General features: G+C 38.7%; 5 protein-coding genes across 5 annotated transcripts; 1 reads left to right on the plus strand and 4 right to left on the minus strand.

Moving 5' to 3' along the window:
- Window positions 1–6,672: 6,672 nt before the first annotated feature.
- On the minus strand, window positions 6,673–10,224 carry LOC139734288 (dynein light chain Tctex-type protein 2B-like). The gene is made up of 2 exons (XM_071645081.1): window positions 10,072–10,224; window positions 6,673–7,808 (listed from the first exon to the last, which is right to left on the minus strand). The coding sequence occupies exon 2, from the start codon at window positions 7,612–7,614 to the stop codon at window positions 6,994–6,996; it is 621 nt and encodes a 206-aa protein (XP_071501182.1). The 5' UTR covers window positions 7,615–7,808; window positions 10,072–10,224; the 3' UTR covers window positions 6,673–6,993.
- A 10,297-nt stretch (window positions 10,225–20,521) lies between these two features.
- LOC139734297 (tyrosine-protein kinase receptor Tie-1-like) lies at window positions 20,522–43,423 on the minus strand. The gene is made up of 18 exons (XM_071645091.1): window positions 43,387–43,423; window positions 42,411–42,641; window positions 39,340–39,699; window positions 34,810–35,085; window positions 33,897–34,031; window positions 33,260–33,412; window positions 32,279–32,416; window positions 31,210–31,365; window positions 29,265–29,396; window positions 28,220–28,525; window positions 27,422–27,742; window positions 27,156–27,229; window positions 26,429–26,669; window positions 25,410–25,512; window positions 24,686–24,833; window positions 23,859–23,934; window positions 21,417–21,610; window positions 20,522–20,746 (listed from the first exon to the last, which is right to left on the minus strand). Exons 1-18 carry the CDS (start codon window positions 43,421–43,423, stop codon window positions 20,522–20,524), a joined length of 3,306 nt encoding a protein of 1,101 aa, XP_071501192.1.
- A 12,305-nt stretch (window positions 43,424–55,728) lies between these two features.
- On the minus strand, window positions 55,729–107,766 carry LOC139734293 (angiopoietin-1 receptor-like). Its single transcript, XM_071645088.1, has 27 exons — window positions 107,409–107,766; window positions 106,112–106,399; window positions 88,208–88,471; window positions 86,870–87,001; window positions 85,368–85,505; window positions 76,774–76,902; window positions 73,753–73,887; window positions 73,195–73,310; window positions 72,258–72,435; window positions 71,421–71,693; window positions 70,612–70,917; window positions 70,175–70,248; window positions 69,316–69,538; window positions 68,563–68,741; window positions 67,796–67,898; window positions 65,806–66,117; window positions 64,512–64,601; window positions 63,663–63,853; window positions 61,430–61,667; window positions 60,833–60,943; window positions 59,870–60,075; window positions 59,347–59,460; window positions 58,385–58,455; window positions 57,685–57,725; window positions 57,136–57,232; window positions 56,677–56,776; window positions 55,729–56,129 (listed from the first exon to the last, which is right to left on the minus strand). The coding sequence occupies exons 1-27, from the start codon at window positions 107,461–107,463 to the stop codon at window positions 56,037–56,039; spliced, it is 4,257 nt and encodes a 1,418-aa protein (XP_071501189.1). The 5' UTR covers window positions 107,464–107,766; the 3' UTR covers window positions 55,729–56,036.
- Window positions 107,767–121,807: 14,041 nt separating this feature from the next.
- On the plus strand, window positions 121,808–129,189 carry LOC139734298 (DNA polymerase epsilon subunit 4-like). Its single transcript, XM_071645092.1, has 4 exons — window positions 121,808–122,005; window positions 124,054–124,138; window positions 127,677–127,718; window positions 128,965–129,189. The coding sequence occupies exons 1-4, from the start codon at window positions 121,808–121,810 to the stop codon at window positions 128,982–128,984; spliced, it is 345 nt and encodes a 114-aa protein (XP_071501193.1). The 3' UTR covers window positions 128,985–129,189.
- Window positions 129,190–133,035: 3,846 nt separating this feature from the next.
- LOC139734289 (small integral membrane protein 7-A-like) lies at window positions 133,036–137,192 on the minus strand. The gene is made up of 5 exons (XM_071645083.1): window positions 137,062–137,192; window positions 136,288–136,329; window positions 134,452–134,507; window positions 134,114–134,204; window positions 133,036–133,137 (listed from the first exon to the last, which is right to left on the minus strand). Exons 1-5 carry the CDS (start codon window positions 137,085–137,087, stop codon window positions 133,122–133,124), a joined length of 231 nt encoding a protein of 76 aa, XP_071501184.1. The 5' UTR covers window positions 137,088–137,192; the 3' UTR covers window positions 133,036–133,121.
- Between the last annotated feature and the right edge of the window lie 4,862 nt (window positions 137,193–142,054).

Consider the following 142,054-nt stretch of genomic DNA (forward strand, 5'->3'; position numbering starts at 1 on the left):
ATAGTAACAGACGGGACTTATCTTGAAAAGAAAATCTGCGTATGAAAAAACGGTATAATAGCTTAATTGCATGAAACTTAAAAGGATACGTAGAAACTTCATACAGAAAAATCAAATGAAAAAGTACGGTCCGATGTTAATACTCACATAATATTCGGAAGATTTATGACGTGGTTCGTGATATATTTGTCCGCACAACCACTAACATTTCTTCTTTCAACGTTATTCCTGGCTCATATCTCTGCACAAACTTGAAGCCGAAACATCGACTTCGGATTAGAGTGAACGCTGTGTTGTCTCTACGAAAATAACGGTGCAAGTGCCTTCTCTAGACCTTGTGATTGTCAGTCTTTCTTTGCGGCTCCCTACCGGACCTAATCCGCTGAATTTAGTTCGCGCGATTAACTGGAACAAATTGAAAGGCGGGATTAAAATAATGATTAACGGAAAAGAATTATCGAACAATTCCTCGAATCGATTACGTTGTGTCAGTTATGCAAATGAAGTACATCTTGGTAGGAGCTGCCTGGCTTCCGTGTTTTGACCTGAACTATAATTATAATGTACAATACCGAATACTAGCTGAGCGGACAAGAAATGTAATGTACAGTGTGAGGTCTCGAACCACGCGGTCAGAGAACTCGCCTGTCTGAAAAACTAACGAAGCGTTGAGCGTAGAGGGGGTTGTGACGTAGATTGGCCTCGAGAGACTAGAGATTGGCCCTTTGTTGCCAGGTGTGGTCGGCACTCATTCGTGATGGACGTACACGGTTGATGACGATGAGTTACGGATGTTTAAAGGAATCTATACTCGCTGATTCATTGCTCTTAATGAAATTAATCGAAGAGTTTTTACTCCACGTGGAGATGATTCGACGCAGATTATTTTCACAAAACAGATCCGTTCATTTCCATCTGAATAAACAGACTCTACCAAGCACACTATCGTCAGGCTATTGCTTCCCGACAACGCGAACATTGACCTCGTCGGGGGAAGTAATCGTTGTGATTGTGTTCAGTGGTATCTAATATTTGAAAACTGTGTTTTTGAAATGAATTGTTATGTCAAAGACGACGATACACATACACACACATATAACAGAGTCAGGATTGACACAAATTCAACGTATACTCTGCAAATTTTTATGAACAGGACATGCGCCATATTTCTGCTTGCCTTGACAATTATTGTTCTATTCAACAATCAGACACACCCCTGTTAGGCAAGCGTTTAACCGACACGGAAGAGGAACATTTTTACGTATTTGTCATTGTTTGTCATACATGTGTCTTGCCTGAAACCCTCAAATATATACACACATATTACAAAAGTTGTATATCTCCCCCTTTCTCTGTTCCTCCTGCTGTCTGCCTCTCTCTCTCTCTCTCTCTCTCTCTCTCTCTCTCTCTCTCTCTCACACACACACACACACATACACGCACACACACACACACTCTCTCTCTCTCTCTCTCTCTCTCTCTCTCTGAAAAAATACATACAGTATAATTATGCATCCGGTGTATAACAGATGTATAATCTGATGTGTTTGTAAGCCCACAAAGGTTGCGCAGTCAACGAAAGAAACCAACTTGGCGGTTTTTTTTTGTTTTTTTTTGTGTCTAGCCCAATCATAGTAACAGTGGAGCTCCCATCTCTGTGACCAGTTTTGCTCTACTTCAGTCGAGCAACAATAAATAGATAAATATTTCACGTTTGTAATGAAGCATATAGTTTCCTGTTAGCACAACTTCTTAAATCTTAGATCTTCCTTAGATCAGTTAAAAGAACAATCTCGACTCTCGGAGAAAAAGCCTTCGTTGCTGCAGCCCCATCTCTCTGGAACGCTCTTCCACTGAGGATCCGATCAGCAGAGACCATTGAAACATTTAAAAGCTTCTGAAATCACATACGTTCGCATCTTGTTTTGATTGAATTTTCAACGAATTGCTCATTGGGTGTATATCTCTATCTATCTCTTTCTTCTTTTTCAACCTTCTTATGTACAATTATGACTACGATGTATGCTATTCTTTTTGTAATTACGTCCATCTGCGCCTCAGAATATGCTACTACATCGAAGGCGCATTACAAATGCTGTACTTATTATTATTATTATCATCTTCCTAAAAAAATACTTACCGATACCCAATTGTCAGGTTGGTGTCAAAATTGTCATCATTCTGCCTTCTGCTTTCACGATCCTGTTGATCACGTAAGAAGTGTGTTAGAATTTAATGATATCGATAGGGAGTGAGTTAATGCCATCGATTTTCCATTGTACTACTCTTACACAACCTAGTCTTATCGTTCCTGTTCTTGCCCGGAAGCTTCACCAGTTTTCCTCACAAATCTCTGCATTCTGCAATTCGCTAGACGAGAAAATTAGTCAATTTCCCTGCGAGGCAACAACAGTCGTATGCAAATTTGAACCACCGTCATCTTGAAGATAAAGATCTCTTTGTAGTGCTAATGTGTTAAATGTATAGTTCTCTGGTACCAGAGTATAGTACAGGGGAAACTCGGTATAACGAACACTGCTATAACGAGATATCGGTTATAACGAGGAAATTTTCCCGGTCCCAAATTTCCTTCCACACAAGTCTATGTAAAATGCTACTCTTATAGCGAGATCGGCTATAACGAAATAACTGCTATAACGAGATAAATTTTGTGACTTCCAAACAAAGAAAAACATAGTCAATCAAACCTGCTATAGCGAGGTAAAGCAAAATGCCTTCGGTAAAGCTTTACTTCGCCTGTGCTATTTGTCTTGTACACACATAATCATTTTCTTCAGTGCACTCCAACTAGCACTGCATGTTGTACGTGTAAGTGTGTGTGTGCGCGCACACTGATACATGCAGAAAATGTGGTGGGACGGCCATATGTATACATGACATCATCATGACGTTTAGCAGGTGTGAGGCAATCTGATGCTGTGATTGGCCTTCTACGTAGGGAATTTCCCATCTTCACACACACACACACACACACACACACGCAGTCATAATGTACATACAGAATGTGTCACATACACACACAGCATTGTGCAGACCATATTCAAGCTTTCCACACAACACACACCCATACGATAACCACATACCAATCCACAGACGATCTTGATACAGTAGTGATACAATCGCAAGCTATATAAATTTACAAATTCAAACATCTACAATTAATTAGAAACACATTCTTGATATTGGATTTCCTTGGTGAAAAACATCTTCTTACCCATAAAGATGAGTAATTCCCTCACACACAATATCAAGTTATCAGTATTGATTGAAATACGATGGGTAGTCCCACATGTGCAAATTAATGTCTTTATGTTATGCCTTCTTTTATGCCTACTGATATAACGAGATATCGGCTATAACGAGGAAAATGACTCGGTCCCGACCATCTCGTTATATAAATATCGAGTTTCCACTGTATGTCAAACAATCTGCCATGGACACTTTCAGCAAGTTACAGTATAATCTGCAAATCAGAGATTAAAAGACGTGAAAGCTTTTATAGATTTTATGCAATTCTTGTAGAATAGAAGCCAACTACATGAACTGAAGACAGGAAACGCAGAACATCATCATCATACAGATTGGCAACGGACAGACGTGATATTTTCCCATTAAATTTAAAGGGGATTATTCCAGTGCAGTTGAAAGTTAGTCTGAAAAGAAGAAGTAAACTTTTTTAGCACAACAATAACAATTTGATCAAAATGGAACCCCCCCAAAAAAATAAGGAAGTTATGACATTTTTAAAGTTTCGCCAATTTTTCAGGAAACAGTTATTGAACAGTCAATAAGGATATGCAAATAGTGAAGTGATGATGTCATCCCCTTACAACTTGCCATATAGTTTGTACATAAATAATTTGAAATTTCCAGGTTTTCATTCAAACACTACGCCCCATGTTCTCAAATCTTGATTATATCTTAACTGATCATTATTCTGAACTTATTCAATCAGAAATAACGTTTTACCCTTAAAGGGAACACAAACCCAAAGAGCAATGTGGATTGAGTAAAAGCAGTAACATTAGTAGAACACATCAGTGAAAGTTTGAGGAAAATCGGACAATCGATGCAAAAGTTATGAATTTTTAAAGTTTTGGTGTTGGAACCACTGGATGAGGAGACTACTAGAGGTTATGACGCATGAGAGGACCACAATATAAAGAAAATATAAAAGGAATTCCACAAAAATTCACTTTTCTAGCAAAATGAAAGAGTTCTTGACTAACCGCTTCCAGAAAGCAGGGGGAATAAGTGCTACCCCTAACATATGTCAGTATCAAGCAGATGGAATGTGTAATTTTCATGAAAAATGAATTTTTATTGAATTCCCTTTTTATTTTCTTTATATTGTAGTCCACTCATACGTCATAACCTCTAGTAGTCTCCTTACCCAGCAGTTGCAACACCAAAACTTTAAAAATTTATAACTTTTGCATCGATTGCCCGATTTTCCTCAAACTTTCACTGATGTGTTCTACTAATATTACTGCTTTCACTCAACCCACATTGCTCTTTGGGTTTACTTTCCCTTTAACAACATAGAGATATTCAATTTTCGCCGTTTTTTCACGATCAATGAACAATTGTGAGGTGATGAGACATCTTTAGCTTACTCATTTGCATAATCCATATTGTTCTACAGAAATTAGCGAACTTCACAATTTCAAAACTTTAAACCGATTTTGATCAAATTTTCACCTTTAAACATTGTTGAAGTCGTAAGATTTTACTCTATTTTACCAGACTAACTTATAACTCGACTGGAATTCTTCTTTAAAACAAAGGTACTAAGAGCCTCATCTCATGATACACCTTTCTTCAACGTGAAAGTCATTATACAAAGACTGCAGTATATTCATTCAATTAATCGTCTTTAATATTTCATCAATGCACCGCAAGACAGCATAATTAGGATGTCAGCTGCCTCAGTATTTACAAAGTATATGTGTAATTCTTTTTATCTATTTTTTTAGCTGCCCAAAATATGGATCCTGATAACACACCGTACTGTCATGCAAGGAAAAATAATTTCATAGCAATCCTTGAAGGGAATCGGTGCTATCATTTGGTTATAGTCAGAAGTATAGACAATGTTGCACCATGCAGACCTCATATACAAGCGAAGAATTACTCAATTCAATTCAGTATGTTCATGGCCGAAGATACAATCATTTTCTTCATCACTACATTTACACGATTTTAACTCTTGCATTAGAAACACGAGACTATACCAGGGGAGCTGAATATTCGATATGAATACAATTTGTTGAATTGTTCAAAAACTATAAACTCCAACACGTTTTGGTACGTCCCCCCCCCCCGTATCTATCCACACACAGTGTTAGTGATCTAAAAGTTTAAGAGAGAGAGTCATTAATCTAATGATTGACATGCACCGCCAAAGCCAGGGTTAATAACATGGAGGAGATATTACTCTTTTTCTTTTAACAGACAACTTGATAAACCTTTTCGTATACCATTTTGTGAGGGTGGGGTTCATTCGTGGATTCTCCTCTTCTAACAAATTACACTCAAAATACTCAACCAAATGGCCACGCTTCAAAAGTGAATAACTGTCCTTAATTCCACTTTACTTTTCTACGCGAGGGACATAACATGGACTCCTACTTATCTTAGATCTTAGATCTGTAATCATTAAATACTGTTCTGATTGACCTGGACTACGTTTAAGTGCAGATGGCACCTTACTCCATGTACCCAAAACCAACAGTAGAGCGGGGGACAATGCTTTTGCGACGGCTGCGCCGCGATTGTGGAACGATCTACCTCGGTTTGTCCGCATTTCCCCATTCCTAGATGTCTTCAAGAAAAATCTTAAGACTTTCCTTTTTTATTCGAATCTGTGACCGAATTTTGTTGTGAAGTGCTGTGAAACCAGTCATTGACTGTGTAAGGGCGCTATATAAATGATCCGATTGTATATTGTATTGTATATTGTATTGTCCACACGCAATTCATGTTATTTCTCAGTAGAAATAATCCGGTCGTACACAATGTAAATCGTGTCTCTAAGACATGGCAGTTCCACCCTTCAGGTGCTGACATAGTCGTCACCAATACATTTTCGTATTTTGAATAAAATGAAGATATTGAAATCTTTACTCGTCGTTATTACTTGGTTATGATTATTACTAAATATTGATATGATTATGATCTGAAGATCATCCTTAACCAAGCAACTTCTGACTTTCAAGTAAAAATGAAGAAATGAGAAGTTGTCTTTGCATTGATCAAACTTGTTATATTTGCCACTGAGATGTTATCGCATCTCGTATTCAACCTTTTGAGTTGCTTGCCTTTTCTAAGAATTGTACGATTTCTTTTGCATCATGCACACACCTAACTTTTCAAATCTATGTACAAGTATGTATTTCAGGTAATAACTATGATGTTTGCAAGGGCGCCTCTATCTCCATTCGAAATTAATCGTACTATGAACAAAAACAACAACTCAATATTGAGGACTGTGCCACCTACCTCACTTTGACCAAACCATTGACCTTTGACCTTCGATTGACAAAATATAGGCGGAGACGAGTGCCACGATAACTTCGGCGATAAAATCGAGATGTTGACTTATATTAATGGCAGAGCCTTAAAACTATAGGACTACATGCGTTACGTCAATATTGCTAGTTTTTTTTTGTTGTTGCGTAGATATAGGTTTTTGTTTGTTTTTCAACTGAACTCTTAAAGATGATGAATCCGCATGGACCTTTGTCATAGCTTGCATTAAAAGGGCCAACATCCGTTGTGGTAGCGTTTGAGCTAAACCCAGGCGAATCTAATAAAATATAATAATTATTCATGTACTTATTTCTTTAAATTTCATGTTATCATTATCATTATTATCATTCGAGTATATTCATTTATTTATATATCTATTTTGTTAGTAGCAAGTTCCATGACCCTAAAGGACAATGCATATTGTGATGTGAGACACACGTTTCATTCAAAGTACGTGGCATGGACGGATGCAACGGCGTATAGGGATTCGTTCTGGAACGTTGCCGTGGCAAAGTTATCGGTTTCTGTGTTCCACACAGCTCGGCTGACCATCTGCATGCTCTGTCCATTCTTCGAGCCGATGTATATCTGGCATACGATCTTATAGCGCGGCATTCTCAGGTCCTTCACGCGCTTCTTGATCTCATCCGACATGTTCTGAGTGAAGATGGAGACGGTTGTTGGCGCGTACTGCGCGCTGGATAGGTGCGTCTCCAGGACCGTTTTCAGAATCTTTTCGATCGCACTTCTCTTGAAAGCAGTCCCTTCGTCTGGCTTCATCTTGTACGTGTTCTCGTATCGCACGGCAGGTTTCGACTGCTGCGACTCCGCTGCGGAGCGGAGCAAGGTATTTCCGCGATGGCTGCCCATAGATATGGAGTAGGCCCGCGAGAGACGACGCCAGCGGGTTGGTGGCGGCAGCGGCCCGTCACCATCCTTTGTGGAGTGACTGCTGCTGACGATGGAGCCGCGGCGTGACATGATCGAGCGACGACGCCCTCCATGTCCGCCCGGCTGCTGCTGGTTGAACTGCTCCAAGTTACGTTCGCTCAATGCTGCCATAGTTCCGTACCGGCGCACAGGTGTGTCTTGAGGAGTTGTGATAAACGTGAATAATGTCTGTAGTGTGCGCAAAGTGGCCTACAACTTCCCTACAGGCTGCATGTCCGAATCATTCCAACAAGCAGGTAGAAGTTGGTTGGATGAGTGAACAACCGTTTTGCGCCCAGGAACCACTCCGAATCATGGCGTTATGTCTGTAAAAATCAAATATATACAAAATGTTAATGCAATTAATCAGAAACGTAATAAGAGAGCAGTACAGAGGCCGAACAATTGTTTTTTTTTTTTAATTAAATCGACCAGAGATGATTTGGAAGAAGAGGACATTTGAAAACAGAAAAGTTATAACCAGAGACTATACGAGAGATGTGTGACAGGCTTCTTCCAAACGATAGGGGCGATTTCGGCATATAAGTCACTTTCTGTGGTCAAGTTGAAAGGCGTATGATGTGAAATCCCAGTCAATGCACTTCGTTGTATTGGTCCTAACTCGCGAAAAATTCATTACCTCTTGATACCTAGTTCACTGTAACTGTAACTACACTCCACTGGTCTTTCTACATTATTTCCCCCGACGGGATTACAGAAAGATCACGCGAAAGAAACACTGTGACACCCAACATAACAGCATAATGCTACATAATCACTCGCACACACAACACACAAACACACACAAGGTTACACACTGCTATATACGTGACAATTAAGGTTGGTGCACATTACATGAATCTAATACGTAAGACTTTCATTCTTCTTAAACCGTAAAACGTGTTTTATAATGGGGTAGCTCTCTTATTCTATGTTCTTTGAAGGCTCAATTAGGGTGGAGGGCTATGAATATCTACGAAAATACGACAACGAAAGATTAGCAGACCATTGTAATGCACAATGTCTATAGTTGTGTGGCTAATTCTCGCCCGAGATCTCACTCAAAGCGAACTCACTGCCGCTGCGTTTGGGTCCCGCTTCATAAAACTTGTTATCAGTAACAACTGCCACATTTCTGCGTCACATTTGTTCTCAGCGAATCAGATGCAAGGATTTCAGTAGCGTATAACGACTACTACAACTTGTTATTGATAACAAGTTTTAAGAAACTGGGCCTTGATTGTCTCTGTCACCTGTGCTTTCTTTATCCTAGTATAGGTCGGGGACAGACTGATGAAGGTATACCCATGACGAATGCCAGGGCTGGAAAACTCTCAGGGGAGCGAACATTTTAGATTCCGTTCCACTCAGCTTGCTCCTTCTGTCCCCGATGTGTCGAGCCTGCTACATAGTGGGGCCTACGTGCGCACTGTCGATAATCGATCCGGACAAGGTGGCTGCACAATCACCCACCCGTGACCCTGCTAAACGACATTGTGTACACTGGATCGAACCGACATTGCTGACCTAACTAACTTAAAGGCAGGCAACAAAGAGTTGAGGTAACATTCTCATCTCTGAGTGCAACGTGCTTGCCTGCCTGCCTGACTGACTGTATATGACTGACTGACTCTGCATATACCGACACGTCAGTTATGTATACCCAGAACTGAATTGATAGCAAGAGTGTTGGATTTCTCACAAGAAGATATAGAAACCAGGTCCAGGACCGACGAAGACACCACCACCGCCACCGAGAACAGAACTTGAGCACCAGTGCGTGGGATGCATAACATGATCTCTCAAACTGTGACTCCTAACAGCCCATTATTGTTTCTACACTGGCCACTGGTGCTAGTTTTTCGTGTTTCCTTCTTCACCTAACTGTAATAATAAGCTCGAGACTTTCCAAGTAACATCATGATGAAATATTTTTATAATGAAGGAGCACCAATAATGACTGCAACAAAAGAGTGGGAGACCTTGCGGTTCTATTTCCAAACAATAGTACTATGTCCTGTTAACGATTGATCACCATGAATATCATTAGAATCTCACTATCAATCTCTATCCATTGCAATTAGTCACCTAAATGGCTCAGGCCTTAACTGTGGGGTGTCCGCGCAGCATCCATTTAGATTTCGAGGAATGAAAGAGAGGGCGCTTCTTAAAGGAAGAAGGAGAGGAGAAGGCAGATGAGGAAGAGAAGGAGGAGGAAGAAGAACAAGAACACGAAGAAAGAAGGAAGAGGAGGATCAAGAGGAGGAGGAGGAGGAGTGCATTCTACCGTCAGGCGTTAAAATACATGTAGTATAGAAGAACAAATCCGAAGCATATTCTGAAATTAATTTACGAGTCTAAAAGATATCATAATTGCCTTACGAACTTTTGTTTTGCCTGCTCACAGCTCTCCTGAACAATGCTCAAGCCGTGTTTTGTTAAGATTATGCCTTAGAAGAGCTCTTCATTGCGTTTTCACGTCCAAGGCCTTACAGGTTACTAGTACTTGCCGCAGTGCGAAGGATGAAGTTCACCGAACATCATTGTGTCCACGTTCAATACGAATCAATGTAAAGACAGCTCACGTACCCCTGGACTTTTCTTTGTTCCCTGGCAAGATTGACGGCCTGTAAATCCCTCTTCCAGTAGCGGAACACTAAAAAACAAGGACACAGCGCCTCATCACACAATTGACGTGGTCGTTTAGATGTGAATTTCGTTTCGCTTCAGTCGATGTGCTAATGATGACCGCTTATTTTAAGCAGAAGCTCAAGTACACTCGATCGAAGCAACGCGTAAATGAGGAGAAAAGAAACGGACGAACACGCTTGCGTGCGCACTGAAGAACTGCTGCTGGATTCTGCCTCGAGCCAGCATCGCACAACATTGTGAGAGGTGGTTGCCATGGCGACAAAACGCGACAAGTGCAAGGGAGAGGTCCGCTCCGGGGGGTGACCCTTCGTGACATGGGTGGTATTGAACTGACTTCGCAATCGTCATGAGACAAAGTTATGTTCCCTCCTCAGCCTACTTCCCATTTTCCTCACACCTTCAACCCCTCCCTCCCCTTCTCCCCCCGCTCTCTCCTTCTATCTTTCCAATATTATTGTCAGTAAAGGATCTGAAAGGAACCGGCGACCTACCATCATGTACTCTTTGTATTGGATGCTGTCGTTGTAATGATATTATGGGAATAACGTCAGAAACATTGCTCAGTAGCAGAGATCAACCACGAGTGGTGCCATCCTCTATAAAGTATAAAGCCCGAGAGTGCAGGTCTGCACCATGTACAGTTACAAATTGAGTGTCATAAAAAGAGGAATTTGGATGAAGATTCCATTAGTGTACAGTGCAGCGGGAAATTTTACTAGGTGATAACATCACCGCCTTTGCCATTTCTAAGTATGTTGTCGTGACTTCTATTGCTTGTCAAAAACGCGTGACAATTCCGTAGAATTTCAAAGCGTTCTTATTTCAGGCCCGATTTGATGACACCGCTATAAAGCTATTTTTGTCTGTCTGATCTTACTCTTGTCGTTAAAGCCTACTTCAACACGGTGTGGATTGGCAGTATAGATACAACACTACGTGAATCGCAATCGACGTCTAAAGTCAGTAAAGAGAAAGATAGAAATAATAAAGGAAGGAGAGAGGGGGAGAGGGGAGATACCATGCAATAGCTAACTCCTTTTGATAGGTAACTCCTGATTTTTGCATTTTATACGCCATGTCACCATCACCACAATAGCAGGCAGACCCGTGTCTCCGGAGACGACACGGAGCAATGGCCTGTGCTATCCCTCTGGAAGCCACCAACTCGAAACACCATTCATATTATGTATAGTCAGATCTCTCATGGTAACAAGAGAGTTAAAGAGGGGTTGTATAGACCACATTGTTACCAGGATAGTTGTTTGCGCTGCGTGTTTTTCTTTGAAAGTTGTGAGGATTCAAATAAAAAACAGCACGAACCCCTTACATTGCCTTAGTATCTCTTCAAACATGTCAAATGGCGTTATATCATAGTTCTGCGCGTCTCGGATTGATGAAGGACTAACGCTGAAAATATCAAGTGCAACCTTTTGATTACTTTTTGTTTTCACTAGACTATAGATATTGCAGAAGCGATGACGTAGACCTGTATCAATAATTATGTGGAAATTAATCACTAAAATGCTCGTAACATTAAGTATAAATGAGTATAATTATTGGGATACTGGGATACTGATACGCTTCTGGTATACTTCGTCGCAGAGAGCAGGGTGCATATCCATTATAGCCCGGTAAAGTAGTCTGCCCCAAGTATACCTGGATCTCATGGAAGGTCAGCTATACGATGCAGCTGTATAATGGGTTATCCAGCCATCTTCTCAGATGAAAAATGAATACAAAAAATTCATAGGCTTTAAGAATGGGCAGATTAAAAAAAAGAAAAGATTACTACAGATCATAGTGTACTATAGGAATGTACATCTCTTGTTCCCCAATGAATGAATGTCCATATCAGATAGCTTCATTAACTATTTTTTTTTCTTCCACGACACGCCGAAGCAATTATGACATGGAATTATCTGTGCCTCTATAAATACAAAGGAACAGGCGGCGCAGAAAGAATGTTTGCACGTAAATACTATTTATATGGTACCATCTTTCGTTATCGATCTACTGGGCATGACCTGTTATGAACACATTATTGTAAAGAGCGAAATAATGGTTTCTTTGAAATCTTCTTTGCTTCTTTGCAAATCATTGCCAGTTCAGGCGTATTGAAGCCAGATAAAACAGATATGAGAGTCAGCCAGCTCTGCATGTGGTATATTCCACGTGTTTTTACAATGCAAGAAGCAACAGAAGAAAGAAATTCCCTACTGTAAAGAACACATTGTCCCACAGTGTGTTCACATTGTGGTGACACTTTATATAGTCGACTATGTGAAAACGCTCGAATTTAACAGTGTGGAGATGATTTTACAATGTGGTTTGGTTTTCACAGAGTGTTCACGCGGTAATGTTCTGTGTCACACTGTAAATTGATGATTCACTATGTGTTCACACTGTTAAAACGCTCAAATTGAACAGTGTGAAGAGATTTCACACTGTGTTCACAATGTGTTTCCACTCTCTTCACACTGTGTTCACACTGTGTTTTTTCACACTGTGGGATTCTGTGTTCTCTCCAGCAGGGAATACGAGAAACAGAAGAGGAAGAAAAAGAAGAAGGGAAACAAAGGAAGAAAAAAGAAGAGGAAGACGACTTAGAGAAAGAGATGAGGAAACAAGAAGAAGTGGAAGAAAAGCATCGAAGAAGAAGAAACACAAGGCCAAAGCAGAGAAACACACAGCAACAACAATCTTGATCTGAAGTGGACATAACCGGTAGCATGGTCCTGTCCCCGGAAATTACATGAAAGTCCCGTACCCCATGACTTCAGACATACAACTGTACAGGCCAATGTGCAATGGCTATAGATATTGCGTGAAGAAGTCACCTTTTTGGGCCGAATAAAAAAATTAAGGGAGTGAAAATCATTATGGACTACGAATTGCAAACAGATTTTCATGACAACATTTGCACTAGTGGTCCAGCTTTATGCAACACACGGTTGTGAAGAGAGCAGAAATGACGCCCCTTTCCCATGGGACACCATGCACCTTATCACCTCCATTTTGCCAATTAGAAAATGAATGACTGTACAAATCAAAATCATCGTCTGAATATTACTCGTACACACTGTTGTGAAAGCAGGTTGGTCCATGGCAACTCCTGCCCGCTGTTCAATGTCAGTGTTTACCTTCGTTGCCATGGAGATAGGCTTCCACCAGCCTCTTTCTCCTCGTTGTGAATGGCACGATCTCCCAAGTAAATGCTATAAAGGTATTATTAGCAACTTCTCGCTTTTTTTTTTCTTGAACTGTACTATTCTTTCCGTGATGCCGATACCGTAAACAGAGACCATGGAATACGACTGAGACTTTACAAAAGGCAGAAAGCCTACCATAGAATTGGGGTGATGAATTTGCCCATTAAAAGAGATGAATAGAATCCACCAGAGCTGAAAAGGTATGGAAGAAACTTCAAAACCAGTCAACCTCTTCGACAGGAGAATACGGAACCAAAGGTTAGAATGGTTTGAATGAATAGATTTGGCGGATTTCCAGGCGCTGGTGTTTAATAGTGTCAGGAATTTGAAGGAATATTGGGGATAGAGCTCGATTTTCCTACAGTAGTACGCCCTTGGAGCAACAACAAGATTATCTGCAATGCGTCTATTCGGCAAATTACGCATATACGTCATGTACGTTCTGGATAGTCCAACGTACATGATGGTACAGAAGGGAGAAAATATAGTGTCATGCAAAAATGACAAAGCCACGACATTCTAAAAGATGGGCAGATTTGATCTTTTTCTCATGTCCACACCATCTATATGTGATCTAAACGAGACGAAATTGTCCAAGTCAAGCGATTCGCTTATTGACAACGGTCTTCTCCACGTGAATATGTTCTATATTGTCATACTTATTCTTTTTTTTTTTAATTCAAGTGGAGAAATAAAGCTTACTGAAACTGAAACTGAAATCCCAGAAAACTCTATATTCAGTATACAAAACTAACATTTTGAATAACAGTTAGCACCCATGAAGCCTGGGTAAATAATCATTGTAAAATTTGAAAAATCACAGGGTCTAGGCGAGGATTACCAACAATAATCATTACAGAATAATATTAATGTTCTGTTATTTTCCTTAAATTTTGATAATAAATAGCTGTTCAAATTTGAACAGTACTGCTGTGCCGGCAGATGTGCATGTCGTTAGTAAAAATGTACTACTCAAACATGCTCGTTCTAACTAACTACACGCTTAAATAATTAGCGAGTTCAATTTTTCGGGACTTCCCGACAATTTCGCGAGGGGTTGAATTCGCGATCGTGGAGTATATCAATGGACGGAGAAAACGTAAGCGTGCACATTGCATTCATGTCGGAACTAGAGTTCATGTTCATGTGTGTTTTAAACTTCGCGATTAGCATACTTCTTGCGAAATTCTCGTAAAATGAAAGAAAAAAGGACAACCGCGAAATATATGGCATATACTATACTATCATAGGCCTACAAATAATTTCAATTTCAATTTCAATTTATTTCATTTTTCTCGATGAAAGAAATACACCAATATAACAAGATTAAATGAAATACATGATATCCAGCTCGAGACATACATAGAATATTGCAAATATATAAAACATAATAGTGGTCGATCTATGAAGTTTGGAATCTGTGAATGAATGCTAGAGAAAGTATATGAAGGTATCTACTTAAAAAGCGAGCTTGTTGAGCGTAGGTCCCAGCTAAAATCGAGATGGGGAGCACGTGTACAACAATGACCGAAACATAGAGAAAAACAAACTCAAAAAAGTACAATTATACAGTTATATAGCAAATACTTCTCTAATGCAGGTTTGGGGTCGGAAATGCGTTCTATCTAGCGAGCATAAACCCTTACACTGGCATAGCATTCCGAAATCCTTTTCGTACAGACGTCGTACAGGACCTGAAGTTAGGACTGCTAGTGTTCGGTATATAGGGCGACTGTATGGGTATATAGGGCGACTGTATGGGTTAATCATTGTGTTGAATGGTACGTCTCAAGGAGGTTACCCTGTCAACGGTCAACGCAATACGGCTTTATAAATACGTCTGATTAGATGTATGTTTCTGTTTCTGTTTATGTGGGTTTGTGTGTGTGTGTGTTTGGGTGCGCTTTAGTTGATTTTTAATTTTTCAGTCCTGTGATCATCATACTTAACCAGTGAAAACAATTCCAAAAAAAAAAAAAATCACAAGTCGCGTACATGCGATAGTGATAAGGCCTGCATGATTGAAAATAACACAACTACAAAAATATTCTTAACCTGATTCACAAATTTTAACAGATTGATGCATGAAAAGTACAATATATAGGTCTAATAGGTTATAGTCCAAAATTGAGTTATTTCCTCAAATACTTATCTACCCCAGGCACCATGCCAAACCCCCAATCCAAAAGGCTATCCTCTCCCTCCCTCTATGTATGTGTTTTACAGGACCAATTAAACGTGAAGCGCTTGATAATCGAGTTTACTTTCGTGCAGTGTACACGTAGCAATCAGACATGAACAAATATACATGAACGTCATCAAACAAAGTTTGAATACGAGGAGTTGAAGCTTAGAATCGAATCAATATTTGACAGCTACCCATCCTTCAGCATGGTCACAGTTTTAAGACATGAAATAAGACATAGAAGTCTACAAATTCATATTCGTGTAGCCTTAAATGTATGACGTGTAAAGCTCCTTTTCCTGCAGATTCACACGCCTCGGGGTTTTTTCCCCTCTCCTTAGGCTCTCAGTATGACATACATATAAAATATTAGGAGAATTTAAAATAATAGAGAAGGTCTATAAAGATTGAAAACTAATCGAGACGAGAGTAGAATATCGAATTGGAGACAATATTGCCATTGTGTTAGAACAACAGCTGATTAAAATAAAGTTATGTGGAAAAGAAATAATGGAATTAACAACATTTCAAAATACTCTGCAATAGCTACATAATTGTTACCTTTCGTTGAGAAGATGACCAGACGTTGTGCATATTCGAAGTAAAAATTATCACAAGAGACTGCGAGATCGACATCAAAAACTATACTCCTTCAAATGCACATCCAAAGAGACCTCAAGTCGTTAATACGGAACACACTTCGAGTGTTAAATGATTTGCAAAGAAAATAACACCTCGCTTGTCAACTGCTCTTGTCGCTGCGATGGAGTGTAAATAAAAAGTCCGATTGTTATGTCCACTTCGATTTGAAGTACATGATGACCCTATATGCCTAACGAAGTCGAACGTGCGAAAACACACAAAGAGATAGTGCCGCAGACAATGTGTAGGCGATAATGCGGCAAAATGATCTTAGGAAACGATGTATCGATCGCAATCGACAATGCGTATACTTGAACGGAGGTCTTCGTATCGACGTTAGGTCTTCGCGCAGCCCGCAATGGTGGTGCGCTGATCGCTCCTGGAGCGGTTACTAGGTCTGTGTACTGACAACGGACGCCGCACAACGGACAAGCAGCGCGTGAGTAGCACCCGCTACGAATGGGTGAACAACCGCTGAAAATAAGAACAAAAACAAAAGAAATGGAAACAAAACAGCAACAACGACAACGACGAAAAGTGCTTGAAGAAACCCTCCAGATAAAGAGTGCATTCATAAGCAATAACAGGAGACTTCTCAGAACTAATAAATGACGACTGGTCGATTGGTTGGTTGTCTAATGATCGGCTTTCATGGTCATGTGTGAAGCAGAGCTCTACGCCTCTGCACACTGTCTTATTTACTTATTTGTTAAAGACGATCATCTTGATCATCATCCGATTTAAACCTTATCTCTATCGCTCACATTGCCTTATACATCATCCTCGAGAAAAAAAAAAAGTTCGTTCTTAGCCCTGTTAGCTGCCGTGTTCAATTGAGACGAAATTAAGACTCTTTTTTTGGTTTTGTCTCAGGACAGCATGTTTTGAAAGTTGTATATTACCTTATTTTTTTTAAAAGTAAATCAAGTTACTAATGTTTTGTTAAAATTAATTCATTGTACTGAATGAAATGATTCAGTTTACATAACGTGTGCGTTGTGCAATATTGGTGGGATTTGTGCAGAATCTCATGCGAGCGGGCAACAACTTCGAATTTGGCTTGTGTGACAATATTGAAATACCCATTTTGCTTGATATAGAATCCAGGTAATCTAAGCATGAAATCTGGTTTAAAAAATCGAGTAACACTTCCCATGTATAGTTTTTTAAGCACTTTTAAGTTTTCATGAATCTTGCAGATGCCAGTATGCAGCAATGAAATAATAGGGTGGATTATATTCGCGATGGCATTTATCTAATGCTTCTTTTCGTGCTTTGTGACGGCTTGAAGCACGTGAGGGTTATACTCTGAATTTTAAATTGCAAATGCAACTCCGTGTTTAATTTGTCTTTAATTGATAGCAGCATTAAATCTTCGCAACACTAGAAGTTTTATGAAAAACATAAGAACAGATTTTTAAAAAAGCGATTAGTTATAAAATGCCACCCGACGATATATATATATATATATATATATATATATATATATATATATATATATATAGAAGTATTGCAACAAGTTCACTCGGTTGACATCAGGTTCATCCGTATTTTATTGCTACTCGGAGTTTCATGCCACCTTCATTTAGGGGCAATCATCAGGCAATATATATATATATATATAATAGAAACAAAGAAAGGTAAAACCGACCAGAAATAAATGATAAATTGTGCAAACTTTGAGCAAAGAAATGGGTTTTGATCGGGTTTGAATCCCGATGGAAACCCATTTTCTTTGCTATATGTATTATATATATATATTACATATATATGCCATAAATGTACAAATATATATATATATATATATATATATATATATATATATATATCAGGTAAGATGTAAGATTGTGATGCGATGACATCAAATCCTCTTCTTATTATATTACTGGTAAAATACTCCAATAGCTGTCATTATGTCTGATTCTGGTGAAATTTTTACCATGTTGCTTTATTGTCATTGTTTGATGGTCGTTTTATAATTTCAACTCTATCAATTAAAGTCAGGTCGATAAAAAAGTGTTGTGACACTGCAATCCAATGATACAGTGAAATCGACAAAAACGCTCGAAAAATAAACGACGTGTAAAAGTTTAATTCTCTCCCTGCTGGAAAGAACACAATGTCTCCACAGTGTGAAACACACTGTGGAGACATTGTGAACACAGTGTGAAATCTCTTCACATTGTTAGATTCAAGCATTTTAACATTGTGAGCGCACTGTGAATCATCAATTTACAGTGTGAAACAAAACATTACTATTGAACTCTCTGTGAAAAATCGCACCACATTTTGGAATCATCTTCACACTGTTTAATTCGAGCGTTTTTACATAGTCAACTATATGTATGTGATCACATTGTGATCACACTGTGGGACACTGTGTTCTTTCGAGCAGGGTTTGCGTCGATTGTAGCGTTGAATATATTATTCTTGAGTAAATGGTTATAGATAACTTTGAATATTGTACATCACATTAAAGGCACAAAGTGACCGTTTTGAATTTCATCTTGATTTTACTCTGAACAGTTTGTATATCGAGGAACATAAATATAAATTTGAATCCTAAATTTGACAGGAAACTGATCAATATAAATTTGAAATACCGATAGATACATTTTTTTTCTCAATAAATTCAATATAAGCAAACCACAAAAAAGAATTTGGTAGTTCGAACCAAGAGACTTTAGAAGTCTTACCAAAATATCGAAATTATTTACATAACAATTACTCTCTTCTCTCTCTCTCTGTCTCACCCATCCATGAAGGAACACTTCGCACAATCCCATCCTACTTTTATACATTTTGTCAATAAATGTCCTCAATCAAGCAGAATGTTGCTCAAACAAGGGAAAATTCTGATGCAAACTATCAGAGGGGAAAAAAAACCACGTAAACACGCACACACAAGCACACGCACACTCACCGATTAGATTTGAAGCAGAACCTCATAAGTGCAAAGAGAATCATAAATATTTACATGCATAATATGACGTAATATAAGATAAAACTTCACATAATGATAAAGTCAAAATAATACATTTCTTTTGTAAGAGTGTTTTGAAAACCATGTTCTTTTCAGTAAAAAAAAAAATAGAGAGAGAGAGAGAGAGAGAGAGAGAGAGAGAGAGAGACTCGAGTTTTCTATATCGATCTCCCTATCGATCATTGCTCGGGTACCATCTTCATTGTTGTGAGGGTTTTTTTTTTTTAAGTTTCCTGCCAATTTATCGCAATTGGTTAAAATTGCTTTTGCACTTTCTGCCTCCATTAAAGATAGATCCATCAACTAAAAGTGCTTCTTCATGACCTCTCCGTTTATCCAGGGAGTTGGGATGGTTTGTCGATAATACGAAAAACGTTACCGACAGCAAGATAAATACATGTACCACCGCTGTTATTCACGAAGTAAAACTTTTTGAGCTCAGTACAGTTATCATCATGTGCTTATATTGATATACCATAAGGAAAGCTTAACCGCCTTAAAAGTTATGACATTTAAGCATATCCTATTGCAAATAGTTGCTTCTTGTCAGAGTCACCATGCTTTGTTATTTTTATGCTTTATTTATTTCTCCAAGGAATGTTTAATCAGTACTACCAGTATCTCATCTGGCGCAAGCACATTGCATACAAATAGTTGTCATATTTACAAAGTAATATTGACATTTATCAATGGTCAGATAACCGGTGGCTGATTATCTTTCCCTTACGCCGCCAATCGTCTCTCTCTCGCTCCCTCCCCCTGTCTCTCTTGTCTGCTCTCAACTTGCTATTAAGCACATGCCAAACAGCGCAATCTGCGATCAGTTCTTGAATTAACCAGCATTGTCCTTCGTGGAAATGACTCCTCACGTCCGTTCTAAGACCGTATGCAGTTCAGCCAAGTCATAGCAAGAGAACGCACAGACTTGGTGTCGTGAAGCCAACGTCATTAATGAAAGATGCAGTTACCAATGCAAGCAGAAATACGACATCATGTTACAACCTGTTTTTTTTTTTTCACATGGCATGACATGGATATCCTTATCACCAACAAAACAAAACAACATTCGTCATCGTCATCTTCGTCACCATCTGGCCATTCTTATTATAGCTTACTGTCGTTGCAGCTCCTGCTGCTGTTGATGACGTTATTTGTTGCTGTTGTTGTTGTTGTTGTTGCTCTTGTTGACATTATCATGAAATGCAATATACCACAATATCCATCCATGACAATGCATTACTTCTTTCACTTTTCGGGTGCATTTCTCCTATTCAAGTGCTCGAGATGAAGCCGTGCTCTCGGTGTTCTCAAAGTGTCACTGGTCATCATTTTCGAAACGCTCGCCTCTGTCCTACTGCCGCGCGTCCCTCATACTCGCCAGCTTGGCACGTGGTCGGCCTGCCCATCCATCACTGGGTAGCTGTGGATGACGGTCTCGCTCTCTTTGGCCAGGAGCGCGAAGCGCATGACGGGGATGCCCGTGGCGTGAGGCATGTCGATGTACTCGTAGCGGTGGTCGTCGTCGCGGGAATGCCACGGCGCGGGTTTCGTTGGCCGGGTCGGTGTCTCGATGGTGGTCATATACTCGTCATCCTACAGGGATGAGAACGAATCCAATCACCACCACCAACAACAACCAAAAACAAAACCACAAACAAAAACAACAGCAAAAACAACAACAAAACACAAAAAACAAACACCCCCAAATACAATAATAAAACAAATGAATTAAAGTATGAATAGATGAATAAACAAAAAAGAATATATGAATAAGTGACAATTTCTGCTATTCTTGCCTGCGTGTGTACAGGATTGGTCTTATGAACATGAAGACATTTATTTATGGATAAGAAATCAACGATGAAGATATCTTTAAAATGAATTTCGGGATGAAGATCTTTGTTATTATTTTGTTGATATGGATGTCGTTGTCAAATGGTCATCTGTTGTACCCGCGAGGATGATCTGCATGATATCGTTATGGTGCAAACTACAGAGAAAGCTCATTGATTAATGCAGTGAATGTTCGTCACCTCAGGATTCGCGAGAGGTTCGTAATCGCACAACCATGATTTACAATGAGTCCTCCCATTTGTGCGATATGAAAGGAAGAGTTAGAAAATGCTCACACGTGTAGAACTAACATGAACCAACGTGTGTACAATAATTGTGCTTAATTGTATATCACTATTCGAGCTTATCGAACGAACTCCTTTCTTACCGTTATTGTTTTTGCAGTTTTGTTGAGTTCCGTTATTCTCACAGGAATCGTCGGTCTGGTGAATGCCACGGTGTCCCGCAGCGTTGACAGCTCGTCCTTCTTCTGCGCGCGCAGCACCTTGCGCAGCCTGGTCCCGCCCACTGAGAGACCGACCACTAGGAGGAGCCCGACGAACACGCCCACAATAGACAGACCAATCACAGGACCGTGTACGCTGCGTTCGCTTTTCATAAGTGCTGGAAATAGTAAAGGATATCATATAGATGTAGTTTACAAGTAATCACAAGCTGACGGTGAACTCGATTAGGGCTACATTGCCAAGCTGTAAAAAAAACACGCCAAATCAATCTGTGGCTGTGTATAGAAGTTGATTTTTATTCGAGTTGCTGATTTCAAGAACAGTAAAACAGCTTGAGTGAGAACAGGCAATTTACTTTGAGCAAACAGTTTGACAAACTTTATGCTTCGTTCACTTATTTTCGAAATAGAACTTAAACTATTTCTACGTTATCAAGTTACGCTTTGAACGGGAAAACGAAATTTACAACCCCTGTGATCCAGCGTGGTCTGATGTTACTATCTAACAAAAATACTTGTGTTTCTTCAACACTTGCAAATTTCCATGCTTCTCGCTTGAGTATTGCAAAATGAGAACCAAACCAAAGACGAAAAAAGATTGTATAAACTCCTTAAATGCAGCCCACCGCTTTGGTCTCTCCCCCTCCTCCCCCTCTCTCCTTTTCTTCATCTTTTCCTCCCTCTTCCCTTCCTCTCTCTCTCTTCTCTTTCTTTCTGACCAGTGTCTGTCTCTCCAGGGAGGTGATCACCTCCCCCAGGTCTCTCCGAGCCTAAAACTGGTCCTGACAACACCTGGGCAAAGAATGCGGAGAATTTAGTTTGTATAGGAAACACTTCGACGCTTCGAGTAAGCTACTAGTACCTCACACTTTCCTAATCTCTTTGACTAGGCGCATGTCTTCAATACATAGGATTGATTGACACATCTTTGGAGTGATGCTCCGAACAATAGACACTATTTAGTCCTCTTCCATCAACAATGATTTTGATCCAGTATGGGGACAGTGTCTCGGGGTTGCAAGTGGCAATAGCATGGGGGGGGGGGGGGGGATTAGGAGGCGGGAAAGGTCAAAGCCTGCGCAAAGAAACCATGGCTATCAATAAAGCCCAGAAGTCACGTTTTCGCGTTGTTCTATCGCGGGTAATTGTTGGTTCTCCATACCTATTTCATAATATACGAAGAGTTTGTTTGCAAAAATTGATAAGTCCATTTTTGAAGATTTTGAAGTACAGTCTCTGTCATAAAGTACAAAATAATACCTTTTAAATGATATATTGGTCATTACATATAAAGGTACATTTTTGAAGTTATGGTCAAAAGAAGCAAAAAATTTCTTATTATTTTCTTTATTTTTCTTGACCTTTAATCGCAAATATCTCCATTTGGCAAATATGGACTTATCGGATTTTGCGAACAAACACTTCATACAGTATATAAAGGCTCACGTTGGTATAATCGTTACAGTCTTGAGCTAACAATCACAACACCGCAAAAGCATGTCACGATGATCGCGTACAGTATATTGTCAGCTTCTCAGAGATATGATAGCGTTGTGTTGTTGTTGTTGTTGTTGGTAGTGGTGGTCATTGGTGGTGGTGGTGGTTTTAGAAGGGACTGAACAACACAGTCTTTAGCGTAGGGTTCAGCATAAATAAAAATGGAATCCGATGTGTCTTTTGATTTTTCAATTTTTGAAGAAATATGAAATCATCCTTACTCCAAGTACAAAAAAGAACAACAAAATAGAAGCAGATTATGTTCGCACCAATAATAGTTTCTAGGCAAGAGTTTAAAAGCTACCAATATCTCGGATAGACAAGAAACAGTACAACATTTGAATGCTCTGTAACTTCAGTGCAGTGAAAACGTTAATCAGTGAAAACGTTAATCCTTGCTTTACATGTTCTGGATGACGTCTACAATGTTTGCCAAAGTTAAGGTTGAGGAAAACAAGACAAAATTACATAGGAGGATATATTTAAAGTGAGATTCTAGTTGTTTGAAGGAAAGATAAATGGAGAGAGAGAGGGAGGGGGGGGGGGAGAAGAGGTCTCTTTTCGCCTCTTTATACCTGAAACCAAGGTCAGTGCTTGTTTTCAACTATAGTTCATAATTATCTGTTTTTTTAGAAAAACAACATGTGACAAGCGCACTTATTCGAGAATGAATTAAACATTAAATCTCGCCAAGATCTTTTTCATCACTGTCTGACTCTTTAATTGCTACTTTCTGCTTTCTAGGAGCAAATGGGTTTGTTTGAGATTTTGTTCCGTCTTCATTTGTTTTGTTCTTCTTACTCGTTTTTCGACCCTGAATAAGAGACTTCGCGTAGAAGTCAGTAATCTTTATTGTTGTGAGTAACCAACTTGTTTCGATTGACTGAAGAATCAATAGAGCTTAATTACCTGCGGGCGGATCAACCGTAGTGGCGCTAACGTTGTCGCTCCATTCACTTGGGCCCACCCCATTCACAGTTCGTACCTGTGGTGCGTAGCGGGCAAGAGAAGTTCATGATGGAAATGAGTATAGCGCCCTCTTTAGCTCTTTTGCATGATAGGTGAGTATGCCTTCATTAATCGCCTGGATTCAATTTTTATTTTCTTCGTCCACAGAACATGAAATAACATATCATAAACGATTAAAGGAGTCATACCCCTAAATCAAGGGACGGGCCACAAACCAGTCACTATTTCTGTACCAAAACACTAAAACAGATTAAGAAAATGATTTAAAAATACCATACAAGCCTGTTAAAAACTAATGAGATGTCATTGATAATGAAAGCTCTCTCAACAAAATACACCTCCTTTGTATCAAGTGTAATCCGACTACGTGACATTGTTTCGGTGAATATTCAGAAAACATGTGGTAGCCCATTCTGGCCATTAAAATCTTAAAAATTTGAAATGTTGGTGGATCCAAAAAGAAATGTCCAAAAAATAAAAGAAAAATACCCATTTAGAATATCAGTTGCCCAATCGCTCTGTCAAAAGATAACTCTTTTTTAGTTGCCCCGGGGCATCGCTGATGTCAATCCCTCTATTATGATTATTATAATTATTATTATTATCCCTATCATTATCATTATTATTATTATTATTATTATTATTATTATTATTATTATTATCATCATTACTACTTCTACTACTAATATCATTATTATCATTACTATTACTATTATTGTTATTATTATCATTATCATTATTATATTCTATATAATAGAATGACTTGCCTTAAAGATGTACGTGACGTTGGCCACCAGGCTCATTACTCTGTACTTGACAGAAAACGAAGTATCTTCGACTCGAATCGTTGCTTGTTCGGAGCTCGTCACGGTGTCTTCATGTAGATCGGCCATCCGATAAGACAGTTCGTAATGCCTTTAAAGAAACGCAGATTGATACTGTTGTTACACGACTTAAAGCGTAATGGTCGGAAGAATTGTGCGTGTTTCATTTTTGCTTATATGCTTAGCAACAGAAAATAATCGTATAAAAAAGAGCAAGTGCAACATTAAAAACCGTTGACCGAATGTCATTTCTTTAGACAATAGTCATTTCAAATGTTTCAGTACAGACGAAGCTGTCTGTACATAAACCTACATTCTATCAAATTATAATAAAGATACCTTGGTACTTCTTCAAAATCGATGTTTTGTATACAAAACATTACGAAATAAGAATGGACTTTCTCTATAAATATTAAGAAGAAACTGCAAAATGTTCTGAATAACAACTGGCTGGGGTAACAAAACGTTTTCTTGCTGCAAAAATGATGAATCAACTTAATAAAAGCAAGCAAAGCAAAACGGGGTAAACGGGGTATTTCCCCAACATTTTGTGTTCAACGCACGTAACCAGTGTAGAATAGTGTCTGCATGACCGCGTATGGCGGCGAGATGACACTCTCGTTTCTCTTTGAAATCTCCATACCTTTCATCAAGTCTGTGACCCTACCTTATTTTCCCGTTGACATTCGGCGGAGAGGGCGTTTCCCACGACAGCATTGCGCCCTCAGACGACGACTCGAGAACAGTGAAATGGATCGGTGCCGGAGGAGCTGTCGACATAATATCAAGAAATCAGAACGAAAAATTAATTATACGAAAATGTAACCAACGCGTCGTTACTTCGTCACGGCATTTTCCGTCTTTGAAAGATCACATAATTAAACAGTTCTAGAACACGTATACTGTCAGCGGGCCGTGGACGTCACGGAGATCCTCGAAAATTAATAACCAACAAATATTATGGGAAAAAACTACGCAACAACATTTGCCTATATTTGAATAGTCAATTAGCATTCGAACTCTGACCTTCGGTACAAACACAGAAAAAAAAAGTCAGTCAGACTGTATATTGTATAGAATCTACTCCTTTAACGCTTTTCACTGATTCACAAATGAAACTCATGTAATAGTACCGACGTCAGCCAGATACCATGGTAGCCAAAAGTAGAGTGAGTTACTCTTTGAGACAGACTAATTATCATCAACAGTCACCTACATTAAAGTATTCACCTGTGTTGTGGAAGTCCTATCATGCATAAAGGTATAATTGGAATACGTCTAAAGGCTATGTTCCCTTAAGACTCACAGTAACAGTCACGTCTTATTAGCGACGGCCATAACACAAGGACTTAACGATTTGTACAATTTGATGTGAAAATGGTCATACATCCGTACGAAGTTACAATTACAGTTTGATCACACATTATCATAAAAGATGCTGATTGCTCAGTAATAATCCCTTTCTATCCAATACTATCTTAATACAAATCTGTGCTCCTTCATTTTCATAAGTGGCATATTGTTACCTGAAAAGTAATTGTATCATGCACGTCAACTGATTCCTATGAGGCTAATAATCATATCATCGTCAACGTGCTCGCCATTAGTCTCTCTCTGGACGTTGAAAGAAATAACATTGATAAACTGATCATCAACGACAGTTTTCCCGCGAAATTATCAACGGACCTTCCTCGGGCGAGTAGGCTACTGTCTCGGCGCTGCGCTCCCCTTCTCCTGCCTCGTTCAGCAGACTCATGCTGATCATGTACTTCGTGTAGGCGTGCAAGCCAGTTACTATGTGGCTGTTAACCAATGGATTAAACAATCGGTGCGTCCCTGATTCGCTGTAGACCGAGTCGATTTCCCTGTAGTAGATGTTGTAACCAACCAGACCCGACGGACACTTTATTAACGACTGGTCGGGAGCCTATAAGTATAACACAATCGCGAAATACGATGGAAAGGGCTTCAATGATTGATTGCAACTCATTGACAAATTGATCTTCAGCGACGTAAATGAAACCGAGTATTTAATGTGTTGAGTAATAGTTGAGATAAAAATCATGGGCACGTGCATACTCGGTTGGGATTCGAACCCATGACCTCCTGTTTGCTATTATGGACAGGCGTCATATCCACTGAACTGTCTGTCTATGATTCTGATCCATTATGGCAGCAGGTACTTCATATTCGTTCAGATCAATGATTCTTGAGTCGGGTTCTTTTCATTGCAACCGATTGACCGACAAATTGCCCTTTATCGACGTAGTCGAATCATTGATTTGAATGACTGATTGATCGTGCCAAATTGATTTTTTGTTCAACATCTTTAAGCCGATGAAAGAATTCTAAGGCATAATGAACCCATGACAACATGTAAGAACGAATTATGGTGATATTGATCATAACATACCTGCCAAGCCAAACCAAACTGCTTTGGAAATTTGATGTCACTGGATACAAGGACTGCAGAGGGCTTGGCGGGAACTGAGGGATTAAAAAAAGAGAAGAGGAAGAAAAGATAATAAACACATTTTGGCTTCATTATAGAAACTAACGATAATTACTGTATGAGCTACACCGTTATAATCATAGCGAGTGCTTTCACATAAAAAATCAACATCAAAACAAACAAAGAGACAAACAATCAATCAGATAAATAAAAAAAAAAATACCAACCTTCACAGTTTGTCCGGAAAGTGATGAAGGGACTAGGTGGTCCCTCCCCGCCGAGGCCCTCCCGAACTGCTACAATGCTGATGTCGTACCATGTATGGGCGCTGAGACCTCCCTGCACCACCGAAGTGCGCGACGACGGAACTCGCTTTCCAGCTTCCCACGATCCACCAGTATCGTTCCGTCGATACACCACGTGGTACGCCACTAGAGGCGGGTCGCCGACGGAGTTCGCCCCCGCGGAAGTCCACGAGTTCCACCTCAAGGTTGCGCTCTCTGCAGTGCGGCTGCTAACGCGCGGTGTTTCGGTTAGCGCGGGAAGAGCTGTTATTAGTTTTGAAAATAAGATATTATCTGTCACAATTGATGTTTTTGTCATCAGAGGGAGGCCGGAGCGTTGTTTTGATCACATTATATGTATGAAGAGGTTTGTATCATTGAAAGTTACAATTACTGCAGCTACGATCGACTGTCAAAACAAATTCTCATCGCTAAATATTTGGCTGTTACCAGGGTAACTGTAGTTGTAAGTGTTTCTAAAAAAAAGTGGTGTCTGTTTAGACATCTTTTTTCCTGATATGTATACGATAGTCTGAGTCACGAAATTTCATTGCCTGTTTTTCAAAGTACTTTGTTTGAAGTAGGTCTACTATGATGTACTCTGTGTTTTGATGAATTTGATACGTTTGATGAGACATATATCTCAGTGGGGGAAAACAGTGGTTACTGCGAGTTTAAATTGTTGGAAATTACGTCATATAAAGGAATAAAAGCCAAATATATCAGCGTCATAACACTCACTAAAGGTATCTGACGTGGTTCGAAAATGAGCCAGGATGGTGTTGTCGGCGCTGACGGCGACGCATCGAATCGACTCATCGATTCGGATTCTATTCACGCCAAACCTGACTATCACGGAGCTCGCCCTGGCGCGTGTCGTGATGCTGCCAAGTCGGAACACACCCGTGTCGTTTCGCCCCTCGGTGCCACGGTACAAGAGGATGGTGGAAGCCGCGGGCAGGTGCGCCAGGTCCACAGAGGCGACAGTGCAGTTGAATAAGGCGGTCTGTCCGGCGTTGATCCGCCTGGTGGTGATGCTGACGATACCTGTTGATGATAACGGACATGAAATTTCCTTTCTTGTTGCATCTTTATCCCTCGGATGTTACTAATGTAGCTTGTATTATAGCACTCGTTTCGAGATATCAAAAACGGTTTGAATAGGAAATGTTCCAACCATTAAGATATTCGACGAGGGGGGGGGGGGGCTCAAGTTTACTTGGCATATTAATATTGTACTAAAAGCGATGATCGTAAAGACTTGAACTGACCAATGACGAATGTATCATTCAAAAACACCGAAAGAGCTGACACCTGACTGAAAGACTAATAATGATATATCTGTCTTTCGGTACAGTGCCCGTGAGATTGTGTGTTCAACCGAAATCCAGTATGTAGGATATCTTATCTGTGCAATACGCATACTTGATATATTATTCAACCATTCTGCCAGTATTTTGCAAAGTGTGTCCTGAAATTTGCTGTTTTAGAAACTGATATCAATATCATCATTAATGTCGCCACAGGAACAGAGGTTTGATAGGAAATAACTATCGTTTCATCTTTCAGTGGCATACTTGGAGAAATTCACCACCATCGATTCAAAGCGTTGCCAAGCTTTACTTTGGTGATGAGTACAACAGCATTCTGTAATCCACCACTTACCAAAGTGTAGATTAATTATTCAAAGGACGCTATCAAATGTTTTGACGTGTCATCTCATATCTTGTGATATTGTTTCGTCCCTACCATCTATCTTCATGACGCCCCACCCGGATTCACTTACCTGCTTTGCACGTTGGCATCAGGTATCTGTCGAAGCATTCCCCGGAGCACTCCCCGGTCTCCGGGTGGCATGACTCCGACTGACATCGACAGGTCTGCGTGCAGCCACGCCCAAACGATCCCGGCTGACACTCTGTAAACAGATTGGCCAACCAAGCAACAGATCGAATATATTGTAATTTTTTTTTTCATCAGTATGACCTTATATCCTATATGTGACATAGCTTTTAAATCCATCCATATTCTAATCAAAACCTTGAAGTGTCTAACCGTAGGAAATGAAATTGTGGTTTTTGGCATCTTTTATTTTTTCCTTGGCTACTAAGGATGCCTACCAGTCTCTTTCAGTATTGCTTAAAAATATAGGTCAAACCCATAGTTGTAATAATGTCGTAATATGACGTCAGGCCCTGTAAGCTGTGAAGTTGTATGTAAAAATAAGGAGGCTGTTTCTTTTGGAGACGTCCCCTTCTATAACGGCAACATACACCAATTGGGCGCTCCTGTAGATGAAAAGCCCAATGTAGCAGTTAAAACCACCGTTCACGGATTATTAATCTGTATACTTAGGCATTCTGGAGTCACAAAAGCAGGTGCCAATTCTAACAAGTCGATGTCATTACTAGGCGTCTCAAATTAATATGTTATGAGAGATACTCAGTACGTTGAGCCCACTTTTCGAATCACGTTCCCCCTTTCTTTCGTTCTTTTTTTTTTTTGGGGGGGGGGGGGGGGGTAAAGAATTCAATGTTTACATCTTCAGTGGGATGACTATTACATGGCAACAGTGGTCCCAATAAAGTAAGTCACCCTATATCTACTTCTATATTATGTTGTATTCAATCCAGTATAGATGTAACGGAGCACAATTATGCTCGTCACACTGCTAAAACTGCGACCTATTTTGTTTTTCAGAGTCGACGCTGTAAACATATAAACAACATTAATAACAACAAACCTAAAAGAATTTGATAGGCGATGGAGCGCTAAAATGAAAGGGTGCGAAACCTCTCATTCAAAGACAGTTTTCAGAGAAAAGCCTTTCAAAGAGTTATGGCAATATTCAATCATGCCAATACCTTGATGGGTTGTTGGACAGGTGCTGTCATCTACTCTCATCAAGCTCATATTTACATTCACCTGCCTTTAAAACGGCATAGCCACTATACTTTGTCTATTCTATTTAGCCTATAGCAGCTGACTGCTAAATTACTTTTCCTCGTGTTCGGAGATAAATAATTGTGCACCAGGAAATTGGAAAAGGAAACGCGCTGCTGTTATCACAAATGGTACACACTCACGTACACACACTCATACACACACACACATACAAACACACACATACATTCCATTTAATACATATGTTACACACAATACACACATACACACACACGGAGAGATACAAAATATGGTTGAATTAAAACAGTACTATAGCTGAGTATATATTACCTCCTTCGATAAATAATAATGATAATTGTGAGTCTATATTGCGCAGTTTCTATGAAGAATATTATACTCAACGGTGCATAACAATATGATATAATCGAAAGGGAAAAACCCAAATAGATTAATGAAAATTTAACTCAAACTAATCTTTAAATGAAAATCTTACAATATAATGAAATTCAATCTGTTTTCTAGAGAGATTACGGGTGGAGTACTGCAGAATATGAGCAATAAACATGCAGGGAGAAATTAGTTGTTAGTAGCGTTGTCATAGAACCTTTTTTCACTGTAATTTTAAAACCTTGATGTAACTTTTACAAAAATACTAGTTTTCAAAAATTATCATTATCATTGTAATCATTGTACTGTCTGCCGTATTCTGCCGTAGTCCCAACCAAAACACTGTAGTCTCAGTGGCAGGTCCGGATATCTGAATGACGGTAATAGAGTAATCTGTTTCAATTACGGATGATAAAAATCACAAGATAGTTGAAACTCACCCGAACAGTATTGATGTCCGCTGTAGACAGCATAGCCTGCCTCGCACCGCTTCCGCGGGCACCGACCCGTCACCTTGCTACAAGCCGCGTCCGATTCGCAGTGACATTTTCGAAGACAGTTCGTCCCGTAGTAGCCCCGTGGACACCTTACTGGTACTGGGGTACCAAGAGAGAAAAAGCGCCAAAAAAAAAAAAAAAGACACGAAACTATAGCAGGTGATTAAAAACAATAAAAGGGTGTGGCTACAATCTATTGAAAGGAAAGCCCGCAGCAGCGAATCAAATGATTATAAGTATAGAAACAATTCCCAAAGATTGAGATAACAAAAAAAAAAAGATAAATTCCTGATGCAAGAAGCACCGAAAATTTTTCTAGAGAAAGAAAAAGGTCGATTATTGAGCTGTATAGAGTATCAAAGCGTGATGTTATAGCCATTTATCGCCATAGAAACTGGTTCGAAACAACCTCACCTGGCCCAAATGTTTATGCTCTGACCTGGTTCCAATCCACGGTATAAGAAAAGACTGTGACATCACCACTTGGACACTCAGTAGCAGATCATATCAGTACAGCGGAGTATAGGACAAGTGGTGATTGAATTTAATAGCCCCCTTGATCGAAAATAAGCCAGTTCGACGTTCCAGTTTGCATATGAGCAGAAAAAGGTTATTTGTACTGGTTTTAAAATTCACTGAGATAAGCATCTGTGATGCGATGGTTATACATGTAATCCTTGTTGAAGGTGCCTAATCAACTGAGAAAAATGAAAGTCATTAAACCCGTGAGCACATGAGCTATCTCCGAACTGGCCGACAGGCGGAGAACTAGTTGAAAAAGTGCATCAAGGCTGTGAACTACCAGTCCGGAATTATTCTAGACCCGAACAAGGCCTATCTAACAACTAGGGCCCGTTTGATTAATTCAAGCAAAATAAATTGCAGAGATATTAATTATCCTTTTCAGACAGAAAGTTTAAAACACAGTTGACGTCTATCGCAAAACATCTTCCAGTGGACATCATGGAAGAGTTGAGAAATCAAGAATTTCACACGGCAGTACGTGACTTACCCTGGCAGTTTTCGCCCGACCATCCAGAGGAGCAGCCCGATGGCGAGCCGAGACATCGACCGGTGAATCTGTCGCATTGCCCAGAGGCACAGTGGCATGTCTGCAGGCATCCCGCGCCGAAGCTGCCCGCATCGCAATCTGGAAGATATCGTTATGAGCACACACATGATAGATATCCACTTTCACCTTAACCATGTGTTACTAGCAAATGATACAACGTCGGGACTTCAATAATTGATTATGCTAAAACCTTCAAAATATCTAGGCACAGCCCGCCGGCACTCGGGTACTGCTGATTTTGATAACGGTGTTCGAATCAGCTCCCTCCGCATTCTACACTGCATTGTACAGGAGGGCCACATCATCAGTACTATCAAGGTAATGCGATGTACCCACATACATTTCTGACGCCAGATCTGACTTTTTATGATAATGAAACTGCTGTATTTTTTTTTTTTCACGTGGGCATGATTATCAACAAAATGATCAAGTACGCTGAACTTTGTGTTAGAAGAATTTCACAATTCATTCAGTTCATCTATGCAGAGGTCTTTACGAAACCAAAAACGAAACGAAGCGAAGCGAAACCAACAAGATATTCGGTACATTGTTCAAACCTTCATTGAAGGTGAAGTCGACAGGGTTGGAACATACATAATGTATTTCCACATTGATATAGCTGCTACATGCTAAAACTCCTTTAAAAAGCTACGAAGATAAGGAATCGTAATACCATTATCTGCCTGAGAAACAACAAGCCTTTACAATGTTCCTGGAAGAACTGCGTTTTTCTTGTTTCTGTACTTGCAAATGGACCTCGATGCATATTTTCCCCCACCATGGCGCTGATTGCAGCTCATATGAATTTATCACTGTACACGTCTCCTCTCAATTACTCTACGAGAATACTTTCACTTATAAAGTTCTTAGGACCATGTGACATGTCTTTAGATTCATCTGATATAACGACAGGATTCATACCTGTGTAACACTCGAGTCCCCGGAAACCCGCGTTGCAGGAGCAGCCGTACGGATCGGGCAGACAAAACTGACTACCCCGGCACCCCAGCGGACCATCAGCGGACGAGGAACATTCGTACTCGCACAACGTGCCGAAGTGGTTGTAACCACATGCTGAACAAGAAATCAATCAAACGAAGCCAGTTACTTACAAAATGTTATGCTGTATGACGTTTGGAAACAAAAAACAAAACAAAACAAAACAAAACAAAAAAACCCAGAAAAATAGAAAAGATAATAACATTTATCGGCCAAGCAGTAATACGGGATGTTTTTCAAAAATTGGGTCAAGTTCGCAATACAAACCTTTAACTTCCTCCATATCATAGTTACATCAGATATAATTTCTTTAAACAGGATAAAGAGAAAGTTGGTCTATAGTCTGGTAGTTTCACAATGCTTTTTAAATTTAACAGCTTGAGAAATAGAGGTATTGGATCCACAACCTGCCCAACGCGCATCCGGTTGATAACGACATCGGACTATAAAACTTCTTCAAATGTTATAGAGATCTCGCGCGGTTAGAAATGTGATAAACACGATCTTTTTCGGGATTATGGGAGATTTGACACTAGAAATAGCATGACGTTATCGTTACCTCTTTCGCAGTTATTTCCCATGAACCCCGGAGGGCAAACACAACGGCCCGTCACGTGATCACAGACGCCGCCGTTGAAGCACATGTCGCATATACCCGTGCACCGTGGAGGGCCCCACCTACCAGTGGGACAGCCTTAGAAGAAAAGAAGAAAGAATGGTGATGAAAATGAGAGATCAAGGAGGGGAAATGGAGACAAGGGAAGGGGAAGGAAAAGAAAAAGAAGTAGAAGATGAATTAAGAAGAAGAGAAGAAGAAAAAGACGAAAAAGAAAAGAAGACGACGATGAGGAAGAAGAAGAAGACGATGAAGGAGAAGAAGAAATGAAGAAGAAAAGAAGAAAAGCAAAACAAGAAAAGGAGAAGAAGCATCAAAAGATTTCAAAACCACAGAAGAGTTAAATGTTTAGTCATTGAATTCATCAATCCACTAAAAATGCTTTTTTTTTCAACTTGCATCGAGAGAATAAATCTCTTTGTAATTGTTTGAACCTGGCAACATTGTTCAGATATGAACATTGTAAATGGTAAGAAATAGAAGAACAATGTTCTTTGCCGATACTTTCGATAAATTTACTCTCCACTGTATGCAGCACAGAAATAGACCAGGGTAAAGTTTCAAGATATGAATCATCACTTTTACCTACTACTGCCAAATCGACCACTGCAGCCACTGACATTTGGTTACTGTGAAATAATTGTATAACGTTCCTCAGTGTGAATTTCTCTCTTCAAATCTGTTATTGGAAATAGCAAAGCCAGCTAATTCGCTCGTAATTTGTTCGGAGAATGACACTTCGAGACACAGGGATACTTACACCTAGTTGTTTTAAAACCGTTAGTGTTCATGAGATATTTTGATGCTATCATTGTGAAATCTGAATTGATCTGGATTTCGTGTAATTTTGACATACCTCGAACTATCAACCTCATAATGCCGTGACGAGCTTGATTTCTTTCATTCGCGTAGTAGCATTCATAGATGCCGCCGTCGGACTCTGTGATTGGCTGGCTGAACGAGAGGCTGTCCAATCCAGTGGCTTCTACGATGATGTCCCCGCCCCCTTTGCGCCACTGCACGCGATTGGTCAAGGCGTCGGCAGGGCTGCGAAGCGTCATTTCTATGACAACGCCAGTGTCTCCGAGGTTGGCGATCTTAGTGAAGCGACCGAATGCAGGAATGATTTTCGCTGCGTTTAGATGAAATCAATATAGACATGAAACAGTTTAACTCCAAAATAACTCCAAAAAGGTATTGGAAATGTATAAAGTGATGATTATATCAAAGTAATGCATAATGATCTTTAGCAACTGCTTTTTGACATTCAATATAGGATCCTTTATCTGTTAATTTCCTGCAATAAAGCTCTTTGAAATTTACCTCGTACTGGAATCTCAGACTGTAATGCTCGATTAAGATGTCATGATTCCATGTATCTTTCTTCATTTCACTAGGTTGTCTGTATTCCCGAAACAATTCTTAGAATGATCATAAGAACTGAAATTGATATGAATGTGAGCTTGCAAATGACAGACAATCAAACTCAGATAACTCCTCCCAATAAAAAACACCCTAACATACAAACGAACAAACACACAAACTAATCATATGGACCACCGTGAGTTAATGTTGTTAACTTCAGATAAGACATAGATAAGATTATACACAAAATACAAAATAAAGAACCACATCATAATAAATACATGCAAGTACATGAAGCAACCAAAATAATGTTAATTCTGAAACCAATGGTGGTTATAATAAATTTGCCTCGGTAAGTAACATAGTAGGCCTATGTCCAGAACTCGAGCGCACTTCGCACTTCAGAAAGTTGCCAGCATTTAACCAGCTATCTGATTGAAGGTCGTGTCCTGTTCTCCCAGTTTTGCTATAGTATATTCAAGAAGTCGAATTCCTGAATCTTATTACACCGAGTGAAGCGCGGGCTATGTTTCTAATCATTAAAGTGCAATAGGAAATTTCATTGCCCTGCGATCAATCCCGTGTAAGCCGCACTCTCACAACCGCCCACGCTCAGACCATTGCACAGTAAGATGAGGGCAGCAAGGTTGTTGGCAGGTGATTTGATACGGAAGGAATAAAACAAAACAACAAAGTAAGTTCGAAGGAGGGAGGAAAAGAACGAGAGAGAGAGAGAGGGAGAGAGAGAGAGAGAGAGAGAGAGAGAGAGAGAGGATGTCCTTTGTGTAAAGTGCACGCAAGGATCCGCTTTAACCCTCTCAATGCACTCAACTCCGGACTTTTGCAGACTCACCGTAAACCTAAGTCAAGATAGTGACTTGCAATACGAAACTTTTACACTTTAGACAAGTGTTAGACAACTGCATTTCGGGAGTTCACTTTGTGTTCCAAAGACATACTGTGATACACATTCATGGTAAAGAAATAGAAAAATATGTATCCTATGTTCTTTGACCTTGAGTGCATGAATATCTTGTTTGCTCTATTGTTTGTTATTTATTATGGATTGCGATGACTCAAACCAAATAGATAAGAATCTGTCCTATTTCAGCTTCGCGCTGTCATTAGCGGATGCTGCTGCGGTAGAAGAGATGATGCTTTCGCCGGGCGCACTCAGCTGAAATAAGCGAAAATGAACAAATAGATTGGACAAAAAAATTGCAAAGTTGTCTGGTCTCGAGGGCACACAGAGTTTACCTATCTCCAGAAATCTGTGGCCTGGATAGTTAAAGCATCAGTCTCGATTGTAGCGGTTGTACTTTTGTGTTATTGCCAACCGGCCTCAATCCACAAACCCTACACTGCAAAAAGTCCGGTGTTAAATAGTGAACACCGAGCTGGTGTTAAATTTTCGGTGCTCGTTTATGGTGTTAAATTAACACCTACGGGTGTCATTTCCAAATTTTTAACTGTTTTTTGAAGAGCTTCTTAGTAACTGCACTTCTTGTTGATTTTTAATTTAAACAAGACGATCAAGAATTTTATATTAAAATACTAGATTTTTGAAAAAATGTGAAAATAAATTTACACCAAAGTAACACCAGCTAGTGTGATCCCTTATTGAAGCTGGACGGGTGTTAAACCATTGATATTAACACCAGCAAATATCAAATCAACACCATGTGGTGTCATTTTTGAATTAACACCAGTACAGTGTCAAAATAACACCAGGTACAGTGTCAAATTAACACCACGAAGTGTCAGGTGAACACTTTTCAACACCATCACAGTGCATTTTTAACACCTGTGGGTGTGGTCTTTTATTGAAGTTTGATCGGTGTTAGATTTAACACCCGTGGTGTTAAATCTAACACCGATGTTTTTACAGTGTACAGTTTTTATAATGATGTGCCCGGAGCAGTCCTGTTTTTTCCTTTGGCCAATTGATTTGTGACAAATAATGTAACTAGCATGCAATGATCAATGTAACTAAGACTTGGTAAATAGACAAGCAATAATAATCAATAACGAGCATGTAACTGTGGTTTATTGTATCTGCGGTTGTGCAACCAAGGCTGCAGGGGTAATGGGTCCTTTTTCAACCAGATATAATGATCACAAATTAGCAGAACGTGGTCAGTTGTGATTATAATGGACGAGTTAGAGGCTATTTGTACGCAAGGCGCTGTGTTCTTTATCGTAGCCATCAAAACTTATTTCCTTTATTGGTTTTAGACAATGGTATAGAATTCACCGTTTTTCATAATTAAGGTTCACATCCTCGTGACAAGTAATTTTGATAGTGCCTACTGTCAGCATTACTACCGACAAACACAATTTCTATCTTCAGTTACAAACATGTACGTAATTAATGAGCTTTCTGTCGAAATCTATATGAGACATCAAAACAGACGGTTATTTTGGGAATTTTTGACTCTTGAACATGTAATCTATCAACAAGACCGAAACCGATCAATTAAGATTTGTCTCGAGTTTGCTCATTATTATTTTTCCCACATCTGTCATTAATGAACTTATGTACTTTTGAGGGAACATTAACTTCGTTCTTGTGTGTCACATTCGATATGCTATTTTGAGACATGTTGGCATCCATGCAGTTTAACCACAACTTGTAGTGAGGAGGAAATAAGCGGGGGAGGGCTATCCATAACGATTTTAACAGAATCCAAGAAGAGGAGAGTATAAAGTATGTGGGGGTAGAGTCGAATATGTGTGTGTGGGGGGGGGGGGTGGGAGGGGAGGGGAGGGAATGGGGGAGGAAGGGAGTGGGGGAGGGATGAGTTCGGTGTGGGTGCTACCGGCTAGTAAAATGCCCAGAAGATCTCACGTAAATATGGAAACTTGTGTAGATTGCAGCATTGTCTTTATAACAATCACTGATGATAACATTCGGTTATGCGTCATGTCGCTGATAGCGATCAGAGAACCAGAAGTGTGAATTTTCGGCGGTGTATATCAGGAAATTACATTTTGCTCATGGTCACAGGAAGTCAGAGAAAGAGAGAGAGAGGGAGAGATTTAGGCGGTGCTTTACAGAAGTCAAGGCCACCACTGACGTGGCCAAAAAAAAAAAAAAAAATCAACGGTATTATCATAAGGAACCTGTCATCTATAATCTTTAAATGCCATGGCAACAAGAATATTTCTAACCCGTCTGTAGATAAAGAACAAAATAGACAACAGACAACAAAATTACTGTCACCATTGTCATGGTCAAAGTAATATCAAGGTCATGTCATTCTGGAGATTGTCATAGACATTAATTGCTTCATTCGTTTGTCTCATTTTGTGCATACGATTTAGTATCAGTTTTGTATCGAAATTATTGGGCTTCAGCGTTTTAACCCTATTCCACCAGGAAGTATATGTTGCCAAGTAAGTCATTCAGTGTGAATGTCTGGGTGTGAATGAACTGGAAAGTATGCTTCAAGGCATAATTCATCATTTACAGATGAAAAAACAACAACAACACAGCATTAGTGCTTTAAAAATACTTCTAAAATGTGAGTTAGGGAAAGAAACAACCACTGTAAAGATTTGAATCGGTAAAATCGACGTTAAGTATTGTTAAGTATACAAAATGTGAACAATAGTTATGATAAGAATGTTTCCAGACTAAACCGTCTACAGTTACTGTTTATTGAGAAAAATACAGGTATCTCCTTATATTTTAGGCTTTATCGCGAAAATTTTATATGATAGGATGTTTTGTGGTACTACAGACCTACAGATGTGCATGGAATGTCATATCTTGAAAATGTTTTAAATCACTGTTCCCAAAGGTAACAGGACTTTTCAGCTATAGACTGATCCATCTTGGCAGGAAAACTGCGATGTCCCATGCGCGCCCGGATGGCGAATGCATGATCTTGTTTACACGGCTCGCGCCTGCCGTATTATAGGTCATATATCATGCATTCAGCATACACGTGCGCAACTGATGGGACACCGCAGTTTATAATGGCGGGTGTTTTTCCAGGTTGCATTGGTCTATACTTACGATCAGACGTGAGGAAGATTCCAATTTCGGTTGTCGTGTCCCTGTCAGTTTGCGCGCCCAAGCAGTAGAACGTTCCGAAAGCGTCCATTCCCTCTGACGTCAGGTCAACCGTCAGGCCCTGCGCGCCTAGACTGGTGCTGGCGGGCTGTGACGACGTGCCCGTTGTGGGCGCGTCGCGCGTCTGCGAGTAGCGTCCAGTGGTGACGACGGCAATACCCGCGTCGGGCGGACTGAGGTAGCAACTGTAAGAAGCCAAGCTCAGATCTGCGCCCAGCGGATTGACTACGCGCATGGTGAGTCTTACGTAATGGTCAGAGCCAGCCAGGGGACTGAGCGTTGCCGTCTCAAGCTGATCGCCATCTGTCCAATGGAAAAAAAAAACCCCAACAACAACAACATACACCTGAATATATCAATTTAAATGTGGTGATATCATCAATTTACTGGTATGATATATTATTTGTCATGATAATTATGACTATCTTTATAATCTCAAATATCAGTATTGGATTCCTACTGACAATAGAGCGATATACCATGAGAAGACTTCGCCATTTCATAGCGGAGGAACCTAAATACACAAAAATATTTGCCATTCATATATACATATCGTAAATAACGGTGTATTAACCACACCCCCTTTTTTCGACCGGCGGGGAAAAGATTAATAATACCGCCCGCCGGATACTGTCTTGCAACGGACAGAGGTACTACCGACATTGTTGCTTGAATTGAGTGAAATGTTTACGGAAGAAAAAAAAAAATGTGTTGATTTTTGTGTCATAAAAGAGAAGGAAATAAACAGTATAGAATGCCAGTCAGGCAAGCTGAGCCGTAGGTTGTATACATTAGTGAACATTGCCTGCGCGGCTATATGCAGGCATGCAGTATGTATTGGCTGTAAAGGTGTATAAGCCGCATCCTGAATTTTGGCCTGTTTCAGCGGGAAAAAGTGCGGTTAATACACCGTTATTTAGGGTATATACTATTCAAATGTCACAATTTTAATCTATTTGCATTCATATCAATAATGTGTCATTTGATGTGACTGATGATGTTGCAATGTTATGACAAGGTGAATAAATCGCACCCTGAATTTTGGCCTATTTTAGCGGGAAAAGTGCGGTAAATATATAATACAGTTATTTAGGGTACATACTGGTGTCACAATTTAAAATCTACCTGCATTCATATGAAATAAATGTGTCATTTGATGTGACTGATGATGTTGAAATATGACAAGGTGTATAAACCGAACCCTGAATTTTGGCCTGTTTCAGCGGGAAAATTGCGGTAAATATAACGTTATTTACGGTACACTAGAGTCATAACTTTGTTCTAACTGCATTCAAATCAAATAAATGTGTCATTTGATGTGTCTGATAATTATGTCGCAACATGTTTCATATTTCCATAAGTAACAAGTGTTTCCTTGTCTCCTAGATTAAGAGCAACGCGCCAGTTGACTTTTTAAATTAATTCAATTATCTGTTGTCGTGATAAAAAATATTACCATGCTAGTAAAACCTTCAAACATAATATGTTTCACACTAAAGGGTATAGATCTAGTCATCTACGGAGTTTATCCTTTTTAAACATTATTTTATCAACATTTTTCATGGCTTGATGTTTAGATAAATGTTTGAAAGAAACTGGTAGCAGCTTGAAGGATCTTAGCGCTAAGATTTTCATAAGATGAAAACATTGTTTAGCAAAGCATTCGAAAAGCATTGATGTATACCTTGAGAGCAAAATTACGTTAGGTTTGACTTCTTTATTTATCCCCCCACCCATCGTCTTGTTGGTGATGACTTTAGAGTGTTCAACTCTACATTTTTCTTGGTAGTTTTAGATGCCACTGACCGAAACCGACTTTTTAATGTTTGACATCGAAGGAAATGGGCGGAAAGAAACCGAAAGACGGGTATTTCAAAAATGACAAAATCATGACGTATTTCAGTAACATAAAACTAGCATTCACAAGGAAACGGTGAAAAGTTCAACTGAGGGTGGGGGCATAGGGGTAGGAAGACACTGGAAGATAATAACTCTTCCTTATTACTCACTTCTCATCAAGACAAAGACATAGTGCCTCCATTGAAACTTTTGATCTGCTTTCACTTTAACCCATCCAGCCCCACCACAGCAAAACGCAACTGGTTTTGTGCATAAATGGGTTGGCGATGGAATAGATTGATTTGAAGGTGCAGTTCCATATCATGCTCAAATTTTATTTGATGCATGCAATAAAATCTTTATCAGGGACTAGAATGGAAGACGTTAGATCACAATATTTTAATCTTCATTTCATTTTCATTTCATTTCCGACAAAAGTATACAATACAATACAATACAATACAATACAATACAATACAATTTGCATATAAACAAAATAAAGAATACACTGTGACTTTTGTATATTCAAGTTTTATGCTTTTGCATAATGTTTCATATGGTTTCACCAAATACTGGTAGGCCGACTGGTTGAAACATAATGTGTCAATAAGCTGAAGAGATTATGCCATTCACGTACAACTCTCCTATTGATTTGAGCACACACACACACACACACACACTTTAAAATATACATTTAGAAAAATATTATATTCTGTGGATAGATCAGCAAGTAATGCCCTTAACGATAAAAGTGTTTATTGGTATGTTACTCTATATAATATATCGAAGAAAGGCAGAAAGGAACACACACACACACACTTACACACACACACACACACACACACACACACACACACACACACACACACCAAGATTTGATGAGAAGTATACAGTGATAAAATGCAAAGGACAACAGGTCAAGAGCCTGGTTGGCTCGGAAGACTTGAGTCTATAACTTCCGAAGAATCATTTATGGATGACCGATCCTAAGAGGTAGAAGAATGGATGTTTGTAGCCTAAGTTGTTGTGTTGTATGTGTGTTTACGAAGAAAGTGAAAGTGGCCTGGGAACTTTCCCTTTTTTTTCTCTCTCTCTCATCGTCCGTGCTTTCGTCACGCATGGTAATACCGAAACCGGCCCGTCAACAAATTCAACAGAATGCTGTCATGACTCACCTCCATTATGACGTGCCGTTGGTTGAACCGGAAGTACAACCTGCCGCCGAGTCGGTTGCGCCGGAAGTGGACCCTGCGGCTGGGTGGGTATTGGTACGTCGGGCTGTTGGGGCTGTTGGGGCTGTTGGTTGACGGGCTGCGCGTCGGGATACCACTGGTAGAAGTCGTAGTCTGGGCTGCCGAATGGCGAAGCGGACGCGGGATTGGCATACGCGGAGTCCCAGTTCAGGTCTAGCAACGAGCAAAGAAGGTTACGTAGAAGCTCGCTCACTCCTTTAAAGTTCCACTTTACATTTCAGAATTGACTTTTATAGTGTAAAAATGGTAAAATCAGACGAAGAGAAGAGGAAGAAAACTACCCCCAATGATAAAGGTATCGTCAATATCGGACGCATTATCCAACAGTTGTAATGTATTTCAAATATCACATGTCTTCAATGATTACACGCAATAATGTCGTTAACACACAACTCTCTCTATGGTTTGTACACACACACACACACACACACACACAACGCTCGGACGCACACGCAAACACACGAATAATCTGAGATTATTATCATTATCTTTTTTTCTTTTCTTTTTTTTTGGCGGATGCTCTGGTAAAAGCAGCACCTTTCCCCTGAAAGTCATTGTTGTTAGGTTTTTACAAGATCACGAATCTAATGCGGTGGATGCATTTCATTCTGGTTTTATTTCTCGTCAAAAAAAAAAAGATATGAGATTTAATGAGGATTTGGGGTACAGGTCAGTGGGATACTTGATATGATGACTTCTTTATCTTTGCAAGTTTGAGTACGTGGTAGTGAATGATTCATTTAATTTTGTGAAAACGTTGGATACTTTCAATTTTATAATTTCCTTAGCTAAAGGTCCGATTTCGATGGATCCTGCAACATTCTGTTTGTCTGACTCTACTCTATTCATGAAAGCCAAGTCTAACATGGCGCGGAACAAAACTTTAAAGTCGAGTCACGTGACCGGAAGTAGGAGGAAGTCGATGCCTTGTCCATTCTAGGGGTTGAAATTTAACGTGATTGTCGGCTTGGCATATTCAAAGATGGTTAACAGCTTGCCTCTCAGATATGGCAATTGTCAATAGACTTTTCATGAAGGTAGATCTGGTTCTCGTTGGGAAGAGGTTAATGTTGGAAGAGATCTCTTCTTTCTTTTTTTTCCCCCTACGTATCATTGGTAGACGAAAACGGAAGAAATGGGTCAGGGGTCAAGGTTGATGTAAGTATCTTACGGAAACAAGACATGCCGCTTCTCGGCGCAATCTTTGGAAAGAGGCGAGAGATAACGAGACAAATAGAAATAAGAGACTGTCAAGAAAGAAAGAAAATGAGGAAGAGAGAGAGAGAGAGAGAGAGAGAGAGAGGGAGAGAGGAGTTTGTCTGGCAAATATACACAGTACTTTTTACAGTATTTTCCTCGATTACGCTGTTGTGCTGATGTTATGTCATTATGTATATTCAAATGTTTAATTGCAATCGTATTTTTGTTGGAATCGAAATAAGCAAAATGGATAGAGAGAATATACAGAAGGCGACGTTATTTCATTGTTTTACTCACTTCAAATTTTGCACTTCAACAATGTACATTGCCATTTAACATGTTAGCATTATTATTACCATCATTGTTAATGTTTGTCTTTTAATTTATATAGACATTTACTTCACCGAAGCTCTCCCGACATCTTCTTTACAACTTCATAAAGCAAACGAAACGAGTTGCTAGTTTCTAGGTCACAGATTGAAATACAAACACATTTTGAACCTGGTCTGCTATCAATTTAAAACAGATTAAAAAACTCGACTACAACATCATAATGACTGCCTGAAATCATCTGCAACGTATCCCAAACTCGAGTTCACCGTCACTGCACTTTACCGGACCAAGGTCACAGAAAAATCACCGGGTTAAGGACTTAGTCATATAACGTTGAACCGATAGAGGCGGATATTTCAAATTGAGTACCGTTATATGCAATCCCGTATATAATTACGTAACGTATGACCCAACTTTTGCAGTGTATGACTCAACTTCATGATCACGTTTATTTTTTGGTGAGAAAGTATTCTACCAGATGGGAGGGAAAGGATCTTCGAGGATTTCCCACGCTGTATGGACAGGTCAGTCGGGTTTCCGGCCAAAACAACCTCCTTCTTCAGGATTAATATTGGCGTGTCTCTCAAAATAAATCATCACTTGGAAATGCGAGACGTGTGTTAGAAAACTTGGTTTTGGGAATATTTCCAAACGCTTTATCAGAATTGATGGATTAAAAAAAAATCATCAGATTGGTTGATATAGGCTCTACCATTCATGCAATACCATTAATTGTTTCGAGTGGAAAGAATAATGGGACGAGCTGGAAATTAATAGTTTATGCACGGCATTACACGCAATATGGGGTCACGGTTTATTTGTATTATGATTTTGTCTTACATTAGATATGTTCGTTTTCATCCAATGCTTGCCTTGAATTTTATGTGATGTATTCTTAAACCTGTCAGCTCGACAGTAAAGGAAGTATTTTGTTGATTTTACAAGAATCCGAGTGGCTTCTTTAATTGTCCATGAGCGCGATGACCTATAACCGATTATCTACCTCGTCCTATCACTGTCTGCATACCATGCTAGCATTTTTTGACGGGATGTACTGGTCTAAAATCTTTGTTCCTTGTAAATCATCCGTAAGCATGGTAAGACATCGACCTTTCAATGCAAGCAAACAGGAAAAGTCTTTGGAACTTGAAAAAAATTCTGTTCTCCTTTAAATCATGTACATTGTAATCTATTATATGGATGTTTTCTAAGGTATTACTTAAAAGAATTCTGATTCATGTATGAAATTATATTGAAGAAAATTAATCAATCAATCAATCAATCAATCAATCAATCAATCAATCAATCAATCAGTCAATCAATCAATCAATCAATCAATCAATCAACCAGTCAATCAATCAATATCAATCAATCAAAGAAACAATCAATCAAACAATCAAACAAACAAACTATCTCTGGTTTGGCTTTGCTGTCTATCGGGGAAGGGGTAAACACCACCACTTGTCTTCAAAGCACCATGAATTTGAAATGAAAAGAGAGAGAAAAAAAAATATTAGGTTAAAACAATGGGATTCATTATTGATTGAAAAAATGCTCAGGAAAATTATCATGGTTGTGAAAATGTAACTGCTGAGCAACGTTTAAAATAAGAAGCACTGATAATGACAGCAGATAATTAATTACAGAGGGAGTTCCTTTTCCAGTGTCAATGTTACCTGACATAAAAAATTAAAATGACAGAAGTCGTTTAATTGAAGGGACTGTTTTTACTTGTAAAGTTAATCCCCTATTGATGAATGGCAATATAGCTACATTTAGTTGGTTTCCCCACTAAAGTTAGTAAAATTCACTGAATTGCATAGCTATATACTTTAACATCTGTCTCTTTCCTCCGAATTATGTCATCATAAGCAACGTCACACACCTTAATGTATCTATTAGATTGAATTAGTTTGCTTACTTCAAAACCAGTAATCGTCACTTCTGACTGTCTTGTTTCTACAATATCATGTGTAAATCATTAGTTATGGTCAAAACTTAAATGTGTTCATTTTGTGTCATATTCATAAGTGAAAGTGGAAATAAATGTCTAAATATTTTTGTCGGAACATGTTCTCTTGGACATCAATCTCCTTAAATACCCCAAGACCATGGTTTCCTTGTGAAGGAATATGCTTAAGGAATGTTTCATTGCCGATATCGTGAATCTCTATGAGTTATCATGTAATGCCATCAAATTGTCATCATTAATGGATCCCTGATGGGTCAGGAGAAAAGGATCAAAACTACTGCATTTTTTTTTTACATCATCTGAGGTTTTCATGCTTAGCTTTGTCACGTTTGTGGAGAGTTAAACGGTCTAAAACTCATCATACGATATAGGGTATCATACGATACAACCGTTGTCCACGGGGATAACATCGGTGATCTTTAAATAATGTTATTCTACAAAATACTTGATGAGATGACCTCGTCAAGAACTGAGAGGAAAAGACTAGTTTTCAGAAGGAAGCAACAACACAAAAAACACCATGCAACAACAACAAAATCACCACCCCAACCACCACCAGCAGCAACAACAATGTGTACCACACTAAAGCTATATAAATGGAATGAAATGGAATGAAATGGAATGAAAACGAACAGCCAAAATAATGCAAGACAACGATATACACAGGTTGTCCAAGGAGGTTGAAGAATTGTATTACACTTGTACTTGCATCTTGTGTGACGCTTTGGATCATATTACTCGATGAAAGTACAGAATCAATTGCACCTAATTGTTTTGCACTAGGTCCCTCCGTGTCTGTTTGTTTGTTTGTTTTAGCTGAGGATGATTTATTCGTCAGACTGATATAAAAATTGCAGAAATTTGTTTATCCAGAGTTTCCTATATGCGTTAAATGTACGAAATATTCAAAGACATGATATGGATCGACTTCGAATGTAGTGAATGCAATATCAATATCAGATATTATAGGAAACAAAGCCTAAAAGGGAAATGTTTTCTGTGTAGTCTATGATAGTTGGCATGAATTCAATGAAATCGAATTATCAGCTGTGGTAGCAGAATAAAAAGAATAAGACGATGCTGTAGAGCTTTAACAGGGGACAACAGATCTCAAAGTTGGTCACCATACATAAAAAGTTACTTTGGAAATAATGTGACGACATGAAATAGAAAAAAAAAGTTCAACTACATTTAGGCTGGGTAGCTACGATAGACTTTTTTTTTTAAACTTAGCGAGACGACATTTCGTAGCTATTTAGGAAAGTCACAAAATGTATGAAGAAAGCGACTAGTTTTGATAATGATTAGAATAACTTCAAACAGGAGAAAAATGGGAAAAAATAATCTTAACATGGAATATAATCCTACCGTGTGCCTCGGCTGCCATGAAGCTGACCAACACGATTAGTAGGCCTGTGCATCCTACGAGGTGATATGGTGTACTATTCCCCGATTTGCCTTCATTCCTGCACACACACTGTAATTTGGCTCGTTGAAACATGGTTTTACACACACTGGTCGTCACGGTATCAAACGTATGATACGGCTGAAGTCAATCGAACAATGACCGGTTGCAGTATTGGCACTTGCACTTTTATGTCAGTTTCCGAATGAGAGACAGGTATGGATTGTCTGAGTGAGTGTGTGATTGTGTGTATGTGTGTGTGTGTGTGTGTGTGTGAGTGTGTGTGTGTGTGCGTGTGTGTGTGTGTGTGTGTGTGAGTGTGTGTGTGTGTGCGTGAGAGAGAGATAGAGAGAGCGATGAGAGATACTAAAATAGAGAACAATTCGATTTCCTATTCTATTGTAGCTGACTGGCGCGCATGCGCATCGCAACCGAGTCAGGATTTGACTCCAATCGAGGTGTTTAGCCTAGTGCATTTTTTGTCTCACGCATTTAGACCCTGAACACCAGTCCTGTCGGTTCCGCTAATAACATGTAAGTCTTCATATAGGCTCCTCAAACGCACCGCCTTAATTGCTGAATGAGTAAAAAGGGACCATCTGATTTATTGTGGTTATGATCTTCGTTAGATGGTTTGATGGATTTCCAGGTATTCCCTCTGTTTGTGATATGTTATTTGTCGATGCGAAAAATTCATAAGGCAATTCGAATATTCAGCTTATTTCATTACTTGTGTTTTCCTCGGAAATCTGTAAACTAATTTGATTATACGTGTTATTTTTCAATCTCTTCCTTTTATATCTTACTCCATCTGCAGTAAAAACACACATCTGAGAATCTGCCTATATCTTGTTGTGCATTGGTATGTATACAACGAGGAAGAAATCTCTCTTCATCCTTAAGACCAAACCTTAAAGGACAAGTTCACCTTCATAGACATGTTGGTTGAGTGAATGCAGCAATATTAGTAGAACACATCAGTGAGAGTTTGAGCAAAATCGGACAATCCGTTAAAAAGTTATGAATTTTTTGAAGTTTCTGCTCAGTCACGGTTGGATGGAAAGACTACTATAGCTTGTGATGTCAAATGAGTACAACTATATAAGGAAAAAAAAATATTCATAACTTTTGAACGGATTGTCCAATTTTCCTCAAACTTTCACTGATGTGTTCCACTAATATTGCTGCATTCTCTCAATCCTTATGTATATGAAGGTGGACTTGTCCTTTAACTGCTTGCAGCCCTTTCTCAGAGACTCCAATCCCAAGTACCTTCTGATCTGGAGATTCTCCCGTCTGAAACCCCTAGCAAACGGGAGACTTCAAGTTGATGTGTGCGAAGCGCGAAGTTCCTAGGGTTCTAGATGTTCTCTGGTGCTATCTAAGGCTTATTTTTTCAACATACGATAGCAATAAGTAAGAAATCCTTTCCACCGGGAGACACAGAGCCAGGGCGGAAGAAATCAAATCTCAAACGGGAGAACGGGAGATTTTGCAAAAATGGGCTTTCGGCGGGAGATCTCCCGTCGAAAACGGGAGAGTTGGAGTCTCTGCGTCATGTTTGTGTCTACGGTAGATGGTAAGTTGTATGGATTCACTCTGCTCAGTACAATTAAGTGACCCTTATACCTAGGTCTTGCATCACCTTTCTGTATATGAAACTGTGCAGTAAATGGAGTGAATCTTCAAAACAAGATATGAATCACTTGGTAGATGGCTAATGGAGGAGATTAGCTTTCTCTCCCTCTTTAAAATCAAAAGAGCAACAATGGTAACAACAACAACATCAACAACAACAACAACAACAAAACCAACAACAATAATTATAATAATAATAATAACAACAACAACAACAACAACAACAACAACAACAACAACACAACAACAACAACAACAACAACGAACACCACCAGTCCCACCCAACTGTAGGCCTGTCATATTAATGGACAAATCCATCTCCATGTATACGTGTGGATTGAGTGAATTCAACAATAAGTAGAACATATCAGTGAAAGTTCGGGGAAAATCGGACAATCCATTCAAAAGTCACTGCTGGATGAGAAGACTACTAGAGTGTATGATGTCACATGAGTACAACGATATAAGGAAAATAAAAAGAGAATTTCACAAAACTTTACTTTTTGAACAAAGTGCACATTTCTTGAACTTGTTGCTGACATATGTTAGGTGTTAGGGGTAATATTATTCCCCCTGCTTTCTGAAAGAGAGAAGTCGAGTGTTCTTTTGTTATGCGAGAAAAGTAAAAATGTTTTTAATTTTCTTTATTCTTTCTTTATATCGTTGTACACATGTGACATCACAAGCTATAGTAGTCTTCTCATCCAGCTGTGACTGAGCAGAAACTTCAAAAATCATAACTTTTGAACGGATTGTCCGATTTTCCTCAAACTCTCACTGATGTGTTCTACTGATATTGCTGCATTCACAAAACCCACATGTCTATGAAGGTGAACTTGTCCTTTTATTAAAGTTTGTGTGTCCCTTTATAGCAATCTTGAAAATCAGATTCCTGTCATAAGCTGGTGCACTGAAAAGATAGGTAAGTCAGATATTTCCTCAGAAAGGTAAGACTGGAAACTTCTTTATGACAGGCGGGAAACAATATTATGAATTTTAAGTGACTTTGTTCGGACCCCGAAAAAAAAAAATCAAACTGTTATTCTCGGTACAAGAAGGGAGCGTGTTTTAAGTTGACATGGGGTTAGTTTTTCATTTCTTTGAATTTCTGGGATGTATTACTGTAAGATTTTATACATGATGCTTGGAGACATTATTTTCTAGCCATACGAAATTTCCCGACGTTTCAAAAGGGAATATACATAATTATTTTTAGCGTAGATTAACAAAACGACGTGCAAGTTTTCGAATGGTATTAGTGACCTCTGTGCCGAGTTTAAAGAGACCTATATACCCTCTCTCATATCCTCTCCAAATATTATGACTTAATTATTTTCGTCTTGACACACTAATGGATGGTTCAATTCAATTCAATTCAATTTTGAATTGAATTGAATTGAACTAATGGATGGCTTGCGCATCCAATTTTGTCATTTTTTTTCCATTTCAACTTATAACTTTTTTTTTTGCTTAATATTATCATATGTAAATGCGATTGTATGTCTTTATGTCATCTCAGCCTCCACGCTGACTTTTTTTTTTATTGAAGTACAGGTTAAACAATTTTCACACCTAAAATCTATTCCGACATGCATCGCCCGACACAGGCACCCATTACAGTTTCGGCCTACAAGCGGAAAATTTCATGTTAAAGGACAAGGTCACCTTCATAGACACGTGGGTTGAGTGAATGCAGCAATATTAGTAGAACACATCGGTGAAAGTTTGGGGAAAATCCAACAATCTGTTCAAAAGTTTTTAAATTTTAAAGTGTCTACGCGATCACTGCTGGATGAGAAGACTACTAGAGCGTATGATGTCAGATGCGTACAACGATATAAGGAAAATAAAAAGAGAATTTCCCAAAACTTTACTTTTTGAAGAAAGTGCACATTTCTTCAACTTGTTACTGACGTATATTAAGGATAATACTATTACCCCTGTCTTCTGAAAGAGAGAAGTCGAGTGACTTTTTGTTATGCGAGAAAAGTGAAAATACGTTGAATTTTCTTTGTACTTTCTTTATATCGTTGTACACATGTGACATCACAATCTATGGTAGTCTACTCATCCAGCCGTGACTGAGCAGAAACTTAAAACAATCGTAACATTTGAACAGATTGTCCGATTTTCCTCAACCTTCAACCCTCATGTCTATGAAGGCTTATTGCTTATATTATGAATAAACACACACACAAACACACACACACAAACACAAACACATTATGATTATATAACATACCAGTTTACAAATTGATTCTTGTCTTAGTGTTCGTTTACAACTTTAATTTACAAACAGTCACAATAATTCACAACGATTCCAACGAAATTGCATAACGAAATATGCGCAGACACACAAAGTTTGAAAGGATTGTAAAACAAGACATATATAGAAATATAAAGCACACATTGCTTTAACTAAAGCTCCGATGTATCGAATATTCACTTAGATAAGCACCATACGAACAACTGGAGTCACGCTTATACTGTATAATTCTCAAATTGCATACTAGTTATAGGCCAATGGCAAATTGTAATACTGACGTGTGTGGCGAGATTGAACGTACTATGTCATTACTATTTACAAAGTATAATAGTGTGTAGGCCTATTCGTTATTTGGCAGTCGCGGATTCAGTACGATTCATGGCTGCCATATCATTTAAGTTACAGCTGGCATTCCACGTGAAGAACAAGAGGTCATCCCGGAAAGGGTGTGGTTGGTCACATGACGCGTTAAAGTTTTAATAAAATGCGTAATTTGACTTCTCCTCTGTTTCGCTGTTCATATTCACTATAATGGACATTATGTTTAATCATCGTCATAAGGAAATCATCGTACAAAGGAAAGGCAGGGAAGGGGAGGGGAGGAGAATATGTGTGACTAAAACGGAATGCCGACTGACAATTTCCCCCAAAATTTAAAAAGAAAAAAAAAACACTATCTCTACAGTGTGACCCGTACAGACATACTTCGCTTGTAGGTATCAACGTTATGGTTACAATCAAATGATGCAGAAATAATCATAACGAGCAGCTGTGCTTGGCTACTGCAGTCTCTGTAAGATGATGAATTAATGTCCATTATAGTGAGTATGACATAATGCCAGTTTTTATTAAGCTCTCTCAGTGACCAGCAAAGAAAAAAAAAAACATTCAAGAATCTTCTTTACCATTGTCTGTCACTTTATCCCATTTTGAAGTCTTTTGAGACGATGTAAAAAAAAAAAAACTGAAGAAAAGAAAAAGTTACAATGACGGTATATAGTTATCGGGGCAATACCCCGCAAACCTTTCACACACCTTTTCGTTATTCAGTTACCAATATTTTGATAGAACGTCTTTAATGAAGACTACAATTATTACCAACAGTGAATCGATATCATATCTGTCCATTCACTGCCAGCAAGGCCAGGTTTGTGGTATCAAAACTATGTACATCTAAAGGTTAATACATTGCTTTCCGACGACGAAAAAACACGAAGAAAAATTATATAATTTCCCTCTTATTGAGTATATGCAGCTGCAGCTATAGAAGTTTCTTTAGCGTGTCTATATCTACATGATGAGTACGAGTTCTTTTATGATAAGAGGAACGAAACTAGAAAAAACGGAGCCAAAAATATGTCTTTAATAGCAAATTTACAAACATATACTCCTGTACTGCAACTAACCTATTGCATTCACTCACTGAAGACGGAAACACGACGATTGCAACGCTAAGTTTGTGGATATACGAATCTCGTAAGTAAGCGGTTAACCAAATATCGGTGATACTTCCATGAGAAATTTTGCAGCGACGCAGAAAAGGATAAACGAAAATAAGAAATTGGCAACAAAACTACGCAGAACCACCTGTCTTTGATTAATGACTTATGAACAATACTTATTCTCTTAAGATACAACACATACATACATTGGCAGCTATCAGAGTTTTTGGAAGAGAAAGCTATTTCTTGTTATGTATCTTCTATGTACCTCTTTCTACAAGAACCATGAACGCACAAGTCACAGAAATTATGGGGAAAATAAGGAGAGCGAGAAAACAGTAACTGCTAAAATGACAGTACAAGGATAGCCGTGAAGCTCACTTGGTGTTGCCTTTTGGATGAATACGGGAAAAGCTTTAAGGTAGGACTGAAGGATGTTGTGTTTTCGCAAAGAAAATGAAAGCATTAATTGATGTTGGTCGGTCTTTATACGATCTGGCAAAAAGAACAAAAATAAAAGAAAGGTGAATAGGAACATGATTCGAAATCACATTAATCATGACCTTGAGAATGACCACTTTGATCATCATTACGTCATCTTAGTCCTTCCTTTTCATTGGGTGGCTTGACTATTTTACTTTAGTGGGAAGAAAATATGAATGGTTCGTGACGAAAGCTCACGGTTCTACCTTTCCTATGAGGACGCCAGATCGTGACGAAAAAAAAAACGGGAAGACACATTTACAACACCCTGATTCAATGCATAATGCATTATTTCATACACACTGTGTAAAGTTTCGATATTATAGTAAATAAATATTTCAGGACAAGACGTAGGGATATATTCCTTATATTCTTATTCAGCCACGCATATATAACTACTCGCTAACTCTCTACGTGACTTTATAACGGCTAAAAAGGAGCTAATACGTACTGGACAACATTTTGTTATAAAGGAATAAAAAGGAAGTATACATGATACAAGGTCAGGACGAATTCTTTTCATACTTGTAAAGTACTGATGTGGAACTTACATTACGTCAAAATGCCAGATATGACGGTGGCAAATGGATTTACACGTAAAAAAAGGGAATGTAGTACTATCAGGAAAGGACGCGTGTCTGGAGGTCAAAGGTCATTGAGTGAAAAGAAAAGAAAGATTTTAGAATGCTATTCACAATCGATAAAAACACAAATATCAAGAGTTACGCAGGGTGGACGAGTTTTCTTGAAAAAATGATCAGATTTAATCACGTTCTGACTGAATGAGGGTAAAAAGACAATAAGTTCATTGTCATGCAAAGAACTTTTGTGTCGTTATGTGTATTCAAATGTTTTATTGCAATAGTTGGTGTGTTTTTTTTTGGAAAAGAAATGAATGAAATGAAATTGAATTAAAAAAAATCCACACAGATATGGCTATTTAACCCTTTGAGTGTCAGGGACTTTGGACAATGTTTGCAACATAGTTTGTTTTTTTCTATCGGCACTCATTGCACACGACGGGTTATAGCGGGATTAGAGTACATTCACGCGCTCTGATTTGTTTTCTTCAGATAGGGATTCAATTGGAAGCCTCTAAAAGGGAAGAATAAAAAAAGATCTTTATCAAAAAGTAGTACTTTTGCAGACCCTGAATGGCCGAGGCCAGATGTAGTACTATGACAGTACGCAGACACGCTGCCAGCTGCTTACCAGCATTCACTCGGGAAACCTTTCCGTTAGTCTTCACTTCTTACACCAGGAAAATAGGAAATCATATTCTACAGGATAAACCATACAGACAGACGGGGAAATTATGACAATGACTCTGATTACAGGACGTATGTAACACTTCTTTCATTCCAGTTTTCCAAACTCGCGAAGTTTGTTTTAAATTCAAACGTCTCATCACAATCTAAAGACTGACGAATGTGGCGGGTTACTGTCATTAATACACAGCATGGAAAGTGTAAAAACTGCATACAAAGTAATGTCGAAGGGTTAACATCAATGGATTTTGACGAGGAAGAAAAAACACTTTCGTCACCATAATGCACCCACTGTATTCCTTTCAAATATTTTTGGATAGGCAAGTTGGTGGCATATGAAGACAATTAAGGACTTAAATCTTGATAGCTTCCTTTCATCGGATATGCAAGGTACAAAGTTAACACTGGTTAATTACTACCAGCAGTAAACCGAAAAGAGGTTACCCGATTACCCTGTTCGGATATTTTTTTAAAGCCAAAATGTTTAATGTCAGTTTCGTGGATGCGCTATATTGATCCTTCATTTCAGTGGTATTTTTTTAAAAATCTTTTATCACAAGCACAAGCTGAGACGATAAAGCGACACGTAACCGTGGTAACCTAGCTTCAATACAAGCCCGACTTCCATACCATACCTATCCTTAGTTTGTGCGTGTTTTGTGTTTCTTTCTCTCGCCTCCTTTTGCCTAATGTAAGTATTTGGCAAACGAGGTCAAAGCCCCCCCCCCCCCCCCCTCCACCTATCAGTTCTACCCACAAAGTCAATGAAGAATTTGTTGCAGATGAAAACTAAAGTCATATTTTCATTACAAAATTGGCATCAGTAAATGTTATTGCATATACCTCACATTGAAGAAAGTTCGATGGAAAGCGCTAAATTCATACAAAATTTGCACAAATAGAGATCAGAAAGAGATTGAAGCCCCCCCCCCCCAAAAAAAAAAGAAAAGAAAAGAGAAGCCAATTCGAACGAGAAGCCAAATTTGATCTTCTGAAATGGAATTTAACAATCAATTATACATTCTTTGACTTTTCACTTCAACATTCTTTAATCTTATGAAAAAATAAAAAGTAACATTAAAAAAGATTCTAATAAACTGATATAGTACCAAATCACAGACTATATTATGTGGCTTCTGAAAATCGAAAAAAAACCCACAAAACTCCCACGGTCTCAACAAACAGACAAACAAACAAGCAAAAAACAAACAAGAAAGCGATATCACTGGCCAAATAATGCTGTACGTTCCCTTTGCCGCTGCTTTCCACGTTTAGTAAACATAAAATCCTTTTGCCTTTAAAATTTCGACATCATTTTTCTTTGAGGGCTAGAGAGTTCTTCCAGTGCACTTTTCCCCTCGCCATTTGTTGCCTCCTTTGGTCGACAAACAAAAAGAAAATCTCTGATTTCTCCCTGTCTCTGTAAAGCCGAATCACGTGGGATATCAGTCTTTCATTTCTTTTGCGTTCTTTTCGTTTTGCCTTCGATCACGGCGCAGCGCAGTCGATGCCCTCGTCGATCTCATCATCCGATGCACGTGTTACATAATCCAGCTATCGTGTTTGAAATCCTCCTCGGAGTTGATCTCGAGAAACTCCAGGTCGTTCTCGAGTTTGTCCAGGTTGACGTAAGGCTGGTAGGGAGAAAAAACAAACAAACAGAGGAATCAGTTCATGCAACAAAACGTGATGCCATAAACAACGTTTAACACTGCCACCGATGCCACGGTCCCAGACCTTTGAAAATCAATGTCGGGCCAGAAACTTTTCAGGAATTGCAAAATTTACAGGTCTCATATGACCGGTAAAAATATATCATTGTCGGGACCAGCCGAACAAAAAGAACAGGACAAGTAAATTTCATAATTTGTAACCGTAAGAATGGTAAAACATGGGTATCTACTGGTCTGACAAAGAGAGAAATAATGGGTTAGTGTACAACCTGAAATCTGACGTTTTTCTCCATTGCGAGTTGAATGTTTCTTAAGTGTAAAACGGTCTCACTGTGTCTTCCACCCGCTGTGTTTAGTTTTTGAAATAGAACGATTTAAGAGCACTGTATTTACATATTTTGCATTGATAAAGCTTCCGAATGGGAAATTACGTTTGTATAATAGGCCATTATTACATTTTTTTTTTAAAGAACCGAAGACCTATTCAGAGTATAGCTTGGTAATATACCTGCTTGGCTTTGATTAGGCCCTTGAGTACGGTGTGGAGTTGGTCGAAGGTGGGGCGATCATGGGGACGATCTCGCCAGCACTGCCGCATAATGTTATACCTGAGGAGTGGAAGGTACATTGATAAACGAATATCAACAAAGGGAACATATTGTCACTTTGAATTAAAAACCAAATAAAAACAAAACAAAACAAAACAAAACAAAACAAAACAAACAAACAAAAACAAACGAAAACCGAACATCTGATTTTTCAGTTCGTTTTCGCTCTAGGTTTTCATGTAGTTGATGTCATCATGCAATGTATGCTGTCCGGCAAATGTCTCGTCAGAAATAATCTATTATAGATTTACAAAGTTTAGATAATCGTAACGTTTAGGTGTTTTTGTTTTGTTTGCTTGTTTGTTTGTTTGTTTGTTTGTTTGTTTATGTGTTTTTAGGCGTGTACATGTGTTTCTTACACTTCGTCCTCGCAGTTCAGCGGTTTTTCCATGCGGTGTCCCAGCGGCAGCCGTTCGTACAGCTCGGCGCATGTCAAGCCTGGGTAGGGTGTCCCACCTGGAGAAACAGGCGTGAGAGAAGGCAAGCAAAAATAGAGGGATGATACTTAAAAAGGACTAAAAAGGTGCCGGGAAGTCTCTGTGATGGTGCGCTTTACGGTGATTTCAAGTGGCGTAAGATGTAAAGTAAATTATTCGTCTTCTCTCTTATTTCAGTCTGTCTGTTATCAAGTAATATCGCCAATGCTATCAGCATAATTACTTACTCTTACTCTGAAGGTAAATAGGCAGATAAGTAGAATAAATGCAATGTACTAGAAATATATAATCGAATGATGATTGAAAAGTGCAATGTAAAATCACACAGTATGGATGTCTTGATGAAATATATCGCACCAACAGACTTGAATCACACAATTCTGACTTGTATGTCATGTGCTTTGATTATCAAGAACATGTTTTTTTTTTTATCATTTCATAATGAAAAGATGAAAATCAACCGTCGCATACCTAGTGTACAAATCTCCCATAGCAAGACTCCAAAGGACCATCTAGGAGGGAGATAGAGAGAGAAAGAAGGAGACAGTAAATTATAAGTACATAAAAACTATTTTCTTGATCAATTCATTCGTTATTCATTTTGTCCTCGCCAACAACAGTGAACAAACCATTCGAATATAATCTTTTTTTAAACATAAGATATGAGTGCAACCATATCGACATTACAAAACATGATTAGCTAAATCTATGGATATACCATTGATATGGTAAAAAGAAAAACCACACAAAAAAGCATTCTGATTTTTTTTTAAAGCGACTATTGATAATAAAGAAGAAAAATCTCTTTTGGTTATCATCATGTTTTGAACTAAATAAAGTTACAATTACCATTTTTGAAAAACGGGCTTTTGCCATGGAGCTGTGTTGATCCACTTTTGATTGAAAATAACGTTTCGAAAAAAAAAAAGTTGTTCGTATACGATTCTTAAAAAGAATAAAACAAACAAACGTGTGTGCTACCACGTCTCCTCACTGGAATACGACTAAATAGCTCATGCTCATGTGCGGCTACGAATATGTCGTCACAATATAAGATCTTGAAAGAAGAAGGATGGCAATGACACCCAAAAACGCATCTGGAAATCATTTACCCTATGACAACTTAGAATGACTGTCTTATTTTCTATGATGAAGATAAGCCTTGACTCACACATCACTTTTGGTGGTGTAGACGCTGTAGTTCAGAGATTCGATTGCCATCCAACGGACGGGGAGACGTCCCTACGGCCGAACAAACAGACAAACAACCACAAATGACGAATACAAATCGAAATGTACTCACTGGATATGATTACGACTGATTTACCATCATGGCGATAAGTAAGCGCTCAAAACCAAGTTTAAGTTGCAGAGCACTCATGAAGAATGGCGCACAGGTTCATGTAAGAAATTTGTAAGCTAGAATTGTATTTGTATTTTCAGTTTTCATAGATAAAATAAAGTTTGATCTCTGCCATCTCATTAAATTCTAAACATCTGAATCTACACTAGTTGCAGCTTACACATTTAAGCCAAATATTTGTCCTTCTCTTCTATAATACCGCTATCGCCCTTATTATTCATACTATTTATTTATTTATTTATTTATTTATTCATTCATTCATTCATTCATTTATTCATTCATTCATACATACATACATAAATTCATTCATTCATTCATTCATTCATTCATTCATTCATTCATTCATTCATTCATTCATTCCTTACTTACTTACTTACTTAAATACTGTATACAACAAAAGGCCATATTATCTATGATCAAATTGATTTGTCTCATTTTTCTTGATATCTAACTTTTGATTATCAATAGTATTTTGTGTGTGGTTCCACGTGGTCTTTTACTACGCTATACTAATACTCATGATAGTATTTCGAGTAATTTATGCAGTCTGATCACATATTCACACATTAAGATTACATATTAACCTCTTCACGTACTTCTCTCTTTTTTTTAAATACAAAACGGATTATTTTGCTTGCACGGTGTACACTCGCATGTGACCTACTTGTTCATCTGTTCTTTTTTTTTCCTTTTAATCAAAACACCCCAAATTTCAATTAATTAAGGAGCAAACCAAAATTGAAAATGAGGACATTTGTATGATGACGTACCGCTGTTGTCTTCACGTACACTTCGTCACTTCTCGATAGTCCAAAGTCCGTGACTTTGCACACGTAGTCATCACACACCAGGATGTTTCGAGCAGCCAAATCGCGGTGGACACACTGAAAGTAAAGACGTGGAGTGGGTAAAGAGGGAGTTGTTGAAACATATTTCTAGATCGGAAACAACTCCTAGATTTGCACACAGAATGGAGAAATACTCTACCCATTTTGCTTTGCAAAAGATTAAGTTATTATTGTTATCCTTATCTATATACAATACATCACTTGTTCGAAATTAAAAACAAATTGACACAGATACAAAACCGAATTTTAGAAACATGAACATAAGCTGATATGTATTAGTATTCGATACCAACAGACATAAAGGCTAGTTTTTCTTCTAACTTTTACAATGGCAGGCCACGGATGGGCTAACAAGATAACATCCAGATACGTCCTATAGAGATTAATGATTTCAAAGACGAAATACCGACACGATAGGCCTATACGTTCGTGTGTGGCGCCCTACCCCTTTCTCGGATAGATGCTGCATTCCCAGCGCCACGTCGGCCGCGAATCCGAGAAGCTGCTCGGCGGAGAGCGAGCAAGTCACGTTGACCTTGAACCGGTTGGCCTGGCCGGAGAACGGGGACTCGGGCTCCAGCGTCCTGCTGGAGCGGAGGAAATTCAACAGGTTGCCGTAGCGGGCGTACTCAGTGGCAACGTAAAGAATGCCTAGAGACGGAAAAAGAAATGATGTATATAGAGACAGAAAGAGGGAGGTGGAAAGAGAGCAAAAAAAAAAAAGAAATAAAAAGAGGTTGTTTACTGGTTAATTTGGGAATATTTCACTATGAAGATTGTTGTTTTTTTCCCTGAAGAATACTGCAACAATGCAAGCAACAAGGATAATTATAATGATAACAGAGTACATGTAATAAAGGTAAAGCTAGAACAAAAACGATACTAGAACTAAAGGCAGCAACATATCAACAATTCGTACAATAGGGGGCTTTTCTGATAACGATAACGATGATTACACCAATACCGCTACAACTAATAATAATCCGAAATATGATGATAACAATAACAACAATGATGATAATGCGTATTGATAGACATACGTTGAAAATGATTAGAAGCAGACATCCAAGTATACGAGGATATCTATTGAGACTCAAATCATATCAAGCAAAGAAAAAAAATATAAAAAACACCGAACATAAGAAAACAAAAAACACAAACACAAACAAGAAGCACGTACACATAAAAACCTGGATAATGCAGACAAAGTCAAATCCTTAGTGTCAATCTCCTTGCCAATGGGTAATCCCGGAAATAACTGAGATTACTCTGATTGCGATTGAAGTGTGTTTTAAAGATACCTTACTAGGCACCGCTGTTATGAGCCATGAAAAAGATATTGGTGCACATGATTGTAAAAAAAGGAGAAAATAATTGTTCCTTGTTGAAATAAGGACGAATAACGTACCTTGGTGTTCGCAGGCACCAATCAGGTTTACAATGTTGGGATGATGGCCCACTTTACACATGATTTCTAACTCGCCCATGAAGTCCTTGCGATCAGCGTCAGAAGCGCCATCTACGGTAAAAAAGGGAGAGCGAGAAAGACGCGGTGAATAATAGAGTTGTACATAAAGAGAGAAATAGAAAAATATATACAGACATAATTGAGGATTACTCGGGTACATAATTTTCACGGATACGTAGGTAGTCAAGTAATCACAACAGCCAAACTTATATAGAATGATAAAATTGATTACTAGACCCCGAATGCAACATATCCATAAATTTCGATATATCAATAATTATCAAAACCAAACTACATTAATCTTTTCGGACAACGTTCTTTCTAAAATAACAACACAAACACAACAACAACAAAACGACTGCGCGTGTAGAATCTCGTGTCAAGATAAGGGATGATTTAATATTTTTGTGCATTAAACTTTCGAGCTGTGTCGAAATCTTTCAGGGGTGTACTGGTCTGCTGAAAAGGACGCCGAAAGTTCGCATTTCATTGCATGAAAAAAGAAAAGAAAAAAAAAATCCCCGTCGATCGCGATACCTTTCAACGTCTTGACAGCCGCTTCGATGATGGCCCCATCCTTCTTAATCGTCGCCTTCGTTACCTGTCCAAAGTTGCCCTCGGCGATGACGAAATTTTCCAGCGTGAGGCAGTCGAGCGGGATCCGCCAGTAGTTCAGGGCCGGGATGGGCGAACTCGGCGGGGAGGCCACGGCGCCGAGTAAGCCGTGCCGCGTGCTCTCGTCGTAGTCGTTGGACGTGGATTGTTGACGAGCAAGCTACAACAAGAGAGCACGTAGGTTGTAGTAATTGACAAAATTTATGACGGCACTGTATCAGCCATTGATATCATTGTTTTACAAATTGACTTGCATTAAGCCAGTTAAGGGGAATTTCAGATAAGATATTAGTCATTGTGCTAAATGAAGTGAGAGAAGCAACAAGAAGTTGATAATATCAGAGGAAAGGGAAGCACAGAAAGGTGAGAAGCTCCTATACCTATCAGCCTATTGCTTCATTAAACATCATAATAATAAACATTTCCACTACAAAGCCTTCCGGTCCATTTCACAGCGATTTGAAAAATGGAAGAAGGCGCTGTGCGAGTGATTAAGTAAATTACTGATTGTTGTGTTGAATAGGAAGAGAAAGATATGTCAGATGGAAGTACTGACATCAGCTGACATACTGACATCAGCCTGACATCAGGGGGGCGTTTCATCAACGAGTTCGTCGGAGTTTTCACCGACGAATTTGCTATCAGCCAATCAGACCAAGGATTTCATTAGCTTTTAACAGTTGTCAGTGTAAATCCTTGCGTCTGATTGGCTGATAGCAAATTCGTCGGTGAAAACCCCCGACGAACTCATTGATGAAACGCCCCCCAGGATATCAAAATTTTATACATGGAGTCCTTGACGGATCTTGATATGCCCTCACCTTCTAGAGTAATTCACAAATTTTACATGCTATGCTTTTCTTGTGAATTCCTCTTTTCCATGTAGAGTTATAAAATAAGATTGTATTGCTTACTTGTTTATTTATCCAAACCAGAGTTGATATCATTATAATAATCGTATTCATGTTTTGTTGAAACTTATACGTGATTCATTGTTCTTTTAAACATTATGTACTCATGTAAGCGTTATGTATATTACTTTATATTACTTTATATGGAAATAAAATCATTTTGAATTGAATTTTGAATTTGGATAGGGATAGATACCTAACTCCCTGGCTAATCAGAGAACGATAGTACAAGAGATAAAGAGAGGAGGGATAGAGCAGGCGAGAAAAGGGAGAGAGAGAGAGAGAGGGGGGGGGGGGTGGGGGAGACAGACGGACAGACAGACGGACTGACAGACGGACAGACAGATCAACGTGCAGTCACACATATTGACGAATGATAGTTTGATGAAATGTGAAGGAGTTAGCTGACTAATGTGAATTGAGGGAAATCGTGAAACCGACAGGGCACTGAAGTGATGGAATATTATTCGTGGAGATGATTATTTGGCTTTTAACTTTTTGCGAGACACCAAGAGCCCACATATGAAACAAATTTACAAAGCATAGCACTCTAAGAGGAATTCAAACTTTATTTGAAGAAAATCGGTTTTGGAATGGCTGAGACATCCAAAAACAAAGTAAAACAAAGCGATTGTAATAACAGGTGGGTTCCACTCTTTATTGAAATCGCTCTGTTCTGGATATCTCAGCAATTTCAAAACTAATGTTCATCAAATAAATGTTGATTTCCTCTTGGAATTACATTTTCTTTCAGATTTCATAAGATGTTTCTTATTATCTCACCCAAAATGTGTTAGAAACATGAAGTTAAAGGGGATGGCTAGTAACTGGTCAGTGGGAATCAGTGGGAATGCTAGGGGATGATTGTTCAAATCCTTGTGCGATTCATTTAAGAGTACATGTACATTATATATCTATTGTTATATGAAAATTATTTGCTTCAGAATGATCTCATATTCAAGAAATATGCAGATCAATATTAACGATCGCGCTGTCACTGTATACAGACATGCTAACCTGGAAACATTAAACTGCACATTACTTGAATATGAGACCATTCTGAAGCAAATAATGTTTACGTAACAATACATATATAATGCACTCTTAAATGAATCCCACAAGGATTGGAACAATCATCCTCCAGCATTCCCACTGATTCCCACTGATCAGTTACTTGCCATCCCCTTTAAGTTTCAACCAAAATTATATGATCCCTTTAAAGGCAGCGAGTCGGCCTGTCTCACCATCTCGGTGAAGCGGTAGGCGCCGATCTCGGAGCCAGCGATGCTCGCCACGAACTCGGCGCTGCCCGTCAACTTCTTCTTCTTGTACATCCAGCCGGCGAAAATGAGGACGACGATGATGATGATGGAGGCGCACACGAGAGCCATGACCATCACAGTGTTGCTCGAAATTCCTGATGTTTGACTTTGTCCTGACAATAGCAAAGAAATGATTGATGAAAATGAAGAATACAAATTATGCAAACTTAAGTGCCTTACACAAGATATAAACATATACACAGATAAAAAATCTGACACGCAGATAAACAGATTGACCCGTTGGCATAACAGATATATAAATTAGTAAATGTAATTGATATTTTGATTCAGTGTAGTCTTTTTTTAACTTTCCTGTTGCTGCTGCTCCTAAGTCTTGCCTTTTACCGGACATTTTTTTCATGTTCTTCGTGTTCATATCAACTTTTCGACTGCTTTCCGACAGCACTTTACCTGATTAAAGTAAGCCCTCTTCCAGTATAAGATAGATCATTAGTTTATCCCCAATGTGAATATTAGATTCACACGTGCCTACTCTGCATAGTCAAGCACATTCAAAATGATGTTTAAATGCCAGAGGCTTCTCTTTATAACGTTGTCAGCGATATCATGGCACACGTTGGTTTTGATAGAGTAGTGTTGTTATACTGGGAAGGACTTTTCAGTTAATATTGGTTGACTATGACGTCATAATATCGTACTCCTACTCACACGCTCCCTTGTAACACATGTACACTCAAAAGATATGGAAGAGGAAAATTGCTGGCATTTTCGTTTGATTTACAAACCGCGTATAGCTTTGAATAGTCTCACCCGATGATGGTCCAGTTCTACCCCCACCCGAGACGTTGGAGTCGTCGCCCGGATGAGCGTCATCCAACGCGGAAGTGGTGGTGATGAAATCTGCGTCGGCATAGACAACGGGTGTTAGATGAATTAAAAATAAAGAACTTTATGAAAATAATGTGAAGGGTTATGTCAATATAACAAACTTCTTTGCATCAGTATCATTTGTAAGAATAATTTCCCCAAATAATCGTGTCTCAGGGTTAAACATAAGTAATATTTTCCAGGTACAATTGTACCTTGTATATATACATCGAAATCAGTGTTATTCAATTGTTTTATAACTAGTACCTCATTGCGTTGCTCGAAATGTTTTGAATTATCTTTCACCAAAATGTTAAGAAGCAACAGAAAATGCATGCTTTGCAGGATACAAACTCATACAAACAAAAAGTAATCTAACAGGACATCATATCAAAATCGATCGAGGTTTAAATCGGTCGTTGTCTTTACAAAATCAAAATGTAAAAGAGCGTTCATCTCTGGTCTTTTAGCCTGAGTAGCTGATTTATCTTGGTAATAGTAAAATAATGTAAAGGAGGAGAGGAAAAGATGGTGGCAACTCAACACGTCACACATATCCTCAGGCTCAGTGACACAAAACAAATCACCACTATACCAGACTTTCTAAAAGTTAACAACAACAAAACTTTATTCCTCCCCTCGAGCGCCATAGTCCCAAGCGTCTTGAATCTTCCTCTGTCCCACGTGGGCTGGACAGGTTATACAGCCAGTACTTGCTTTACATATATGCATATTCATGACAAACGTAGTAATAAAGATCAAATAATCTATGCCACACAGAGTCCCTGGCGTAGGAGGTTGTTCTGCAATGGTCTGATGGTTCAAGTTTTATAACTTGGAAGTGACCGCACCAAGCAAGCAAAGTTGCTATCGCAAGGTGTGATGTCACTTGCGAGATCATTCCCATTTGCTTTGTATTTAATACAAACATGAAAATATACATCCTCGCTAAAATCAACGTAAATATCATACTCTACAAGCCTGTGTGCACTAAAGATTATACCGTCATCGCTAACGCAAAAAGGGCAATCTTACAGATTTTTATGAACATGGCAAAGTTGCCAATTTGTTTTTGATTGATCAAAACTTCAACAAATCATAACTTTTATGGTGTTGGCCAGAACTTGCTTAAACTCTCTCTCTCTCCCTTCCTCGCAGTTGTTCTTCCCCTATTCAAACAAATCAATGTCAGGGTGAGCTTCCCTTTAAGAAGTGAGAAGAATTACATTATTTTCACCTTCTTCTATTGTGAGGGTCTTGTGGCTAATCTCCGGCGTGTACGGTCCGTATCCCACGGACGTGAAGGCGCGCACCTTGAAGGTGTAAGACGTATCCTCCTGCAAGTTGTCCAGCGTCTTCCCCGTGCTCGTCACGTTGCCCACGTCGTTGTACGTGTTCTTGCCGGCGACGACCACGTACATGATGCTCCATTCGTAGGCGATGATCTCTCCGTTGCGCTCTTCCTCTAGCGGGGGGTCCCACTGGAAGGAGATTCTTGTCGAACTCGTTCTTCCGACAACTCGCAAATCGGTCGGTGGACCGCTGGGTTCTGTGTTACAACAAGATCAAAATATAGTGTTCATGTATCGTTCGAGGTGAAGTAGAGAGGCCTCGAAATCAAAACCACACGGACAGGAAAGGGGGATGGGCAGTGGTGGATCTAGGCGGGGGCGCATCGGGCGCGCCCCTTTTAAATCTTTGTTACAACAAAGGAAACAAAAAGAAAAAAATGAGGGGGGGGGGGGCATGCGCCCCCTTTAATTTTGTAAAGGCGCCCCCTGTTTACGGAATTCCTGGATCCGCCCCTGGCAGGTGGATGTGTTTAGAGTCTCCCTTTTTTATATTGTACTTTTTTTTTACATGATAGGCCTACCACAGCGCTGTCTTATAGCGTTAAGCCGGTGCTGTTCTGTGAGATTACGCGAGATATTAAGTAGATTCTTCGTATCAACGAAAAAAATACGTATATAGAATCTACCCTGTTCCAATATCTATCATTTTTCTGGGTTTTTTTTTTTAATTGAAAAAAATGAAAACGAACAAGGACATTTGCGCACTGTCACGATGTGGCAGTGGATGAGAAACAACAAAAAAGCTGACACGGAGAGTAATGTCAAACAGACAGAATGGTAAATTTTTAAAGAACAGAACAGGAAAGCTTCAAATATAACATATTTGTTCACTTTGACTGAAACTCTCACTGTCCTGTCATAGATGTTGTCATTTTACCCAATGTATTTTACCCAATGTATTTTACCCGATGTATTTTACCCAATGTATTTTACCCAATGTATTTTGCCCAATGTATTTTACCCAATGTATTTTACCCAATGTATTTTACCCGATGTATTTTACCCAATGTATTTTACCCAATGTATTTTACCCAATGTACTTTGGCCAATGTACTTTGCCCAATGTATTTTACCCAATGTATTTTACCCAATGTATTTTACCCAGTGTATTTTACCCAATGTATTTTACCCAATGTATTTTACCCAATGTATTTTACCCGATGTATTTTACCCAATGTACTTTACCCAATGTATTTTACCCAATGTATTTTACCCAATGTATTTTACCCAATGTATTTTACCCAATGTATTTTACCCAATGTATTTTACCCAATGTATTTTACCCAATGTATTTTGCCCAATGTATTTTACCCAATGTATTTTACCCGATGTATTTTACCCAATGTACTTTGCCCAATGTACTTTGCCCAATGTATTTTACCCAATGTATTTTACCCAATGTATTTTGCCCAATGTATTTTACCCAATGTATTTTACCCAATGTATTTTACCCGATGTATTTTACCCAATGTATTTTACCCAATGTATTTTACCCAATGTACTTTGCCCAATGTACTTTGCCCAATGTATTTTACCCAATGTATTTTACCCAATGTATTTTACCCTATGTATTTTACCCAATGTATTTTACCCAATGTATTTTACCCGATGTATTTTACCCAATGTACTTTACCCAATGTATTTTACCCGATGTATTTTACCCAATGTATTTTACCCGATGTATTTTACCCAATGTACTTTACCCAATGTATTTTACCCAATGTATTTTACCCAATGTATTGTACCCAATGCATATCACACGGCAGATATCGACCTGTTCATTTACTTGGAGTGAACAGCGAAGACATTGAATCTTCCCAGTATTTTGTAGGTTCTTATTTTTAGCATAACTGTTTGCAGATCGGTGAATCTTACCTGCTTCTTTAGTGGTTGCCTCCATCCTGTTCGGGTCCCCATCCTGGACAGTGAAACCTCGGACCTCCACGATGTAAGTCGTATACGGAGACAAATCTCTTATCTAAATTCATTTAGAAATAAGCAAAGTAATGTCATTTGCTAAACAAGCACATGTATATCAATATACATAGTCTTACAATAAAAATGTACATAATCGAAACACTCGAGTTCAAAGCATCATGATAGAGTGATAAAAAGATGCGACCAAGTATGAATTTGCCTAACAATCATGACAATAATTTTGCACGTTTTGAGTAAATTTTGACCATTAGTTTTATCAGCCGCGCCATACCATTAGTCGCTTCCCATGAGATGAAATCTAGTTGAATGCGGAGGTGGGTCGTGATGGTCCCTAGATATCATTTCAAATGACAGAGGAAGACAGGATTGGATAACATCGGTTTTCAGTGGGCCGCGTTAACTTAAAATGAAGAAATTGAAACTTACATTCGGCTTATCGGCGCTATTCGATAATTTTTGCTATTTTCGTCGCTTCTCCTCTACGTCATACATGTCATAAATGAGTCTTCCGCCGACAGCAATTTATTACAATATGAAACATCACGCCATGTATCCATAAGTAGTCTTTGATAACCTAAGAATGGTAAAAATTTGGTTCAGACATTTTTTTTTTTTTTTTTGGGGGGGGGGGGGGTACTCTAAACTTTATAAAAAAGAGCATGACCATGGTATTGTACCTAACCAAGATTTACGGAATATAATACCTGATACACACGGCTCGTAGTAATATCGTCCAAGACTTCTTGATTTTGATTACTACGTGTCCAAACTCTCAGAGTGTAGCGACGAATGACTCCGTTGGATCTCTCGGGAATGTCCCACGTAGCGGTAATTTGCGTAGGCCCCGACACAATGAGACGAAGGTTACGCACGGGGCCCGGCGCTGCAGGGAACAGAAGTAAACCCCAAGCAAATTAAGAAAGTTATATAAATGAAAGTTTAGATTACTAAATAGATGTATTCAATCAATGTTCTAGACAGATAATTAGCAAACGAATGAATTAGAATAGATTAATGGATGAATAAATTGGTCAGTTAATGTCCAAACTGCAATTAGATAAGTTGATGAAAACATAAATGAATGATTAAGTAGAAGGAAGCAAACAAAATGAAACTAGAACGATTGTATGGTTCACAACATCGCCCAAAATATCGCCCATATAGAAATAAGCATTTGATTGTTCATCCAAGCCCGTCAGTTTTCAAAGTATCACATCAAACTTATACTGTATCATTACATTTTTCTCCTCTTTCAAATGTTTTGACAATGATTGTCTTTATCATACACCGAGTTAAAAAAAAACAACAACAACTGGCATTTGTTTTGATATTGAAATTTTCGGAAAGTTTGCTGTCACACTTGCAAAACTTCGAGAACTTAAACGTCGCGAACTTAATTTCTAGATGTTCTGCCAGTGTAAACGTCTGTCGCAACTCCATAATGCGGTCACACTTACGTCCTTGCTTCGTCCTGATGCCGTTAGTAATTGCGTCCCTGCCGTCTCCGCCGCAGTTCACCGGGGTGACCGTGATGGAGTAGTAGGTGTTGGCGATGAGTCCTGTTAGGGTGTACGACCGCTCACTCGCGTCGTTGATAACTTGCACCTGTGTCTCCCCGCCTGACGACCGATACGCGATGCGGAAGCTTTCGATCTCGTCATCGGTAGTATCTCTCAACTTCTTCAGGGTGGCGAAATGGGGGATAAAAAGAACAACAACAATGTTTACTACTATTCTCCTTTACCATTGCTATTCCCATTATCAATTACTATTACCTTGTGCCGGCATTCGAGACTTTACCCTCCTCAGACATCCCCAAAATATCCTCTAGGGCAACTGGCAGCTGGTGAGATATATACACTGGCCGCCCTCAGCAGCGCTACAGAGAATATGGTCAAGAGGGACTTTGATAGGCTCTATAGAAATCAGCACAGTACACAGAAGGAACTCGATCCCCATTGACCGCTCGGCGAGCCGGAGAAGTAGCCGGCCTGTCGGGCTGCAGACAGTGGGAAGAAGAACTGAAGAGTGCAGAGGAAGAGAAGTGGACTCGCAAAAAAGAACGCTGCTGTCTTAATACGAATACCGTACGGTGTTGATCCACCAGTGCGACCTGTGTGACGAAGACTGCCACTCGCACATCGGCCTGTTCAGCTGAAGTTACCGCTGCTCCAGCAGGACAGTCAGCTCGGATTTACATCTATGGTCTTTACATATAGACGTACATACTTATGTGATATTAACACACTTAAATACGCGCGCACACACACACACACACACAAACAAATTGTCTATCATTCGGTTTCTTTTACTTACCCTCCAAAATAACCCGATCTTATCCCATTCCAAACCCGAGGTAGAAGCGGTCAACACGAACTCGGATGTAGGAGCTGAAACGAAGCACAAGAAAGAAGAAGAATCTGTCACGTATAATTCCGCGGGAAACCGGTCCCATAGTCAACGAATCAACTAGCGTTATTTCCACATGAACGATAATGCATTGATATCAATGCCAGCGGTCCTTGTAATGTCACCCATGCATACAATCATTTTTAATACATTGTAACATTTTGTTCCTTTAAAGCATAAATCTGCTAACAGCTAGCGTTACCGTTATGAAGATCGGAGTACGCTGGACTTATGAGTTCGTAAACGAGGAAGCTTAGAAAAAACATGATTACTAGCATGACTAGTATCACACATATTATATGGGGGTGGTCCTAAACTTTTTACGGGAAACCCATTGCACTTACGGGAGCAAGTTGCCATAAATGTCGTTTCCGGACCTGACTCTCCCCGGCCGCCGTTGCCCGGTCGTTTGAGGATCACGTAGACCGTGTAGTTGGTGTTGCTCACTAGACTGCCCAGCACTGCTGCCGTGGCCTGGCCTGGCGGCACGATGATACTACTTGGGTCGGCCAAAGTGTCGGCGCGCTTATACCAGAGCTCTATCCTATCGATTGGACCGTCGCCACTGTACACGTCTGTGTTTAGGTTGATACTGACACGGCGGCTGTCCGAATCCAGAATCACCGGCTTGTTTATGGGCCGAGGTGGCACTGAATGACGAAAGACATGGAAAGACAAACAGATATGAGGCCTCCCGCTGACACTTCTAATTCGACTTGTTAATCAAGTTAGTGGTTGTGATGTCAAGTACATTATTTGGTATCATCTCTATATATTCAGGAAGTTGCATCCAGAATATTATGTTACGTACACATTCTTTAGGGCGGATATCAATTTAATTTTCCTCAAGTGGTTTGTATTTCATTCTTATAAGATATTTCTGGTGAGATCGATTTAAAAGGAAAAACAGAAACTGGAAATAAACTTCCTCAAAAGGAATACGGACGGCATGCCTTTAGATTATAAAACCAGCAAAACAAAACGAGATCTTTTAACTTTCATCAAATTGAGACTGTAAAACATCACCATTCTCCACGAGTAATAAAAATAATATTATTGCCCAACCGCCTCATTTTTCTATGCAACATAATAATGACCTCAGAATAGTACAGCGTCTCTACGTCATGGTGGATATACCGAGCATGATCCTTACCCTTGACGAACAAATTCGCAGTCCTCTCCGCCCTTCCTGTGATGCCGTTGGCGACGCAGCTGTAGATTCCCGCCTCGCTCTCCGTCACGTCCTCCACATCGAAGAAGAAGCTGCCGCTGATCTCGATCCTGGGCCGGATGACCTCTCCGCCCGGGGTGACGAGAGTGACGTTGACGTCCTGGTAGGTGAGGCCCTCGACGATGCACCGCATAGAGGCCGTCTGGTGGAGGTTGACGTCCGCTCCGAGAAAACTGACTATACTCGGTGGATCCCCTAGTGGAATAAATGGAGGGAATAGATAGTCTTGTTGTCATAGGGTATTCGATTCACTCATTAGATTATTCCAATTTGATCTACTCCCAGTGTCTTTCTTTCAGCTTTTATTTTTATTATAATCATTTTTTTATTACAATAATAGTATTTTATTTTTTAGGGGGGGGGATCCAGTACACACCTTAAAGCTACATTTCCATGAAAAAAAAAATGGTGTTACCCAGAATCAAATCTTAAAATCTAGAGATTGCGCCAACCCAAAGCTGATTCTGATCATTAGTTCCCTCATTTGCATTGACTAGATCGCCATGGTGCCCTAGACGATCTATTGCCCTCCCTATTACCTCGTGAAGATGTTTGTTCAACCTGCGTTTGTCCGTTTTCCAACCACAATGAGCTTACATTCCAAGAGACTGCAATCAGATAGTAGTCATTCCGGTCAAATACTCTCTTATGATTCTACGGATCATTGCTACTTGATCGACATTTCTCGTGTCTTTGGAAGACTCCAAGACCTTTAGACTCTACCGACCGCTGGAGTTTGTTATCGGGACTTTTTCTCACCTGTCACATTAATCTTGAGTGTCATTTTTAGATTCTGGTCCCTGAAGCCCTCGGGGCTGCAGCTGAACTGCCAGTCGCCAATAGAACCAAATGGGGTGAACGAAAGCCTTTGGGACGTGGCGTCGGGAAAGTCGTACTGCCTGTTGGTACCGAATGGCATCTCATCCGGATTTTCCCGCTGCGAGGAGAGAGGTAATAGAGTGATCACCCACGTTATGTAAAAGAAGCCCCTTCTCCCCTCACATATATTACGTGGACTCTAAGATTGTAGAAAGGTTTAACATTTGCAATGTCTTCCCCTATACATGTATAGCCTTCAGTCAAGGTGTTCCTACAGAGAACAACTACAACAATTTTGCATGCTGCAAAATTTCCGTGTAATCATAAGGATTAACATTTGCAGTGTCTTTCCCCTATATAGTCTTCAGTCAAAGCGTTCCTACTGACATTGATTGCAACAATCTTGCAGGTCGCAAAATCTTCATGTAAAGTACAATTCCAGACCACCACCACTCAATAAAACAAAATTCTATAGACGAACAGAATGGTAGGGGCTCCATCAAGATCTGACATTGAACAAGAAATTAATGGAATTTTAAAGCTTAATTAAGATAATAGGCATACTTTTCCGAAACAGTAAAATGAGGATCAAAGATACGCTCAAAGTGAAGGTGGCAATGGTATCTTCATACCATATCTCCCACTAACCTATACATTGATCTTCACTAAAATATCGTTTTCTGACATGAAGTCAATAAACAATTTATTGTATCTTTAGCACCTGGTTATTGTAGTCCTGTAATAACCTATACAGTGAAACGACTTTTCGGGTTCAAGGGGTTGTGCTTTGAAAGATCATCGACCAAAAAATCTTGCTCGTAATTGCCACGTTGGTCATCCAGTTAAAAAGACAACTCATCAGTAATAAATTACTTACGAATATCCTAAAACTTGGGCAGAGATGTGGAGGAAGAGCTGGGGTGCATCCGCAAACGATTCCAACTCGAGTCTGCTCCACCACGGCCACGTTGTGGGAGGAAGTGAAATAGAAAGCTGTGGGTACAAAAATATCAACATAATCATAATATAATAAATTTTCATTTATCCATATAATATGTCTTCTGATTATAGAGAATACATATAGAGGGTAGAATATCAAGCTGAACATTTATTGATTTTGATTTTCAGTTTTTCACATCTTCATTTTCTTTAGCCCTTTATCTAGTTTATCTCATCTGCTTCATTTGGTTCTGATCGCAATACATCAGGACTTGCGACATTATTTAACCTGAAAACCACGGATTGACTTAGCAGCTTTCGGTGCTGATTGCAGTGACTGAAGTATGAGTATACTAACAGCTGAATGGTAATGAAGTTACAATGTACTTAACCCGCTGGAGGCTCCATTACACCAGGGCAGGTGTCTATGGGAAATGCGTGTGATATGATAACATCAAAATCGGTTAGTCCTCAACGGGTTAAACGTATGTCTCACCCTTATCCTCGCAGGTAGGCCCCGCCCAGTCGCCCGTGCAGACGCACCCATCGCACGGGTCGCACGTTCCGCCGTTCTTACACACAGACGAATTGCTGCATAAGGAACCGTAGATTGTTTCTCCGTCTGGGCAAGCTGTGGAGGGAGGGGGGGGGGGGGGGGGGAGGGGCAGGCAAATGAAACAGAATATTGAAGGGCAAAAGCTAAACAATACATAGAAGTCGTAAGTTAAAAGCACTCCTGCCATTTCCGTAGCCGGCTTTTATGTCCACACTCCGCTGAGCAGTAGATGACAGGTTCGATTCCCACTGGTTCCCCGCCCTTTTCCCGACATGCTTGTTAAAAATGTAGATCATCAGTTGCGATCTTACATATTTCTTCAGTACAGAGTGCAGAGAAATTGAAGTCATTCTTCTCCATTCTGCTCTCAAACAGTAGGCCCTATATGGAGCGATAGAATGAATGATTTTACAATCATGGAGTTCGACTAGTCACAACTTCTGAATTATCTGACTTTGCTCAGAGTTCCACACTGACCTCTTGTATAATACCCTTTGTCATGTTTATGTGGCTGTCATTTTTTTCACAAATTTTTTCATAAAGATAATAATGCTGATCTTGAAACAAAGATTATATATCAAAGATTATATCAAAATATGTTTGAAATGTACAATAAATGTTTTGTTATAATTTTTGGCAACTCTCTGAGGATAACGCTACTTAAACCCACTAATTGCTTACCATTCGATGCAAAAGACATTGTGATCTACATCAAAAAGGACTTGTCAGAGAAATGCTTTTACTCTCCGATACTCTTTATTTTTCTCTATACATTATATAATATCTATATCTATATAAAATTATATATATACATATATACATATATCTGTGTCTCTCTGTTCTAAAGTCGCTTTTGTAAACTTGTGTATATTTATTTCTGACCCTTTTTGCCTCCATACAGGGCAACAAAGCCGTCGTTTTCTTGTCTTGCTGTACCAGCTTGACTGCTCTGTGCACTATATTTGGCACTTGACTTTAATAGTTCTGGTTGTGCACATTGAGCTCCCGTTTGCTTATTTTTGCAGTCATCCCTGCCCAAGTGATCGACTTTTGGGAAGAGATGTATTTTTGGTGCCCTGGAAGAGCAGAGCGCTACTATACGCCCGCTCTCCCGCCCGCAAACAGACACAAAAGCTCAGCCGGCTGCGTTTTCGATTCCTACCTACCCTCGGGATGAATCGATTTGCCAGTCAGCGGGTACAAGCATAACAGGCGTACTAGTGATCTCATGTGGTATTGGTAAGTGAAAAAACAAGAAAAGAAGTGGAAAATCGGGTTTCCTGATGCACGGTGTTGTTAATTAGATGATCATCAATTCCATGAGTAACGTTCATTTTTTGGTTGCAGGTTAGTTTTTCATTGTGTCTAGATTGCATATCCTTGTCATTACTTCTCTTTAACGTTGCCCATCCCGGACTATAGTGCTCTAGACTGGAGATGTGATCAACTCTTGTTGAAAAAACCCCAACACCCTACATGTGACGTGCTGATTTATTCAGCAAATTGTCACTGAGGTCTTGGGTGTCTACGTTGCAACATTGGTTGAGAGTTCATGAAACAAGATTCTTCTTGTTTTCTGATTCATCTATGTCTTCGTAATTATAAACTCACTTTATTCAATTTGTGTGTGTGTGTGTGTGTGTGTATGTGTGTGTGTGTGTGTGGGCCGTGTCTGTCATCAATCAACTACAAGTACATCAGCCTCGTCGCCTTAAAGTGTTAATTGCTGTATGCAGTTATTACAATTCTATAATGACTTGATGTGAATGATACAACTAATTTTGATTTACTTTTGTTTGATATAGCTTTTAACATGTTTAAGCAATGGTATCTAGGAAACATTTAAAAAAGGGGTCAGTGGTAGACTTGAGGTATAAAAGGCAAAGACAGTACGAGACTTTCAAACTTCGTTATCTATGTCCGATTTTCATGAAACATTCAACCGTTCTCGGTTTTTTTTTCTGTATTTGAAAGTAGATTTGAAAACTTCTTTGTGGATTTCCACTTTGATTGGAATCAAAAGCTGACGAACGAACCGAACAGTTCAATTGCGAGCACATTGCATACCCAAAGCGCGCATTCATTCGAAATATTTCTCTGACCACAATTAATAAGCCACCATGTGGTGCTCAAAACCATTTTTCATCTTTCGTGTTCAAGTTGTATCCAAAACAAAGATAACAATCTGACAGACAGAACGACAAAAGTGTCAGTAAAATTTGCAAGTTATGGAACTCGAATTTTTTCACGTTTCCCCCCACCTTAAGAGTGATAGCAACACTCCCAATCGATATATCTGTATTGTCAGTTTAGATTTTTGATAGCCATTACTGAAATTACTTTGGAAGTATGCACATACAAAACATAATTTTTATTGGCAAATTTCATGAATGCCTGTGAGAGTATAGATAAACTTTGTAGATATTACACTTTTTAATCGTAATTGTAAAATTCTGAAACTTATCAGTTATCTAACTGTCAAAAGACCAACTTTCAAACATATGACCTTTCAATCTTTTAAATCGCAAACAGTTTAACTTATGCAATTTCAAAGTGTAGAGTGTCAACTTTCAAACATTCAAGCTTTTAACCAAAAAATGAATCAAATCAAATCAAATACCTTAAACTAAATCTCAAACAGTCAAATTCTGAAACTTGTCAACTTATCCAAATTTCATAAGAACAATTTTCAAATATTCAAACTTTAAACGTTTGAAATCTTGAACAGTGAAATTTGTAAATTTTCAAACTGAGTACCAACTTTTAAACATTCAAACAAGCAAACTGTTAACCTGCGGAACTCTCTAACTTTAAGCTTTCAAACATTCAAACTTTCAACTCTCAAACTTTCAAGCATTCTTCAAAATTTTCAACTTCCACACTACCAGGCTTTTGAAAACTTTCAAACTTGAAAAAAAAAAGTTTCACTTTTGATGACGGGTTTGCACAGGTTGAACTTACTCTTAATCTCGCAAGAGGGACCGGTCCAGTCACCGACGCACTGGCAGCCAACGTAGGGGTCACAGAGGCCGCCGTTCTGACAGTGGCAGGTCTGCAGACAACCAGCTCCGAAATGACCCGCGGGACACTCTGTAGCGAAGAAAATTCAGAATTGAATGATCGCTGCCAAAATAACGCCGCTCTTAGATATTCATGGGTGCATTCTGACGAGAGTATATTTCAAGTATTTTGTAGAGGTTTGATCGTTGTTTGGGAAGACAAAAGAGAGAAATGTATTGACTTTTGTCAATTTGTCAATTAAACAGTGTTCAGCGTCCTATGATATATTACTACTATGGAGTCTGCAGAAGTTGAATGTGGGCTTTCATGTGTTAAGTTTGATTAAGTCATATCAGGTTAAAGAGTAGAGGAAACATTCACTGTGGAAAATGCCAATGTGGTTTTGGCTCTTTTCCGAGCCGAAGCAATGAGCCAGAAGTTCGTGCCCTGTTGTCGAGTCCCGCTAGAAAACCATGAAAACGAAAGGCGTTTTCGTCTTCGCCGCGGACGCGTTAGGAGTTGTGTCGACATAGGCCCACAACATACAAAAAGAGACGGACTTGCTGTCAAGGCAACAGATTTAGAAAATAAAAGCCAGAAATGGTGTGGTCTCGAGCAGGGGGGGGGGGGGGGGGGGACACGAAGGAATCTTTACAAGCTGTGATGGCAGACACGCAGTCTTTTGCGAGTGTAGTACGTGTCATCACCTACCGGCCTATACATAGAAATGAAGGGGGGGTGGAAGAGCGATCTATGATTATGAAGGAAACTCGCGTATCACACAGAAGAGCCATGGACAACCAGCCGTCGCCTATAGTGACAACAAAACTTTCGTAAATCATGCCACCTTGTTGATTTGAAGCAAAGGAAGCGACCAAGGATATGTTTCCACCTTCAGATCTCAATGAACGAATCAAAAGAATGGACGACACAGCAAGAAAGTCGACAATAATAGTAATGAAAGTGGTTGATATGTAACTAAAACTAAAAAAAATAAATGATGTATCAACAAAATCCACTGTATTGGTATGCACAAATACATAGAGTTAGTTTTCCTGTTCTCCGGGATCGACATTTCCCAGAAGGCCCTGCTATCACTATTACCCAACCTTATCCAGCAAAATGTCCAGGTAAGTCTCTTGAACATTGGTGGCAAGTCAACTCGCCAACAAGGGTAGGACCCAAGATCTACTGAAGCCTCTGCCATTACAGATTTGATCAATTTGGTGTGTATGTGTGTGTGTGTGTGTGTGTGTGTGTGCGTGTGTGTGTGTTTGTCAGCGATCTGTTGCTGCCTGATTAGCTTATCGCACTTTTACAATTCGTGAACAAAACATGGCTTTATCATCAACCGCAGTTTACAGAAATAAAAAAATACTTATGTATACTTAAGACTAGTGTTGAAATAATTGTACAACCGGGAGGAACCTTGCCAGATGAACTTTAGCGAGAATGAGAGAGAGAGAGAGAGAGAGAGAGAGAGGGGGGGGGGAGACAAATAACTAAACTGCAGGTATGTGATTTTAAAGCACAGCGATATGAATAGATCATCGTATGATCATGTTGGGCTGGCGCAGTTTTGTAATGCGTCGTTACGTGTATTACAATTGATCGTTTCAGAGCACGTAATAAATCGACCTAGAACTCGCGGGAAAAGCCATACTTAGTTTTTCTTCATCTTATTACTGAGACGTTAACAGAAATGACAATTTCCACCCTTTTTTCCGCTCTCTTTCTGGCGATATTTTTAGACATTGATGTGGAAAAAAAAATAAGTATAAAGTCTTGACTTGCTTAGCTCTCTGTGCCAGTTTTTTGTTTGGTTTCTTTTCTTGATTTTGTTATTGTCTTGCTCGTTTTCACATATCAGGACACTACAACTGAACGCAATTATTTTCACTGTCTCACGATGAACCGTAATCCACACCAAACTGCCGTCAATTTTCACGCCCTTTAACCCATACATTCCCTGCAGAGCCATTGTCTTCAACTTCTGCTTCTGCGTCGAAGAACGCTAACGTGCTCATGTGGGTATCCGTACTTTCGGCACTGCAGACAAACATATGAGTTTTGAGTATAGGACTGCTTTGGGACACGTTTTGCTTTTATGGGCTTCATATCATTGCCACCGAAGACCAACCAACCAGGCCATCCGTGGCTCCGCTTCCTGTTTGTCAGGAAAGGAATTCTGGGAACAGATGTTTGGTCGATGGTGGATAAATAAACTGAGGTAGCTTTCATCACCTGTGTGAGAGCACATTATATTTTATATATACGTTGTATATATAAATATATATAAAATATATATATATATATATATATATAAATCTATTATGCTCTATCATGCACTATACTGGATTATAAAACGACAAAAATGATCTACAGTGTATCCCGAGTGTCGTTTTCTTTCACCGAGTCCGCAGGCCGAAGTGAAATAGAACTACATGAGGGATAATTGAGTATTTGGAGTTCTATTTATAGTCCAGTACTGGTGCCACCATATAGAACGTGTACCAATTGTTATAGTATTAGACTCCTCGATCAACATGCATAAAAGATTATTCCGTAGGTTGCCAAGGCCTAACTAGATCTAGACTCTACTATGGATTTCGTGCACGCAGAGTATAACAAAAATCTTGTTAACATACAACCGCGTACTGGTTTGTGTTTTTGATGAGCAGTCATGTGTATAAACTGTGTACTTTCTGCGTCCTGTGCTTCACGCGGAAAGGCTTGGCCTGGTCCTACGTCCCCCACTGCGAATCTCTGCGTAGACAATCACAGCGTAGGCGCGCTGTTACAAGTGTTTCGGGATAGTGCATGACCATGCACTATACCAAAATGTATGCACGATCACGTGATGCAATCAGAGAGGTGAGACGTCTACCCCGATGCAATCTAACCAATCACAAAGCAAATTATACAAAAATATCAATTTTATGTATATCATATAACATACGGAAAATGACAGTAAATGATGATAATTAAATCAAGTGAGGTAGTTTTCATAATTTGTGCGAGGAGTTTATACATACACGCGCACACACACACAATATATATATATATATATATATATATATATATATACAAGAATAATTATGTGTGTGTGTGTGTGTGTGTGTGTGTGTTCGTTTGGTTGGCAAAGAAAAGTGAGAGAGCTTTCTCACTTGAAGAACTGTCAGCAAACTAAATCAGAATATCAAACAACACGCAAAAGAGAACAAAGTTTTAAGACTAGGGCACGTGTCTATACACTGTATACAAGAAAACAGAAACACTAGAACACCTGTCGTTTTCCAAAACAGGGAAGTTGAGGGTATACGTGAAAAGTACTTCCATACCAGGTGTCAATTAGAAACAAAAGGAAAAGCATGAGATTAACAACAAAAAAATGCCAAGGTGTAAGTGGTGTGGGCGTGAGGTCATTAAATTTGACCCTATATAATCACGTTTGCCTGAAGTGGGATCTTCTCAGTCATTTGGTCTGTATGAACATAGGGAAGTCATTCAGGCCTGAAATGTGTGACTAAACATGCTAATGCAAGATTAAGTGTCTGATTTTAATACTTTAGTGTCCTTTTTCTTTTCCTTCTCCTTCTTCTCTTCCACCTTTTTCTTTTTCTTCGTTGTCTTCTTCTGCTTCGTCGTCTTCTTTCTTACTTTCATCATCATCATCATCATCATTATCATCACCATCTCCTACTATCTCTCTCTCTCTCTCTCTCTCACTATCACTATCTCGCAGCGTATGGGAGCGTGATTTTATATGAATGCATATCAGATACATCTTGTATATGACCATATTATTGTGTTGCAGGTTATTTTGCCTTTCTTTTCGGTGATCTATTACGCGTTCCCTATAATGTAGGTTTAAATCACTTTTGGTTGTTTAGTTGTTTGTTTTGTTTTCCTTTCTTTCCCAAATACCCATATTATGTTACCTCAGGAGTAAGTTCCCACATGGATCATGGCCGAACTTTTTAAAATGATGTATATTATTTTAAATTGTGAGGAATGTAGTACAACAAAGGTATTGAAATATACGCTATGATATGTTCCCTTTCGTGTTACCTTCTATTTACATTGATTTCGTTGGGTTTCTTTTGTTGTCATTATCATAGATCGTCTTGTTTCTTTAAAAAAAAAGATGTAAGCCTCGACTATAAGGAAGCAACAACCACCAAGAAAGATTTTTTTTTCCAGATTATGAATTTATGAATATGTGTATATAATATTGAGAAATGTGCAATTGTTTTTCAGTCTGTTTAAGTCTAGGTCATTTCCATCAACCCATCAAGGACAAGGTCAAACAAATCGGAGTAAACAAGGAAAAGAGAGCTATAGCGTTCTATCCGCAATTAAGTAACAGATCCCAGTCCAAAGACCTCGTCAACTGAATTGGTTTGAGACCTACAATCAAGCTCAATCTGTAGTGAGGTCAACTCTACTGGAAAGAACACAGTGTCCCACAGTGTGTTCACACTGTGTTCGCGTAGTCGACTGTGTGAAAACGCTCGAATCTAACAGTGTGAAGATTATTTGACACTGAGGTGTGGTTTTTCACAGGGTATTCATATGCGTAGTAACGTTCTGTTTCACACTGTGAATTGATGATTTCCACTGTGGATTGGTGATTTACAATGTAGTCATGCTGTTAAAACACTAGAATCTAACAGTGTGACGAGATTTCACACTGTGTTCACAATGTGTTCGCACTGTGTTTCACATTGTGTTTCACACTGTGGGACAATGTGTTCTTTCTTGAAGGGAAAAAGTTGAAATAAACCTTGCAATTGTAAAGGTATACTACGTGTGATTGAGATAAGTATAGATGTTAATGATAACATTATAAGAGACATGACCGACCATTTTCCGATATTCCCAGATTGTGCAAAAACAATGCATTAATGTTCCATGATGGCTACAAAAAATAAAAACACAGTGCGCAAACATCAGTATAGTATGAAATATGAAGTATGAAAAGGGCGGCATTTTCCATGCTAGTCATCTCATGATAATTATTAATGACGATAACAACAGTTGAAGACAATAAACAATTGTCTATATGACGACAAATGTTGGATATGTGTGAACATGTACGTATCTTTACATAACGTATAAAAAAAATATCAATACAAGTAATAAAATATGCACCCTGAGATTTATGGTGTATACGTGCCAGCGAGCTCGTAAAAGATTTGCTTACAACTAACTAGCCATTTTTTGGGTGTGCCTGAAATTGGGATTGTGTGTGAATGACTGAAAGGAGACGCAGAATTTTGCGAGAAAAATATTATCAGTTGCACATAACATTAAAGAGTAGAAGAGAAAAGGAAAGTTATGAGAAGAAGCTAAACATACAAACACATACGCAGAGGGGATTCGGGATTACGACACGACTTTCAACCCGGAAGTGAGTTGGGGCATTGTCTTCCTGCGCAGCATCCATTGCGAGGCCGAGATAAGCTGGAAGCAGTGACATGTACGGTAAGGCGTACTAAAAGCGGACACACAGTGAAATCCGATATACCTCGTCGGTTTAGATGCATATTGTCTTGGTAAAGAGAGGGGAAAAAAGATCCAACTCCAAATTCAACCAAACCTCCGTTTCTTTAAGGTGCATTCCTCTTTTACACACTTGCAAACACACACTCATGAATAAGTGAATAATCAAGAACAATGTCTTTTCAATTTGACCATTTGTAACAATCATAGACATCATGGATGAAAAACGAAAGGTATTAAAATGTATTGTCAATTTGGACAGAAGATCAATGACAGCCATGGCATGTTCAAGTTTCATAGTTGTTGTTTTCCAGGAAATGATACTGAAAACAGACTCATGAAATATCCAAATTACACGAGCTGATGACGTCATTGCCTCACGCGTATCACCTAATAATTGTATGCACTCAAATCTTTTGTCTTATAATCTGCTCAAGAGTCATACTATTCTGTAAAAATGGTCAATGAGTTTGAACTACGCAGCCATTAAAAGAACGTGGAACGAAAGCGTTGTAACTGTTGAATCATTGGCAAAACGGGTGCTGTTCGTTATTCCGAAGGTTCGCTATTCCAAAGGTTCGTTATTCCGAAGGTTCGTTAATCCGAAACACACAAATTCCCTATGCCTAGAGGTTCGTTAATCCGAAAATGAAAAAGGGTTCGTTAATCCGAACATTTGTGGCGCTTTTTCGAAGGTTCGTTTTTCCGGAGATTCGTGAATCCGAAAATGAAATTCGGAATAACAAACCTTCGGAATAACGAATCTTCGGACTAAAGAGCCTTCGGAATAACGAACCTTCGGAATAACGAGCTGTAACCGGCAAAACGGTGATTGTATCACATACTAATGAACGAATTAATAGACCAATTGGAATGCTATGTCATTTCATCTCCTTGTCTAATTTGCAAATGTGTTTCATGATACATTATCACTCTTTCTCAGTCACATCTTTGTTAGCTCCCACGAATCATTAATTTGTTTTCCCGATTTCAGTGGAAACCAAAAACTTGAAGTACCAAACGACATCTTTACCCAACAAATCCAACGCGGACAAGAATAGAACTGAACATTGTCCGAAGAAGAACATAAGTATTTGAAAGACCAAACAAGAGAGTGTTATGTATGTATGACCATCTGTTTTTGCTTCATGAAATGACATTCGTTGAAGGACACGCAAATATTTTCCACGAAGGCAATGACTTTTGCCGGAAATGCGAGCCTACATTATCTTGACCTGAAATTGGAATCAAATCTTCCGGGGAACAGACACGATAATTATACCGCACGTTTAAGGCATCAGGGCAGTGTTAAACCAATTGTTCGTTCGCAAAACTGGTAAATCATTCTAATTGTTTCAACAAATAAAAAAAAAAATCATATTTTGAGCAGGAAATGATGTGATCTATTCAGTTCAGAGGAAACGTGATCGGAAATCACATATCTAGAAACCGTTCATCGAATTGTTTGGGGTTTTGTTTTGCAGATTACAGGGATGAGGACACAGTTGGCTCAGTACCCGCACAGATGGCCGGGCAGATGACTACACAACTTATCGCTCCAACACACAAATTGAAAAAAAAAAACAAATGATAAGTCTTCGCATTCTACAATCATCGTTGGCTGTGGTATCGTTCTACTTTTTATCGGATCTCTCTTTCTCTCTCTTTTCCCTCTCATCTACAAATGTATATTCTCTGCCTGTCTGTCTGTCTGTCTGTCTGTCTCTGTCCCTGTCGCCCCCTCTCTCTTATTTGCATTGAGTACACTCCTATTACCCTTATTGCTTCTTCAGTATGGTGTTAGTGAAGGCGACTGTCGTTTATAAAATAATATGATTATGTTGAATGGATTATTTTATACATTATTGTATATGATACGAACTTACGGGGAATAAAAGTCTGGAAAAAGTTTCACCAGGGGATTTTGTTAAAGTGGAAATAATTATTTGATCCCAATTTATATATTTTTAAAGGTAAAACACCAATTTACATTCTAATTTTGTAGTTCAGTTTGTAAAACAAGTATGCAATATGTTTGGAAGCTCAAGATATTGAAGGAGTTATTTTTGGACTGGACGTCAACGAAGAATTATGCTTTTATCAGAACTTTTCAAAATGCTGTTTTTCATCATTACATCAAAGATGCAAAGAATCAAATTGTTTGTTCTTTTGTTAGACCATTTAATAACAAAATAAATAAAAAAAACTTAATCAGTTCATTATCACTGAGAGACCTAATAAGTAGATTGAATAGTGGTTGATTACAGTTAGAAGCATTATGGTAGTGCCGGGATGAAGACGGTTATGCTGAAGAGAGAGAGAGAGAGATTGCAGCACGAGTTTGAGGAGGAGGAGATTAAAGGGGATGTCTAGTAACTGATCAGTGGGAATCAGTGGAATGCTGGGGGATAATTGTTCCAATCCTTGTGGGATTCATTTAAGAGTACATCATTGTTGTGTGAAAAATTATTTGCTTCAGAATGGTCTCATATTCAAGTAATGTGCAGTTTAATGTTTCCAGGTTACAATTTTCACAAAACAATAGATATATAATCTACTCTTAAATGAATCCCACGAGAATTGGAACAACCATCCCCTAGCATTCCTACTGATTCCCACAGATCAGTTAATAGCCATCCCCGTTAAGGGGTAAAGAAGAAGGCGCTGTGGTATAGTGGATACGACTCTCAGTTCCCAATAAGGGGACCCGAGTTCGATTCCTGCTCAGTGCTTACGTCCTTGGACAAGATTATATGTTTTTCCCCACCATGTCCCTCTCGACCCAGGTGTATAAATGGGTGCCTAGCAACGCTAGGGTAATAATAATGGCAGGGCCCTCTGGTAGAGGAGTGACAACACTGAAGAGGCTACCCTGGATAGATAAGACCTTATTATTATTATGAGGAGGAGAATGGGAACACAATATAGGAAAGGAGCGGAAAGATAGAGTGGAAGAACGGGAGATTGTTGGAAATGTTGACATTCACCGTGGCGCTTGATAGCAAACGTTCATACAATGCATGTATTGGGCAGGTGTATTCAGTACTTACCCTGGTCACAGGCCAGTCCGGCGTACCCGGTAGCGCAAGAACACCCGAAGGGGTCACCGAGGCAAAACTGCATGTGCCTGCAAGAACTGCCCGTGCATTCGAACTCGCAGTCACGCCCAAAACGGTTCGGGCCGCATGCTGCAATAAAAACCCACCAACCAATCAGTACAACAGAACAAAACCATACATAAGAAAGTACTAAAGTACTAAATTCAGAAGACGAGGAAGTCAACGACTGGAAAGGGGGGGGGGGGAGGAAAGCGGATGGGGAGGGGGGAGGGAGAGATAAATTGGTGATGTACGTTATGCCCAAGGTTCTTTCATCCGGAAATGAAAAAATATAAGTTCATTATTACGAAACAAATAAATTCAATATACATAGATGTTCGTCAATCCGAAATTAAAATGAGTATCACTATTCTGGAGGTTCGTTAAACGAAAGATGACAAAATAGCGCGTACCAATAACCCTCTGGAATTACGTACCTTAAGATTTCATTTTCGGGATTAAAGGTATTAGCCCACATTTGCAAACCCACGAAAATCAAAACTGCATAAAATAGGTCCAATATGACTTCAAGTACAAGTTATAACAGTCACATACCTCACCTGTTGCTCTTTGTCTATACCATTCGATAAAAGAGAGAAAATCATCGTTTTAAAATCAATTTTCAAACCGGGTCAACCGACCCAAAATCGAATTACGAGCGCGGGCTAGCTACGTACATGTAACTTACACATGTATCGCATGCATGTAGTAAGTACGTGGACCGGAGCTAGCGAGCGTTGTACGCATGCATACGGTGCATTTTCATTTATTTTTATGAAAGTAATGGACTAATTGGAACGAAATTTTGCACAGGTGTTACTGCAATCATACTCAAACTCCATGCTAACTATGAGACCAATTGCTGCAGGTTTACAAATGTGGGCTAATACCTTTAAGAACCTTTAGAATAACCAACCTTCGGAATAATGAACCTTTGAAACAACGAACTGTTTAATGGATTGTAAATATAAAACATGAAGAACACTAAAAGAAGAAAATTGACGGTATAGTACAAGAGATATGAAAATGACTCTCATGCATAAAAAAAATCTTCTTCTCTCTCTCTGACTCAAAGTAAATAAACAAGGAAGGTTTCATTCCATTCAGCCCTCTGTGAAGAAACCTTAAAGAATACAACCTTCAACACGTAGCCTGTATTCCAGGTCAGTTTTCCAGACGCACTCAAGTTCACACATACACAACGAATGCCACATTTTCATTTCATATCACTTTCAAATCAAATCTAAGTGAAAACAAATATGATTTTCTTTTATTTCAGGTAGTTTGGGTACCTCTGACCTTGAAATTTCATAGTTGGTATCCAAATATTGGCTGAAAGTGTGCAAACTTTCATGAATTTTGAAGAAGTTTGCAAAAGGGACTGACCATCTTTAATGTCTTTATTCACGCATATTACAATTACCACACCTTGCGGCTGCATCTTTTTAACTTACCTATTTCGCAGGTTTCTCCCTTAAAACCAGGGGGACAAAGGCACTCCCCTGTTACATCATCGCACACCCCTTGGTTCATGCAAGCCGGGCATTCATTGGTGCATCCAGCTCCCCACAGGTTCGCTGGACAACCTAAGAGAAAAAAATGGTAATTTTCTCAAACCCACCATTTGTGAGATTTGTAGTTACCACCTATATCACTTTTAGCGAAGTCACGACGAACCTAGAAATGTCAAAATGTTGTAATGCTTACTCTCTAAAAAAAAAAATCGAGAGAAAATGTTCACTCTTAAAGGAGTGAATACAAAAAAGAGTGAATTTAGAGTGAAATTGGAGTGAATTTTGAGTGAAATTGTTCATTTTCACTCATTTTGGAGTGACCGCAGGGATCACTCGAAGATTTAGGAGTGATCCCTGAGGTCACTCCAAAATGAGTGAAAATTAACATTTTCACTCAAAATTCACTCCAATTTCACTCTAAATTCACTCTTTTTTGTATTCACTCCTTTAAGAGTGAATATTTTCACTCGATTTTTTTTAGAGAGTAATTTTGACAGTTTAACGACATTATGAAGACCTTTTGTCACGTGATTAGTTGCTTGTGTACCACGTGGTTCTGAGTACAAATCTTCATTGCATTTTACCTTCTGTGGCCAAATATAATTTTACAAAATGACAATTCTAAAGCAAAAAAGAGCTATCAAATCCTTATCATCCTCTCTTTGTTTTGCGTTCATCCGATATATCAGTTTGCAATTTTGTATTTATGACTTTGCATTTTTGATATATATTTGCCATAGTCAGACGTCAGCATGTTTAAAAGATTCAATGCATCAATAGTATATTATAAAGTTCTATTTTTATAGTCTCAAACATACCTTTTCATTTCATTAGTATTTCAGTTTAATTAGTTACGATATATCGTTTGATGATGTATCGAATTGTTAATTGATTATCAGTCTTTTTGTATATATATGTGATCTGTTTGTTATTCTTGTCGTGTAATGCTCTCTTATCTTGCCAGAGGAGGAAGATTTTCTGTATTTTTTAAATCAGACAATAAATGATTGAATTGAATTGAATTGAATTGAATTGAATCAATTTCAGTTTTACGTACAAAGATAGAAGATCAATCAAATACATAATTTGTTACTATGATTTTGATTATAAATAACTATATATATGATATATTAAATACATTGAATAAATGGATGAATGAATAGATGAATAAATAAGTAAATACATGAATAGATAAGTGATGAATAAAATATGATGAAGGATATAAAGGATAATGTAATTAAACATTCCTTTGATTATTTGCCTACAGCCGCTGCTTACTTCTTACGATGAGACGCGTGTAGCCACCTTGATCTGGGTCGTTTGGCAGGTGGACGCGGTAGAGTCCTGCGTCACTGACTGAAACTGCGGGAATGGTGTAGTACTCGAAGACGCCGAACCGCGTCGCGTTTCGCGGGAGGAGCGTTCCATTTCGGGACCAGACGATGTAGTCGGGAATGCGCGTGTGATGCATAAACTGGACTGATATATTTACAGAGTCCCCGGGACTGGCAGTCACTGTGAATTGGCTTGGCTTCACTGAGGCTGGAACAAAATCGAGAACAACAAGAAAATTAAAGATTAGATTAAACGATAAAGATTACGAGAAACAAGAGAAGACTATAATGACACGCATTCTCAAACTTGAGCAGGATGTAATATAACTGATTGTAGTGTCTTCTTTCGTTACATTTTTCTTTTCAAGAAAACAGTGTTGTCATGGTTGGTTGTTTACTTTAGTGTCACACCGAGATAAATACGTTAATTCTTAATTCTGTCTTCATTTATTCAGTTTTTAAACACTTGTTATCGATACCGTCAATATATAAGGCATTGTAGGTATGAAAATCGCAATAATTTTACCAAACTCCAATGAAAACATCGAGCACCTGTTACAAAGATTGTGAATATTCAATATTTTTTGAACGACGCAATTTAATGAACATGAAGGCAATTGCTTATATCAACCTGACAAAATGACATTTTGAAAACAAAAATAGAGGGATTCATTGTAAGCTACGGTTGTAAAGTGTTTTAATACATTCTGGATGATTCAAGTTTTTGTTTTTTGTTATTCTCTCTTAGCTGGGCATATACTTTTCTGATTTGTTTTTTAATTAATGATTATTAAACCAATTCAATCTAACCTTTTTCCAATATAAGAGACGCTGCGAATCACAGTATAAGTGCTAAGTTTTATGATGATGAAATAATATCTGCAGGAAATTTCCCTATGTTTATTTAAAAAGAGTGAGTTTCTGTTAACCTGAGAGATATATTGAAATATTTTCAGCTATTACACATTACACATGAATTTGCTTTAATAGGTAATGCCTCATCTCCAGCTAAAATATCACATCTCATAGAAAACAGCACAAACACGAGCAGCAGTAACAGTAGCAACAACAACGACATCGTTTGGCAAGATATAATTTGCATTGGTATGGAATTACATTGTAAAGTGAAAAGTCTCGAACGTATGATCGGGTGCACGCCACGAGTTCGACACCTACGAGTTCGACATCCACGAGTACATACAACCCATGAGTTCGACACTTAGCAAACTAGAGAGGGGCTGTCAAAGGCGGCAGACCCACGCCTAAGTACAAAGTCGGGGTAAACATAATGTGCATTCGGTCATCTACCAGAATTCGGCCACTTAATTGCCAGTGTGCTTTATCACCAGCCAGTGAGTTCTACCAAAGATCGTACACTGATCAGTGTACGATCTTTGGTTCTACAGTCACATCACACGCAAATCACATAATTACGCATACGGTATTAACACTCATTCACGTACAGGAAAGTCCTTAAGTCTCCTCCAAAAATCCATCGAAAATCCCAAATTCCACCGTCAAAAGTGCAGAATCGGAACTTTTCCAAGCGCGCGCGAATTAAGTCCAGTTTTAAGAGTATTGTCTACGCGACGGGTCGCGGAAAAAGCGCTAAAAATCGAGAAATACGCCGTTTTCTTGCGGGATATTTTGATTATAGCAAGCCGAGAGTGTGATGATATCAAAGGTCGTATGAGTGTACGATCTTTGATGGTATCCACAAAAGCAAAAAAGAAAAACAAAATTTACGTACCCCCGAGGCAATTACCCCTATGATAAGTGTCTACGGGAATTATTCAATGCAAGGGTTGAATGCAAATGTCTACTGCACCAGTATTCGGCCACCAACGAGCGCCGCAACGTCCCCGGTGCAATTTTGCACCAACAGTGTAGAGCGCGATGCATTTTCAGCGGCCTTGCATACGCATTGACATTGAGCACGCATATCGTGCAGTGTGACTGCGACCGAGCAAAATGCTCCTCCAACGAAAAAAACAATCAATGTTAATTTGAAAAATCATCAAATATCAAAGGTCGTATGAGTGTACGATCTTTGATGGTATCCACAAAAGTAAAAAAGAAAAACAAAATTTACGTACCCCCTAGGCAATTACCCCTATGATTAGTGTCTACGGGAATTATTCAATGCAAGGGTTGAATGCAAATGTCTACTGCACCAGTATTCGGCCACCAACGAGCGCCGCAACGTCCCCGGTGCAATTTTGCACCAACAGTGTAGAGCGCGATGCATTTTCAGCGGCCTTGCACACGCATTGACATTGAGCACGCATATCGTGCAGTGTGACTGCGACCGAGCAAAATGCTCCTCCAACGAAAAAAACAATCAATGTTAATTTGAAAAATCATCAAAATACGGGCCAGTTTGTGATGACGGAGAACGAACTTTCATAAATCTAGAAGGACATAGTCCCTCAAATAGGCCTAAACGTAAATTTCGGAATTCTTACGAACATTTGAGCAGCGAAGTCGGATCGTTGGGGAGTTTATGTCTTCGTATGGTAGCGGAAAATCGCAAAGTGAGAAACGGGAAATTTTCGGAATGGTCACTATACCATGGGGTCAAAACTTCAAGGTCACACAGAATTTGCAAGGGTCAACCGATTATCACCAAAATCTAATCGATTCTTTCCTGTCATTATCCAAACATTCCCTGAACATTTCGTGCAAATCCGTTTACCCGTTCTCTTGTTATCTTGTACACAAACAAACAAACAAACAAACAAACAAAAAAACAAAAAAAAAAACAAACAAACAAACAAACAAACAAACATACGGAACCCTTTACATAACCCCCTGCCGATTTTCATCGGCGTGGGTAACAAAGCCCACGAGACTGACACATTAAGCCCCGTGTTGTATAATGTCGAACTCATGGGTTGTTTTTACCTAGTGCCGAACTCATTGGCCTTATTCGTCTTTATAATAGTGTCGAACTCATGGACTTTATGACTCGTGGGCTGTATTGGCTCGAGGGTGTCGACGTCTTGGGATGACCCCGTTTATTTTTATTTATTCATTTATTCTTTTGTTGTTGTTGGTGGAACATGAATTTCGACATACTTCCCCTTTTGTCTGGAAGAAGAAATCAAACAGGGTTGAATCGGCGAAAGACGGCAACATAGCAGTCGAATAACAAGAATCATTATTAATGGTGGTTTTCCGTTAAGAAAAATAATTTCTTGAAAGCAGGATGCACGTAGGCACTATCATGCAAAGTCATGTGGTATTTTTCCTGTTTCTTTTTTTTTTTTCTTGCGTTGAGTTGGGTAGGAATTCATTTTTCTTGTCTTCCTTCGCATAGACAAAATATTCGTGTAAAATAAAGCACAAAGACTGAAATAAGTATGTTTACAGCGCAGATGTGCATCCAATTAATTTCGAATTTATTGCACATCGTCACGTGTAAATAGAGTCTTATAACACAGAGCGTACACTGTAAAAACATCGGTGTTAGATTTAACACCATGGGTGTTAAATCTAACATCGATCAAACTTCAATAGAGGACCACACCCACAGGTGTAGAAAATGCACTGCGATGGTGTTGAAAAGTGTTCACCTGACACTTCGTGGTGTTAATTTGACACTGTACCTGGTGTTATTTTGACACTGTACTGGTGTTGATTCAAAAATGACACCACATGGTGTTGATTTGATATTTGTTGGTGTTAATATCAATGGTTTAACACCCGTCCAGCTTCAATAAGAGACCACACCAGCTGGTGTTACTGTGGTGTAAATTTATTTTCACATTTTTTCAAAAATCTAGTATTTTAATGTAAAATTCTTGATCGTCTTGTGTAAATTAAAAATCAAAAAGAAGTGCAGTTACTAAGAAACTCTTCAAAAAACAGTTTTAGATTTGGAAATGACACCCGGAGGTGTTAATTTAACACCATAAATGAGCACCGAAAATTTAACACCATCTCGGTGTTCACTATTTAACACCGGACTTTTTGCAGTGTAGAGTTAACATACGTGATACTGCACTGTGAGGAAAGCTCATTCATCTTCATGATCTATCAATCAATTACATAAAATGTTATGATGCTCTAGTGAGAATAAGATACGCCTACTTCCCCGTTTTGATGCGACTTTCCATCATTTACTTTATACATAACGATTGGGTTACGTGGGTATGTATTCGATTTTCCACGAAAGCACAAACTTCTTTCCGTTACAATAAATGGATGATATTATTACTTTAAAGAACACACACTTCAAAATGACGTTAACAGACAGCTATCTATGTTTTCCGTCATTCAGACTGTTTCCCTTTTTTTACTCAGAATATCCTATTTACCTTTTTTTTTGTGTATACGTTTGCTGATCGAGAGACATTGTCAGTTTACTGTCTTGTAAGAGTGCAATAGTATCTTTTAGTGAATGTCACGTGATGAACAGTCGCCCAGTCGGGTTGCAGAGATTTTGTATTGGTGATGGGTTGAAGATACAACCGATCACATTGCTTTTAAATGTCACAGTGTCCACACTATACGCGTGTCGTGTGCCTGGACATTGACAAAATTCTTTGACAGTGGTTAGCATCGTCTGGGAAGAAATTCAAGACGAGGTGGCGACAAAGATAAGAGTATATAATCTGTCAATCCAATGATCTATAAGAGACAGCATTAATGACCACTTATCTGTCGATAACATGGTTTATATCCGCACTTCCCAACCTTTTTATAACCCGAGGCCCACCTTGGATCCTACAAAAGGCCCACTTACATGTGAAGATCGAATACAATTTTTTTTTTCATTTTTGGGAGACATCGCGGAACACTGGTTGAGAAGCACTGGCGTATGATCATGACAAGTTTGGAGAACGAGATTATGCAGATTCGCACTCTTCTCAATAACAACTATGCTCCAGTACATTTGACATTTTAATTTTCACCCTTAGATTCTACGCAGAGACAGAGACTGACTTTATACAGACACAAAATACCGATCGGAAAAAAAAAATCAAAGAGTGGTACGTTATCACGTAGAATTTTTGCTGAATAGTCATCCTTTCTGCATGTGCGTGCATGGTAACATTAAATGTTTGTTGTTATTGTTTTCAGTGTTGTGTTGTAGTGTTTTTCTCCCGTCGATGTCCGTCGTGAGACAAGCATGAACATGATATTATCGTACGAACGGATATCAAAGGATAAACGGATTATCGGATCAAGGGATAAGGGAAGTTCTTCTCCTTGAACCTGCGTCTTAAACTCTTCAACCAATTCTACAACATTCACACGTGACCATGGATAACCAGGATGACAGCAATCAGGTGTGCAACCGGCGAGGCGACGTGAGAATGGGCTGTCCATTCAAAAAACTGCAGACCGACTAGGAAAAGAGATTCAAACTTGCACATTATTATGCAATAACATTTCTTGCCGTTTTGTCTATTCGTTTCCGGTTTAAATTATTGAAATAGATAAACAAATTCATACACAATACTCCATGATAAGTACAAATTAATTTGAAATGAACAGAGAACTTGAGAAGAGGCCTTCTGGACCTTATAAACGTTAACTTGATATAGAAACAATGAAAAAGTAACAATGGCACACAGAAACAAAACACATACCATACTTTCATTACACGCTTTTGAAGGAGATGATGACTAGATAACATATTCAGTATTTAAGCAAGAGACAATTTTTTGAGAGATTAATCACATAACCCTAAGTTTGTGAACGGACGGGAAAATCTCACATACGTATATTAAGAATTTTGAAATTCGACTGTGAGGGAGATAACGTCTGTTCTGTCACGTAAAATATATGTATTTCATTTCCATCCTTATTTTTGATTTACATCGTTATATATATATATATATATATATATATATATATATATATATGAATGTGTAACCGATAATTGTATTTTTAGTTCTACGGAAATAACTATTTTGCAGTCATTTCTGTATTCTTTATGCACTGTTAGTCTTCTCCATCCTTTTCTATTTCAAAATCATGGTTCGACCTGCTTTCCATTTCGCACAGCAAATGGCAATCTGGAGAAGAACGAACGACCAAGAAATAACCTTTCCGTCTCCCCCTCGCCGCCTGTAAAGAACATTACAGCCAAAGCCAATACGGTTTGTCGAACAGCAGGTAAAATAACCCTTATCTGTTTTCCTCATCCTTCGGACAGCTGATACAGGCGTTGGTGGTCAGATTTTTACATCACAGTATCATCATCATCATAGGACCATTGACTCCGACCGTGAACTAGTTTCACCAGAGTCCGACATTCATGGGCCTTGACGGTTTCTCGTGATGTGTGTATGAAGCCGGTCATGATAAGAAGCAGTGAACATTAATTTGATCTGCTGTAAATGATTATCACTGAAAAGACATGCTTGAGTTTCCATTCTCGCTTCCCTCACAGACAACTTTAACACTTAACAATGCTCTAGACGAATATTCTGCAGGTTGATCATTGTCGTAGCAAGAAATCCTGAAAGGTGTGTCATCAAATTTCTTTTTTTTTAACGTTTTTGCGCACTTGAATTTTATCAATCTGCTTCTTTTTTACTACTGATTATCTGACTCTTTCGACAGTTCTCATCTCTAAACAGTGAGTATAGAGGTCAGTTTTTTCCGTCTCCCCTGTGAGAGCATACTGATAATTTCATAGTATAGGTCTAGATATATAAACCTTTCGTATATCTTGGTACGAGGACATAATGAAATGACATTTGATTACAATATTTGATAATGTAGCCATCTTCCTTTCATTATTCGTCTCTCCTTGATATGATACAAGTTATTGAAAGCAATTCAGAAATGGATATGAACGTATAGTATATAGAATATCTTATACACGATAAAATGTTATAGAGTTGTTAGTACCAGAACAATATCTAATTTTACACAATGTTACACATTCGCCAGTCAATATTTTCTATTTGATATCTGGAATGAATGAAATCGATATGAATGAAGTCATGAATTATGAACATGAATGAGGTCATAATGTGCATCAGCCTGTTTTCTTAACAATAATAAGTCGATATATTCCACGGAGTTAGGTTGCAAATCTTCATAACTTAGCTAACGGGAATGGCATGTTAATCAAATACATGGTGTGGTGAAAGTCAAGACTTTCTACATGTATGTTTTTAACCCCCCCCCCCCCACATTTATCAATAGAACGTGGTATATTACAGCTGATTCCGACGTGCTCCATACACATAAAGATAACACTTACATCAACATTAAATACTCTATGATGTACGAGGCCAATACTTCAGAATCTCTTCCGTTATCAATTTGTGTAGAGCATATTACGCAGTTTTAGCGGAAGAGGGCGGTCGTTGTGGGCGCATTTATCTCTGTCGTGGAAGGAATGATACCCGACTGACGAAAGATAACAAAAGCCATTCTTCTTTGCTAATACGCATAACCCAGCTGCAGTCTTACACTTGCCAGAGGCGGGAAAACGTATCCAAACAAAACAAAATGACCTCACTCTGCGAGCAAGTATATCCTTACTTCCACATTTCGTAAAGTGAAAGTGCATTTTCTCAGAATCTGACTAATTTGTCTCTTTATTTCTGATTTTATCAATCGGTAGGGCATGTATCAGAAGTCTATATATATCTGTTAGGGAAAAAAGCATTGAATACCCAAGTCATGCCAATGTAAACATGTGGTAAGTTTGTCGAAGTTTGTTTGTTTGTTTGTTTGTTTGTTTGTTCATTTCCATCTGGTAAGATGGCTGGATAGCCCATATTCAGCTACGTTAAGCTGGTCTTCCATAGGGTCCAATTGGATGTGAGGTGGGACCACTTCACCGGGTTAAACACCCTGCTCTTTGCGATGAATGAATGAAGCGGGATCTTTTACGTGCATGAGTTGTTACTCTCTCATACACGGGACGTCCATTTTATGTCTTATCCGAGGGACAGAGTGTTTTGCCTCTTGTATTGCTATAGAGGGGACGGTACGCTTACACACAACATTGATCAGTCCAGACTTGGGTTCGAACCCGGGCCGCGTGATCGTGAGGCAGACGCGTTGCCGACTGAGAGCCAACTCACCGCCACAAGTGACAAGTTTGTCGAAGTGTTCCTGATTGAAACAAAGACCTAATGAACATTGTAATGCAGTATTGAAATGAAACAAGTTATGCATACATACTTTTATCATGTATTATTGGTCGTTATTATTTTCGACAATTATCGTAAGCAATTGATTAAGGTTCAGTTATGGATATTACATTACATTACCTCTATGTCGTAAGGGGTCTGGAGACGAGTCTCTTTTTTGTCCAATTTCAGCAGGGTTTCCTCTTAGTCGGTGGCCTTTCAAATCACCCCACATGAAACCCAGTATGTGGACATTTACATCAAACCATGGAAAGTTATTTCACCCATATAGACATACACGGCAACAGTGCTCTTCGACACCCAGAAACAAAAAGTGAGATAGACATTCTTTTTTTAAGTTTGTTTTCATAAGAACAAATTAAAATCAATTACAGATTTAACTGAGATAAACAGAAGATAAGGGATGGCACAGCAATTTCATACTTTGGGCAAATGCTTTACTCGAACCGATCTTTATTTAGTTGTTCCGCAAAGCGTTTGCGATTATCGGATGAACATTGTACCCTATACGTGGAAAACAGCAAAACACCATAATCATTATGGACGTCTGTCATTTCCGTTACTGCAAAGACAATGCAAATGTACGGATGTTTATTGCTCTCATAAGGACATTATGTTATCTCACAGATCACTATCATCAACACCAAATCACTTGACTGTGTGATGAAAATAACCATTGATTAAAACGAATGACAACATTAACGTGACAATTAAAATTCCCCTGTTCCGAAATGCAAAAGGAGAATCCAGGAAAATTATATGAATTTGCTTTTTATTTCGGTCTAATACTCCACGTTTTGATATTGAACGTATCGTATTATCTTTTATGAAGACCTAATAACTACAGCACATACAACACCCACTCGGCGTCGGTTTATTTGAGGACGATCACGTGACAACGAGGAGTTAAAAATGATAATGTAATTCGATGTCATTATATTTTTTCCCTTAAAGTAAACACGGTTAATTTGATAAAACAAAACACACACGTGCGCGCATACGTCAATATCCAAAATCTTTCGGATGGTACTTACAAATTATTTTGGAAAGAAAAAAAGATATAAATGAAGCTTGAACTGCATACTCAAATGAAGAAGTGAGAATGTATTTAATACTTTTGTCACCAACCCTGTCCGTGATATGTTACTCGGGATATAATCATGATTTATATACGAACGTGCTCTAGACGACACAGAAATATTTTTGTGTTTGCTCGCTTTCGTGCTTGCCATATCAATAACAGCTCAATGGTTGGCAACTTTAGTAGAAGTAATATAATTTTATGGAAGCCACTGTTTGCAGATGTTTAGCCTTCTAAATTTACATCACCCATGGAACATGCCGAATAAGAAAGAATGACAGTGTGAAAGGGGGAAAGAGATAGATAGATAGATAGATAGATAGATAGATAGGTAGATAGATAGATAGATAGATAGGTAGATAGATAGATAGATAGATAGATAGATAGGTAGGTAGATAGATAGATAGATAGATAGATAGATTAGATAGATAGATAGATAGATAGATAGATAGATAGGTAGGTAGATAGATAGATAGATAGATAGATAGATAGATAGATAGATAGATAGATTAGATAGATAGATAGATAGATAGATAGATAGATAGATAGATAGATAGATAGATAGATAGATAGATAGACAGACGGCCAGCCAGACAGAAAGAAAGAGGTGGTTAGGAGCGCAGGGTAACTGGATGCGGGTATCGCTGAGCTATCATTGTCGGGAAAAAGCACTTGTACAACCATACCCAAGGTTTCACGATGAACTTCAAATGGACTGCGGCAGACACAAAACAACCAAAAGGAATACTATGACTATCATTGCCATAACCTATGATTTCAATCAGGTGGCTTCTTAACTTAAAGCAGAGCTAAATTCTATCAGCCTTTAACACAATATCATGCGTAATCTTCGTTGGATATGAATATATAGCACTTGTTCTGGCATCCTTCCAGGACGTCCCCACTCGATGCGTTTCCCGGATGGGAATACAACACCACATTTCTTTCTTTCTTTCTTTCTTTCCACAAGGATGTACAAAAGTGGTTTTGCGCCTCCTTAATAGTTTATTTTCTTTTCGTTTTGCTTCAATTTGTTTTGTCACCGCTAAGTCAAAGGTCATTTCCCTTAAAATTTGAGACATTATTTTGTCGCAGAGTACGTATACTAAAAAAAACCCCGCAAACACATGCAGTCAACAAGGCACTCCTCTACAAGCCACACCTGTGGACCAAATATCAAAACAAACATGCAATCACAAACACATATACCCACCAACGCACACACACAAACACGCACACACACATCTACAAACACTATAACACACACGCGAGCGCGCGCACACGCAAACACACAAACACACAATCACACACAAAACCTAAGCCAGTCTGAAGAATATCGTCATCGTCATTGAGCATCAGTTTCCTTGACATGCATTGTATATTTTTTATCTTGAATGAAAGACACTTGGGTCTTGTTAGATATCCTAATTCTTACAATAATGAGTTATACAGGTGGAGATTGGCCTCGCCAGAAAAACAAACAAACAAACAAACTGGTTTATCGTACTTTCTAAGTAAACGGCAGGTTTCGGTTTTGAAAGTTGATTTTTCATGAAACTGCAAACTAACGACAGATAGACACGGACCAATATTGTAATGAGTTTTCACAAAATCGCCGGTCTTGCAAGTTTACAGAAAAAAAAGGCACACACCTTACTCAAAAGTTCGTCTCCAAATGCTGCATTGTCTACTACGTCTGCTCAAGCCTGTTTTTCCTTTGTACTTCGTAAATGAACTTTCAACGCAGGTATTTTCATGAAGGTTGGGTTTGCGGTTGTTAGAGTAAACATGGACGTCCACAATTTTTGATGTCAGTTCAAACCGTCTTTCCCTCCTTGATTGATCTTGCTTTCGTTTTCAATTCATGGTGATTGCAAGAGAGGTGTTTTTCTTCGCTCTAATGGGGGAGGAGAGACTGTTGTTATTATTCTCCTACTCTTTAGGAATGATTCACCTTTGACCTGTTTACACACCGCGTGTAAAACGTAATCTTTAACCCTCTTTCGAAATGAATCATCCATCTCCATGATCTTACTGCTCGGGGAGCGGCGAGAATATTCAAACGCCAAATCGACTGGGAACTCGTGACGTCTGCAACGGTCATTTCGCCCTGTGTACAACTGACCTGACCGATGAAGAAAAAAGGTTGTGCCATGCACTTTTTGATTAATGCGTTGGCAGTATGACACCATAGCTCCTGTACAGTATGTCCACCCCCCCAAAAAAAAAAAAAAAACCAAAAAAATACAATCAGATTTCGTGTTGATAACCTCCAACTGTCAGAATGCTATTTCAGGGTCTTAAGATATCACGTCTTTGCTATATTTTGCAGAAGAGCCCATTCAATCTAATCAAGTCGTCACAGAGAAATGTGGATCGTTGTAAAGCATGTCATGGATCTGATTCTTCCAAGTTTAACACTTGGATGCTCTTGGAACTGCATATTAATGTGTGAAGGGAAGTGGTTTCTGACATGCTCTACAAAAATCCTCATTTCTCTTTGACCACTGAGGCAAATCGGATGTTGATGTTTATTTTGTATAATGTGGGTAATAAATTATAGTTTCATACCCTGAAATTGTATTTGAATTGATTCACTATTTCTAAAGTTATCGTTGCCGAAGGTCCCGTTATCATTTTTGGGGAGATAGACGGTACTAGTCAGAATTGATATCATCTGATGACCACTTTATCCAGTTACCTCTAACACACTGAAATTTCCTGTATACTGGTATAGGGTTAGTACGCCTGGTTTTGGTAATCAGTGAGTTAAAATTCTAATTTCCTTCGCGTTAGAGAATTGCAATCTATTTTCGCAGTCCTAACGAAGATTTTTAATAACTTCACATGGTTCTCACACCATTACTTTATACATGAAATTATGGTAATGATGATGTTGTATTAAAGATTACGATGATTGTAAAGATATGACAAATCATTAGACTGACAGTAATTGTAATCTAATGCTTATTTCAGTTATAATCATGAAAAGTATCATCAAGATAGTAAAGCTCAGGCAAATTCTAAGGTACCAAATTAGCTATTAAAAAAAAACGCGCAATAATACGTAACAAAGCAATATGAAACGAAACAATGAGGATTTAGAGCAATGTTGGTCTATGCTTAAATACTCCGTTTAACATATTGCTTAAATTGGCATAACCACATAATTAGTACTTCTATGCTATTGAAATACATCCTGCGTGAGAATGAACAGAAGACGAAGCAATTGCTTCCTGTTATTGTTTTTGATGATGATGTTGATGACAAGATCGCCGCTTTAGTATTATTCTTTCTTCGTAACAATACTCAATGGTAGAAAGATAGCTTCATGAACGTGACATCTTCGCTGAGCTACAAGTCGTGCAAGGCCGTCAACCGCCATTTGTTGTTTGATCGTCTGCTCAAATCTAGCAACGTAAACACCTGTCCACAAGTATAACCTTTTACAAGGTATAAAGTGCCAGGAACTGCTGCTGCAATTACCTGTGCTTTAAAGGGATGGTATAGTTTTGGTTAAGATTTGGATTCAGATTTTAACTTTCTGAAAGACGATTAGAAACCACTTATGTAGTATTATGAAACATTAAAGACCACGCAATTCTAAGAGGAATTAAAAGTTTACTTGATGAAAATTGGTTTTGAAATAGCTGATATATCCAAAAACAAAGAGGTCCTAATAAAAGATGGGTTCTACCTTTTATCAGGACGATTTAGTTTTACTTTTTTGGGGGATATCTCAGCCATGTCTGAACAGATTTTCACCAAACAAACTTTTAATTCCTCTTACAGAATCGTATGCTCTCTGATATTCCATTTAAGTGGTTTCAAGTTATCTTCCCAAAAGTTAAAATCTGAATCCCATCTCAGGCAAAACTATAACCACCCCTTTAATACATGTGCATGATTCTTTGTGTTATGTGTGTGTGTGTGTGTGTGTGTGTGTGTGTGTGTGTGTGTGTGTGTGTGTGTGGATAGAAATCGCTCCAGACGGTTTTTATCGCAAGAAGTGAACATACGTGAGAGATTATAACACAAACGGATAGAAAATGCTGTTATCTATATCTACTTGTCTATTGCAATGGTATATTACCTCCAGAAATGGCATGTTGTCTTTACTGTACACAGCGTAACATAGTACTATTTTTATTTTTAAGATGAACATAAACATGAACAATGTAAGATTTTTAAGAGCATTATTTCGCTGTATTTCCTTCCTGTCATCTTTGACGCGAAAACATTGATATGATTCATTATACTCCCAGACAAAATAGCCTACCGAAACTTTTCGACTACTTGAGTATGTTGACTATCCTCTCCACATTGGTCTTTCAGATCTTCGCGTGTATTTATTGATGCTGTTCTGTCTCCTCCATGCTGCTCACTTTTTAAAGCCTCTTATATTTCAAGCATTTTCTCCTCAGTCTAATTCCTTTACTTCCCTCAGCTCTGATTTCTTTTCATCTACGCGCACTGTTAGCCCTCTTCACCAACGAGCAATCGAAACGTATCCCAGTATGACGTTGCTTAGCAACTGACATTGATTGACTATCTGGGTTGTCATCTCCATCTTGCCCGTCCTATCTATCCTGTCTGTCTACTCACGTATAATTGCGAAACATGAACTCTTCGTCTTTTCTCACTAGCCATGTATACTTAGTGCTGTTATTTTTCTCTTTACTTTGATTAGCCATCTTAAACACAATTCAAGCAAAAGGAGTACAATAAGATCAAAAACAAGTTTCAGGTGATATAGTACAGTGAATACAAAATGATTTCTGGAGTATATACAAACAAAGTCCACCGACCAAATCCATCATCACGGTGCAGACGGTACCTTATATTATTGCATGTCCTCAGAATTACAGGATAGAGCCTACCAGGACAGAGTCTACCAACGCTTAAACTCATCGGGGGGGGGGGGGGGGGGGGGGGAGTCAAAAAAGAAAGAACAGTGATGTACGCGTAAACACAGGTACAGCCATTACTCACCCCTCTATCCTTATCCAACGGAAGCACCGCGGCGTATAGCTGGTGCTATCACACCAAGGCATTTCCGTGAGGAGGAAAAGACAAGCTATCTGTGCACAATGAAATATTCCTTTGTAATCGGCCCCATACAGTTTGTGTGTGCATACGTGTGCATGGGGTGGCACAACTGTATGTGTTTATACTATGAGGATAAGCCGCCATTTTGTTTTATTCGCACAACAAGGCGGTTTTAAGCGATGATCGATAGAGAAGTCGTATTTTTCTGATGAAACCCGACCTTCCAGCAATATAAAGCAATCGAATAATGGCGCTAATCTTCCCGTTGTTCCCGGTAGGGGCAGTCAATGGAAGCAAAGTCGGTCTCACAAATTTCCGATAGGTTAAATTCTTAAAGAAAGTGAAACTCGTTAACGTCCTTTATGAAGAGTACCCATGGTACCATTATACTTAAAATAGGGTGACGATGTAGGCCAAAATTACTCATTGCCTTTAAGGTTATTGGTCATTCGTCTAGGGCAGCAGAAGCGGGTAAGTTTAGATCTTGTAACCCGATTCTTTTGAAATGTTATTCTATCTTCAAACCTGAAAAAAAAAATAATAAGAGTAGTGAAACCTGCCAGGATCATTAATTCCATGTAGCTTTATGCTCTCCACAGATGAAATTAATGCACTCCAGTTCTATTTACATAACATTTTAAGAGTACAGGACCACTTAGATTAGCCACTGACTGATTGAATACAACCAAAGTCCGGCAGCCATCAGTAAAAACCATCCCTTATATTCGTCTGGAAAGGTTTAGTGAAAAGTCATTACGTCTTTGAGAACTTGGATGGTCTCAATTTTGTCCTTACTGTTCTCTATCTGTGTCTCTCTTGTCCCGCAGGTATATATGAACTCCTACAGTATTTAGTTTCTTTCTAGTATGGGAAATTACAGCTTGAAGGGGATGGCTAGTAACTGATCAGTGGGAATCAGTGGGAATGCTGGGGGATGATTGTTCCAATCCTTGTGGGATTCATTTAAGAGTACGTTATATATCTATTGTTGTGTGAAAATTATTTGCTTCAGAACGGTCTCATATTCAAGTAATGTGCAGTTTAATGTTTCCAGGTTAGCATGCCTGTACAGTGACGGGGCATGAAACTGCGCATTACTTGAATATGAGGCCGTTCTGAAGCCAATAATTTCATACAACAATAGATAATATATAATGTACTCTTAAATGAATCCCACAAGGATTGGAACAATCATCCCCCAGCATTCCCACTGATTCCCACTAATCAGTTACTAGCCATCCCCTTTAATTCACATCGAGCACTTGCATTGTAAAAAGTCTATAATTTTGATGCAAATGTCATGGAAACCATAGTCATAAAAAGGTCGTAGCTTTACTACGCATCCGTTTGATAAAAAATGGCAAGATTGCACCAGACAGAAAAAGAGTAAATTCTATCAATATTTTGAAATGCTAATGGATTGAAAATTATCTTAGCACATCCAAAAAATAGGAATTACATTCTGACAGCATCAAAATTCAAAGTAAAGACAAATTCACTTTGGGGCGCGATAGCAGACCGTGAATTCCAGAACCTGATGAAACTGTTTTTTTTTTTTGTGTATGCATGTCTATTTATTTTATGAACACCGACAAAAACCTTCATTTTCATTTTTCATATTTTTTTAATAATCAATCTCATAAAAATATAAGCAAAGCAGAAGTTTATGTAAGAACTTTTCATACTGACTAACAGGAACTAGCTGAAAGTATGTTATCCTTGTTCATATAAGGCATTTATATAGCATTTATGCGAGGACTGAATAATGGAATATCTATCATTTTACTAGGCGTATATGCGATGTAAACTGAATCTCACTTATCCCTGCTGAATGGAATTTACGTTTGTATCCACAGGTGACATTAACCCTCGATCAAATCTATCGAAAGTTTCTCGGAATGAAAACAAACAAACCGACTTGCTGAATATGAATAACACTTATTGATAGAGCTAAGGTAATCAATTATGAACTACTGAAACTCATTTACAGTATACTTCTATGAAACTATAATAGGATCGCAGTAATTTAGTTTCTCTTTCTGGCAAACACTCGCGTGTCAACGAGAAATTCAGGAACGTGTGACACGTTTATGTCATGTTTGTGAGAAGTTTTACTGTCGATTTTTAATGAGGAAAAATATCCTGCACAAAATGAGAATCGGAATGAACAATTGATTGTTAATAGAACAAATTTGGTTGATATTTTGAATGCTGAAAAGATGATAGAGGAAGAGTAATTAAAATCTAATAGCAAAAATATCATTATGTATTTTCACTCGGAGCCCTTGGGAATTTTATTGTATGATAACATAATGTTTTTGTGGGAATGAAGGGGCTTTCTGAGAGTGATAGTAGTTACAAAGGTTTCACTACGTTTCTGTTATTCTTCGTGAATAAGGTCTGATGCTGGATCTGTATCGTTATGAACACCAAGTGAAAAAGGAGGAGCTCGCCCGGGGTTTAATCCCCGCGTCACCTACTAGTATACTGCTTACTGGGCAACCACACTACCACTGCGCCGAAGCCAGTTCATGGCAGTGACATGAAGATGCTAAAACAAACACCACCTAATCCCTAACTTTTTTTGTCAATTCACGCGTGGTTCTATGTATAATTCATCAGCAGATTAGCTTCCATGTTAAAACGAGTTATGAGAATGAAGGAAATTGTTTTTGAGGAGAGATGCCTATACCGTGGTCTTGCAACTTTACAAACTTGAATCGCGTTGTGTTGTGTCATTGTCTTTTAGGGATACTCTCTTTCGTCTTTTTTCAAAAGCGTGCTTTCGTTGTATTGTCTGCTTAATATATTTTCCCCGATGAACAGAATGATTGTCAAACTCACATTATATCGGTTTAATACACAGCTGTATTGTGTGACTCGCCAAAGCTCCGTACAACGATTTTCTAACATTGAATTTTCTACATTCTTCCAACAATGACATCATACAAAAAAGAATGTTATTTGCTGACTTTATTTTCCAAAGTTTCATACAGAAACTTTAAGAATATAAAGGAAAAAAGCCTGCCACCAGACAAACGCACTTATAAGAAAATGGGGTCATGATGTCTCGATGCAGTCAAGCGCATGATGACAAAGTGTATAGGAAAGAAGGCATTTGGACACAACAACTGAGGCGTTCGAGACACTAATCAAACGCTATTTCTAGTAACCGACAAGATTCGAATTTCAAAACAGTTCCCAGCCTTAGAAAGTCGGACAGAATGTCTTTTTATTCCTCGGAGTCGTCGTCGTCCTCCTCTTCCTCCGCCTCCTCCTCTTCCTCCTCCTCCTCCTCCTTCTTCTCCTCCTCCTCCTCCCCCTCCTCCTCCTCCTCCTCCTCCATAACTCATTGTGTAGTGCAGTCCACCGTCTGGTGTTTCTTCGCACTATATGTTTCTGCCTGATCATGGTCCCTTTCCCCCCTGCTCTGTGTAAGTCTGCGACTTCATCAGCCATGCTTGGTGACCGGTGATGAATATTCTTATTGTACGCATGTATTGATATACATAATAACAGTAATCATACTGATCGACAATGGACCTTTGACCTTCAACCTTTGTTTAATTCAACACTGACTATTCATCCTCACCTTCTCTTTTAATTTTGATCGTCATCACTTTCTTCGCTGCATCGGTGCCATGACACGAAAACACGCCATAGCGCAACTCGGCCGAGGTGGAATCCCACGCGGCCTCAAGTCTTGAGGTATCTATCGTAGAAGGCGCGGCGGCTGCCGGCAGGGCCGCCCCTTCGGGTTCCACCCGCTCGATGGTGAGCTGGCTGGCTTGGAGTTGGCCGCTGACGTCGAGACACTCGAGGCGAGTTTCCGCGGCCGTTACCAGCGGGGTCGAGTTGATGATGGTGACATCTTCACATCCTACGTTGGCACAATAGACAGATAGAGACTCCAACACTCGTATCGTATTTTAGTTGTGCCATGGTGAGATAGCTACCTATGCTTTCATATTGCATGACATTTAAAACTGTTTTGAGTAACCTATATCACTCTCGAACGTACAGTGCATAGTGATGCAGTGACATTATTATATCATGATGAAATGATGCTATGCCGGCCATTTTGGACAGGTGAATACAGACAATTACCAAAAGACAGGCAGAATAATGTACTATATATAGACACAGAGGTATTATGGTGGATAGGTGAAGTGATGAAACGCATGTTGATTTATATCTTGATGAAAAACTATAATCAGCAACATATCTATAACTCTTTGATGAGTGGATGGACGATTGGAGGGAAAGATTCTAAATAAGAAGGGAATAAACCCCCTCTAACCGAGCAACTATAACTAATTACATGTCACGATTCTCTTAAAACGGTGAACTCTTTGCATCAAGGAAATTTCGCATCAAATGCAATGCTCATTAGGAAAACTGATGTATAACTAACTGAATACTATGATGCTGTTAAGGGAGTAAGCCTAACAAGCGCAGAAAGAGAAAAGAGAGACAGTAGTAAGATAAAATCACTCTCAAAGCCATAAACATTAACCGTCTTGTCTCCTATTATGAAAGTTAATTAACCTTCTTTGCACCGTTTGTATTGCGTTTTATCTGCTTCTGTTCTTTTTCCTTGTCTTCATTTTCTTTGTACTTGTATGTGTGTGTGTGAGTGCGTTTTTTTAAAAATCAAAAGTTCTTTGTAAAAGTTTCAAGCAATGCAATTCGAGAAGTATACGGAAGCAAAATTCCGGGAGTCGTTATATTACGTGTGTATGTCTGCTCGTTTACTTCAACAATTTTAACATCTATGTGAGCCTAGAAACACGAGTGAATTATACAGCTGACTATTACTTATTATTTCACCGGGATTCATTCTTTCTTCTCCTACGTAACCTGTCAGTCGGTTAATGTACAGTACTTACTGGAGCTACTCATCAGAGAAGAGAAGAAGAAAATAAATCCACACAGCCGCTTCATCATGATGAAAACTGCAACCCAAGCATGAAGAACTCAGAGCGTTGTCTACTTTCCAAAGTCCACCGATTGTTGTCACAGGAGCATCACAATCCAGCTCTTAGAGTGGTAGAAGATATTTCCATAGACTTTCAATAACCTTTATGGAAAACTGACCGGGAAAAAAAAACACCTCAACAAACTTATCTTCTGAAAGAAGCAAGAAAGCCACACTCGATGACTGTCCAAATGTGTATTCGTTCAACCATCACGGAGCGACACAGAAATTGGCACTATTTTAGTTCAAGATTAGCCAGACACAACTTCGGTGAGTACGCCGATGTGCTGATACTTGCCCCGTGGCACTTCTAACACTTCCTCGTATTGCCGTGAAAAAAAAAACAACAACAACAAAAAGAAGTCGAAAGAAAAAGAGAGACCCGTTACCGTGGCAATATCGGAGGACCGCCCCCTTTCCGCCATCCAACCATTCATCATAGCTTGTCACTACGCGCAAGGTCACACACGCACCAGATTGGGCTACGTTTGTAATTACATGTATGTCAATAATTCGTCGTATCTGCCAAACCCATCCCTCTCTACCCACCCCTAAAACAAAAACAAGTAAAAAGAAATAGAAAAATAAATGACAAAAACTGACTTTGAGGTTTCATGTGACCTTCTTACAACTTTACCATGATTTGCCATTTGACAATCACTGTCACTATGATGAGGATTCGATGTGAGGCACGAGCGGTGTTAATTCGACATGACCTTGGCATTATAGCATGATAAACAAATTAAGTTTGGTGTTGTATGTAGAAGATAATGATTACCAAGGCAGTCAATCCACCACTGCATGTGTTACAATTATTATTCAAAAATCTTTGAGCAATAGTTGATACATCAATCAAACGTTTTTTATATATTGAGGGTTTTTTTTTTATTTCTTCTTACGCGGGTGCAAAAGAATGTTAAAGGGAAAATCACTCCACGAAAGAATAATGATACAGAGTGATGAAAGCTTAAGGGCAATCAGACTTTATACGGCTTAAAGGGTGTGTACAGTTCTGGTCGAGGTGAGGATTTAGCTTTTAACGTTTTGCGAGATATTCAGAAACCACTCTATGAGATGTCAAAGAGCATGCAGTTCCAAGGGGTATCAAAAGTTCATTTGATGAAAATTGGTATTGAAATGGCTGAGATATCCAGAAACAAAGTGAAACAATGAGATCCAAATAAAAGGGGTGGCCTGTCACCTTTTATCATTATAACTTTTTTGGATATCTCAGCCATTTGAAAACCAATTTTCATTAAATGAACATTGAATCCTTCTTAGAATTACATGCTCTTTCATATTTCATAAGAGGTTTCTCATTATCTCACTTAGGAATGTTCGAAACATGAATCCCCACCTCAACCAGTACTGTACAGTCTCTTTAAAATCTGTCGAAAGCTAGCACATAGTCAATTTTGTATTCATATCTACACTATAAATAAGTTTTTTCCCATTTTTTTTTAAAGAGTGACGGTGTCTTCCAGGGTCATTTGCTCCCTCTTAAAAAAGATTATTAGTTTGTAAACTTTCTTTCTTCTTTCGTTGGGGGGGGGGGGGGGGTAGGGATTATCATTGTGAGAGCACTTGATTAGAGGATGATGTTTTGACCTTTGACTGAATTGAATGTTTTAGATTTTGTGATGAAATATTTTTAATTTATTATATATTGTATTTTTTACTGGAACATACACAGAAAAGGAAAGAAGGAAAAGAATTAAGAGAACTTTTCAACAAAACACAAATATAACATTATTGAGCATTTGCAATACGTCACACTGCCTGTTATATTTTAGTATTTTTTTTGTATTAGATGTATGTATTTTATGTATGTATGGTATAAAACTCATGTTAAGTTATTTTATGATTTATATTCTTCATTTATGCACCTCTATCTTTATGTATGTCCGAAAACAAATTTTATGTATATTTTATACATGACAATAAATTATCTTGAATCTTGAATCTTGAATCTTGAATCTTGAATCTTTTAGAAGGGAGACAATGAGTTCAAGCCCTGCTCGATGAGACGTTTGACCCACTTTGCACACTCTTTACCAAAATGTGGTTGTGAATACGCGGCATTGCAATGATGCGGTGTAATCAATGTTTCTATGTCCTCCTCTCAATGGTTATCATTACCGATAAAACCCTTTTTACACTTGTGTTTCTTAACCCCGGACTTTCTCCGACCCAGGACTATCGTTAGTCCCGTACCAATTTTTTTCAGCTTTTTACACTCGCCAATTAGTCCCGTACTATCTCTTGTCCGGGGCTAAGGAGAAAACTGACCTTTTTACACTCGTATTTCTTAGCCCCGGATTTTCCAAACCACATGAATATTCATGATTACGCTGTGTACTGTACACGTACACGCACGCACCGGCAGCACTTGATTACCTCGTTTCTGATTGGTCAGTGAGGGTCGGACTTCGTCTCCGTCGCTTAGCCCAGGATTATTTTTTCGTTCTGTTTACACTCACTTGCTTGGCACCGCAATTGCGGTGCTAACCCTGCTATTTTGCAGGGCCAGATAGTACCGGACTATCGGTGGGGCTAGCCCACTTTGGCAAAAACGAGTGTGAACAGAAAGTGGGCTAAGGATAGTCCCGTACCAACGGTGGGGCTAAGCCCCCCCCCCCCCCCCCCTTAGCCCCAACGTTAAGGCCCCCCCCCCCCCTTAGCCCCACCGTTGGTACGGGGCTAAGCAAAATTTTACAAGTGTAAAAAGCCCTTTAGAGGAGGATGTAGAAACATTGACTACGCCACATCACTGTATTGCTGAGACTTTATTCTAATAATGGACTTTCCCGATGACACTGAAGATCCTACCCTCTAAAGGGGTATAACTTTGCTTTATCGTAATGATGAAGACAGTAATGATGATGATGATGATGATGATGATGATGATTAGTAATCTAATGTTGAATGTGATAAAGATAATGATAACAATGATAATGATAATGATGTTAATAGAAATGATATTGATATTAGTTACGGTGAAAATGATTACGATCAAAATAACAATATTAACGAATATAACAAGTATTGTGACATCAACATTAATACAAATAGTATATGTAGTAAAAAAAGTAATCATCATCTTAGTAGGAGTGCTGCTGCTGATAATGATGATGTTGATTATGATCATTATCACCATGAACATTATTGTCAATGTATTTAGGAACGACGTGTTTAAGAACGATTTCACTTTGGGTAAATGATTGTTGAAAGTCATTTTCCTTCAAAAAAAAAGTAAAACGAAATAAATCGATGAATAAGAACAATAGCTGCTCAGCTGGACTGCCTTGATAATAACTTGACTAGAGATATCTATATTTCACCACTATCAACTTGATATTGCTATACTTATTCTATAATAATTCTATCATTCCAATACTTCAAAATTGATTCTTTATTCTTCATCTATTTCATTTGTGTTCTTTGATATTCATAATTGATTATCTTATTGTTTTTTTTTCTTTCTGTAGGTGCAGAATTTTCCAAAGCTTTTTAAAAGCTAAATTTATAACAGCACTGATCCTTGAATGAGCAACACATTCTAGAAGACGACATATCCTTGTGTCGTTCTCGAAATGACACCTTTATTTGGTCAGTGTATTTCTGATTATTTTGTGTGTGTGTGTGTGTGTGTGTGTGTGTGTGCAGATTTAATGACTTTTACCCATTCCATCAAAATTTTCTTAAATGGTCGATATGCAGTGATATTCATGGATGTCAATAGTATGATGACAACATGTGTTTGATATGTATATGAAAGTAATATATTTGTTTTAACTATAGTCAAGTGACTATTCCTTGTATGACATAAAAATAATGATTATTCAATCCATTGCCATGCAGGTGATGCAGGAAATAATAGAAGAATTAGTTTGTTTCAAGTTTAGCTTTCAATAGAGTATCTCCTTCACGTGTTTTAACCACATTAAGTGAGTGAAAAACTTTATCAATCCGCATCATCACCAGCCGGCATCGTGAAGATTGATGAATGCCTTTGCAGTTGTTGTCATGGCAACATGTTCTTTATTCCTTTATTGCGCATACTAGTACCGCATCCCGATATGCTTATGTATATCTATGAGAAAAAGAAGTAAAAGACAAATTGACCGCGCTCCAAATTGGTGACTAGAAGTGAAAGCGCTGCAGCTAACTATGACATGGAAGGCGACGACAGGAAAAACCTCCTCGGAAAATCGTCACATTACGCTTTCTGTGACGTGGGGGTCAAAACTCAAGTTTGACGGATGCTATATATATGTATATATATATATAGTGACGTAATATAGTACCTGTGCAAGATGGAAATTATTTGTAGTCTGGTCTGAAAGTTTGAATTGGTAAGATATACGATGATGGGATAGATTTGTTGTGGATATTTTTATCGCAAAGCATCTAAAAGTCGCATAGGTCAACTTCCAACTCCGTTTCCAATTATGTGTTTTGGATTGACAGTATTGATTTCGTGGTTTTGCTATTTTCCGAAGGGACTAGCCATTCGTCATTCCTCTGAACACATACAAAGTTTTGAGGTATAACTTTTTTTTTATTCGCCAAGTGGTTGTCATCCCCTGGCGATGGATACGTAAGTCTATAGACATGAATACTATGTAGAACCTAAAGGATTTTCTCAAAGCATCAATAGCACGACCAATAATCATGAGTCTATAGAACGCGCTCCATGACTGAGCCAAGTTTCAGGATAATCAATCTTCTGATAACATGATGTACTTTGTTATTGAGATGCATGCGCGTGGATGTGCATGTGTGAGTACTGTATACACGTGTACGTAGTTAAAGGGCACTTCTATGGACCAGTTATAAAGTTAAATGAGTACAATTTTATAAGCACAACAGTGACAATTAATCTTGATCGAAATCGACTGTAAATGAGGCGAGCTATAAAATTGTGCAGTTTTAAGACAGTCAAAGTCATCAGAAGACAGTGACACAAATAGGACACTTTCCTTTATTGTGTTGATGATTAGATTGGTGGTGAATCCACGGACATTCTCATTGATAAAAACGATCTTTGCTTGTATGTCATTGATCAGCGCTGATTTCATTAGATCCTGGCCCTTCTAATGTGAAAGCAACTAGATTCCACACTTCTCTCTCCGCGCAATAAACACCAGCGCACCCCCTGTGCGGTTCTCCCCTACTAAGTGGTGTTGGACAGTATCCAAGAAGAAGAAGAGTGATTGTCTACTTAGTGGTTACTTGCCTTCCAGCTGCCCATCATGCCAAGATTAACAGATCTTAATAGTTCCGATGTCATGGGGCAAACTGAAGCTGTGATGGGGTACCCATGATAGTGGGATGCAGCCCAGATCTTTGGCGTCAGTGAAAGAACCACATCCACGCTGAAAAAAAGAAGATTTCAAGGCACTGTAGCTACGTCAAAGACAGACCCCGATCCGGACGTCCTGAGTCTACCAAGATTGAGAAAGACAAGATCATTAGGCTGAACTCATCAAGAGACTGACAACGATCAGCGAGGAAAGTATCCTCCGGGCCATTTTTGCAAGGCGATATGAGAGTACTCCAACCGTCCGGAAGGGCTCCATGCAGCAAATCTTAATGCTCGAAGATCTTCCGAGAGGCATACGTCGTCCTACCTCCTAAGTCACGCTCGGTTCGGCAATGGAGTCTCCTTCACCTGAAATTGAGTCAATCCAGGTGGTCTCCAGTAATTTTTAGTGATGAATCCAGATTTTGCCTTCGCTTCATCTGTGGAGGGGTATACAGTTATGGGGCCGACGATGGGAGCGCTTTGCTGATTCTTGTGTCCTCGCTGCAACACCCTTTGGTGGTGGGAGTGTGATGGTGTAGGGAGGTATGTCTTCTACCGGAAAGGCCAACCTAGCCATCATTGCCGGAATCCTCAATGTCCAACGATAGGCCTACAAGAATAAAATTTCCCATCTCATACTCATGTCACTACCGTATCTTATCAACATGAGGCTAAATACTGTGGTACAGGAAGACAAATACGCCTGGCTGAAGAAAGAAAAGTGTCCCCTTTGTGTCCCAGGACTGTCTTCAGCACGTATGGTAGGTGCGTTGTCAGATGACTTTGAATGTGTGATAATCTTTACCCCCCCCCCCCCTTCATCCAATAATATCAACAAAGGAATAGAAATAATCCCTTCGTGCAGGTTGTGTGTTTGCAAAATCAAGAGGTCTTTAGAAAGTTATCGTGACTGATTTGGTTTACGTGGCGAATGATTATGATGTTGATTTCAAATCATTAATTAAATATTTGTTCGAACGTCCAGCAAGAATACCCAAAGCCCAAATCTCAGTCATTTTGCAACATTTTGCTTTTTAATCCTTACGCACATTTACGCCGCTTTCACATGACCCATTCAATAATGAAGCTACTGTTGGATTAAAGGAAAAATGCTCAAGCTTTAAGAGGATACTGAACATGACGACTATTTTCTAACATTGCATAAATATCATCGATGAACGTTAAATTTCCTTTACTTTGTAAGAATCATGACGACATAAATGATTTCAGAAATATAATCGACCAAAGTCGAGTTTCGTGTACTTTTGTGTTGGGTGTAGGCGATTGATTGCAGGGAGGTGTGACCTCACCTGCTGTGTAAGTGTATATGGATATTTATCCGCAGGAGCTATAGGGACCTCGGAAAGAGGAGGGGGAGGTGGGCTGGGGGCTGTAGTATTTTGTTGGCACCTTTTTTCAAACTCTTCTTTTCAGTCCCTGGACAAAAGCATAGATATCAAATCAAGTCACATCGAAATGAACGATTTCCAATGATGTCTGATTTGTTTTCTTATACTGTGAACAAATTTAGTGTCCTTCATGTGGAGGAAAAGGCACGCAAACAAACGAACAAACAAATAGGATTTGAAGGATATGTGAAGAAAAGAACCATCAATGAAACTGTAAAGACAGACTGTATGAACAAACAACAGATGCTAGATACATCGACCTTTGCCGTAGAACCAGGACATACACTTGTACATGGAAAACTAGTGTACATGCAGACACGGGTTGATTTGAGAGAAGAGTAGTCGGGGACACTCACTGCAGATAAGCAGCGTAAATCTCAATGCAGACGTAATGAAGGTGGCTTCGTTTGATCATTTCCGGGACTGTCGACAGCCAGTCCCGGAACCTATTCCCGATAGCATCGGTGACCAGTTTCCGGGATCGATATCGTCCTTGCTGAGATATGATAACCTGTAATCTGTAATCGCAATTGCATCGGTAGTTTACTATAGTGGGTGGCAGATGCTGAATGAAACCATGGAGCTATATATCACGATGAAGCTATAGAATGCGATACAAATGCTGTACTTTTTCCTCTCTCTTTTTCCTGTTTTTTTTTTCCTGCTGTGACAATAGGATGAATATCACAAAATTTACCAGAATGTCGGTGTTTGGTACAAGTCAATGTGGAAGATGCCACAAATATCATCACTATTTAACCTCATTGATCTACACGCCATTTATGATATACAATACCGTCTTACCATGATTCATCCACCACGCATGCATATTTCAGTTGTTGTTTTTGTTTTGTCCTTACATTATCATTGAAATATTGTATAATCAAGCAGCAAAGCCCATCACGCTCATAACTCTTTAGATTCGTACACTTCAGTAGTCTTCAGTGCAATTGCCTTCTTCATTTACTGTGTGAGCCCAGTGGGTTCATGGAGTATGGTGTAATCGAAGGGAAACAGGAAATGACAGAGTCTACAGTCGGTTTGACCCTACATCCTGCCCAACAACAAAACTTATTCCAGAAGAGAAACATAAAAAACACCATCAACAACACTATCAAAAACGTAGCGTGAAAAGTCAATAAAGTAAAAAAGAAAAGAAAAGAGTAAAACAGACGAAAACTCTTTGTGTCTCAATCATCTGAGAGATATCAAGCCGAAGCGTTTAACGAGAAACATTCATGGGTGAAAGGAATGGTTTTGGGTTACGGATGTTCGTCTGTGGAGAAGGGACAAGACTTCCAGAAAAAAAAAAGAAAGAAAACATAGTACGATGAACATTGCCATGTTTTGCCCCCCCCCCCCCATGACTAGCCCACATGTTTTCCCATTGCATTTCATGTTCTTTGTTCAGTTCATCCCATGCGACCTTTTGATAATGCGGATGTAAGTTTACGAAGAAAGCAAAAACAACGATAAACAAGGTAGAATTTGGTGTAACAAATGCAAGCGGGTCAACAATTATGGCAAATCATATTCCAGTTTTGCTCCTGTTTTCGTGCCAATTTCAGGGAAAGAGATCTAATGTGTCTCTTCTTCTTAAATCCTGATTCAGAAAGAAATCATTTTTTTTTCCTCTCTGTCCCTTTGTCTATACGAGTTACAATTATAATGTCACCAATTTAACATTATGTTTTATTCTGTAATTCTAACGACGTTACTCAAGGATTCTTGGGAGATCTTAATTTCAGCAGACATGTAAATGATGTAGTTGCTGTTTTTTGTTGCAATTCTTATTATGATTATATGTGTTACATAACTGTTTCATAATCACGTATAACAAAATGTACAAATAATTGTAGCAGTCATTATAATAAAGAAGGGAAAATCCAGCAAAACAAAAACAAAAAGTGACAAGAACATTTCAGTAAAATTATTATCATTACACCCATAACCCCCCCCCCCACAATGATTAATAATAATAATAATAATACAATACATTTATAAGGCGCTTAATACCGATGTTTCTAAGCGCACAGTTTACCGGAAAATTAATATCTATACCAGAATAATACAAAAATACCAAAATACAAGTACAAACATACCAAAAAGGAAAAAAAAAATAGATACAGTGTATAATTACGATAAATAATGAAAATCAAAACCAGTGTGCACCTCCATAATTTGACCGACCCACAACTGGACTATTCCAAAGAACTATCTACTAAAAAGATAAGTCTTAAGCAAAATCTTAAACTGATTAACGGAAGTGGCTTGATGTATATAGGCGGGTAGAGAATTCCAGAGAGAAGGGGCAATTGCAGAAAAAGCACGATCACCGTATTTTGTGGAAGTACGTGGTCCAGGAGTCAATTGCATTGTAGAGGATGAACGGAGGGATCTTGAGGAAGTAACGGAACGTAAAGAAACAAGATCTGTGAGATACCTGGGGGCTTGCCCATTCAGAATTTTGTACGTAAGCAAAAGAACTTTAAAAGATATGCGGTGATGTATGGGAAGCCAGTGGAGAGAACGGAGGATTGGAGTTATGGGCTCGGATTTCCTGGAGAGGGAGACAAGTCTTGCGGCAGAATTTTGTACCCGTTGATTAACCCTCTCTGTGCCACGGAGATTGGACAGTGTGTGCTCTGCTATGGGGTTCGGTGTGAATCGGTACTCACAGAGACACAGGTGGTTAATAAATGTCCATAAGGAGGGCATACAGCTCCTTTCAAGGCCCAACGCCCCATATCCTGATAGCTTATATACATATAGGGATGAGCGTCTTCTCATGTCAAGGATTCCCAGGCCAGGTTATAGTCTCACACGGCCGGATTTCGTACCGGGTCCATAAGGAATTAAAACAGTATCGACCCGGTTCGAGCCGCAGAGACCCGCATGGACCCGCATCGTATAACCCGTGTCAATTCCTGATGGATTCCAGGGGCTACGATACGGCGGTGAAAAAGTTTTGGTCATGTTCAAAATCTTCTCACGGATTTCAATTCCGTATTGATATCCGAATTGACCCGGTTCGAACCGCATTGACTCACGTCGACCCGCTGCAACCCGCAGCGTAAAACCGTATGGACCCTTGCCGTATATGCCACATTGCCTTCAATGCAACGGATGACGACAAGGTTTACATCCGGGTCAGTACGGGTCGAAGCGGGTTGATACGGTTGTAATTCCTTATGGACATGGTTCGAAATCCGGCCGTGTGTGACTGCAGCATAAATTACCCCCCATTCCAGGACTATTCAAGCTCATTTTCACCCGGATCTAATCCGTTTTCCACGACCATACCCACTCTTTTAACTACAAGTTACGCACTCCGTAAACACCTTATTCTACACAATCAAAATTTACTCCTGATCTAATTACCAAAACAAACAAACAAAGAAACAAACAAACAGGCATACATACACACATAGGGCCTACATACATACATGCATAATACATGTACATACATACACTTTCTCGAGTCTATCTCTTCTAAACTTTATCATCATAAATCAAACCTTTGTATAGAACCAGAACCAGACTTGACGATCCCCGACAGTGAGAAAATACCTCATAAAATGAAAAAGGAAGTAATGAATCAAAGCACATTCAAGATCATTTTAACTAACCCATCCCTAGTTAAGTGGCCCGCCACTGAACAAGGGGAAAATGTTTTTATTTCAAACTTTTTGTTTGGTCGATTTGTTTTTGCATTAATTACTCCACGAACAGAGAAAGTGACTAGGCAAAGTGACACTATGCCGTATTACACTTGCGACGAATAATCGCTGTTTTGTTTTGTCTTATTTGGCCGCTAAGGAAGCAGTGATTCCCTATTAATGTTCCCTTTATGGGAGGCTCATTTCATTTCATTTAATTTCATTTTATTTCATTTCCGACGAAAGTATACAACATGACATTTGCTTACAAACAAAGTAAAGTACAATGTGACTTTTGCATATTTAAATGAGATTTAAATGCACATTGGACAGTCTCGACACTTATCCGACAATGAATTGACTTGCGACCGAAAATGGCGTCCGATGGCGAACTAAGCTGCTGCTCTGAGCTAATACACCCCATTCCACGGAAGCAAAGTTATTTGATTCTGGCCACCAACTGAAGTGCATTGGATCGCAGTCCGATGACTCCGACTTGTGCTGGTCGACTATCAGGTGAGTGTCAGACATGTCGGGCGTGATCCGATGAGGCACGATCGTCCGATGAGGATCACACGCGACATGTCCGATACTCACCTAATAGTCGACCAATCAAGTCGGATTCTTCAGACTGCGATCAGATACACTTCGGTGGGTGGCCGGAAGCAACAATCTTTACTTCCGATGAGTGAACGATGAGATAAAATCTCTGTGGAATGGGGTATAGTTCTTTCATCGGACGATAACACATGGCCTCATTGGCCCGGTCTGACACCGACCTGGCAGTCGACCAACACAAATTTGATTCATCGCACTGTGATACGATATAGGCCTACTTCAGTTGGTCATGGGAGAAGGAGGAGGTCCGAGGAGGAGGAGGAGGAAGAGGAGGAGGAAGAGGAAGAGGAAGAGGAAGAGGAGGAGGAGGAGGAAGAAGAAGAAGAAGAAGAAGAAAAATAAACGAACTATGCTTCGATGTTCTGTAGTAAGGGTGGATTAATATTAAACAAATAGGAAACCACAGGACCGTTGGCTTTATGTCTGAATGACTAGGCAATAATTAGTGTCTTTCCTATGGGCACAACCGCTGGGCTGCAACGAGGGGACTCGAAAAGGTCACATGACCGTGGTCTTACCCCGTGAGCCAAAACGCCGCGAATATTAATTTTAGATAGCATACAAAAGAAGTCAGGGAGACCCAAGGGGTCATCCCACGAGACCGACACCCACGAGTCACACAGCTCACGAGTTTGACATTGATAAAAAGGTCCATGAGTTATATAGTCCAGGAGTTCGACATTAGGCACACTTTTAGGCCTATGAGCTCGACACCAGGTAAACACAGCCCACGAGTTCGACATTACAACACCGGGCATAACATGCATAATGTGACGGTCTCGTGATGGCCCCCGCTTGGCCCTTGTTTGCTTATAGTGTCGAATTCATGGACTGTATGACTCGTAGGTGTTGAACTCGTGACGTACACCCAATGAGAAGTTCATTCTTTTTTAAAAAGGTTGTCGAGATTATTCGACATAATTGAATCATTCAAACTCGACTACAAGGTTATCATAAGATTGGTGTACGTTCAAGATGAATGTAATTCTATTCTAACCACGCTATTATCTTTATTAATTTTCTGATCAATTCAATTCAACTTAATTTATTCTATTCTCCCACAAAACACAAAATGGGGATATCACAAACATCTTGAGTAAGCAAATTGTTCGAATGCAATAAACTGACAATTCAAAAGCCCTGTGTACTGAGAAATTTTGAGACGTTAAAAAGCAGTGCTAGTAGTTTGTGGGCAAGTCAACATCGAAAAGCTTGATATTTCTTAAAAAGTAGGCTATATCATACATGAAGAAATTCAAGACAAGACAGACCAGCAGGACATACAGAGTTATAGAACCCCCTCATAGCAAAAAAAAAAAGAAAAAAAAAAGAAAAAAAGAAACAAACAAACAATGTACACAACGACATGACATATGACAGATGTATAAAGTCTTGACTAGCTGATAATGCGGAATCCGAAAGGGGATGAGCAAGAAAATGCCTTGGTACTATGCTAGTAAGAAAACAAAAATTGATTTCATCATCCCGGGATGATGATATTAACCTGTTCCGTACGGGAACCCGGTGACCTGGGTATTAAGGCTATGGGCATTTCAGAATTTAGTATGGAACAGGTTAAATTGGAATCATTAAACAGATAGACACACTTGTATCTCACTGGACATTAGGATTTAAATCCAAAAAGGAAAAAAGTTTCAACTTGCATTTAAAAGAGTTCGGCGAGTGAGTGTTTTAGTTGTTTTGAGTGTTCATTTTTCTTTGCAATTTAGAGAATCCCCAAATTTAAAGTTTTTGTATAAAATTATTGTATATTTTGAGCTAATAAAGTTCTTAGGAGAGGAGAGGTACCAATTACTGTTATACTTCATATTTGATGAAACAATCCCTTAAAGGTAGGGAATCCCATTTGCATGCCTTAAATGAAGAGTTGTATAAATACAGTGGTATGTTGAAGAGAGTATCATTTTAGAAACTCCCATAAAGTATTGAAAGTGGAAGGTAACATTTAGTACATTTTTATTGACCGTTAGATTTTGAATTGAATTTTTTTCTGGGCTCACCGTAAATTCCAGTACATTACTAGGCTAGCTTTGCAGACCCATGCACTGCATATGTGTACATCATGTATATTTTGTGAAGAAAGTTCATCAAAACTTACAAACATTTCTATATACATTCTTGCCACACACTCTATATGTTATTACATCAGCTCTTATACTTTTAGATTTGTGTTTATAGATAAAAAATACAGAAGACTGCAACAAAAAGGCTCAAGTGTGGCTGACACACAGAACTACTGAGTAGTCGAGTTTTGTGCATTATTCAAATTTTAGATAACTGTTGACTTCCAAATTTCTCAGCAGTGGCCTAAACAAGTCCCCTGGGGTTCTTATTTAATGTTTTGCTACATTTTGGGAGGTCTGTAAAAGGTATCCCCTACCTTTAAGAAGTTCACACAAGAAACAATGCTAGATTATTATTGCATTCATACTTTGTTGGAAATGAAAGAATTGATATGAAATGAAATGAAATGAAAGTAATCAGACCGCCATCAACCCTTTGATAATAACTTGGATATACTTAGGAAAGTAATGGTTTCGTTTCTCGGAAATGTGGAGTGGAAGTAAATATTGAGAGTACATTGTTACCTGTAATAAAATTCTTTTTTCCCCTCCTACCTTCTATCTACCTATCTGCCTATATTCTCCTTGTTTTATTAATTTTTCTACTTTCCTTTTTTTTTAACGTTAGAATGCAGCAGAATGCGCGTTACGGGATTGCACAGATACAACCCTATGATACAGGGCTCACACCTGTAAATAAAATGGACTGTCCCAGACCCCTTCACAAATTCGTTACAAAGATACCAAAATAAATGAAGAAAAAAATTAATTAAAAATCAATGATGTAGTTTGGCAAAAAACTGAATAGCTGTAGATATTGAGTATGAAATCCTCTACAAACTGCATTTTGGTTGGAAGATGAAAGCTTTTCTGATGGAATTTGAGGGGACTATATTTCATTGGGTACGTGTACGGAAAATAGGTGATTTTTTGAGTGACAAGAACTCGTAGTCTGGCTTTGCGGACCCCTGGACAGAATTAGAGCAGAACAACCCACCCTGGCAATCTGATGGATGGAAGGTAATATCTCACTTATTCAGGTTAGTGAAGATGAAACACCTCATTTCTCCCAGCTATTTTACAGAATTTTTTGAAATTTGAATTTTAACACACGTCTCTATGGGGAATTATTTACCCGTGTGAGCCCTACAGCGATACAAAAGTATACTCGTAGTATTGGCCTAAGAATCTTTGCTGCCCTCAACGATGTCATTCAGTGTGTAATCACGATTATGGCGGACAGTGAAGACGTACCACCGCGGCAAGATCAAACCGAGAATGAGAAAGAGAAGAGCAGCGACGAGAAGCGTGCAGGGGCACCCACCAGGAATAATAAGTTTCCGATGACGAGAATCAAGACAATCATGAAGACTGATCCTGATGTTACTCTTGCCAGTCAAGAATCTGTGTTTCTTGTGGCAAAAGCAACGGTAAGTCTTCGTATCAGCCGATGTATGATTATTGTGGTCCCGTGTGCTGAGATATGTGTACGTGTGTGCGTTTGTTTCATGTTGCAGTCTGATTGTAGGGTTGGGGGTACCACGTATCGTCACCCTAAGGATCTGTAGCTTGTTTATTCTAAAAATATAACACAAATCCGCCTAATTCTTACCTCAAATATGCCATAAATACTGCAGTTTTGAATGTCGTGACCGTCTCGTTGATTATGAATCTCCGTTTTAAAATAGCGCAATTTTAGTGCGTGCGTTCCGTTTTCTTCGCGCAGCTAAAAAGGGAACCTTGCGATCGGCACCCCCTCCCCTCCATAGGTATACACGTGAATTTCACAGCATAGGTAATACACGTGAATTTCACAGGTCATAGGTAATACACGTGAATTTCACAGCCATGCGTCGTTACTGAGCGGATGTGTAATTTTTAGCTTGGTTTGTTTGAGTTTGATTTTCGTTTCTTCGTTTTTATTGTCTTTATAGCTAATGACACTTAATTCCGCGCATACATGTACCTTTTCGTTCTATACGCAAACAGCCATGATACGCAGGGTGCCGATGGGAAGGTGCCCTGCCGATAGGTGGTGCCCCAACCATACTAGTTGCGCAATAGACACTGCATAGAGCCCTACTACCTACTGTAGTGTACAACCTTGTACCACTACCAGTACCGGGTACACGGCCAAGGCAGGCAGGAGTCGGTTAATCACGCTATTGTATGTGTTTGCTACAATACTAGTAAGAGATACACTGCCCTTAGTTCCGGAATGATCTTCTTTATACTTACGCTTGTAAAACACCTAAACTTATAGAGTTTTTAGAACCTTATCATGCTTGGTCAGTGTAACTATACTCTAACTACGTTATAGATTCTACACAGCCCTGTCGCAGTTCGGCTGTACACAAGCGCACGGCGTCTGGTCTGGTTGGGCTATAGCCCATGGTCATTGGTACTCATGGTCTATCTAACTAACTGTAGTGTTAGATGAAGGAATAGGATACGAAAAGAAAACCTTGTGACTTTATAAAGTATGGTTGGGGCACCACCTATCGGCAGGGCACCTTCCCATCGCTCGGCACCCTGCGTATCATGGCTGTTTGCGTATAGAACGAAAAGGTACGCGCGGGATTAAGTGTCATTAGCTATAAAGACAATAAAAACGAAGAAACGAAAATGAAACTCAAACAAACCAAGCTAAAAATTACACATCCGCTCAGTAACGACGTATGGCTGTGAAATTCACGTGAGTTACCTATGGCCTGTGAAATTCACGTGTATTACCTATGCTGTGAAATTCACGTGTATACCTATGGAGGGGAGGGGGTGCCGATCGCAAGGTTCCCTTTTTAGCTGCGCGAAGAAAACGGAACGCACGCACTAAAATTGCACTATTTTAAAACGGAGATTCATAATCAACGAGACGGTCACGACATTCAAAACTGCAGTATTTATGGCATATTTGAGGTAAGAATTAGGCGGATTTGTGTTATATTTTTAGAATAAACATGCTACAGATCCTTAGGGTGACGATACGTGGTACCCCCAACCCTACAATGTAGATCTACAGTAGGCCCCCGTTTGCATTTACTCTGTCACATTTATAATGTAATCAATTGTATGTGTTTTCGCTGAAATTTGATTTAACATGCTTGATACATGTACACATATATGTGTAATTTATTATGTTTACTTTTCCTTAGATTTGTGTGAAGCTCATTGAGACACCATCTCCAAAGTGAAGTCAACCATCTCATCTATAAATTTGCATATTATGCACTATTATGCTACAGGTGTATGCTGATGCTTCTAATGTCATTGTATGTGAAAATAATTATGAAACTCAAAGTTCGTAACTTTCCTGTGTATGTCTTATTCTGATGAAACCTGAATCATTCTGTTTGTTTCAATACATGCACTCAATTCTAGTCAACTTGTCAGCTTGGACATGGTAATGAATTGCACCTTGAAATTACCATCATATTTTTTTGTTTGTTTCTGTATATCCTTTTGTTTTTGTCTGACACAGGAATATTTCCTGGAAAATTTTACAAAGTCAGCAGTCATCTTCACTGAGAGAGGAAAGAGGAAAACTATGAGGAAACAAGACATCGGTTCGTACACTGGTTGTACATTGTCCTGCATCTCAAAATACAGTGGACTCCCATTATAATGAAGTCCTCAGGACCAGCAGTTTCCTTTCGTTATGTTATAACGGACGACAACTACAGGTCCCGAGGACATCGTTGGAAAACAAAATATTATAGAAATTTACATGTAGTTGTATTCAACCAAACATATAAACAATAAAAAACATAGCAGGGATATTGTTGTGGTCTGAATTTTTACTTTGTTGTAACCGGAATTTTGTTATAACCGTGTTCGTTATAATGGAAATGCACTGTATAGAAAAGCAGCTTTACCAGAGGAGGCAAGAGGGCCATTCTCAGATTAAGTGTTCAATTCCACGTGAGTAAAACCGAAAAATCAACCACAAAGTAATACATTCAAAGATGTGTTTTTGGTAACTTCAAAACCAGTCAAATACGAAACAAAAAGTGGAACATTCTAAATGATGGCCATTCATTGAGTAAAAATGGATTGAAATAGAGCATCATATATGATTTTTGATCACCAATCAGATACGTTACCGCAAATTTACATGTTGTAATGGATTCCTAACTTTGAATTAAATTTACTGTTTTGATCCAATTTCTGTTCAGGAAAAGACATCTGTCCCCCCTAAAGATATTGGGATTTTTCAAGAGGTAAAGACGTTGTCATCCCTTGCTAGTTGGTAGAAATTATTTCTGTGTGGTAGGTTGAAATATGTTTTTTTGCTGAAATAAAATAAAACCTTAAGATTCACTTTTTTTTTTTAACAAATTTCGCTTACAGATAAAGTTTTGAATGCCACAAATCATGCAAAGGGAACGATCCGATCTGGAATTTGCACAGGAAACAAATATGAATTGCTTTCCTGGGGAAATAACTATTGAAAAACATCGAATTGCCTTTGGTAACGTATCTGGTAAAATATAACTAATAATTTTAGTTGTGTATGAATTAATAAATATTACCTGTTTAGTTATTTACTTTATGAATTTATGTAAAAATGAATGATGTAAGCCCAAATTAACAATTTTAAACATTGTACGTAATATTTAAACTATGAAATGTAGTGGAAAAGAGCCCTAGATATGAGAGCTGAGTTCTTCATTCACAGAATATTCTCATCTTACGTTTGAATGTATTTATCCATCTGACTATAAATATTCATTAAGTTTTGATGGATAATGCAAACAAGGTTTAAAAAATATATTTTTGCAGGCACTTAGAAGGAAGTAGGTACAGTCTCTATGAACTTGATATACTAAAACGTTGTTTTATCTATGGTAACGTATTTGGCTCACCCCTTTTAATGAAAATGAATAAATAATTGTTCAACTTATCAATGAATCTTGAGTAGTTCTTCATATGTTGAAAAACACTAGAATAAATATGCAACAGAACACTGAAACTTTTCTCGGAAGCTTTTCATAAACTAGTTTTTACTCTTTCAAAGTTAGGTAACGTATCTGGCGTACCGTAAATGAATCCGTCGGTGAAGTTACAGAGCAATATCTACTGAATATTCTTCATTTGAACATAACTTTAATTTTTTATAGAAGCGTCACTCTATGCAGAATTGTTTTATAAACACTTTGTTTTACATAACATTATTTGTCACCGTGGGTGCCCTGAATAATACGTAACGTATCTGCTAAATCTGAAAAGCAAAAAACTGCTATGCTGAATCATAGCTTCGTCTTGTGAAATAAACATTAAAAGTTGTTGCATAGAATATGAGAGTGGCTGGGTTTTATAGATTAGAACTTTGGAATTTGTGAACACACAAAGATTTGTTTGTCAAAACATGTACAATTTTTTTTCAGCATTTTGATTATGTGGTAACGTATCTGTCGGAAAACTTGGCATTAAGTTGTGAGACACTGACGCAGAAAGAAAAATCATGTGGAAGTGTTGCTCTTTTTCAACTTCCTGTCCTTTTGGTGTAAGAATATAATCCTGAGGTCCAACAAAACGAAGCATGTAATGTGAAGGGATGAATTTTGACCAGATTTGATCCCGTGGAAGCACAAGACCAATGAACAAAATTCGGTCACGTATCTGCGGTAACGTATCTGTGGTAATGTATATGGTCGATCATGATATTATGAGAGCGATATCTACCGAATATTTCTCACCTGTACTAAACCTTAATGTTGAATCGATGCGTCATTCCGAGGAGTAGCGTATAATATACAATTTGTCTGACATTGCAATATCTGTCGCAGTGGGTGGCGTGAAATATATGTAACGTATCTGTCCAAATAAAAATGTAGAAAACCGATATTTCAAACATTGTACCGTATTCTCAATAAAAAGCTGTTGCACAAAAAATCTAAGTACTTGCAATGTATGAAGTATATCCTCAGGGTTTCATATACTCAGGGTCAGTGCATAGTCTTGTTATTTTCGCAATGCTGTAACACTAAAGAAACTGGTAACGTATCTGGCGGTGAATTTGGCGACAGGTTTCAAAAGGCTATAAAAAAAAAGTCAGTAGAAATTTTGGAACTTTTCGAGTATTGTGATTAGCACATATGATTTGCTTATCGTCCATGCAAATGATATTTGGAAAGTGTGTTTGTGGACGGAGAGGAGCAATAAAACATAATTCTAAAATAGCCGGCGACACTGCGTTTTGGGGGTCTTAACGAAGTTTAACAGCAAAATTTTATACAAAAAGGCAGACAACCGCATTTGATCGTGTTTATTTTTAACAAATAATGTCCTCGTGATATATTACAAACATTTAAGTAGTATCTAATAGGTTTCAGGGAACCGCAAACGGTCATGGAATGTCGGCGACACCAAAATTCCGTATTTGCACACTTTTACTGAGAATGGGCCAAGAAAATCTTGTTGATCTGTGTTGACTGTTGCAGTCTCTGTGGGCTTGAAGTTGTTGATCTGGAAATCTGCATTTACTCTGTGTTCAATATGAAACAAACATAATTATCCAGTATACAGTCAACCTTGCTTAAGTCAACCTCGCCTTAAGTTGAATAATCACTGAAGTCGAAGGTCTTTTCAAGTCCTCTTCCTTTTATTCTACGTGTATCAATTTTGATCCCTGAACAGTCAAAAACTATCCTCAAAGGGTTTGATCCCTCAACAGTCAAATTTCCTCAAAGGCTATTTCTCCAGTCCAAATAGATTGACCTAGGCAAGGTTGACTGTGTCATCCCTATCATAACTTGTCCAGTGTGGAGGAGACAAAATGTTTTCGTTCCATAACTTCAAATTCTAGACACAGTGGTCAAGCATGGAAATTGAAAGACTATTGTTCTATAAAGAGCAGAAACTGGTGATGGTATCATTGTAACTAGTAGATGATGATATTATTATATTAAAGGAAAGCAAAATCCTCACCTAATAACTATTTCTTCTTCTTGTTTTGTTTTGTTTTGTTTTTGTTTTGTTTTTTTGTGGGGGAAGAGGGGGTGTATAATCTGTGAACATCTGTAACTATCACATGAAAGTATTTTGGAAAAATCAGCATCACAGAGCGAAAACAATACTGTGCTTTGTTTTGTTTTTCCACAGATCTTTCTATAGATGCCAATGATTCATATGCATTCTTAGAAGGTAAGTGTAGCTGGGATAGTATTATTATTATCTTCTTCTCATTCTTCTTCATCTTCTTTAGGGTATCATTATTATTATTATTATTATTGTGTAAACTGCACCAGCTTTCATATGATATCACTTACAATGTCACCTCTGAAGAGGTTATTTTGTGATGATAGTGATGTAGCAGAAGCTTGTGATGATTGCAAGTAATGTGTGTGGTTTTTTTTAATTGATTACAGTAGGTAATGGACTACAGGCCTATTTATAGCTTAAAGCGGTCACATTGATTATCTCATAACCTCATACTTTGTGCTGAATTCCCAATTACAGGTATGTACAAACCCTTAAATATTGTTTTTCCCCAAAATGACAAGCTTGACACAAGTTATTGTCTGCCATGATAATTACTGTAATATATCTCCACCAAGTTCATGTACTGATATTGCAAGTTATGCGTCAGGGTTGCTGAGTAGCATGCAATGTGACTACCAGTCAACCTGGGTATTTCTTGTGACAGCCTCCTTGCCCCAAATACGTGTAGGGGAGAGAATGTCCAACAAACAAAAAGAAGAGTGACAGCAATGTTGATAGTCATGAAATATCCTGCTCTTCCTTTCTACTGAGGATAGTAATAATTATAACATACTTAAGTCTAATTTTGTGCTGGTCAATATGATAAATATACCTCCTCACTACCAGTAAATATAGACTGATTCGGGTTCGTTGAGGGCAGCAGACAATTTGTGGCGCTGGGCGCAGCCATGAACTCATTTTGAGGTGTCTTAGCCGACTCCCCCCCCCCCCCACCCCCGGGCAACATGTTTGTCACGCACTTGTAACAAAGGTTCGCGCACCAAGCAAGCGTTCGCGCACTAGTACGAGACGCCTATTGGCTAAAACGACCATGCATCAGTTTGTCATTCCGCGCGCGGAAGGGGGTAGGGGAGAGGGGGGGGCGGCTAAGACACCGCGTTAATGGCGCTGCCCATGCCAAAAATACACATAGCGCATCACAGAATCGGTCTATACAGTAACATGCATTTCTTGTTATGGAAACAGTTGTGCCTTTCCAGACACTCTTATTTAAAAAACAAGAACAACTGAGACATTGTACATGCATGTAATAGAAAAAAACATAACCAAAGAGAGAGGAAGAGAACTGGACAATTTGGAGCAGGTGCAAGGAGAGAGTTCAGCTAAAGCTGCCAATCGATTTTATTCACCTGCCAGAATTCCAATTGTTTTTGTTTTTGTTTTTCAGGAGCCCTAGAGTGGAACTGAGTCCCAGCCCTTTCATCTGGTTCAGGATGCACTCGAGAAGACCGGACACTTCTCTCATGCTCTGTGGCAGTAAGCAGCACAAAGTGGATGGAGGTGTCCACTGGCTGGGGTCATCTTCAGATGGATGTCCATCCATACTCTCAGTGTGCCAAAGAATCATAGATGTGCATCATCGTCAGTGAATTCAGTGAGGCTTTTTCCGATAGTTGAGTGAAATCTGTATCACTTCTCGTGACCTCCCCCCCCCCCCCCTTTACTTTTTTTTTTTTTGGAGGGGGTGGGGGGGGGGGGGTGGCAGGGTCGTCCAAGGACTTCTAGAAGTGGTAATCATTAGCTTTGCAATGTATGTGATGCTATTGTTTATTTGGAATCCCAAAAGCCTTGTATGGTCAGCTTATGCAAAGCTGACTGTACTGTGCGTAACTTGTTGATGTAGGCCTTTCTTTAGTTTTATGATGGCAAATGATCTGTTGTTACACATGTACACTTATCCTACTCATGACGAGTCCCAAGTATCCTTTATGAAAAACCATATCAGTGGTTTTATGGCAGCAAAGAGATATATTACTTCACCTCTAGAGGGCAGACTACATCAAATTGCTGTGCTTTCAAGAACTGATAGCTTGATGTCATGAGATTGGCAGTGGCAGTGCCCGTTGAGAGAGATTTTGTTCTCAAACCAGTTTGGCATCAATATTGGAGAAATTAAACGTCTCATGGAAAACGCTCATAATAGGCAAACTTTGTGAATGCATTCATATGTGGCTGGTCTATTAAATATTTTTACACCAAAAGACCCAGAAATTGGCCTAAAAATCGGGCTTCTAGAATTGCCATCTCAGCATTCATCCAAGTTACAAATATCTATATGATATTTCTTGGAGTTGTTTTCTAAGTAATAGCAGACTGTACTCCATACACAGAGCCTTCGTATTGTAGCGTATCGCAAGCTTTTAATTTGTGAGGGTTGTGGTCATTATTGATTCTTCTTCTTTTCTTTTTCTTTTCCAGTACAGTGTACAACATATGAGACAAGACAGTAAACCTTGCATAAATTTGACACACATGGGACTGGAGAAAATTGGTTGACTTATGCAGAAGTCAAGAGAATAACAAGACATAAGAAAAGAACAATTCAAGACTTTTCATAACTTTGACTCGAGTGATTTGTCGATTCGAGTGATGTCAACTTATGCAAGGTTTACTGTATTACAGACAGTATCCCAACATTATCATTTATATCCTTTGACAAATAATATTTGTTGCAATTTCACTAATGCTTAATGGAAGATAAGCAAGATAAGTTGTAGCATTATTAATTGGTCTAGAAGGCCAGACACACTACAATGTAATTTGTTAACCCAGTCATTAGTGACAATTTGTTTTCATGCATTTATTCTGCTGTTTGCTGTACAGTTAAGTTACATGCTTACCAAAATGAGAGAGAGAGGTAAAAATGTGTGATTATATAAGAATGGAATAAGCAAAGTTGCATAAATGTTAGTGGAAAAAAAAGTTTTAACTGCTTGTGAGGTGTTGCAAACATGTCATCTGTTCAATATATGGGATTGTGATCTCTGAATTGCCCTAATGTCAGCAGGAAGGATATACAAAATGGAACAGGTGACAGAATAATGGTGTAAATAGTGTACAGTAAATACAATTGCACAAGAAAAAGGAAAAAAAAAACCAATGTGAATATGTGTAGTTTGTGTTGCGGAGTTTCTATGCTTGTGTTTCATTCATTGATCACTTCATGTACATTTTAGTGCAAATTGGTGAAAAAAGAAGCATCTGTACAAGTAGAATCACAGAAGTCATGGAATTTCATCAACATTGTAAAAATGTAATCATGTAGTGTGCAATATTCCACAGTACATACTGTCAACCTCATTAATGTCGAATCTATTTGGACTAAAGAAATAGCTTTGACTTTATTAGAGAAAATTTGACTTATGAGGGATTAAAATCAATAGAATGTAAAGAGAAGAGGACTTAAAAAGACCTTCGACTTAGGCAACTATTCAACTTATGCAAGGTCAACTTGAGCAAGGTTGACTAGTTTTATATACATACCGATACAAGTCGTATATATATATATATATACAAGTGTGTATACATGTATATATATATATGTGTGTGTGAGTGTGTGTGTGTTATATTACACATACAATTTGTACACTATACAACACAACATATCCACAAAATGGTCATTCTGTACATTGCATGCAAGACTTTATTTACTCTCTCAATTTTAAGAAACTTCACAATTAGAAATGCTGAGTGAATTACACAGCACATAACTTTTTATCATAACTTTTTTTTATGTACAGCACATCTACATGTATTTTTTTTTTTTTTTTTTTCATTTCAATAGTTGTGTAGGAAGTAAACTGATTTGGGTATTTTTTAAAACATGTTCTAGGTAAGTGCAAATTGGCTAACATCTTGCTGTTTGTATCTTATTTTTTTTGGTTGATGTCAGTCTGAAGATAACATATTAACCCATTTACAACACTATCAATCCACCCATGCTCTCCCTTCATTTGAGTGACAATTTGATGGAAACGATCCTCTCGGAAAGCGCATACACATTCACCAAGAATACATTGCTTTTCCCTCTTGTTATACAGCCGACCTAAATCTACACAGGGCTCCAGATCTGTAGCAGTGGCGCAGGGCCACTAAAAATTGGTGTTGGGCTACCAAATCTATCTTTTGGTGGCCCAATCAGGCAACTACGATTCAATATGAATAATGTTTTTGTTTATTTCGGGTCACAACATTCATTTTCTTTTTTGAGTGGCCTTGAAAGAGCCATCAGATAAAAAAGTTACTGTTGAGCCCGATTGATATTTGCTGAATGGAATGTAGTCTTTATAACATAAGTTCCCTCAGCATTCATGTTCAAACAAGGCACTTGAATAAATAAGAAATAGTGCGATGCCAACATGGATGTGATGAGTAGCAAAACTTATAAATGTATTTACAGGTTTTGGTTGGGGCTAACATATATCATGAATAATTTGATAAATAATGATATTGATATTGCATGATTATGGCCTTAATTTTTCTTCTTGTCAAAAGTAGTAGAAAGAAGGTCAAAGGGGGGGGGGGGGGGGATGTTCCAGTGAAGTTATAAAACATATTCTAGTCTGAAAGAAACGACAAGATATACAGTTGGGTCTTGCCCAGTCTGTGGATGTCATTTTGGCAGATATGACTCTCCCTGTACATTATAGGAGAAAAAAAAAATAGAGACAAAGTAAGTGCAAGGTCAGTTTTTGACTGATTTGATGACCTGATTTGATGACCTGAAAAAAACAAAAGAGCTCTCTGAACTATTACTTCTGGGGGCCTTGAAATAATGGTGACATTCATATACTTACATGTGTGTACTATCTCCCAATGGTGTTTTGATCAGACTCTTCTATGTCATAATAACTACACTGTACCGTGTTACACTCAACACATACACTTTCAGGCTGGTAACACGTGTTCAACATAGATGGAAGGAGCAAAGACAGTAGAAAACTTCTGATGTAACATTGTATGGAGAATTCTCCCAAGAGGTAAGCCTGATGAAAACGTGATGGATAAAATCAATCATAATGATCAGACATATTATGATCATGGGGGAGTCATTCATAGCCGATATAAAATATATTTCTGTACATATCTCACTTATAAGCAACATAAATGAAAGTCATACACACTGCCTTGGAAAAAATATGTACATCAAGATCAGCTACAGAGCAGTGAATCCTTTCTATGTAAAATTGATAAAACAGATAATGCACCTAGGTAGAAAGAGTCTTTGTCACTACACCTCACATGGAAGGTCCTCTACAGGCTAGGGCAATGCAGCTGGGTAGAACTTTGTCTTCCATTGCAAGCTGGTCGATTTGCCTCCCTCCTCAGGCTGCTCATACTACACTTCTGACATGGTAAGGCGTCTCCAAACAGCAAAAGACAAATGGAAAAAAAAAAGCCACCATCACATCAACCATGGGCTAACAGCTCAGCAGGGGCCTGATTGCATGGGAGAGGTCTTATGGTGGGGGCATCTGCCCTTCAGTCTCTGTGGTGATATGTTCTTGGCTTTTGGTGATCTACCATGGTCACTCCCATCCATCGTCATGATCCAAAGAAGCTGTGTAAAAGAGGAAAGTATGCAAGACAGAGTTTTTTTGTTAAAGCGCCCTCTACAGTTTCAGGAAAGAAGAGTAGGGAGCAGGGGAGGATCCAGAAATTCCGTAAAGGGGAGGCACCTTTACAAAATTAATTTCGTTTTAGCAAAAAATAAAGAGGGGGCGCGCGCCCCATGCGCCCCCCTCTGGATCCACCACTGGGGAGGCAAAGGGTTAAAGGTCTGCTTTATTTCAGGCTTATTGTTGAGACCACAACTTAAGTTTGGGGAGAATGGGTGAAATTCACAGCATTTCTCCCTATTTTTCCATACAATAGTCTTGAAAATGGCAAATTTGAATTCCATAATCCAGACTCTAAGAATCGAAATATTTATCTATCCATCCATCCATCCATCTTTTCTTTTCTATCTATTTATCTATCTGTCTGTCTGTCTGTCTGTCTGTCTGTCTATCAATCTATCTACCTATCTATCTACATATCTATCTAAATAAGTACTGTATCTATCTACCAAAGTATGTATCTAAATAAATATCTATGCATTTACCAATACATGTGTACCAACGTATACTATTATTGCTTGTGAGGTAAAGATTCGCCAATGCTGTAGTAACACAGGTAAGACTTTTTTGTGTTTCAAGGCACAAACATACATGCATATATCTGTATAGTTAAAATTTGTACAAGGAAATTGCAAAAACTCTGAATTAGTGACATTTCATCATTACTGGGAATACGCTTGTTTTCCTTCACAAATACAGTGTACTGCTATTAAAACTAACACAGATTTTACAATAGAATTTTTGTTACAACAAAGTATCATGTACATTCAGGTCCCAAAATCATTACCTACATATCTTCATACAAACTTTACTGTTCGGCTGTAATGAGATTTTGATGTAATGAAAGAAAACTGTTATGCCGTATAAATGGGAGACGCCTGCATCAACAGAGAATCAGCATAAAGCTATGTCACTCACACGAGCATGAGGAACATGATGCAGATATTCCACAATGCGATGAATATCCTGAAGTATCGCAGGTTCAGCAAAAATTCCCGAATCTTGTCACCTGAAAGATATAATATCATTATTCACAGCAGTATGAACGGCAAAATATGTAACTGTACTTGGTAATACGCTGACGTAATACATACTTTTGCAAACAATTCTGTAATATGTCTTCTTTTAGCACAACACACATACAAACACACACATACACACAAACATACAAACAAAATTGGATTTTGCAGAATATACTATACATAAAAAGAACATAATGAGTCCCATGTACCCACAGCAAAGTACACTTTATTTACCTGTTGAGGGTTCTGTCAGGCCGTCATCAAATCCATCGCGGTCTGCTTTTTTCTTACTGCATTTTGGATAAACATATAAATACAGACTTTTCATAGAATACCGTTTGGTGTACATTGTATGAGTAGTGAAGATCATGTGCTGCTACATGAAACTTGAAGAATAATTTAAAAACAAGAATGAACATCTCTTCAAAAGCAATTGGCTAGTTTTTTTTTTTTAAATACAACAAAACAACTTCAAATGATAACCATTGGGAAGATACATGTGTACTTAGAATGGCTTTGAGGCTTCAACAAAGCCTCCCAGGTACTTAAAGGGAGGCAGTCCTGAAAATATTCACTGTATGATAATTAAGAAGAGTAAATAATATAACCTTTCACCAATTTATGCACGTGGAAAGCAAACACTGTCTCTGTACGTGATTTTTAAAAAATAATTCCTGCAAGCGATCGTGTAAGAGCTTGCAAAAAGGTGCAATGTCATTGATGCCCAACTCAGCCGTGCCTCAGAAAACCAATTTGAGTGTTCAAAATGATCATATCTGATTTTGTCATAAAATGTGACAATATGTGGTTTTATTATTTCAAACAAAATATTTCATGCTTATTTATATATACAATTAATATAAAAATAAATAGTGAACATGAATTTATAAATAACTAGGGAGCGTACGCATCACGAGCAGAACACGGCTGGGAAGAGTTGTGCCTCGGTGACGTCTGACTCTCTGCCAAGACTTGCTCATTAGCATATTCACCATGCAGATGCACACTTTTTCAATCAAAATTTACGAGCTTCTTTGATGATTTGAAAGTTTGTTTTTGGTGAAAGTAGTTCATTGGAGGTACCAACAACAACATATTTTTTTTTTTAATTCGTTAGGACTGCCTCACTTCAAAGGTCATTACTGGGTAAACAAGATGTAATGAGATATCGGCTGCAACGGGGAAGCCGGCTTGGTTTCTATCTTCTCCTATCCCGTTTTCCCCTGCATGTAACAAGGTACATGTAGGGCCTATGTGATTAACCATATTTAAAGCATCAATTATGAATCTGTATCATTTGCCCTGTTCTTTCTTTAAATGAGAAGAAGTAAAAATTATTTTTAAAAAGATATATAAAAAAGGAGACTTCCATTATGAAGTCCCCAGGAAGGTAGTTTTCTGAAGTTTTACTTTGTTGTAACAAAATTTTATTTCATTAGTGGAAAAATGGCAAAGAAAATGGGATTCCATCGGGATTCGAACCCAAGACCTCCGGATTGCTAGCCTGGTGCTCTACTGACTGAACTATAGAAAGCCCTAGTTCAGTGTTCATCCCAGAAACCCTAAATCCTTAATGCTCCGATGGTCAGAAGCTATAGCAGTGTGTTAGAGTGTGACACATACGCACACACTTAAACCTGGCATAAACCTGAAGGATAATTCAACTTGCGGATAAATACTAGGGATAAAGTGTTTGTTATAACAGGAGTACATGGTAATTTCTGCATACACTATCTGTAAAGAAAGTTTCCTTTTTTAAAGCAGTCTGTAACCTAAATACATACAATCTACTGTATGATGACAGCACAGTTGCAAACAATGTAGTAGTACTGTCCACACAATATTACTGAAAACCACATGGGATATATTTAAGTTCATTACCCTTTTGGATATGGTTAAGCATAAATTTTACATCACTGATTAAATACAAAGTAATATGCACACAGTAAGAGTTCAGTATATAATGTAAATCAAATTGACACATCAAAAATTGCTAAACATTTACAGTCTGTACTAGATAGTATATACCTGTACACTATGTACAAATTTGTAAGAGCAAAGCATACTTACAAGTTGAAATTCAAAACTGCTCCTGCATTTATCAGCAGTGTCCTGTTGAAACAAACAGATGCAGTACAATAGATTTGTATCAATATTGCTGAATCTACACAGGTTTATCAAACTTTTTAACTATGATGTAAAAAAACTGCACCAAGATTCGACCTCCCGTGCCAAAATTAGACTGCGCGCGGCAGCATAGGTAAAAGGTTTTACATCTAGGCCTAATCGGCGGTCAAATTTTGGATGGCGTTATGGTCAACAAAGTGGTCAAATCATGGGCGGCTTGCTTTAGGGGATCGGGAATGTTCACTTGATGGGTGTAATGAAGTAAGTCAATTTATGTAGGCCTACCTGCACTGAACATCAATATGAGAAGCACCGGTTCTCAGTCATGGTCAATTTACCAATTCTGATTTTAAAAAATTTACTATGGAATACTGCTTGCACGCACGCATGGGCAAGGCTGCTTACGACCGGCTGCAATTCCACAAACTGTCCTTGTCATCGCAGGCAGGTACTACAGGTCCTATTACTTTGCCAATAAAAACTAATAGGGCTTTATATATACCCTTTTAGGCTATCCTGCTCTAGCTCTATTATACTAGAAATAAAAGAGTTACTCGCGCTCGATCGGGGCACTCGCCCAACAAATGAACGCAGTCGCAGCATACAGCATCCAGTTCAATAGATGGGACTACAAATTGGAATTCTTAAACGGTGCCGACCTGACCAACACGAGTATAATAGTTCAAATCGTGTTTCATACTGCTCAAATTAACTTACCCAAATAGTAAGAGGTTTGACAGCATCTTTGTAACCCGTGTATCTTCTTACTTGCTCTCAAGTTAGATGCAAACACTTTTTTAATGCGCTGGCGTAAGCCTAGTAGACAGCCCACAACTCATCTTTGCCACGTAGTCTACGTCTAGTAATACGTATTCTATGCTCTATGCATTTTTTTCAATACATTGACAAATCATTTGTACATGTAATAGGTTTGTTGTACGTGTATCACGATCTACGAGCTGTGGCATGGATGATTGCTAGCTTTATAATGTATATTTGTACCAGGTACAATTGTACCTTGAATGGTGGTGGTGGTGATGATGAATCCCAGTTGATGATGATGATGATGATGATGACAGGGCTGCCAACATTGGAAACTAGTTGAGAGTGAGACTCCCATAGGCCAATGCTGTAATTTAGGAGTCAAAATGAGTGAGATCAATAGAAATGCATGCAAATGAAATAAAGTTTTAGAGTGAGACCAAAATGAGCGAGTCTCACTCTCAATGAGTGAGAGTTGGCAGCCCCCTGTGATGATGATGATGATGATGATGATGATGATGATGATGATGATGATGATGATGATGATTTAACCGGGGACCGGAGCCGGCGGAACCGAGGGTGGGGTGGGGGGGGGGGGGGGGGGGGGGACGGGGATTCCCCCCTCCCATTCCCCCCCCCCCCCCAATCACCCCGGAAATGGAACCAGTTAAGACATTTTTTCCCCTTTGCTTCTCAGCCGATTAACCCCGGAAGTGACACCAGAAATACTAGTATATGTTATCCAAAATGACTTTCCCCTCCATCCTGAAAATGAATAACGTTCCTGTTCCCATAAACTGGGCCCCATCCTATTATCAACGTACGCCGGCCCTGATGATGACATAAATACACGTAATAATAATTTCTTATTAGGTAACAATACTAATGATAATGATAATAACTAGGGTCCTATAACTAATGATGATAGTAACAAGTTAAAACAAAGTGCTACCGTAACGGGAACTATTGACTATAGTCATGACAATGATACGAATTAACTTTGTACAGAGACGATAATGTAATAATATAATTATGTAGCATACAAGGGGGTGGGGAGGCCATGGGAGGGGGTAAACCAAGTAGTTCGGGTTTTTTTTGAGGTGAACACACTCGATCAGAACAATAAAGATCGAGTAGAAGAGAAAAGAAAAAATTCTTTGACCAGACCTGATAATAAATTCATCGATGATCAAGCAATTGTGAAATTGGTATAGTCAACCTCTTGGTCCTTTAAGAAAAAAAAAGAACAGAATGGAGTGTGATACTTTCATTCCTTCAAATATCCCTGATTATTGATCATAAGCTATACCAACGTACTTTTATTTTGCACATTAGTGTTTAACCAGTATAATTTATGCGGTTTGTGGTTTTTTGTTAGTGTTTACTTGTTTGTGTGTGTGTCGGAGGGGGTGTTTGTGTGTCTGTGTGTTTGTGCTCTTGTCTATGTCTCTGACACTTTTTAAGGGTAGTACTTTCTTCATTCACGTCAGATGATGACTAGCTTGGAAACCCTATAGGATGAGCAGCACTGGAGTCCTCAAGGAAGGCACCCCGCCCTCAGTCCCCGGAAGTCAGCTAAATGTGTGACCAGTAAAAAAAGAATGACAGGCAATATAGCAAGTGGATTGAGTGAATGCAGCAATATTAGAAGAACACATCAGTGAAGTTTGAGGGATATTGGACAATACATTCAAAAGTTATACAATTTCAAAGTTTCTGTAACAAACTGGACTTGACATGGTAGTATTCTTCCTGCTTTCTGAAAGCGATATAGTCCAAGAGTTCTTTCCTTTTATGTAAAAAATACAAGTTTATGTCGAATTCTATTTATTTCGTTACCTACAGTGATATAATTACTTTTGAAGTTTACTCATCCAGCGATGGCGACATATAGCACCGAAGCTTCAAACGTTCGTAACTTTTTGAACTGATGGTCTGATTTTCCTTAAATTTCACTGAGATGTATTTAATTATCATTGCTGCGTTCACTCAATCCATCTAATTCAATTCAATTCAATTCAAAGTTTATTTCATTTTTCGACAAAACATATAAGTTACACTTCTTTTGACGACAGAGAATAAGGTAAACAGAACATTTCATCCATCTAATGGATGATAATGTACATTTAGGTATTATTTCCCTGTAACACTTTTAAAGTAAAGACATTATACTTAAGACATTTTACTTTTAATACTTTAAGAGTATTAAAAGTAAAGGCGTTATTGTTAATATGGAGTCGATATCAAACAGAAGCAAAAAGTAATTAATTAATATAAAAAAGTGAACAGTTCAACAGGAGACCCATGAGGCAGTGAAATTGTTGCGACTAGTTCCATCACTGATTTTGTAAATTACCGGAAACTTAAGAATTCCATAGCTTCTTTTTTTTTCAAATCCTAGGTCCGATTTTGTATGGGACTTCCATCATTCTATATTTTGTCTAGCTTTACGCTGATCAAGAACCCTCTTAACTATTAATAGTATTTAATTTCGCTGTAAACCAACGTAATAGAAGCTTGAGCCTTGTTGGCCGTAGACTTGATACTATGCTCATTCATCCACATCATTAAATAATCGTTTTGGTTTTGGCGCCATAACCTGAATGTCCAGACTTTGGCTTCACTTGTATCGTCACAAAGAGATTGTGTTAGTGTACGATCTCTTTGTGTCGTCATCATTGCTACGCGCAAAGACCCAGATTTTTCACGTCTTCCATGGATTCTCTTGATGCTGTAGCCCAGAAGTTTTAGCACAAAATAGGAAAATAATGGAAAAAGATTTCTGTATTTCTCACCGGCAGAGAAGAGAGAAGACACACTAAATTTTGTTGTTGCCGTGGTATTGTTTTGTTTTTGTTTTTGTTTTCTTTCAATCGAAATCGCGAAACAAAAATTAATGTCTATCGTAGAAACCGGCTGTAAAAATGGAAAGTCTGCGCGGGGATGCATTCGCGCATTGAAACCTCGCGCCCAGCGCATACTCTTTTTCCAGGGCATACCGGTCTCCATGTCAACGTTCAGTAAACAAATCGACGCTTTTCACTCTTGCCACTCTTGCTCTTGAGCTCACTGAGAGATTATCTACTGTGAATTCTTGGCAAATATTTGGCTATTTAGTGATCAACTTTCTTCGATTCCTTACATCCTAAGGTCAGTGTACGATTTCTTTAGATTCTGTGACCATACAGAGAAAGTGTGGAGGCATTAATTAATCAACAGACATCATTTTATTTACATTTAATTCTGATTAAAAAAAACAGTGCTAGTCACCATCTAAACTGCTACGTTACAGTTATACATGGCGCGGACGAGATAAAATGATACGCCGCCAAAGCATTGGTATACTTGGGCTTTCCGATATTAAAGTGTGAGGCCTTGCTTTAGTCAAAGACATTAACCTATATGGATAATATTCCCTATACACCGTGGTGATCTATGTTGGTAACTATGCACTTTTTGATAAATTTCCTCAGATCATCGTCTTCTGTTGTAGTGTGCGAATCACTATCAATGGGAGTCTACTATAAAGGCTATCGTCACATCCCTCATCCCTGGTTACATGGAAGAGACATTCCTCCCTGCGTACCAGGGTCATCAGCTGCCGTCGGTCGGTCACACATGGCTAGCTGGCTTGATGTAAGAAAGATTCCCACCCATGTAAAGAACTTTGTCTGACAATGTCTGAAAGCAAATTATTACATACAAGTAAAACTATTAATATTTTAGCCTCAACGGCAAACACAAGATCACTTAGAGCAATTTTACATGGTCACATTTCACTTTTTTTTTGTTATACTATAGTGTGCCCTAAATCGAGATATAATAGAACATCAGACATGAATAGAAATAGATTCTAGGTTGTTAGGAACATGATTTAGTAAAGACAAGACATGGATGCATGAGACCTGATACAGACTATATAGCATAAACAGGAAATTTAAAAATGAAAACAGTAGCTTTCGTCATTAAATTTCGAGATAAACTCGTGGGTACAGTTTATAGTATTTCATGCAGCAGTCCTTGTGCATGGGTGCACGTTACATCTGTCTTATCCTTCACTTTTGTTCGATTCGTAGATGTGTCGGGCTTTGAAAGATCCATCCATCAACTCTCCCATGATGGCCTCGTCACGTCCAGCCGTCAACCTTGCTGGTAATCTTCTCCTTCAATGTCTGCAAGACGTTCAGGAGAAGAGAAAACTACAAGAACAGTTGGATGTAAGTCAAATTGTAAACAGATGCATTAATTAAACCTGAATAACATATAATAAGTTCTATATACTTCCTTACCTCAATAGACAAACCAATGTAATAAAAGGAATGGAAAACTCGATAAGTTTTCACCATTAGCATTTTTCCAAAGTTTGAATATCCGATTCGAGTCTGATTTTGTCTTCTCTGCTCCAGGACTTGGCCACGAGGGTCAGCCAGGCAGAGGAGCGGGCGAGTCGGGCCGAGGAGAAATACCTCGACGCCAATTTGAGAGTTCAAGTCCTGGAGAGAAAGCTGGAAAAGGCCAGACGAGACAATCTCATTCTGGCCAAGAGACAGCTTAAGGTATGTGCTTGGCTATCGTCTTGAATAATGTGGAGAAACCAACACCTTGTAACGCTTTTCTGTTGACTTTTTAGAATGCATCGCTTTCAGAAATAGTGATATGAAATAACATTGGTAAAAGCGACAATAATATAAGACATGAAAACAAACACCTTGTCAATAGGCCTACTTATAATTCAACTGAACGCAAATTATAACGGCTGACATGGTAATTTGATAACATTTTAAACAGATACACACGCACATTAACCTTTCATTCATTACTATATTTGATTCAGTCAATTCTTATAATTATCTATCCTATAGCAGGATTTGGACTCTCGAATGGAGGCGGACCTTACCACCAAGTCCGCTCCGCCGATCTCTTCGCTCTTTCCTGACTGGTAAGTTTT

This window comes from Diadema antillarum, unplaced genomic scaffold, assembly GCF_040938485.1.
Source record: "Diadema antillarum isolate AM-2024a unplaced genomic scaffold, OU_Dant_1.0 seq00000522_RagTag, whole genome shotgun sequence".
NCBI lineage: Eukaryota > Metazoa > Echinodermata > Echinoidea > Diadematoida > Diadematidae > Diadema > Diadema antillarum.

Excerpts from the sequence above, each read along its gene's own strand:
- LOC139734288 (XM_071645081.1), bottom strand. The coding sequence starts at position 7,614 with ATGGCAGCATTGAGCGAACGTAACTTGGAGCAGTTCAACCAGCAGCAG.
- LOC139734297 (XM_071645091.1), bottom strand. The coding sequence starts at position 43,423 with ATGGACAAGGCATCGACTTCCTCCTACTTCCGGTCAC. Across the intron at positions 42,642-43,386 it reads TTCCTCCTACTTCCGGTCAC|ACCTGAACTGGGACTCCGCG; the intron begins GTGACTCGACTT and ends GCTCGTTGCTAG. Across the intron at positions 23,935-24,685 it reads ACGTCACGTACATCTTTAAG|GTACGAACTGTGAATGGGGT; the intron begins GCAAGTCATTCT and ends TACGCACCACAG.
- LOC139734293 (XM_071645088.1), bottom strand. The coding sequence starts at position 107,463 with ATGAAGCGGCTGTGTGGATTTATTTTCTTCTTCTCTTCTCTGATGAGT. Across the intron at positions 87,002-88,207 it reads CACGCGTCTCATCGTAAGAA|GTTGTCCAGCGAACCTGTGG; the intron begins GTAAGCAGCGGC and ends TTTTTCTCTTAG. Across the intron at positions 68,742-69,315 it reads CATCAGGACGAAGCAAGGAC|CGCCGGGCCCCGTGCGTAAC; the intron begins GTAAGTGTGACC and ends TGTTCCCTGCAG.
- LOC139734298 (XM_071645092.1), top strand. The coding sequence starts at position 121,808 with ATGGCGGACAGTGAAGACGTACCACCGCGGCAAGATCAAACCGAGAAT. Across the intron at positions 122,006-124,053 it reads TTCTTGTGGCAAAAGCAACG|GAATATTTCCTGGAAAATTT; the intron begins GTAAGTCTTCGT and ends TGTCTGACACAG. Across the intron at positions 127,719-128,964 it reads TTCATATGCATTCTTAGAAG|GAGCCCTAGAGTGGAACTGA; the intron begins GTAAGTGTAGCT and ends TTTGTTTTTCAG.
- LOC139734289 (XM_071645083.1), bottom strand. The coding sequence starts at position 137,087 with ATGCTGTCAAACCTCTTACTATTTGG. Across the intron at positions 136,330-137,061 it reads TCAAACCTCTTACTATTTGG|GACACTGCTGATAAATGCAG; the intron begins GTAAGTTAATTT and ends TTGTTTCAACAG. Across the intron at positions 134,508-136,287 it reads GCAGTTTTGAATTTCAACTT|TAAGAAAAAAGCAGACCGCG; the intron begins GTAAGTATGCTT and ends TCCAAAATGCAG.